General features: G+C 34.8%; 10 protein-coding genes across 16 annotated transcripts; 8 read left to right on the top strand and 2 right to left on the bottom strand.

The window, feature by feature from the left end:
• Positions 1 to 3,168: 3,168 nt before the first annotated feature.
• Positions 3,169 to 7,766, top strand: LOC140973124 (receptor-like serine/threonine-protein kinase NCRK). The gene is made up of 10 exons (XM_073435719.1): positions 3,169 to 3,582; positions 3,676 to 3,767; positions 4,226 to 4,342; positions 4,420 to 4,530; positions 5,083 to 5,328; positions 5,467 to 5,708; positions 5,997 to 6,293; positions 6,392 to 6,628; positions 6,796 to 7,023; positions 7,115 to 7,766. The coding sequence occupies exons 1-10, from the start codon at positions 3,578 to 3,580 to the stop codon at positions 7,427 to 7,429; spliced, it is 1,890 nt and encodes a 629-aa protein (XP_073291820.1). The 5' UTR covers positions 3,169 to 3,577; the 3' UTR covers positions 7,430 to 7,766.
• Positions 7,767 to 10,402: 2,636 nt separating this feature from the next.
• Positions 10,403 to 16,438, top strand: LOC140973123 (uncharacterized). The gene is made up of 14 exons (XM_073435718.1): positions 10,403 to 10,551; positions 10,662 to 10,773; positions 10,845 to 10,967; positions 11,423 to 11,527; positions 12,043 to 12,126; positions 12,207 to 12,322; positions 13,308 to 13,409; positions 13,513 to 13,626; positions 13,721 to 13,777; positions 14,527 to 14,593; positions 14,759 to 14,812; positions 15,035 to 15,109; positions 15,483 to 15,518; positions 16,094 to 16,438. Exons 1-14 carry the CDS (start codon positions 10,532 to 10,534, stop codon positions 16,184 to 16,186), a joined length of 1,158 nt encoding a protein of 385 aa, XP_073291819.1. The 5' UTR covers positions 10,403 to 10,531; the 3' UTR covers positions 16,187 to 16,438.
• Positions 16,439 to 24,512: 8,074 nt separating this feature from the next.
• LOC140973122 (aberrant root formation protein 4-like) lies at positions 24,513 to 38,991 on the top strand. Of its 2 annotated transcripts, XM_073435717.1 has the most exons (15): positions 24,513 to 24,716; positions 24,813 to 24,989; positions 25,087 to 25,236; positions 26,010 to 26,082; positions 32,093 to 32,256; positions 32,334 to 32,393; positions 32,501 to 32,651; positions 32,786 to 32,845; positions 32,933 to 33,010; positions 33,122 to 33,312; positions 33,391 to 33,462; positions 36,832 to 36,909; positions 37,004 to 37,165; positions 38,103 to 38,154; positions 38,653 to 38,991. In XM_073435717.1, the coding sequence occupies exons 1-15, from the start codon at positions 24,654 to 24,656 to the stop codon at positions 38,871 to 38,873; spliced, it is 1,752 nt and encodes a 583-aa protein (XP_073291818.1). In that variant the 5' UTR covers positions 24,513 to 24,653; the 3' UTR covers positions 38,874 to 38,991. The 2 variants fall into 2 exon arrangements, with proteins under 2 accessions (XP_073291818.1, XP_073291817.1); XM_073435716.1 differs by having other exon boundaries at positions 32,933 to 33,312.
• A 6,679-nt stretch (positions 38,992 to 45,670) lies between these two features.
• On the top strand, positions 45,671 to 46,042 carry LOC140971975 (uncharacterized). The gene has a single exon (XM_073434448.1). It carries the CDS (start codon positions 45,671 to 45,673, stop codon positions 46,040 to 46,042), a length of 372 nt encoding a protein of 123 aa, XP_073290549.1.
• Positions 46,043 to 52,580: 6,538 nt separating this feature from the next.
• Positions 52,581 to 61,644, top strand: LOC140973120 (protein ENHANCED DISEASE RESISTANCE 2-like). Of its 2 annotated transcripts, XM_073435715.1 has the most exons (21): positions 52,582 to 52,928; positions 54,350 to 54,424; positions 54,565 to 54,618; positions 54,693 to 54,758; positions 54,832 to 54,887; positions 55,432 to 55,556; positions 55,624 to 55,670; positions 55,742 to 55,839; positions 56,382 to 56,477; positions 56,559 to 56,623; positions 56,700 to 56,771; positions 57,175 to 57,321; positions 57,717 to 58,021; positions 58,466 to 58,529; positions 58,641 to 58,816; positions 59,256 to 59,357; positions 59,487 to 59,537; positions 59,616 to 59,759; positions 60,367 to 60,462; positions 60,990 to 61,091; positions 61,222 to 61,644. In XM_073435715.1, the coding sequence occupies exons 1-21, from the start codon at positions 52,773 to 52,775 to the stop codon at positions 61,312 to 61,314; spliced, it is 2,190 nt and encodes a 729-aa protein (XP_073291816.1). In that variant the 5' UTR covers positions 52,582 to 52,772; the 3' UTR covers positions 61,315 to 61,644. The 2 variants fall into 2 exon arrangements, 1 of the variants encoding a protein (XP_073291816.1); XR_012174571.1 differs by lacking the exon at positions 61,222 to 61,644 and having other exon boundaries at positions 52,581 to 52,928; positions 59,623 to 59,759.
• Positions 61,645 to 67,147: 5,503 nt separating this feature from the next.
• LOC140973119 (protein-tyrosine sulfotransferase) lies at positions 67,148 to 73,172 on the top strand. 3 transcript variants are annotated; one of them, XM_073435714.1, is made up of 13 exons: positions 67,156 to 67,443; positions 67,667 to 67,742; positions 68,147 to 68,324; positions 68,477 to 68,548; positions 70,007 to 70,109; positions 70,687 to 70,827; positions 70,939 to 71,043; positions 71,165 to 71,312; positions 71,550 to 71,596; positions 71,672 to 71,740; positions 71,841 to 71,960; positions 72,062 to 72,196; positions 72,723 to 73,172. In XM_073435714.1, the coding sequence occupies exons 2-13, from the start codon at positions 67,697 to 67,699 to the stop codon at positions 72,879 to 72,881; spliced, it is 1,323 nt and encodes a 440-aa protein (XP_073291815.1). In that variant the 5' UTR covers positions 67,156 to 67,443; positions 67,667 to 67,696; the 3' UTR covers positions 72,882 to 73,172. The 3 variants fall into 3 exon arrangements, with proteins under 3 accessions (XP_073291814.1, XP_073291815.1, XP_073291813.1); XM_073435712.1 differs by having other exon boundaries at positions 67,157 to 67,443; positions 69,821 to 70,109; XM_073435713.1 differs by lacking the exon at positions 67,667 to 67,742 and having other exon boundaries at positions 67,148 to 67,443; positions 69,821 to 70,109.
• A 927-nt stretch (positions 73,173 to 74,099) lies between these two features.
• Positions 74,100 to 76,847, top strand: LOC140973118 (CASP-like protein 5A2). 3 transcript variants are annotated; one of them, XM_073435711.1, is made up of 4 exons: positions 74,100 to 74,187; positions 74,263 to 74,662; positions 75,780 to 75,912; positions 76,236 to 76,691. In XM_073435711.1, exons 2-4 carry the CDS (start codon positions 74,442 to 74,444, stop codon positions 76,425 to 76,427), a joined length of 546 nt encoding a protein of 181 aa, XP_073291812.1. In that variant the 5' UTR covers positions 74,100 to 74,187; positions 74,263 to 74,441; the 3' UTR covers positions 76,428 to 76,691. The 3 variants fall into 3 exon arrangements, 2 of the variants coding, with proteins under 2 accessions (XP_073291812.1, XP_073291811.1); XR_012174570.1 differs by adding an exon at positions 76,707 to 76,847 and having other exon boundaries at positions 74,136 to 74,662; positions 76,236 to 76,589; XM_073435710.1 differs by having other exon boundaries at positions 74,136 to 74,662.
• A 395-nt stretch (positions 76,848 to 77,242) lies between these two features.
• LOC140973117 (vacuolar fusion protein MON1 homolog) lies at positions 77,243 to 85,998 on the bottom strand. Its single transcript, XM_073435709.1, has 14 exons — positions 85,236 to 85,998; positions 84,848 to 84,927; positions 84,627 to 84,698; positions 84,486 to 84,525; positions 82,639 to 82,740; positions 82,371 to 82,492; positions 81,029 to 81,161; positions 80,817 to 80,908; positions 79,504 to 79,585; positions 79,320 to 79,384; positions 78,908 to 79,210; positions 78,735 to 78,826; positions 77,699 to 77,763; positions 77,243 to 77,351 (listed from the first exon to the last, which is right to left on the bottom strand). The coding sequence occupies exons 1-14, from the start codon at positions 85,806 to 85,808 to the stop codon at positions 77,256 to 77,258; spliced, it is 1,917 nt and encodes a 638-aa protein (XP_073291810.1). The 5' UTR covers positions 85,809 to 85,998; the 3' UTR covers positions 77,243 to 77,255.
• Positions 85,999 to 94,562: 8,564 nt separating this feature from the next.
• On the bottom strand, positions 94,563 to 95,054 carry LOC140971974 (protein S40-4-like). Its single transcript, XM_073434447.1, has one exon. It carries the CDS (start codon positions 95,052 to 95,054, stop codon positions 94,563 to 94,565), a length of 492 nt encoding a protein of 163 aa, XP_073290548.1.
• Positions 95,055 to 109,233: 14,179 nt separating this feature from the next.
• Positions 109,234 to 110,047, top strand: LOC140973116 (large ribosomal subunit protein uL11-like). Its single transcript, XM_073435708.1, has one exon. The coding sequence runs from the start codon at positions 109,323 to 109,325 to the stop codon at positions 109,821 to 109,823; it is 501 nt and encodes a 166-aa protein (XP_073291809.1). The 5' UTR covers positions 109,234 to 109,322; the 3' UTR covers positions 109,824 to 110,047.
• Positions 110,048 to 115,790: the final 5,743 nt, after the last annotated feature.

Below are 115,790 nucleotides of genomic sequence, written 5' to 3'. Positions count from 1 at the left end.
ATTATTTTTTTCATCTGTCCCAAATATACAGTCCATTTTCTATATTTTATGTTATTTTATCCATTCTTTTATCAATTATGGTGAAATGAGAAGTTTAGTTATGAAATTTACTTCTTCAATAATTTTTTATTTATTAATTATATATATATTTATTTTCGTTAGGATTCAGAAGCTAATGCTAGGCCAATACAGCAGCTAAACGAGCGTGCATTGTTACTATACAGACCAAGAGATCCTGAGATGTAATGAAATTTTTTTCATGGAGATTCTTTTATTTAAAATCGTATTGTTCCTATCATATATGCTCTCTTTAATTTAATTAGTAAGTTTAATTATATTTAAATTGCTGCTTATATTCACTAAATGTATATATGTAGCTTCTTAATTATATTCTTGTTTTCCATTGATTATAAATGATCCGGTATTAATCGACGATACAGTGGGCATGAAATCCAATTTTTTTATGAATAATTTTGGCTACTTTATTATATTTCTTGGCTCAGGATCTCTTGAAAATTGAAATTGATTCCAATTGTCTGAGTGGTTTTAATAATTCATCGGATAAATTGTGTTGAAGTGTAATAATTATCTTTGTCGAGAGAACAATCAAATCGTCACCTTTTAAGTACTGTTACATGAATTAAAACCTAATTTAGTAAATTAAATGAGATATTGTGTGTGTATTTATTTATTTAAAGTTAATTTTGAGAATATTTATTTAAGATGCATCAAAAGTCGCGAGAATCTTTATTCACATTGAACTAATTGAGGCATCTTTTGACTTGATTTCACTCTTTAATTTGTACCCCTCAAAATTTACTTATTGTTAAGCCAAACTCGAATTCTAATGGCGATTAATGAGATCAAGTTGATGCTCACTCAGATTTAGTTAGACTTCTTTTGAAAGAAGCTTCTGCACCCGAATTTAAAATTACTATTTTTATTTTAAAGACATAAAAAAACTTATAATTATTTAATTGATATTTCTACTACTTTTACCCATTTGACCTTTTTAAAAATTTTATTTTGCTAATGTGAATTTTCGGATTATTATCTCAATTCATCCATTTTTTTTAAATGTCGGTCCTTAGTTTCTCTCATAACAACCTCTAACTTGATGGTTAGAGACACATTTTGTTGTTGTATGGTATCATAATTTTAAGTTAACAGTGGAATATTTATCTTCTTACGAATATTAATTTTCAAAAGTCAAAATTCGAACAGATAAACTTAAAAATTTTAAATTCTTGAATCATATTTTTTAAGTGGCAAAATATCATATTTTTTAATTGGCAAAATAAATTGAAAGATCGAATTTTTAAAATATTTTACATACTAATGAATCCCCCTCCAAAACCCTTTGAATTTTGTAGAAAAAGAAAAAAATATAAAAGAGAAAGAAAAGCTCCAAGAATAATATAATAAAATTACTAAAAAAAGGAAAAAAAAAGTAAACATACAATGGGCCTCAGTTTGAAACTTAATGGGGACCAGGGTCCGTCCACAAAGTGTAACCAATTGGAAAACGACGCGTGTCAGATAGTTCTGGTCTATTAACTGCACCGCCGTAGCTGATCAAGAAAAAGAGCGACCCATTAACTCGAAATCCCACGTGGCAGCAGCTATTTATCCCTTAAACAAAATTTCCTATCTGCATTGGCATCTGCGCTCGCTGCTCCCAATTCGAAAGAATTTACTAGGAGCGTTACATTTTCATTTTCATCCAATAAATTCCATATGACTCCCATTAATCCGCCATTGAAGTTGTATGTTTTGGCTTTAGCTTCTTCAACTTCATAAAAGAGGGAAATTTATTCTCATATCTGCTTTTAATAAGCTGTGCTTTCGCTTTGAAATTCTTGCATTTCAGTGTCTTTAATAAGGTTAAAGCTCAAATCTGGTTCGCGTAGTCAATCATGAATGCAATTCCGAGAAATTAGATTTTGGAAATGGGATTTTGTTCTCCACTTACGCGAAGTTCTCACTGATGCACAAAAGATTTAATTTTCTTGGCCATTTTCGTTTCAATGGTACGTTAATTTCCTTTTCATTTCGAGGTGGGATTAGCCCATTTATTAATCAAACTGAAACGAAGTAGCATTTTCTGTTTCATCGAGCATTATATTATGGATATTGGAAATTTAATGCTGAGTGAGCTGATTTGTTCTATTCACCTATATCCGGGATTACTGCATTTTCTCCATTCATAAAATGTTTTGCCATTTTGTTCGGCTTTAATTATTCTTTAATCTTGGAACAAAAATGATCACAGTAAGATTAAAGACTCGAGCTTTGAAGAATTAATTTTTTTCCATGGAAAACGAGAGGAAGACAAATTGCCTTGAATTCCTTAATCGGCCGACAACGGGTATCGAGAATAGGGGGTCAGACGTAATTAAAAACGAGGGATGTCTTTTCTCGAACATCAACATCTAGAAAGATAAGGAAAAGAAATAAAGTTTTTTTGTGTTTCAGCCTTCAGGGTTGGGCCAAGAACTTAGTTGCCCGTGACCGTGATCGTGACCGTGGCCTTCCCTAAAATGCCTTGTCAGCAAAGTCTTTCTAACCGTTGGTTTCGTATCTACAGTCATTGGACCATTCATAAGTTTGAATTATTTGCCTTGTTTTTATCACAGACGTGGGAAGAAGATTAATTTAATTAAACCCCACCAATTTATGTACCAAGAATTTGACTTTCACTAAATTCATTGTATTTTTATTGGCTTAATATCTTGCTTTACAGTTAAGGTGTCTCTTTCTGATTTGGAAACTGCACCTCTCAAAATTGTTGATGCGTCCATATTTTCTATTTTTTATTGGATATTCTTTATTGGCTTCTGGACTGAACTCCGACTAAATTAAATCCACAAGTTTTTTTTTTTTATTGATTTTGCTGTAGGATGATTTTATTTGGTCTCCATTTATTGTTTACTTGCGTGTCTCTCGTAATATTTATGACCAATCTGAGCTGTCATTTGATTTGGTTGTGCTATTGCTTTCACTCGTTTTTCATGCTTGAAGCTTGAGATATCAGTTAGCGAGAATAGTATTTATTTTGCTTCAAATAGCTTCCAAGATTTCTTTTTGGATCGTGACATTTGCTCTTGAAATTGATGTGATTAATGTTTCAGCATATTCCTTCTTTTGCCACCTTTTTCGCTTATAGCCCACTCTGTTACAGAATCTAGAATCCAAAATGGAGTTGCTATAAATGTTATCAATTGTGACTGTTGATATTTTTGACTCGTGCTTCTCTCTTATTCGATTTAGTACAAGAACTCTGTTTTGAAGCGAGATGCATAATATTCATAGACTGAAAATTTAAGCATTATCTTGATAAGTTGTGCTGATAACTTACGAAAATCTTCACAATGGCTTGCATAATTATCGTTATCCTGCTGGTTGTACCATTTCTCAGTGAACTTATTTGTGCGACATTTTCGTAACAGTCGCTCTACTTGTTGTCTTACCAGGTACTTGCTAGAAAAGCTCGTTTGTCTACTTTTGAGTACAGACAAGATTTTTCAATGGATTTCCAGCAATTATTCTTCCTAAGCTGCTGTTTAAAGTGTACCGAATGATGTTAGTTTCCCTTTCTGCCTTTTAAATTACAGTAAATCTTCATTGTTTTATTTTTGATTTAGCGCCTGCTCAAGAGTTTTCTCTTGTTTCAAGTTGGCAGACACTATCTGGGCAAAATCAAATGAGACTTCAAGCAGGAATTGCGCTTCTTTTCATCATCATCTGGATTCCACATATTATTTGTGGTTAGTAACATCATAGTCAATTTCTTAATCATATCCATAAATATTTGGTATTCAGAGTGAGGAAACTAAGCCCGAGTTCTCTCATATATTACTTAAACAAATTCTACATAGAATGTCTTAGTACTGATTTCAACTAATAGAATTCAATGTGCAATAGCAGTGGTGGAACCATAAATATGAATTAAGGAGGATGAAACTGAGAATTAAAATTGCTGTATGACACAGGTGTGGGGAGAAATCCATTTATACATAAGAATACAACAGGGAAATTACACAGTTCCATTGAAAAATTTCAGAGGGAGAGAGGCCATGGTTCCTGCTAGCTACTCTTTCCCCACCACCGCACATATGTGCTCAGTGTTTCATTTCACAATGAAAGGAATCCATGACGAAGCCACATCATGGCAAAGTATGGCTTCGACCTACATAATAACTGGGTTCTTTTTACCATTTTTCAGATGGAGAATCGACAAAGTCTGAAACAAACAATTGGACGTGCACATGTTCTCTTGCACGTCAAGGAAACTTGAACTTAATCCCAGCAAACTGCTCCTCATTCTGTGATTGTAGTCCAGGTACCATTTTTATTTTCTTATTTGAATATAAATTTTCAAGAAAATTAACATGATGTCGATTTGGTATACAAATGCAGGAGGGTCGAGCGAGAACAGGTGGACATGCCTTTGTGCTTCTTATGGATTGCCTAAACTGGCTGCTGTAGAAAACAACGGCAGCTGTTTTACATCGTGCAACTGCAACTCTGGTAACTCAAGGCTTCAAAAACTACTATGAACCAAGAATTAAACCATTATGATTAATCTAACTAACCTGTATTGCATGATTCATGCCATAGAATGAGTGTTACCTTGAATCTATCCCACAAATATATAATTTTACACTTTTCATCAACTGTTTTGCTTGACTATAGATTCATTAAGGACGTCCTGATTCCTTGGCTCATGCAATCAGCAATTCTTAAGTAATGTGTGATTGTTTATTGAGATTAATTACCTCAACTTCCTCGAAGATTGGACTTACTAACTAGAGCTTCCCTCTGAAAATCAAAATCACCCCACCTCCATTAAATTTTACAAAATTTATCATTTTTATCGAAATCGAGCAGTTGGTGTAAAATGATCAGTTTAAAAGGGTCAGCTACATCTCAGTTTAGACTAATTAGTAGGAAAAATATGTATTATCATATTTGTCATCTAAGGAGTTTGAAAGTTCATTTGCACCATGGGCTTGAGATGATTTGAACATCGACATATGCTTACGACATATGCTTATGTACTCCGTCATCAAATTCTTATAGGGACTTTAGCCGAGTTACAGCAGTTGAAGAAGCAGAAGCAAATTTCCAGAAGAATTGTGGCAATAATCCTCTTGCTATGTGTAATCATCACAGCACTCGCATTAGTTGGTTCGGTGCTATGGTATTTTTATATGAAGGATAAAAGTACTGTTCAGTGGCCTTTATCCTCATTAGATAGACCAAAAAGCTTCAGCAGTGTGTCCAACTTGATAAGCCAAGATTCTTCTTCAGTGTCGGTATCCAAAGGTTATTAGATTCTTCTCTTAAACCTTTAATACGACAAAATCTATGCACTTATTTCCTTGTCATCAAATGATATTACTTGTTTAACTTAAAAAAAGGTCTATTCTTGACATTTTTTTTTTGCTGTGTGCTGACTTCAAGGATGCATTCCGAAGACATCTATACTGTTTAGAAGCAAAATTGGAGTACTACGTGGATCAATAGTACAATTTTCTTATTCGGAACTTGAAAGTGCAACTAACCGGTTCTCTGATACTAATTTGATTGGACTTGGAGGAAGCAGTCATGTCTACCGTGGTAATCTAAGAGATGGTAGAACTGTTGCAGTTAAAAGAATGAAAATTCAAGGTGGCCCGGAGGCAGAACATATTTTCTTGACTGAGGTACTGCCTCAAACAACCTAATATTAGCTTCTTTTACTGCCATGGGGTGGATCCAGAAAATCAATCCCGGGAGGGGGGGTAAAGAGAGTGCAGGGGGATTTAATGCACTCTTGGGGGGAGGGGTAAAGAGAGCTAAGGAGGGATTTAATGCATTCTTGGGGAGGGGAGAGAAACATGGAGTTGTAAAAAAATCACTAATGAAAAATCAAATTTTCACATGGGGGCGGGGGGCGATTACCATCTTGCTAGATCCGCCTATGAAGTTATCTACCTTTTCTGTGGACACAGATTGAACTGATATCAAGACTTCATCACTGTCATGTGGTTCCTTTACTCGGTTATTGCTCAGAGCACCAAGGAAAACGGGCTGAGAGGCTTCTGGTGTTTGAATATATTCCTAATGGTAATCTGAGGGAGTGTTTGGATGGCAATTCGGGGCAGTTTCTTGATTGGAATACTCGAGTTGCAATAGCTCTTGGAGCTGCACGTGGCCTGGAATATCTCCATGAAGCAGCCGCACCTAGAATTTTGCACAGAGATGTTAAATCCACAAACATACTCTTGGACGAGAATTGGAGAGCCATGGTATAAAAAATTCTCCTGAACTGAAAAAATTTAGGGAATTTGTACATAAATAGTTGGGACCAAAGTATATGCATTCAAATTTATATCTTGAAATGCAGATTACTGATCTTGGCATGGCGAAACACCTACAAAAAGATGGCATCATCAGCTGCTCCAGTTCTCCGGCTAGAATGCAAGGCACCTTTGGTTACTTTGCACCCGAATATGCTATTGTCGGAAGGGCCTCATTAAAATCTGACGTTTTTAGTTTCGGAGTTGTTCTTCTTGAACTAATTACGGGTCAGAAGCCTATTCATGAGTCGTCCAACAAAGGAGAAGAAAGTTTAGTAATATGGGTATGCTAATCCATGCTTCTTATATTTTTCTCAAGGAATCTTTCATGAAACTATGAAAGCCAGTCTGTTGATTCTGTTATATTAGATTTTACCTCTTTATCTGGTTTCATTTATCCGCTCAAGAAACACTGATGTGCTAGCTTGATTTTCTCATTAAATTGCTACAGGCGACACCACATCTGCATGATCATAAGCGAGTGATTTCTAAGTTGTCTGATCCCAGTCTGAAAGGAACTTTTCAAGAAGAAGAGATGCAGGTAATGGCCTACTTAGCGAAAGAGTGTCTATTACTGGATCCAGAGTCTCGTCCCAGCATGAGTGAGGTTGTCCAAATTCTATCAACTATTGCACAAGAGAAATCTAAAAGAAAAAAATTTCCGATTCAAGTCTTCCAGGTAATTCTTTAAGCAGATTACTCTTTTAAAATACATTAGTAACCCAAAAGGACACTCTTCAGACATTTGGCATGTTCGTGTCTTTTTTCAGGCAAGGTCGTGTTCTGGAAATCCAGAGATAGATGGAGATGAGCTTTCCGACACCTTGGAAGCTGAGGAAATAAAGCAAATTACATCTGAAAAGCCAGCTCGAATCTCAATGCCCTCAAATCCTGGCATTGATTTTTACTGTTTAAAGAACGAGAACGAAACAGAGCATTTATCCAATGATATTGAAAAACTGATACTTTTGACTTCAAAATCAAGAAGTTGGCGGTTACAAGACGACGAAGTGGTGGATTTAACCGAACCCCGGTTGGAATCCTTCTGTTTACCAACCGCCGATTCTCATATAATAAATGTTTAACGAGTTTGAACTGACCCACGGACAAATAGATTGCATAAAAGAGAATCCAAGACAAGTCATCTTAGCATTTGATCCAGTATGATCTGTGGAGTTTACTGAAAGACAATACGTCACTCAAGTAATGAGACAGACTTGCTGGTACTGCTCGTTCTTTCGGTTTTTCGACTACGGTTTCAATGGGGAGAGTTCGAAATTTGGTGGCTAGCTTCAGTTTATTTATTCAAAATTCAGAAAACAGACACTTGGTTCTCGTTCATGTATTCAGTTGTATAGATGAATGAAACAAACAGAGATATCATACAAAGGTTCTACAGAGCCTATATTTGTTCCTTTTACAGTTTTTCTTTCTTTTTGTAGTGTTATATTCTTATTGATGTTCTATTAAGTGGAGCTCCGACTGCCTATAAATTTACCTGAAGACTGAAGCTGGACATTTTTTATTTCTAAAAAAATTTTTAAAAAATATTATTTTACATTTCAAATGAAGTAATCAAAGTACAGTAAAAACACATTTTGTCCCTTTCAATCAAATACTGTTATATAATACATTTAACATCATAAACCAATCGATAAGACAAATATGAAAAAAGTTTTAATATTCGAGCTCGAGTTCGATTGAAAGCTAGAAAATTTTAATATTTTTGGATTGAATTCAGTTTGAATAAAAGCTCGGGTTCGAATTCGGTTCGAAATATTTATACATGTTTGTGAGCCACTCAAAATATATTTATTTAATATATAATTTTATTATTTTAATAAAATATTAAAGTTCGTGACTATCGAACAAAATAATTTGGGCTCAATTCAAATACCAATAAAATATTTTTTGAGCCGACTTGATTTATTTACATCTCTAATGATACTATTGTATAGTTTTTTCAAAAAAAAATTTACTCTAGCAATTCTTCACATAAATACTGCAAATTAACAAAGAGATCCTTAAACTAACTCTTCTGGATCTGTTCGATGTTGTTTTCCTTGATTTTTCGTATTATGTTAGTAAATTTCTATATTAAATTTTAAGTTTGTGTTTTTTAGTTTTATTTATTTATTATCTAGAATTTATTCTCTTTACTAATGTTGTATATTAATAATGTTTTTAATGATACCATAAATATATTTTTTATATTTCAAGATGTTACCATGTCTTTTTCTTAGGGTAAATTTTGACTTTTTTTAAAACTTGTTAACGCTTATATCTTAGATTGCATGCCTCTTTTCGATTGTCTACCTTTAATAACATATGTATATATTTTAATTTTTCACAAAGACAAAAACTTGTGTGAGACGGTTGCGCTGATCGTATTTTGTGAGACGGATCTCTTATTTGGATTATCCATGAAAAATTATTACTTTTAATGCTAAAAATATTATTTTTTTATTGTAAATATCGGTAGGGTTGACCCGTCTCACAGATAAAGATTCGTGAGACCGTATCACAAGAGATCTACTCTTTCACAAACATGTCCTTATTAACTAAATAGACTGCATTTTCCTTTTCGATTGATCAAAATATTTAGTCCAATTTCTATAGCATTTTTCTTATTTTCGCTAATATATTCATGGTAAGAAAGACAAGTAATTATTTATTGAATGAATTAAATAAAAATAAAATAAAAAATTGTTTACAAAATTTGTTTCTCTAATTGTTTTTTTAATCTATATAAAAAAAATAAAGTAAAAACTTGTGTGAGAAGGGTCTCACGGGTCGTATTTTGTGAGACATATATTTTATTTGGGTTATCCATGAAAAATATTACTTTTTATGTTAATAGTATTACTTTTTATTGTGAATATCGGTAGGGTTAACTCGTTTCACAGATAAAAATTCGTGAGATCATCTCACAAGAGACCTACTCAAAAAATAAATATGTATCTTTGAGACACGTGAGGAAATTTTTTTTACAATACCAAATATTATCAATAAATATTATTAATTTATAGAGTATTAAAATAATGCTTATAAATATTTTAAAAAAATTAATAATCATTATTTTTTAAACATATGTCTAATTTGAATTAATCATTATTTTTTAAACATATGTCTAATTTGAATTATATTTTGAGAATTACCATAGGGTAAAAGTTAGAACTACGATTAGTTTACTCGAATATATTCATGGAATGCTTACACCTGTAAGCAACTCTATTATTTGCAAAATTAGACTGTCGGGAACGTTCATGCCGACCAACAAAAAGATCTCCACGCTTTCTCCCAGTGCGCCCCAAATTTGTAATTCTTTCAAACCCTAATTTAGTCCATTTTGAATTTTGTTAATTTCAAATATCAGCTTTATTCTCGAAAGATATGTATCGTCGAACAAAATTTTGTTTCTATTTAGTGCCCGTTCTTACATTTGAGATTTAAGAGGATCGATCTCTCTGAAATGAAACAGGATTCTGAAATTCTTTTTTCCTGAGGTGAATTTGATGTCGAAGTTGGCCAGTTTATCAAATGTTAGCATAGGCTCAATCCTCACGCGTCATTGTATGGTTTCTGTTTGCTTGTTGGGTTTAAGATACCGTATCTAAATCAACGCGTCCCTCTAATCTCAGATGAATCGACAATAAGCTTGTTTGATATGTTTTGGGTGGGAGACAACATCATGTAATTTGTTTGTGGTAATGCTTATGGGAACTGTGATCATTTACTTTAGGGGATGTCCAAGCAGATCAATATGTATAATTTGAAGAAAAAAAAAATGGTGTGATGATAGCTTAAGTTAACTTGACTTTCTGCTTTATTCTGATATCATTCAGTTCGTTTTTTCCCTCAAGGTGACATCGGCTAAATGAATCTAAAATGGTAAATGAGAATTATGGTTGCTGAATTTTACGCTGCTGTCTTAATTGCTTAGATTCTTTGATGAAGGCTCATGTAACAGAGTCATTGCTTGATGGATGAGATGGGATGCTTAAATGTTTGACAAATCTTTATCTTATTATTTAATGGCTTGTAAATGCATTTTATAGGATTAACATTTTGTGGGCTACAAATCGGATTTACGACGTGCAGATGCGATATATTCTTCTAGAGTTGCTTGCAAAATTGGTTGTGGCTTGGTGAGTGGCATTTGAGTTGCTCGACCTTTTTAAATCATAATGGGAACCTCACATCGCAGGTTTGTGAAGTGGCGTTAATCTGTTTACAACGTGAAATGAAATCATGGATCTGGGCCAATGGAGTGCTTACATTTTCTTTTTTGATTTCGTTGTAATTGTCTGTGAGCAGTGGGGTTTTTAAAAAGTCAAGTGGTAGTGCACGACTTGTGATAACGACCATTATGGGAATGATGTTTGGATATTTCGTAGGTGTTTCATTTCCATCAGTTTCTTTATCAAAGGTATGATCCTAATCATTTCGTAACTTATTCAAGGAGAAAATTCTCTATTTATGTAAAATTTTTTTTGATAGATTAATCTCTCATCAAGTGTAAGATCATCTATTGATATGGCCTTTAGTAACGATCACCAGAATTCTGCTAGCCGTAGTTTGCCAGAAAATCTAAGTTCAGGTGGTACCACTTCAACACCTAAGGTAAGTTTTTTTTTTCAAAATGTCGCATCTGTTGAAAATGCAGAGGTTTTGCTACTTTTTTTGTGCGCAGTTCCTTTTAAGTTCTCAATGCCTAAAATATAATCCCGTGGGTGTTATCATTGGTTGAGTTCATGTGTCACATTTTTAGGAAGATACTGGGTTAAGCACCCTTTCGTTTCAAAAGTTCATTCATTAACATGGACATATAGAATTTCACCTTTGCCAATCTATTGGATAGTGAACATCTTTCTCTTTTTCCTTATTAACAAATTTGCCTACCGTATACTTGTCCTGTTTTGGGAAGCTTAGTTTGCTTCTCTTTTCTTACTTGATCTTGTATTTCCTGTTTAGAATTTATGTAATTGTTGCATTATCTGCAGTTTTTCTATATGTACGAAAATAGCATTAGATATAAGTTGTGTACCTGTAATTTTAAATGTTGTTTGATCTTTCAGATTTTTGTCCCTACAAATCCTCGCGGTGCAGAATCTTTACCCCCAGGAATTGTTGTTTCAGAATCAGATTTGTATCCAAGAAGGTTGTGGGGCGAACCCAGCGAGGTAAGTTTTGAAAACTGTGGAAATGATGATAAGTCTGGGCCATCTATGTTTATATTTATATATTTTCTTTTTTGTTGCTGATGGATGTTCATAAACTAATATGTCACTTAAGGGATCAAATTCATCTATGTTCATTACCTTGTTTTCTTTTTGTTTAATCTTGTTAGCATTGTTATCATTATTTTATAAAGAAAAACGTTTGTTGTTTATTCGTAATAGTTTATGTTAATCACATCTAGGTTTTTCCAAGTTTGTGACTGAAATACATTATTTTTATTTTTTCATGATTGTAGTATGGGTTAATATCGGTAGGTTCTAAATTAAGTGTTTCATTTTTTTATCTTCTTTAGTTTGATGAATGTCTGCTTCCATGTTTCTGTTAGGTTTTATCATTTGTAAACAACAATAATAGTAATCATTTATAAGTTAGGTAGCACCAAATGCTTTACTTATATTTTCATTAGATTTTGTGGAATCGCAGTATGCTTATAACTGCAATCTGGAACTTTTTTCAGGATCTAAAAATGAAGCCAAAATATCTAGTGATATTTACAGTTGGTTTGGATCAAAAGAACAATGTTGATGCAGCCGTGAAGAAGGTGACAGTATAGAATTTTACAGCCGATAATACTTTTGCTAGGATCCATTGCACTAGATTGATTTGGGTCTATTTTTTTAGTTTTCGGAGGATTTTCAGATTGTGCTTTTTCACTATGATGGCAATACAAGTGAATGGGATCAATTTGAGTGGTCACAACGTGCCGTACATGTCAGTGTTAGAAAACAAACAAAATGGTAATATTCCTCAGATCTTTGTTCTTTATTGTTCTATGTGGATGTCTTACCTTGTTTACTGGAGCCAAGGAGGTTCAAGGGGAAAGGATTGCAAGCTTTTCGTGTTATTGAGTTGTTCACACTTGAAGAAGTAAAATTTTATTGATATGCTTTATATTATAATAAATCAATATGAACAAGTATTTATTGCTTTAATTACATCTATCTCTTCTGAGATTTGATCTATGCTTGACATGATTGTACCAGCTTCTGGATATTATACTTTCCCTTTCTATATTGGGCATTTCATTGCAAGAAGTTCTCAACGAGGAGCTCCTATGAGTGCATCTTCTGTTGCCAGAAAAATGAGGCATCTAAAATGACCATCCTTGTGGGGTCGCATGTGATTTCTGAAAACAGTGAACCGAACTACCCTTCTTGTTTTACCCATCACTCATGAACTCCCAAGTTTAACTGCACTTGGTATAACTGTGATGAACAATTACCATTTGGTGTTAAATTGGTGTGCACACACCTCTTATACTTCCATCTTTTTTCTCAAATGAGCTATATTAGTCTGAACTGGAGTCCTTTAGACAGACTGTGAAAACCATACCTTGACAATCACAAATGTCTCTCAACCTAATGGGATCTATGAACCCATCGATACTTTTTTTGGTCAAATCCTTCAATCCTGAATGATTGATTTTGGAAAAGAGAAAAAATCCCTAACCGACTGGCAAGGGTTAGAGTTTTTGTACTTACCAAATCTATCATCCAACCCCCCGAGGGGAAGATTTTGGGAAAAGCACCGTCATTGATGGCTGAAGTTCCCTTAGCATATATGTTTAGGGAAAAGCACCGTCAAGGCCAATAGTTCAAGTCGGGGAAAAAAATTAGCACTTGTATTTCCTGTCAAAAATATAGTCTCAACTTGGAAAATTGATGTTTCAGTGTAAATATCACTCTTCCATCGGTTGACTTCTTTTTATTGTCTGTTTCATAGGTGGTATGCAAAAAGATTTCTGCATCCGGATATTGTAGCTGCTTATGATTACATTTTCATTTGGGATGAAGATCTTGGAGTTGAACACTTTAACGCTGAGAAGTAAATATGGTCTTTTTTGTCTTGTTACTTTCCACTTTATGTTAAAACTGATGTATAATGTTTATTTCTCCCCAACTGTTTTCTGGCCTTCTCTTCACAATAGGTATATTCAATTGGTTAAAAAACATGGTTTAGAGATTTCTCAACCCGGTCTTGAACCCAACAATGGACTGACATGGCAAATGACCAAGAGAAGAGGTGACAGAGAAGTTCACAAGTAGGTTTATTGAGTGAATATATAAGTACACACTACTGTTTCTACCATATCTATATCATTTGTAACCAACAGGTATATGTATGCTCATAAACAGAGATACAGAGGAGAAACCAGGATGGTGTAGTGATCCACATTTACCTCCATGTGCAGCGTAAATACTCTCTTTTCTGCTATTGATGACATACATTTATATCCTGAACTTGATATTGTCAGCAAATAAAATACTTGGTGGCATATTGGCAGGTGGGGGTAATTGGCTGGTGAAGGTAGTGCAAAGAAATTACTCCTGCTATCAATAATTTTGGTACAGATGACAGATTGGAAAAAATGCGAAGGATCTAATGGAACTAAAATCTCTAATTGGAAACTTGAATATTACTGTCAAATGTTTTGCCTTTTCAGCCCATCATTTATGTTGATTCATGGATAGATTGTTTATCTCGCTTTACCAGCTCTTGGTTATGCAAATTAAAACAGCTTCATCCTTAGTATTAAGTTCACACGCGCGCGCGAATATTTGATAAGATGAATGTAGAATGACCAATGCACAAATAGAAGACCAGTAATTGGAGATGTGACCCTAAATTGATGATTAAATGTATGCAAGTTAATATATGGCTTAGTTTTGTGGAGTCATAGGTAATGGTTGGCTGGAAAGAATGAATGCTGATTATATCTAGTATGGCTTATGGTCTATATAAAATATGATCTTATGTTAGAGTTATATGAAGAAAAAATATTTGCATTTTAGATCTGCAGGATTTTTCTAGAGTCTTGCTCACTTATTGTTGAGACACGCTCAAATGGATCTGATCCATAATCCATTAATCTAAAATCTAATGTGTGTCTCCCAGAAAGTGTACAATAATAACTTACATCACTATTTCTGCTTTTGTTCAGTTTTGTGGAAATCATGGCTCCAGTTTTTTCTCGCGAAGCTTGGAGATGTGTTTGGCATATGATTCAGGTACTTGTCTCATTTTTGGGATATGAGATTAAGCTTCGCCTTTTTGTGTTTTTTGTATCCATTTATTATGTTCGTTCGTAGAGCTTGCCAGCACTCTGGCGCTGTTCCAGGGCTATGTTCCGACCATGTTGTTCATCAATGCCTCTTTAATTCACATGCTTGCAGAATGACTTGGTGCACGGTTGGGGATTGGATTTTGCTCTAAGGAGATGTGTTGATGTTAGTCTCTCTCTCCCTCTCTCCCTCGTGTGTGTACGTGTGCAAGTAGGTGTTCTCCCCTTCCCCTGAAGGAAAAAAGGAAGAAAGCCAATAAGCCATTAAGAGAAGACTTCTTATTTCAATTTTCAAATTATATTGTGTAATAACCTCTAATTCTTGGAGAACCTTGCTATCCTTTGCAAAAAAAATCGTCTAATTGCTTCTTTTTTTTGGCCCCTGTAGCCCGCACATGAAAAAATTGGTGTTGTTGATTCACAGTGGATTGTGCATCAAGTTATTCCATCACTTGGAAGTCAGGTCGGTTATTAGTAACTCTCTATTAATAACATTAGACATGCTACAGATTCCTATGTCTTGGAGCCGGTTATATTAACTACAGATACGTTCGCCGAGGACATCCTTAGAGTATAGAAAATGTGACTATTTGGAGTCAATACGACGACAGATTAGACTTGCTTCGTTTGGGTTTGAATAAACAGATAAGAAGATTTTCAAGGCCTTCGAGCTGTGGAACTTTGTTTCTTTCCTTTTCTTAAAGTCAGCTAGCGTTACATTCGCAAAATAATTGCCTGGTCTCTTTCCATGTTTGTTTTCATACTCTTTTTGGTTTTTTTATGTGATCGGCTTTGCACACAACTTCAATAATTTTGAACTTTTTTTAAATTCCCAGGGAGAATCTGAGAACGGTAAAGCACCGTGGCAAGGGGTATGTATATCCAGAACTGAGATATATCTTGGTCTAAATAATGCTGTATTCCTGTTTTCCCTCGGCTTGCATTACTTGGTTGGATTATATTTACAACATATCCACCGATCTGTATACATTGATTAATCTGCACAGTTATTTCTATTCACATTGAGTGAAAAGAAGGAACCATTTATTTCAAGATTTGTGAGTTAAAAACTTCTTTCTAGGAAGAATTTGGCCCATGAACAACTATATTTTCGGGCATAACACATCCTGAATTTCGATCTGAGAGAGTGATTTAAGGGGGGAAATAAACAAAACAAAAAACTAGTCCAGCCATTGCTGTGGCGGACTGGAGAGTGAACTAGTAAAGGAATTACAATAGAAAAAAACAAATCAAAATCCTATGTAAATATTTTGAAATGCATGTTTCGCCTTCTGAACTTATTGAATCGCCTGTCTACTTTATCCTACCAAATCCTTGTTAACAATTCTGTATATGGCCCTAACTTCCTTGGGATCATAAAGATATGGTTTATCTGCTATTTGATAACAGAACTACTTAGCTCATGCTGTGTGCGTGTGTTTGATAGGTACGAGAGAGATGCAAAAAGGAATGGGCTATGTTCCAAGACCGACTTGCCAATGCAGACAAGGCATATTTTGCTCAGACTGGAAACAACTGAAATATGAACTCATAACAATCTTCTTTGTACATCTTTTTCTTCTTCTATTTCCTTATTTTAGTTTTGAGTGTCTTTCCAATGTAGTATAGTATGACATAACACGTAGAATAAGAACCCATATTTTCTTTTTACTTTTTACGCTTCTGTGCAAAAATGAGATGTAGGCTTGTTAATTTTTGTGTAAACTTATGAGTAGTACCAATTAGTTTTCTTGACCTTCGGGAATTTTGATACTTTGTCATTTTATTATAATATTTCTTTGTCACGCTCTCTGTTCACGACAACAAGATGAGGAAGTTACACTGTCTTTTATCAAAATCTTTGGACCCATCTCATTTATATTGTATTTTATTAAGATCCAAGAAAAATTTAAGTTGTTTTCCTCACATTCTTCCTTACTGCAACCTGGATTATATTTATCATCATACATATAGCATGTACATAGGATCTCTTGTTTTGGTATACTTTTAATTGGTTTATGCTTTATGTCTATCGAATTGTGCATCAAAACTTGAGCAAAACAAAATTATTTTTTCCTAATTGAAAGGATCAACTGCACATAGAAATTGAATGAATATGCTAAATTCGTTTTACGCAATAGTTAAACAACTCGTAAAAAATCATCTTAATGTGGAAATCACGATCAATCGATTTTATCAGATAAAATAGATGATGATTTTACCGATTGTCAATAAGCTTCATCAAATTTGTGGGATCCAGCTAGACCTGTCAAAACGGGTTAGGTTCGTTAAGTTGGCTCATTCCATCACACAAAACAAGTTGGTTGAGTTGATAATTTATTGACCTGTCAAAATGACGGACCGACTAATATAACAAAAAACTAGTTAGCTGGTCTGCCTCGTCACATAAAATAGACGAGTTAGATTTGTAATTTCTCAATCCATCCACGTAAGGACCGTGGACGCTTCGCTAATCCGTATGGACGACTCTACCTCCCGCTCCTTGTCAATTGTAAAATGTAGATTAGTTAATTGTGTTATTTATAAATTAAACTAATTTTAACTGAATTCTCTTATTTCATTTTACTTTATTTTCAGTAAGGTTAAATTATTTAAATTTGTTATTATAGATTTGTTAATTGAGTGATTTATAAATTAAACCAATTTTAAATATATGTAATTTTTTTTACTAAAATTATAATTAGTTATACAAATTTCATGAATAAAAAAATATAAATAGAAATACAATAATTTATATTTGAATTAAATTTATAGTTAATTACTAATAATCTAAATATAAATAAAATATTTCTTTTTTAAAAGTATGGTTTAAACAGTTGGTTTGGTTTTGAATAATATAAAACTATAACCAAACCATAATAATTTCGTTTTTAGATTATAAAACCAAAATAAGAACTTCGGATTACAGTTCGGTTTGGTTTTTTGTTTTTTTTTTATTTAGGTTTTCGGTTTTTCGATTTAGACCATATTATGCTCACCTTTAGAGGATGGTGTAACATTGCCTGCTGGTGACGATAGTTCGGTTTGGTTTTTTGTTTTTTTTGTTTTTATTTAGGTTTTCGGTTTTTCGATTTAGACCATATTATGCTCACCTTTAGAGGATGGTGTAACATTGCCTGCTGGTGACGATAAAGACTCGTTTTAGTTTTTGAGGGGGGAATGGTTGAATTCTAACAAAAAACGGTTTTAAGTAAAGATATTAAAGTTGTATTTTTCATGCTAAATTCTTCACAAAAGCCTTATCAATGGAGATGAGCAACAAAAACCTTCCTCCTTTGGGCCAGTTGGATATTTCTAGAAAATGAACTTTACGCGCCATCCAACACGAATGCTTCTTAACTCAAAACAAGTTCATACATTTTTGTTCTGTTACTAGAAGCTCCGAACATAAATTAAGGAAAGAACATATGGGCATGCTCCCATCAACTAGGAATTACACCAACAATAAAGTTCAATGCCGTTCAGAATTACGTTAGGTGCAAAACGGCATTCTCGAAATCTATCCACTTAAAATTCCTCTTAAATCAATCAAGTTCATGCGGGCTCAACAATACATTACTTTTCTATGGGTGTTCGACTCAATCAACTGAACTTCTCCTGTTCTGAATGCTATAAGCTAATATGCAATGCATCCGACGGTGCTGAGTACGAAAGATCAACACCTCCCTAACTTTTAACCAACCGACGAAAATTATTACTCTAATATCTTCACATATCATGTCTTTAAATATGTGTATCACAAGTTTCAGATTACTTGTTGGGGATTATGCCGAAGCGATGACGATCATGATGATAATATAATATCAAAAAATGCAAAATTAAATCAACAAGAACACAAATATTTACGTGATTCACTCAATATAGATTTCGTCCATGGATTACTGCAAATATTTTATAAAATAATAAATATTACAAGTGTTTACAACAAATCACTCAATATCTTACAATCCCTACCCCAGAGTATAATTAAGAAAATATTTTCTTTGACTCTCATAAAAAAAAAAACTTCACGACACTTTGCTCTCTCTGATTTAAGAAGCTTTGAAATTGCTTTGATATAGGATGATTAAAACCGAGGGGGATCTGTACGTGTGAATTAACACAGCTCTCACCTCATACCTAACAATTCTCCCAACCACCTTCTCGCCTAACATTTCTCCCACGACCATTTACAATCACAACTGTTCATCTTCTTGCCTTCTGCTTTCTTTGTAACTCTCGTACTCTTTGCAAGTTCTCTTCGATCTTTCTTACGTTCTCATTAATAGCAATGGCCAACACATATTCTTTGAATGCTTACGAAGACTAATTTGCCTCTATTATATATCATTCAAGATGAAAGTTTGGTAACTATGTTCAAATCCTTGGAGGCATCTGGACTAAGCTCTTTTCTGGAGGGACTTGCTATCATACACAAAGTTCCGCTGGTGAACTTCAATGTTGAAGCATCCATAACCAATGATGGCAAGATTACCTACTCTTCTTGTAACAAGACCTTGATTATTGATGAAGCATTGTTGGTTTCTACCTTCTCTTTTCCATTTCTGGGATTACTACTTGTCCTCAATCTCCAAAGAATATATGAATGACTGTTTGAAGAAGTTCTCTGCCTCTGGTGAAGAACTTTCTTCTTATTTCTTCAAGAAATTGCTGAAGATTGAATTTCAAATTCTGGCAGACATTGTAACAAATGCCATTATGATTAAGGCTGGAACTTTTGACAAGCTCACCAAGGAGAAGGTACAGGTAATGATTTTAACCCACATAGATGTAAAAGTTAACTGGACCTTCATATTATTCAAGACCATATTTGAGAAGGTCCAGAAGAGTACCATCGATTTTGGTGTGCAGATAACAAACTGTTAAAGGATGTTGGGTTCAATTTTCATTATTGCAAAAGATGGCACTTTATGCTGTCATGATTGATACTGACATTGTTTTCGCCCTGAGACCCAAGACTACAATGGCCCAATTTGTTGAAGTGAAAAAGGAACCGGAAATCAGAAAATAAGTCGCTCAAAAGCATAAGCAGACCAAGAGAAAGCTTCTAATCATGATAAATGATTCTGAACAGACCGTTTCTGTAGGGTCTGCTTCCCCGACCCAACCCAACCCAACCCAACCCAACCATTCCCAAAGCCCATTCCTGCAAAAAATAAACCAAGATCACCATCAAGATCAAAACCTCTAAGAAAACAACTTTGATAGTTATCTCCTCAACACCCAACTAAATTCCAACCCAAACAGACACTGATGATCTTTTTCTTCATCAATTGTTCAATCCACCACTGCCTCACCCCACCAGCAGTTCCAAAATACGCCAACCTCAAATCACTCAAGCCACTGCACCAGCACCCATACCTTCCATGGCTGTTGGTTTTAGCTATTCATCTCTCATAACTACAAGACCCTTCGGCGGCCTGGTCGTCTAGGAACCATTGCTAGAAACCACGCGCTTTGGAATCAAACGCCCAATCTCAATGAATAAGGGCAAAGGAAAAATGTCAATAGTACCTGAAGCTTCAGAGGAAATCGGCCTTAAATCCTAAATTCAAACCGCAATCGACCTGCAAATAGAAGTAGTTGAAAAATTTGCAGAACATGAAATAGCATATTTTAATGAATGGGTGCACATTCGCACCGAGCAACACTTTTCTGTCTTTTTTAAAAGCAAATTACCATGCGTTTTGAATGTTGAGAGAATGGACATCATCAGTGATTGAGGCTATGAATAGACAAAACTACATCCTTCTCACACACAAAGTGCAGAAGTTGCGGGAGATCCTTGAAGTGCTTGGATCCAATTATGATTATCAAAGTCCTATTTCCTTTCACGATCAAGCCATCATCAGTCAACTCTCTTCTGATTTGCGGACTTTGGAATAAGGGTTTTTATTCATAGAACAAGATTTTGGTGACAATACTACTACTTCTCTTCCAGAAGCTTTTCTAATCAAGACACCACTAATACTGTTGGGCAACTAATGGAATTCCACTAGCTGTACCAATCATCACAGTCACTGAGTTAGTAGCCACTGCTGTCTTTTCTTCACTTCAGGTTATTTATGAGATATTTCTATTGCTACAACATAAGAACCCTTAGAGGTTTTTGTTCAAGTTGGTGAGGTTTCTATTCCTGATCTTGAGATGTTCTCTATAGAAAATCAACAAGAAATGAGGGAAATCATCGATGTTGCTTATCCAGAACCAGTTTTTCTTAATAATTGAATAAACAAATTTTCTGTTTGCAAAACCTTCGTCTCTACAAACTTCTCTAGAACCACCTAATGTGGATGATCCATCTTCTGCTATTGTGATATTTTCTGGCAATCCCAAAAGCTCTGGAGCAGTTAAGTCTGAGCACGCTGCTCGCATTGCTGACATCAAGCAAAGGATGCAAGCAGACTCTAATACATCTCCGTCTGATATAGTTCCTACTCTTGAATATGAAATTGATGATATCAAAAAAGAGCTGAGTTAAGCTTGAAGAACTGGTTAAGGGGTTGTCCTTTGAACAAGCTGCTGCTAAATCTACTTTCTCCTTGTTTAAGGAACGTATGATGGATCAAGTTCATAAGCGTGACAATGAATTTACCGACATATCCATTAACCTCACTGTTCTAAGAATAAAGTAGATCATAACTTGGTTGGACGTTATTTTGGCTCAAACTTCTCTAGCTTCTTTAGCACAAGCTCACACTGATTCTTTACGCACTTTGACGACAAGATAAATGATTAGGCTACTTCTATACATGCATTGGATAACAAAGTTGGTGGTCTCTCGACATAACTCCTCGGACTATGCCAATTGGTAAAAGACTGTAATGCCAAAAGGAGGGAAAGACCTGAATCATCCACTGCTGCTGTAGCACACTAGAAACTTGCTAGAAAACATAAGGTATATCGCTAGAACTCAAGAGAGAGTAGCTGATGAAAGCGGTGTATGAAACAAATGAAATCAGTTTCTATTTATAGGCTGGATCCGGACTAGTTCAGAAAATCCGAATCAATCTAATCTGCAACGTGTTAGAATATCATTCGTCTAGTTGGATTTCTCGGGATAATGAAATTTGAAGTAGATTGGGTGGTTCATTTTAAATTCGATGGATTCCAACAGGTTGATCTCGAATTATCAATCATTTAATAACACTTAATCCACAACCTTAAATCACATCTTAATTAGTAATTCATTCAAAATAAAGAATCGGGCCAGAGATAATAATGAAGGGGGACAGAGGAGCCAATCTAAAACAATTGACATTCATCCTGCACCGCCTCCTCTGAGTATAGACTGATTCATTACTATTGGTTTATTATCGTTTTCTTATCTGGCTTTGATACACTAGCATTTGGTTGATGTTACCTATTATTGTTTTTTACTTCTGTTTTTAGTTATGCTTATTTAATCGTTTGCTACTTTTATATTGCATCTACTAGGTTTTGACATCACCAAAAAGAGAAATTTTTTTAGGTACTATAAGTTTTGGTGATGTGCTGTCAATTTGTCTAAGGAAAACCAGTAGACATCTAGCCTATGAAAAACAATAGACACGTAAAGGTTTATCATACTTTTAATATCAAGAAAACTAGCAGAACTGTAGTTAGAAAAAAATTAAAGCAGAAACAATAGTCGAGTCTTTTAAGTGTTGAAACCAACAGAATTTCAAAAGACGATACTTTCAGTATCCAAACTAAAATCAACAGCCAGTAGTTCGTTTTTTTCGGTGATAATATCAGTAGATAATTTGTATATGATCTCTTGTACTTTAAATAAAAAAAATGTTTCTTCTTTATGTTACTGTTGTCTACGATATTGCACCTCATTTAATGAATCATACTAAGTTATTTATTGTCTGTCGTATAAAAAAATGACTAGCTTTAGTTTGGTACATGTACATTTATTGAGAATTTAAAGAACTGTTTGAATTCAGACATTGAGACACATCTTTAAAAGGCTTATTTTTAGACTTAGGAATCTCTCTCGAATTCTTGAAAATCCGAATTGTTGAAAATCTATAACTGATCAAAAAGCATTACAAGTACCACAAAATATTCAAGCACACGTTGAAAGCTTATCAGATCAAGACGATCACCTGCGCTATTGTATTGCTCACAAATCTTTGAATATCTTGATTGTAAGTTTCAGTGTGAGTATTTGTAATTTGTGAAACTTTTGTAGATTTTAAAAATCTAGATGTATTCAATTAAGACTTTTACATACTTCATAGAAGTCTAGTTGTATTCAAAATAGACTTTCATAGAGTTTTAAATAGTCAAGTGGTATTCAACGTTGACTTTTAATAACTCTATAAAAGTCTATAGGTATTCAAATTTTAAATAGACTTTTAATAATTTCATGGAATTCATTAATATAGAAATATTAAAGCTTAAGGTATAATTATAAATTGTCAAAAATTGTATTTGGTTCAACCCAAAGATTTGGATGGATTTTTAAAACTTCTAACTCATACACAAGCTATTTATTTCTCTCTCTGTCGCTTCACATCACCTCTCTTCTTATCTCATCTCGTCTCATCTATCTCTATCATTCTCTCAAATTTTCGAAGTGTATCTCTATATATATTTTCATCTTTCCTTTTCAAATTTTTCATTTTTTGGCTGATTGTTCATTTAATAATTTTTTATTTTAATATCATAGAAAATTTTGAATTCTATAATTGATTTTGTGATTTTTAATTTATAATTTATACAAATTAATGTAATATTCAATATTCTTTTCAATTAATATATAAGCTATGATATTTTTATACAAAATTATATCCACACAATTCTAAATAATATTCTTTTCACATGTATATTATCAATTCAAAAACAAGACTACAGATTAATCAATTGATGTATTTTAAAAAAATTACAAACATGCATAAAAAACAACATATATAAACATGTAATGACTAAATGATTTAACTTTATATAAGTATATTTATTTATTAATATAAATATTGAAAAAATATTTCAAACTGAATATGTTATATATGTCAATTAATTATTGGTTCAAACAAATTAATAAAAAATAATATGTTATAATTAATTACAAAATGTATAAAATTCTATAAAAAAAAATTCACAAAAGTCTATTAAAATCCTGCAAAAAAGTCTACATAAATCTGTTTATAAATATGTGAGAACCCATAAAAGTCCATAAAAATCTATCAAATCCATAAAAATCTATCATTTGAAAAAGTCATTAAAAATCATCAAAACTCTGAATTGAATACACCCCACTAAGTTACTCTTGTATTGTTGAATGCTAGGAGTTTAAGCAGGCAATTGTAAGACCTACAGAAATAAATTACATATCGAAGTGGATTTTACAAGTGTTGTACTAAGTCAAAGTTTTCTAATGATATCTTTTAGAAACATAAGAAAGGAAAACGTAGAAGAAAGAGAAATATAGAAGAGTTTTGTCCTTCGAACTTCTAGAAACAAGACTTAGTTCTTTACTTCATTATTTCTATTGCTTTTATTTCGCTAAGTGTTGTAGACTATTTCTGCACTTTTACAATAGTCTACTGTTCTTATAAAGAACGAGATCAACTTATGACTGCTGAAAATAGGTAGGAGCACTTGCTACTTTCAAAAGAAAAAAAAATTTGTAATATATTTATTCTGTCTATCTAAACATATCTCCGATCCTATAAATTAATTGATTTTAACTTGTGGTAATATTTTTTTTCTAAATATTAATAATATAAGTTGGAAGTTATTTTAATAATTTATTAATTTTTTTTAATTATAAATTTTTAAACTTTTTTTATTGTATAATAAAAAAAATAAAAAATTATATATAACTTTTTGTGGATTCAACCTATCCAACCCAAATTGACAGACCGGACCCCTTAATCGGCTTGTCGCCATCCCTGGAAATGACCCAAACATTTGGATTGAATTAGGTTTTTCCGAGTATTCTCTTGGCCTGTTTCAACACTGACCTCAAACATTCCCGAAGTATTTCATACTTTATAATGTCTGCAGATAGGGACGCGATCATCAGCAATCTGCTTCAAACCCTAGACTCTTGCTCCCAAGTATTTAATCGGATATGCATACATATATTGCTCATATGTTGTGATTTAGTTAAATTATCGTAGGTTTTTTTCTGATTGCATTTGGCGTATTTGCAGTTGATTGAATCGCCTGATTACCGCAATTCGGAGAGAGCAGTTTCCGAGCTCGTTAATTCTCTAGATTCAATCGCCAATTCCATCGCAGCAGAATTCGACGCTGATGAATCAGAAAAGAGTGCGATTGATATTCTTGGGCAAATTGATCAATACTTATGTTTACGCTCGCTAAATCAGGTCCGATTCACGTAATTTTATTATTGTGGAGTGTTGAGAGTTCGTAATTGTTGTTTTTATGATGTTATTCATAGCGAGCGTGTGAAACTCTTTGTAGGATTTTGTTGATGCGTGGGCGTTTGAGTTGCCGAAGTTGGTGGCGAAGTTTGGTTGTGTTTCCAGACGTTGTTCCGAAGTTGCTGAAAAAGTCATCTGTCTGTTTGTTCATCGCTGTAATCCACGAGTCATGTTCATTATTTTTTATGTGGTACACTCTGGTTCTAAGTTTTTGCTATTGTCATTGTGTATTGAATGGTCGGGATAAATTTTCTTTTGAGGGACATAATCTGTGTATGTAAGTTAGTTTTCTGCTTCAATTCTGGTGTTGCCAAAATTTTCCGAATGTAGTTTAAGATGGATGAAACATGAATCTGCTTCTGCCTATTTAGAAAATGATTCAACTTCCTTCTTTTGCAATTAAATTAATGTATTGGTGACCCTTGTGTAAGTAATCTAAGCAGGCATATCTTCATTTCTGCTTTGAGTTTTCCTGTCGAATGTTGAGGTAATTTAAAAATTAATCCGTACCAAGGGTGAAGATCATTGTGGGAGCAAAACACATCCTTATTACTCATAAATTTATCATAGATCATTCGTCAATGAAATGGAGCAATAATGTTTTATGTTAACTTCCGGTGATAGTGTAGTGACTAGAAACTGAGGGATGCCTCAGATTATTCTCACACAATTCACAACATTGACACATGTTATTTACCCAAAAAAAAAAGAATAAAAAGAATAACATAATCAGATGTCTAGTATTAAGAAACCGATGCAAATCATTTGAGTTGATCAGGAAAAGACTGAAAGTGACCAGAGTTGTCGCAAGTTGGTGAAGGTTCAACTTGTAATGCATGTTTCATCACTTTCGGCTGAATCAAATAGTTTTTGTGTTGATTGGCCTTGTATTAGTTATAATAACTTGTCAATTCTGTACAGTTAGTCAAATGACTTTACTAATATTCAATTGAAATGGTCCAGGCTTTAGATTCTCCAACGGAGCTGTTCATGATTCCTGGTTATTTTATACCACTTCTTGGTGGGCTCACTAAAGGTAATATTTATTCACTTTTTCTTCAGTCTAAAGGGATGGTATGACCAGAACTATGCTATATTTAGTTTTCATTAAAAGTCTTGAAAATGGAGGAAAGTTGTGTAGAGGAGAGTGGAAGTACTGCTGATGAAAAATGGGGTAAAAGCAAGGCATTGAAGCTGTAAATCTGGAGGCTGAAAACTCATTTATCTTTATGTTTAACTCAAACATATTATCAGCAAAGAATTTTTTTATATTATGTTTTGATTTGTCAATTTTCGAATATAAATATGCTAATCAGGGTATTGAAGTTTAGTGTTTAATCATGTTGTTTCTTCCTCAACGTCAGGTAGTGGTGGTTGTTTATATTATATTGACTTGATTAGATACTTAGATAATTGCTTTCAATTAGAACTTCTTGCAGCAATATCAATACAGTTTATTCTAATCCAAGATTGAAAAGAATCACGGAGCTGAATCAATTTTCATTTGAATTTTTGATCTAATAAGTCTGGCTATTGCGATCGGCATATTATGGCCATTTTTTAATGGTCACAGGGAAATGAAAATCCATAGCCTTTGAGGATGGTAAAAAAAGTATATATTTTTTTTATAGGATACTAATTATATTTAATTGAATAATTTAATAACAAAAAGTGGACCAGAGGTCCATGTTAAGATTTGGACATGTGTTTTTTGACGAAAATTATAGGCAAAAAATTGTGTTCATGTTCACATGTGCCGTCCAACGCGAACGTCCGCACTATCGTCCAAATGGTGGCTAACAAAATTTGAATTTACATTTGGCTTTTACACTTGAGGAGTTTGCTATATACAGAGCTCACATCCAAACGTTCAAAGCATTTCAAAATAAGACAACAAGACATAAGAAAATGATTTTTTTCTCGAGTGTTGGGAGATTCTCGTGTGAGTTAGAGAAAATATTTTATCGGTTAAACTTTGGGTTGATATTGTGAAATATTGAGTGTTTTGTTGTAAACACTTGAAAAATTTCTCTCTGTTATTAAAGATTTGCAGTAGTTTCGTGGACGTAGCCTACATTGGGTAAACTTCACAAATTTTTATGTTCTTGTTGATTGTTTTAATTCCTCATTTTTGATACTATATTATCATCGTGATCGCCTTCGCTTCGATGTATTACCCAACAACTGGTATCAGAGCCTTGTTGTAAAATTTATTAGAAGTCTGAGTATGCTCTGTGGTTGCAGCTTAGTCTGATATTCCACATCAGAAAAGATTTTTTTAGATTTTTTTTAAGGCTGGAGAAGCGATGGCCGGAGATGTCCATTTAATTGGACATGTACGAGAAGCCATCAGCAAACAACAAGTATATATCATGATAAAGTTATTTAACTTGAAGATGGGAGAAGATGCTTCGGTGGCTGCACACATCAATGCGTTCAACACGATTGTTTCTCAGCTAACATTGGTTGAAATTAATTTTGATGATGAGATTCGTGCACTTGTTCTTTTGGCGTCTTTATCAAATGTTTGGGAGCCAATGCGGGCAGCGCGGTTAGCAACTTTGTTGGGAAAAAAAGCTACAATTCAATGATGTTAGAGATCAAATTATCGCTGAAGAAGTTCGAAGGATGGATTCTGGTTAAGGAACATCATCAAATTCTGCTCTAATCTCGAGAACAGAGGACGGGTTGGAGTGGCGGAAAGAGTTCTAACCGATGACATGGTAGGTCCAAGTCAAGAAATGGAAAACACAAAAATACCTTTCAAAATATTTTGAATTGTTACAGCTGTGGTGAGACTGAACACTTGAAAAAGAATTGCAAATCAACTAGGAACAATGCTAATATTGTTAATGAGGAGATACATGATGCTCTATTATTGTCCATGGAGAGCCCGGTTGATTCTTGGGTTATGGACCCAGGAGCTTTGTTTCATACCCCTGGTAATTGTGATGTATTCAATAATTACATTACTTGCAATTATGGAAAAGTTTGCCTGGCTGATGGAAACATTTTGGAAATAGTTGGTATGAATGATATCCGGACGAAGATGTTAAATGGATCTGTCTGGAAAATGAACAAAGTAAGGCATGTACCAAAATTGACACGCAATCTGATTTCAGTGGGACAGCTTGATGACGAAGGTCATAATGTGACTTTGGGTGATGGTCCAGACATTGTTATGAAAAGCGAGCGCCTGGGCGCAGCCAGACGCAACAGTTGACCAGGCGCACGACATTAAACAAGCGCGCGCCTGAGGTGTGCCTTGCCCAGGCGAGCCGCTGCAGAAAGGCGCAGCGCCTGTGCGCTTTTGTATTATGCAGTGCGATTGATTATATATAACTCAAGTCTCAAGCCCAATGACATTTAAAGCCCAATAACATTTAAAGTCCTTTTTATTGTTTTAAAAAAGCCCTACAAACAAAAGTCCTTACGGGTCTCTGAATTTCTTTCTGGAGTTGCACAGCGCCACAGCGGGCAGCAGCCTTTCTCTTACGTCTCAGACTCTCAAACACTCTGGTTCTCTTCGTCTCTTTCTGAATTTCTTTCTGGAGTTGCACAGTGGATTACAAATTTACAATATAGGATTTATTGTATATGGATAAAATTTCAATCATCAATGATCATCTGTCTGTGACTCTGTGCTAGGCGTACAATCGGCATGGCTTTGCTTGATGTCTAACTGTTGCTGTGATTAGAAAAAGAATTCTTGTGATTTGTCTTATACTGTTAACTGTTGTAGTGTTGCAATTTACTTTTATTATTAGGATCATTTACAAATTATAAGCTACACACATTGTCTCAAGTCTCAACTCTCAAGTCTGTTATTGTTGCATGATTTCAATATTGGTTTATTACTTGATTACTTTCATTGTTTCTCGGGTGATTGGATTAAATTGATTAATTAATATATTGTATTGCACCAATATATTTATATTTTATAATTTGTACTTTGTATTTATATTTTTAATTTTGTATTTCAAGCTCAGTAACTTACTGCAGAATTCTAGGATAAAACCTATTTTTACAGAAAAAATGTCGAATTCTGAAACACAAGCCCTGCGAAAAGATCCAGCATGGAATTATGCAACACTAGAAGACCCAAAAAATACCAATAAAGTGAAGTGCAATTTTTGTGGGAAAACAACTAATGGTGGGATTTATCGACATAAACAACATCTTGTCGGAGGCAATAGGAATACAAAAACTTGCTTAAAATGTCCAGAGCACGTGAAAGAAGAAATTAGTTCTTATATGTCGAAAAAAAATGAAATGAAAAATCAAATGGATGCGATTCCTCACTTTGATGAAGTTGCAGAACAACAAGAATATTTGTATTTGGAAGTTGAAGAAGATATATCGGCAAAAGGGAAACGACCTATATCAGTTTCATTTGGTCAGCGTTCTAATCTTGCACCTAATTTTCCTGGGAAGAAACTAAAACAAGCTGGTCCAATAGATTTATACTTCCGACAAGATGTTGATGAGACTGTAGCGCAAGGAAAGAAAAAGATGCAAAGACAGCGAAGTTGTATGATGAAAATAAGAAGAAACTGAGAGAGAATACTGTGCAAAAGTTCGCTAGATGGATGTATGATGCAGGTATTCCTTTTAACGCCGTGAATTATGATAGTTTTAAACCATTTATTGAAGCTGTTGGACAATTTGGTTGTGGAATGAAGCCCCCTACTTATCATGAAGTTAGAGTTGCATGCTTAAAAAAAGAGTTAGAACATACAAGATTGATACTGAAAGAATACACGGATGACCATGTTAAATATGGATGCACTTTGATGGCAGATGGATGGACTGATAGAAAAAATAGGACATTGATTAATTTTTTGGTAAATGGTCCTAGAGGGACTGTGTTTATAGAATCAGTGGATGGGTCGAGCTATTCTCACACGGGTGCAAAATTGTTTGATTTGTTCAACAAATATGTGCAACAAATTGGGGCAAAGAATGTGGTTCAAATTGTTACTGATAGTGCAAGCGCAAATGTTTTAGCTGGTATGGTTCTAACTTTTAACTTTTAAATTTTTATATTAGTTATATCACTTTATATAAATAATTATGTAATTTAAATTAAAGTTGTAACTTCTAATGTGTAATTTGTATATTGCATTTAAATTTTAATGAACAAGACGTCATTTGGAAGCACAATATCCTCACTTATATTGGTCTCTATGTGCTGCTCATTGTTTAGATTTTTGATGCTTGAAGATTTTTTTAAACTTCCTCACTTGAAGAAGGTATATGAAGAGCAATGATGGTTAATAGATATATATATATAACAGGCCCCAAGTTTTAAACATGATGAGAGAATTCACGAGGCAAAAAGATATGGTCAGAGCTGGAAAAACTCGTTTTGCAACCGCTTTTTTGACTTTAAAGCGGTTTCAAAATCACAAAGCGAGTTTGAGAAAAATGTTTACATCTGAGAAATGGACCAGATGAACACTTTATATGACTTCCAATTGTAGAGATACATTAGCTATTGTGGATGCTGGAGCTAATTCAAGTCTATGACATTATAGGCTCGGGGATATGAGTGAGAAGAGAATGAAGATGCTTGTATCAAACGAGAAGCTACCAGAATTGAAGACCTTTGATGATAAGCTGTGTGAAAGCTGTTTTTTTAAAAAGTAGAAAAGATGAACTTTTCAAAAAGGGTTAGAGAACCAAAAGCACCGGAGTTGGAGCTGGTTCATACTAATGTATGAGGACCATCTCTTGAAGACTCAAGAGATTGTGGCAATTTTATCGATGATTCAAACAAGAAATTTTTGGTTTATTTGGTGAAAAATAAATCAGATGATTATAAGACCTTTAAAGAGTAGGAGTTAGCCATAGAAGATGATATGAATTCTTTGTCATCCAATCAGACATGGGAGTTGTTAGAATTTCCAGGAGGTAAAAAAGCTTTATGAAACAAGTGAGAGTTCTGGTTAAAAGATGACGATACGAAGCGGTACAAAGCAAGACTTGTTGTGAATGGTTTTCAAGAAAAGAGAGGCATTGATTACACGAGATTTTCTCTCCGACAGTGAAGTTAACCACTATCAAGACTGTACTCTAATTGGTGGCAAGAGATGTTAGAAGGTGTTTCTTCATGGTGAGCTAGATGAAGAAATGAACCAGTCACATGAATTTGAAGTAATGGTGTGCGAACTTTAGGAGAGCTTGTACGGTCTCAAACAAGTTCCAAGACAATGATACATGAAGTTTGATGGATTCATGAGTAATTATGATTTCATAAGGTGTCAAGCTCATCACTGTTGTTACGAGAAGTTTGATGGTTCTTATATCATACTATTACTCTATGTTGATGATATGTTAATAGCAGGAGTTTGTCTGAAGAAGATTGATAAACTTAAGAAAGAAATTGGGATTTGAGTACTTTGAGATTGTGAGATATTGAGTGATTTGTTGTAAACACTTGTAAAATTTCTCCATGTTATTAAAGATTTGCAGTAGCTCTGTGGACGAAGTCTGTATTGGGTTAACCACGTAAATATTTGTGTTCTTATTGATTGTTTTAATTTCTCATTTTTGGTACTACATTTTGATTATGATCGTCATCGCTTCGGCGTGTTACCCAACAGTCCACGCCTAACTAATGCCCAAAAGCTGCTTAACAAACTATAAAGCTCCAACTCCTACACAAATATGAAAATGATTTAAACTCTGCATGTTTCAAACTCCAACACGCGAATCTAAACTTGAGCTTATCCCAACATTCTTCAAGTGCATTTGCTGATCTTCCAGATTTTTTAGCAGACAAAAATACATGTACATGACCCTTTGGCGCTATAATTCTTTTTTATTTGCTCATTTTCTTGGTTTATGAAAGCATAAAGTAAGTTGGTGCAAAACCAGTTGAACTACATCTTAAAGCCAAATAGACTGACTGAGATACTTCTATTTGTTAATTGATTGAATATTCATATGCTCGTATTTCTTGATGCATTTTTGTGAAACTAAAATGAGGCTAGAGGATCTCCTCTACATATTGATGAGTAACCATTCAGGTTTTTCTGTTCCAGTTCTTGTTTTGATCCAGATGCAGATCTACGAGCAAGTATATGCAGCAGTTTCTGTGGTGCTTAATGTGTTAAAATCTTTGGCTTCTAAGTCAGATTATGAAGATATTGTTTGTGCAGAATTATTTTACTCAGCAATTGGCCTTGCCAACTCCATTCGTGCGCTTGTAATAAAAGTGGACCCTTTTTTCCCGAATAATTTAGTACTTTGTTTTTTTAAGAATTATTTTACCTGATTTTGCAGGACGACAAGGACGGCCATAAACTCCGTGCTTTATTAGCCCTTTACATCTTACAGTTCATGGTGGAAATTTCTTGCAAGCTGAAATTATATTTTCTGCTATTTTAAGTTGCTTCGTCAGTGAGTCTGCACCATCAACTATGTTATAGTAAATTATCCTTGATGTGCAGGCTCTTGTTTCCGTTGGAATGAGAAGTGCAATATCAAGCCGTATTCCGTTGGTGATAAAGTTATCAGACGAACTTCAACAATGTAAATTGTCTTATATTGGTTTAATAACAGGGTCTGAGGTCGATGAAATCTCTAAACTTGTTATGGAAGGTAAGTTGTACTTTACATGTATGTCATGTCATTGTTTGGGTTTGCAATATGCTGCCGTGAAGTTAATATTTATCTTTTATAGTTATGCTTTATTCTAGCCTTGTTCGTCATACTTTATTTACTCTAAATTATAGATAACGGGAATGATAGTATCAGTTGCTTTTCTGGAGTCAAACTTGGAGCATCAGTTGCAGGTTGGTAATTGACTACCTGTACGTTTTAGTTGATGTTGGTTGCCACATATGTACTGGCCTCATTATTTTCTCTTGGAATTGATCCAGTGATTTGGGGATACATGAATTCTGAGGTTGCTATTGCAGCCAAAGCTGATTTGACTGCTGTAACATTGGAACTTCAAGGTAACAGGGCTAGTAGATGGCAAGCGTTGGCCATGTTAAAGAATGTATTCTCATGTGCAAATCTACCCAGCGCATTGGCTGATTTGACTGCTGTAACATTGGAACTTCAAGGTAACAGGGCTAGTAGATGGCAAGCGTTGGCCATGTTAAAGAATGTATTCTCATGTGCAAATCTACCCAGCGCATTGAAAAGGCATGCAATCGGATTTGTACTGTGTGTTATGGATGGCAGTGCATCACACTCATGTGATGATCATCTGGACTATACTGCATATATGCCAAGTCTCTATACCAGTTTGCAGGTGGAATCATTTGGCTTTGACTTCATGAATGCTACTTTTTATTTCATTTATTATTTACTTGATGATTATTTCACTCAGGCTATTAAATTGGTCATTATGTACGGACCAGATCCTATGACACAGATGAATGCATTGTCCACATTGAAAAAGGTAATAGTTGTGGTGCTACATGCTTTAAAATCATGGTTTCTATTTGTTTGTCTGCAGTTTTTTTGTTTTTTATTTTTTATTTTTGTTTCTAAGTTATATATTTTTTCCATCAAGATGAGGTAATGATGCATGATAGCAGATTCATTATGTGTCTGTAGTCTGGCTGTATTCTGGTTAAAATACATTGTACGAAATTGAAGTGTTTTATTGGTTAAATGGAATAATCAGTGTTGTGAAATTTCAATACATCAGACCGATGGTATGGTAGAATTGTGTCACATTTATTTCCAATGGTCTCGGTGTTGTGAAATTTCAATACATCAGACCCATGATATGGTAGAATCGTGTCACATTTATTTCCACTGGTCTATTGGTGTTTGTCTCAGAAAGACTTCTTTAGATGTACAGTTACTAACTACTCGCATGGAGAAAATTTTGAGCATTACACAGTAATTGGAGTATCATTTTAGGACTTAATGGAGTCCTCCCTTGTGTTTGCACACGGGGAATTAGGACATCTTAGTTCAATTTTAGGTTGGATAGTCACAAGTCACTAATTACATATGAATTGACACGTGAGATCTACATATGAATTGACACATGAGATCGAGGCACAAAGATATTTGACAAGAATCATAAAGGAAACATGAAAAATGTGTTTACAAGAGCAGTATGATGTAATAATATGATATTAGCGATAAATGGTCCCTTGATGGATTCACCTGAGCTCAAGAATGATAAAGTTGCAGAAAAGTAATGAAATTCTGAAATGGAATTATATTGATTTAATAACCTCTGTAAAACAGAAAATAAATCCAGAGTTGCTTCTGTACAAATATTCTCTCCACTCTCTAGCTGAGCTATTAACAAAAAATTATCATAACAGAAAAATCTTCTACCCTCTCTCTTCCCTCACCCTTTTTCTACTTTGCCCCTCCCCCTTGTGTGGTACCTAATTTTTTCCTAGAATAAACATATTGGATCTTGGGCCTATATTTATTCAAGCCCACATTCCCTATATCCATATCATTATCCTTCCCCATAAAACCACCTTGTCCTCAAGGTGGAGGTCTGGAAATAGAGTCGGCAACACATCTGCGTCCTCCCATGTAGCCTCTTCAACTTTTTGTCTCTTCCATTGAACCAGAAATTGTAAAATTTGTTCAACACTTCGCTTCTTGAATCGCCTCATCAAAATAAGTCCTGGCTGGTAATTGATAGCCAAATCTTCCTCCAATTCTTTTGGAAACCTTGCCTCACCTTCCAACTCGCTGCTCATCGCCTTCCTTAAACAGGAAGCATGAAAAACAGGATGCACCATTGACCTCAACGACAATTGCAACTTGTAAGTTGTAAGTAACTTCCCCTACACATCGAATGGTTTTGAAAGGGCCGTGATAACCACATAGTCCTTGTCTAACAACCGACCATTAACCAAAGACAAAGAGTAATATTCTTGACTCCCTATTCCAGAGCTCAAATCCTTAACCATTGATTGTAATTTTGGATCCTTGTCCACCTCCAACTTCAGTTCCTCCTTTCTAACCATACTAGAACCGGAAGAGTCGATAATTCAACATCCTCATCCATCCTTGACAATGCATGTGCCGCCACATTCATCAATCCTGTGTCGTGTCGATCCAGCAGGTCAGACCAAATCTTATGGTCCTATATTTATCACACTATAAGTAACCAACTATAGAGATGGAATGGAAATGAACGAACGATGAATATATTGATATTGAAAATGAAAATAAAGATATGAAGTTTCTCCCTCAACAAAACTCACTCTCCCTAGCTGCGGCTAGTAAAACCTCTTGAACAAGAAATATCATAACTCGCTACAATAATCGATTCTTCAATGTTTCCGGCTAGGTCCATGCCTCGTATTACAGTTTTGGGCTCATGAATCCCAAAGAGTCTTTGTATGTCACTGCACGACCATTCCGAAAATACCCCAGCGTTTTATTTCATCTCTCCGATCTGAGCAACAATCACCTCACCTCATATTGCGTGTTATATTCTTCAATCGGATGGATCTCGAATGGATTTTCTGCTTTTCTTCCACCACAAAGTTTTATCCTGTCTGCTGCAAATAATTTCCAATTCTATGGGTATCTTCTCCTTAATCCACTTGAAACTATGAACCGCCGCTCCTTCCATTAGCATGTAATCTATTTTTCGTTTGTTTCCCTCCGGAGTTTCATATAGTTCAAAATATTGATCTGTTTCGTCGACGGTGGATCATTAGTCCACTTATCGTAATTAAGATCTTTTAAGTAATTAATAAAATATCGTTTCTTATATAAAAAAATATTGATCTGCCTTAAGCAACCATACGAAGGGATCTCTTCCCTCACTCTTTGGTAGATCTATTCTTCTTTGAAAATACATGATATCCTCTTGTGATCACCCTTATAGAGCCCCGACCCTCTATATTTTGTTCTTGAAGAATTTTTTTTCGTGTAATGGCTGCTACAATGAGAATTGATCTTCTCCGAGGCCCGACTCTCCTTGTTTTGCTAATTTGGCCATGAACACCTTGATTTCTGCTATATCTCCCACAGCTCTATTAAGATTGGCTATATTTCATCGCAAGTCGCAACTCTTCTTTCAGCTTTGATATATCGTTCGTCTTTGTTGAACCATGCAGTCCTATGATCTTCTTCATCCCCAGAACCAGATTCTTTAATGCCTCGTACCTTACTTCCGATCTCGTCGATGCCATCGCACTTGCTCAGATATCCGTGAGGTCGGACCAAATAATGGATTCGTCTGAGCTCAAGCACAATAAACTTGCAGAAAAGTAAAATAATATTCTGAAACGGAATTATATCGATTTAATAAACTCTGAAAAACATAAAGAAATCTAGAGTTGTCTCTGTCCAATTATTCTCTCCACTTCCTAGAAATTGTCTATGTTTATTCAAGCCCGCATTCCCTATACTCGTATCATCCCCAATATAGCGATGGAGGGTAGTTTTGAAGAACACCAAACATGTGTTATTATTTGAAATTATTTTTCTCCTTTTCTCTCAAAGTGTGATTGTTTGCTCATGTAGTAGCTGTGAATTAAGTTTTGGTTAAGAAATGCTTGGTCTCATAGAATTACATCGTGTGGCTTCAAAAGAAGAGATTGTTTCAAATGCATTGAGAAAACTCGATACTTGTTGAGTTTTTGCTTCTATGTCGGTGATTGCTTTTTTTCATATTACCATCTGCCAGCTCTCTTTAGTTTCAATCATTAGCCCTTCTTAAAATTGTTAACGTCGAGCCTTTTCTTTTTGCTGCACATGTTATAAGTAAAGTCGACGAAGTCAACATTTTTTGTCATGTACTTATATATTATCTGTTACTTAATAAAATCAGGTTCTTTTGGACATTCCAGCTTCTCAAAGATTTGATATCTTGAGGAATTTGGTCAAGTCTTCCGACTCTTCTTCAATGGTAAGCCTTTGGTACTGACTGCAAATCATAGCAGTTTTGAAATCCCATTGTATATTAAAATTCAGTTTTGGGAATGGATACCCCGGTGTCACAGGTCGCATTACTTCTGGACTGTGTAAGAGAGGAAATGCACATGGAAAAAAATGATAGAAATAAATGTATGTATTTTTGGAGTCCATCTGTGATTGAATTGGTGGAGGTGGTTCTCCGGCCTCCAAAGGGTGGAGCTCCAGCCCTTCCTGAGGACAATGCTGCAGTAAATCTCTGACTTTTCCTCTCTTTTGTCTATTTGCTTTAAATTGTCACTAGTCTTGCTCTGGTATTTTTGCTTATATTGATGCAAGTTTTAGTTTGCGTATGGTATATTCTGTTTTCCCTTCCACGACCTCTTCAATATGTCAGAGCTGCTTCATTATTGGGTAGATAAGTTTGCTTGATAGATTATTTGTCGCATTGTGGTGACGTCGATTATAACTTGATTTGAAAGTACATTGTTACATATCCTGCTTGTAATGACCAATGATATCATGCATTATAAATTGCCCCCTTTATGATGTTTTCGATTAAGTAATTATGTGTGAATAGTTTCATGGTCGTTTTGGCCCATAGATAATAAGGCTGGCGAATAGAGTTTGAGAATTAGAATGTGTTTTGACATTCCTTGTAATCTAGTTTATGATCCACCTTTGCTCCTAGCCACAGATTTTTCCTTTTGATGACATGCTTACTAGTTGTTTCTGAAAAACGAGGAAATAATTGCACTTAAAGCATCCCTGGCTCTATTCTCGTGCCTGAGCAGAGTTTGTCTCAGTTATTAGGCTTTTAGCCACTTGATCTTTTCACAGAAGTTAACATGAACATGTTTACGAATTTTGAGAACTCTGAGATGGGGTTACACCTACAAAATTTGTGACTGGACTTTTGTTAATTAGGTTCCAAGAAGTTTCAGAATTTACAAAAGAAAATTTAGTATATTTTAATTTTAATTTTATTATTTTTGTAATTTTACTGAAGAGCAGCTCAGTTCCTTAACGTCTTTTCCTTGAATCAAAGTGTTGCATGCATTCCAGATTTGAATGTTAATCTTTAAGCTAGTTTATAGCATCCCGGGCCCTGGATGCAACATTTTTCTTGTTTAAAGTTGGATAAATTTTTTCACGTGAATAACCAATGATGTTTTTTTTTCGTTTCAGGTTTTATCGGCCCTTAACTTTTACAGATACCTATTGATTACAGAATCAACAGGTATTTGAGGCTTTTAAAAAGCAGCCTTTCATTGACTAGTTATGCTTCTATGTATATCTTGTATCCACAGCCTAATACATCTGCTTCTCAACTTACAAATGATCATGTTATAAAAATTAATGAAAATAAAAAAGGGGAGGTGCTAAGATAATAGGGCATATTCAGTATTTACTAGTGATATACATCTTTGAACGAAGGTGTAAATAGTTCTAGTACCTCTCAAGAAAAGATATAGACTTTAAAATTTCATGGCACCGATTGTTGTGTGACATTGATATCTGGCGATATTTGAGCTTGTAATTCCATGTAGAACAATGGAATAAACTTTTATGTATAGTTGATATCAACTTGTTTGAGGAAATACCTAATTGTGAAAATTATTATATCCGTCTTGCTTATCTAAATTGGTATTTTGGATTACTATGATTGTCTTGGGATGAATTCACGAGATCGATTAATCGTTCTTATAGCTACTGATTTATTTGTTGATTATGACAGGGAAATCTAATTACACTGGGATATTGTCAAAAGATCATTTGCACAAGGCCTTCAATGAATGGCTTCTCCCTCTGAGACCTTTAGTGTCTGCAGTGGCTGCAGAAAACCGAAATGGTTGTGATCGTCATCTATTGTATGATGCAATTTGTGCTCTCAACCTTGTAGAGTTGGTTTTATATCGCTGCATTGAACTTGTAGAAGAGGAGCTTAAACATGTGTAGTAGTTCAGCATTGCTTAAAACGATAGAGATGCAGCGATGTTATTCTATGTTATCTTTTGAGCCTTAAATAGATATTGTCCTTTCAAAATTAATAGAATAGGAAAATTAAAAATGTCAAGAGTATGTTTTTTTTTTTACTTCAATATTATCATTTGAATACGATATTATTTGAATGCAATTTATCTCTTTTTGCAATCAAATACTAAAATTTGGATACATGCAAATCGAATTGGAAACAATATATTTAAAAATTTGGTAGACTGATAGTTAAATTCAGATGAAATTTTTTTTTATTTTATACTTTATTGTTTCTAGAAAGCGAATTTAACACCGTCCAGCTTTCGATAAAATAATTCCTTCATAATGCAAACAAAATTTAAATTATTGTGTTTATATTAAAAATATTATTTACATAAATACTAAAAATATTAGCCTCCTTACAAAAAATATTGGCCTCCTTAAAAAATTATCACTATAATAATGATGAAAATAATATTAATGATAAATATATTGGGATGCAAAACTCGAACAAGTAGTAATTGATGACAATCAAAATTTAAACCTCTGGGGGTACAATAAAAATTCAACACCCACAAAAAGCCCACCAATGGTCTTTCTATAATGCCACACACACAATTTGTTAAAATATTGGCAATTTTCTGCTAATTGCCACGAGCCACTTGCACCTAGTTCAAAACATGTAAATAACCATTTCAAGTTCTACCCTACGCGATTACATCGTCAAGGAAACAAACCAACAGTATGATTAAACAATACAAGAGGTTCCGATAAATAGAAAGCGAACAATGAAAGACTGAGCAACATAAAATCATACAAGCCAGAAGGGTTCCTCGGCGATTGAAGGCAATACATTTCATAACCCCATGCTCCAGATACTCCTCTCATCACTTCCAGAAACTCACCCTCTAAAGGGTCTACCGAAAAAATGTGTGAGAGCATAAATAAGGAAACATAATAACTTGATAAAGTATCTGAGAAATGAATTTCGAGTATCTGAAGAAAATTAATGATGAGATCCGGGTGAATTGGGTGAGCTGGATCGGGGCAATCCACCGAATCGGATGAAAGTTGTGTTTAAGGAAAATGAGCAAGGGATAATGTTTTATGTTTGGCTTCAACTGTAACCTGCACACAAGGAAATAAACTCGTGAATGGGCGTCGGAGGAGTGTGCGGCGTGACCACTCCGATACTTAAGTCAGCAGGTTGAGGATGAAGGTAAAAGGCGATATTTATATGTGAGGATATACGTGGGTGCCAAGAGTTTTGAATCAAGAAATAGGCGGATCCTTTAAATGTAAAACATACCTGTTATTTATAGGAGAGAAATCTCATGATTATCTTGTTTTCAGAGCTCACTTACTACTTAGGGTAAGATGACTGCCCATACCCTACTTCTGACAACTTGTTCTGACACGCCAACCCCTATGATTCTAACAGTAATGATTGCAAAGTATACGGTATCACATACTGATGCACTTGAGTGAAATGCTATTTTCGAGGTAGCCTGGTTAGAAAGCCTCCCGGGAACTTACATGAAAGCCCGGTCTTCTGGCAACTCGGGAAGAAGATGTCACGGGCATCCACCTGCCTGGCTTCTGACGAACTCTTCCTGCAAATTTACTCTGATTTGGGATATCCATTTTAATATCCCGAGTCATCTATGATCTGGGCTCTTATGGGGGTATCACCAATTAATTATAACCAGCGTGTTCATTGAAGGTCGAATCAAGAAGAGTTTGTTTCCTTAGGTTCTTAATGGACTTTGGAATCACACACACGAAAAGGTTAATGTTTCGGGATACGATTATTCAAATAACAAAAATTACGAAAATTAACCAGTGAAATTATTTATACTAAGATCAAGCTGCTCCAAATTGACAAGGGAGCCTGACAGACACCAAATGCAATCCAAAAACAAATTATACAAAATTGAAGTAGTTCAACTGGAAACTAAGAAATAATAATGAAAAATCCCTAAAAAATTTGCCCCAAGAGAAATAATTCCCTTGCCATGTCCCAGCTCAAACTAAAACTTTCTTCACCCTGTAAGCTTGCTGTGAGATCTAGGGATCATTTTTCGAGTGTATTTTACAAAAGCACTTGAAATGGTTACAGGACCTCAAGATAGGCTCGGCCCACTCTCGACAGCTGGAAAGAATTCATGTGAAATTTCCAGTAGTCTCGGGAGGTCGTCTTAATGGCTAAGATTAATTAGGAGGTCACCACATTCACTCATATCCATCAGGTCATCTAGAGACCCACCGTGGACTCCATTTACCCAGATTCATTGGGAGGTCATCCAAACTGATCTCCCATACTTCCATAATCTGATCGATCAGCAAGGCGTTGCTGACCTCTCATCGAGGTCCTATTTGACCTCCCAGTACTTATCGTCGCAACAATTGAGAAAGTCTTGGCCAACCTCCCGAGCCGAGCTCTTGTTAAAAACTAGGACATGCTCACTATACAGCAAACAAGCTCCTGCCTCAAAGGAGCTCTCATTCTGATATATCAATATGTCATCCATAAAGATAAGGTTCAAGGAGATTTAATATAACCTTTTATAAGATTATGATCATCCAAAATCCAACAGGAGAAGGATTCCTACATATTTAGAATTCTACAAATATTAGAATTTTAGTCCTCAAAGAACTATACTCACATAATAATGTTTCTCCTATAAATACTAAGTTTCGGTAATTGTTTATTCATTCATTCTGAGCACACACAATACTCTTTATTTTTTCTTATTATCTGACTTGAGCATCGTAGGGGATACGTCGGAACAACCTTCTGGTCCCTTTCTAACGTTCGTGTTTGTGCTTTCAGATTTGAAGGTCCAACCCGAGCTTCCAAGACAGATCTGATCTCCTAGCAGGCCTCGATATTTTCATCAACATCAATTGACGTTGTCTGTGGGAATTCTTGCGCAAAAGATGAAGACATGTGGGGACAAAGAGAACGAAGAATGGGTCCTAATGACAATCAAGGAAGAGGTTGGCGAATATCAGTATGGATGAGCTGGCCCAGTTGATTAATAGGTTGTGGAAGAGACCCTCCATCAAAATCGAGCTCCACCACCGCCGTCGCCACTCCCTCCACCTCCACCTCCACCTCCACCTGAGCATCTGGAAGATATGTGAGAGGAAATCAGGAGGTTGGGCAGACAAGTTGGAGGTCAACCTCCGCCGTTGGATAGGGAGAGACCGCTCTCCCCAGAAATACTAAACGAAGACCTCCAACTCAATTTTTTCCAGCCAACCGTTAAGGATTAAGACGGGGATATAGATCAAGAAGAACATTTGGAAAGGTTCAACAATGCGCCTGCTACATAGATACTCAGATGGGGTGAAGTGCCAAGTCTTTCTGACAACCCTGGTGGGTCCAGCCTAGAGGTGGTTCGATCTGCTGCCACCCCACTCTATTAGAAATTTTTTTAAAAATCCAGCTCCGCCTTTAATAACCAATACGCCACGAGTAAGAAATATTTGAAGACTTCATCGGGTTTGTTCCATGTGAAGCAGAGTAGGGCAGAGTTGCTAAGGGATTTCAACTGGCGATTGAACAGCGCGACCCTGGAGGTGCTGCTGCCGCTACCGAGATGCTAGTAAATGCCTTCACATAAAGCCTCTGGAGAGGTCAGTTTTCTAATTATTTGGTAAAACAACCCCTCGCAGTTATGATGACCTCCTGAGCCGAGCTGAGAAATACGAGAACCTTGAATTTGTGCAAAAGCAAAGGAGGACGGATGTTAGGTCAAGAGATAAGGATAAGGGGAAATAAAAGGTAGAGCCAGGTAGGAAGAGGGCAACAGATAAGTCGAGGAGCGTGGACGAGATGCTGGACCGTTTCCTCATGCACCTTTAGCTATGAGTTTGGAAAGATACATGGTGATTTGTGAGAAAAAAAGGAAGTTGTAGAGCTCGAGGCAAGACGAGAGAGGTCCACGTTTATCCCTCTGGGATAAATTCTGCGGATTCCATCAAGACTATGTTCATACCACTAATGATTGCCAAAGACTGGAGAGGAAGTACAAATAATCACGCAGATAGATCAACATATAAAGAACCTCCTGACCCGAGCTGAGGGGCAGTATCAAGCCATCAAGAGAGGTCAGGACCTCCGTGGGTAAATCAGAGGGTACCATCCAGGGAAAACTGATCTAATCAGGGGGTTTGGGCTTATCCTCCATAACAACAAGATAATTAAGAACCTCGATTCGAACAAATAGCCCATGACCCGACCCGACCCGAACCGAGGTATAATACATATGATATCTTGATGGGAAACGACGGAGATTCAGGCAGAGCCAGTAAATCTCATGGGAAGAGAATGGAAAATTTTGCAGTAGATATTATTGCTAAGTCCAATCCAACTATCAACTTCGGACCAGAGGACCTGAAAGATTTTACGGCTTCCCAAAACGACACTTTGTCAGTAACCCTCATTATCGCCAAATTTATGATGTGGCGAGAATCTTTCTACACCGGAAGTTCGGTTAATATCCTCTTAAAGAATACCCTTGATCAAATGAAGGTGGAAGGCTTCGGGTTTGACCCCATCTCTACATCCTTATTCGGATTCATGGGACGTGCTGTACAACCCCTAGGACAGATAATGCTGCCTTTATCTTTGGTGACGGGTTTGTTCTGTATTTCCAAAATGACATGTTTTATTTTGGTGGATGCTTCTTCCTCATACAATGGACTATTGGGAAGATCTGCCCTAGCTGAGTTCCGGGCTGTGAGCTCCACCAATCATCAAAATTTGAAGTTTTTTTGTAGGAAAGGAGGTAGGAGTCGTCCACGGAGACCAGAAGTCATCTCGTCACTGTTATGTGGATAATATGAAAGTGGAAATGAAGTGGTCTCGTAGTAGGGATGGTTGGAGCGGGTCAGCGAAGGATGCTCCCCAAAGATGTCTTTCCTTGGTCTGCACAATAACTTTGAGAGATCATTCCGATCATCATGGAGCACCTCCTCAATGTGCTCCCTGAAGCTCGACAGTTCAAACAAAAAAAGAGGCACTTTGGCCCTGAAAAATACAAGATAATAAAGGAGCAGATGGATGAGCTACTTAGGGCAAGACACAATCGGGAGGTTATTTTCCCAACTTGGTTATCGAATGTTGTCCTAGTTCCCAAGAGCTCGGGAAGATGGAGGATGTGTGGTTATCGAATGTTGTCCTAGTTCCCAAGAGCTCGGGAAGATGGAGGATGTGTGTTGATTTCAGATATCTCAATAAGACATGTCCGAAAGATAGTTATCTTTTGCCAAGGATTGATCAGCCGATTGACTCCACCGCAGACCATCAATACTTATGTCTGATGGACGCCTATCAGGGATATCGCCAGATCCCACTAGCGGAAGAAGATCAAGATAAAGTAAGCTTTATCACATCTGAAGGGACGTTTTGTTATGTGGTAATGTTGTTCATATTGAAAAAAGCAGGAGCTACATATCAAAGACTCATGGACAAGGTTTTCTCAGCTCAAGTCAGTCGGAATGTAGAGGTCTACATGGATGATATTTTGGTGAAGTCCAAGAGCTTTGCTGACCTCATAACCGACCTCCGGGAGACCTTCTCCACTATGAGGTCCTATGATTTAAAGCTGAATCCCCAGTAATACGTTTTCATATCAAGAGGGGAAATTTTCTAGGCTATATGGTAACATAAAAAGGAATTGAGGTCAGCCCTAAGAAAGTAAAAGTCATTCAATCTATGTCACCTCCTGGGAATCTCTAGTAGGTTCAGAAGCTTGCCCGAATGATTGCCATTTTATTACGATTTATATCAAGGGCAGTGCATCGCAGTTTGCCCTTATTTCATTTCTCCGAAGAGCTAAGAAATTTGAATGGGATGAAGAATTCAGGAAAGTCTTTGAGGAGTTAAAGAAGCATTTGGCCGAGCTTCCAATATTGGCGAAGCCAGTTTCTATCTCTAAGCCGCTGAAGGGATGTGAGTTCGGTCCTAATCATACAAGAGGGCCTAGAATAGAACACCACCCACTCAAAAGTTTTGAACTCGGATAAACTGTGGTAGAAAAACTAGCCTTGGCCTTGTTAACAACGGCTCGGAGATTAAGGTCATACTTCTTATCTTATCCAATTATGGTCATCACCAACAGGCCTCTCGGGAGGATAATGACTCATGTGGATATCTCAGGACGGTTGGTTGAGTGGAAAACTGAACTGGGGGAGTACAATATACAATATGGGATTAGGAAAACCATTAAAGCACAAGGCTTAGCTGATTTCTTGGCTGACACTTAGCATGTCAAATATCTGTGGAAAGTATATGTGGATGTTTCATCCACCAATGAAGGCAGAAGAATAGGAGTGTGATTAATCTCTCCAAAAGGAGATGAGGTAAGTTGGCCGTAAGATTGGGCTTAGGGCATCTAACAATGAAGCGGAATACAAAGCAGTCTTAGCCCACCTAAGAGAAGCACGACAGGTTGGAGCTGCCCGGGTTTACTTTTTTTTATTCTCAGTTGATAGCTTAGCAAGTGAATGGATTTTATGACATCAAAAATGAGAAACTGATGGAATACGATAAGGTAGTTGATGCAGAAAATGAGCTCTTCATTGAGCTTGCATTTAAGAAAATCCTCATAGAAGAAAATGAGAAGACTGACACCCTTGCTAAAATGACTAGCTCACTCCATATTTGGAAATCAAGGGAGGTGGTGGTCCAGATAGAATCAAGTCCCCACTCGGACACTCCACCTGAAGAACTCAAAGATAATGACTGGTGAGTCGAGTTATTAGGGTACATGAAAGATGGTGATCTCTCCCAAGATCCAAGAAAGGCATACAAACTGAAGCAGCGGAGCCTTCGATTTATACTTATTGAAGGATTTTTGTACAAGAGGTCGCTCTCTCGACCTCTTCTAAAATTCTTGGTTCCCAAGCAATCTGATTTTGTACTAAGGGAAATTCATGAAGATTGTGTTGGAAATCACTTGGGAACTTATTTTATTGCACGAAAAGCACTTCTGGTAGGGTATTTCTGGCCAACAATGCAGAAAGATGCCCGAAATCTAGTAATTTCATGCAATAGCTGCCAACGTCATGTTAAGCTCCAACATCAACCAGCGGCAATGATGAAAGCTATAGTGGTGGCTTGCTTATTTGAAAAATGGTAAATCGACATAGTAAGACCTTTCCCCGTGACCCGGCTCAGAAAATATTCTTGCACGTAGCTATTGACTATTTCTTGAAGTGGATGGCCAAAATTACCAAGAATGAGGTCCTCAAATTTCTATGGAAAAACATTTTCTTCAGATTCGGGGTGCCCTGGAAGTTAACATCAGATAATGAAAGACAGTTTCAGGGAACTCGGATCCAAGCCTAGTGCAAAGAAAGACTCGTCTTGGTACAGTGGGGGACATAAACACGCTAGAAAGACTCGTCTTGGTACAGTGGGGACAGTCGTCGAATCTGGGGCGTTACAGTTCTTGATTTTAAGCTATCCAAATTGAAAATTGGAGAATTTTAGAGAATGAATGGTTGAGAACTAATCGCACACTCTGTACAGAAAAATAGAAAAAAAAACGATATAATCACAACAGTTAAGGTCTACTAATTAAACAATATGGATAGATACCAGGCTAGAAACGTCACTTTTAGAATACTTCTATATATTGAAAATTACTACATGATACTTTAATATGAAACCGGTTGAAAAAGTTCAAACACTATCAAGATATTAAAACCAAATTGAAGTATAACAAAACTTCATGGGGAAAAAAAAACTACATTCCAAGAGGACTATTTGAAACATCATTCTCAATCTCATCGTTTATCGTTACTATTGTGATCTCCATTTGACTAATGATCACAATCATCAACAGATGATGATATAGGTTTTAACTGCCTTTGCAAAGATTTTTTGCTTCCTTATCAACATAATTTTTTCCTTGTTTTTTTTTTTTTTTTTTTTGCTGAGGATGACAATCTATTGTCATCTTTACTTCTCTTTGTTCTCGATTGACCCTTATATACTTTATTAACCACCCAATCTCTTGACTACACAAAGAATAGAAAATATTAATATAGATTTAGCTATATATCTAAAGTAATAAAATGGACAGAGAGAGAGAGAAAAAAACTATTTACATGCTTTTGATTATTACTTTTGTGAGGTTTATTTCTCGGTCGACTGTATATTCATGCATCTTGTAATCGGTTCTTTGTCCATTTTCATAGAAATCGAGCACTCTTTTGTACCCGATTGTGACACCCTCATAACTGATAGGCTTATGCTTAGACGTCATTCTCCAGTAACCACCTTTAGCTGGCTGAACGATTTTCACGCGTAGTATTCTTTTTCGGAGTAAAAAAGTACCATTCTTTAGCTTCTACGATTGTGTACATGCCTAATTATATTAGCATGGATGAATGTTAATGTTTCTTAATTTTGGGGATATATTTAATCAATCTCGGTAGTTATTTTCCATATTAGTAGCTAACGGCTCTCTCACGTGATTTTCGTCCGATACATTTGACTAATGCTGATTATTTTTGAAATAAATATTCAAATAATTTCATCATTTCAAATATATTTTGTGATTGATTTTTAACCTATAACATTTATCATAGAATTTTGCAGTTTGCATGTAATTATTACCCAAAATACCCTTCAATTTCTTTATATAATCGGTTCAACTCCCAAATCCTTCTCATACACCTTCCTATCTCTCTCTCACTCAATCTGCATAGGAAGTGAATTGGAGTCGAATCAAGAGACTTCGAAGGATTCTAGAAACCAACGGTGGCCGCGGCCCTCTATGCCGCCTTGAAGAGCCGCGACACGGAGGCAATCCAAAAGATCCTCGCCCCGACCTCGAGTGGTGGTTCCATGGCCCGCAATCATACCAGTTATTGATGCCCCTCCACACCGGGGAACATGACTCGCAGTTCCGGTTCTCGCCGCACCGCTTCTCCGCCTTCGAACCCATCGTCCTAGCGTGAACCCATGCAATGGAGCGGGACTGGTCGAACCCTTCTACCAGAACGGTGGGTCCGAAGGCGGAGTGGCGGTGCGGCGAGAACCGGAACTTCGATTCATGTTCCCCGGTATGGAGACACATCAAGAACTGGTATGACGGCGGGCCATGGAACCACCACTCGAGGTCGGGGGCGAGGATCTTCTGGATTGGCTCCGTGTCACGGCTCTTCAAGGCGACATAGAGGGCCGCGACCACCGTTGGTTTCTAGAATCCTTTGGAGTCTTTTGATTCGACTCCAGTTCACTTCCTATGTAGAGTGAGAGAGAAAGAGAGAGAGAGAGAGGAAGGTGGATGAGAAGGATTTGGGAGTTGAACCGATTATATAGAGAAATTGAAGGGTATTTTGGGTAATAATTACATGCAAACTGCAAAATTCTATGATAATGTTATAGGTTAAAAATAAATCACAAAATATATTTGAAATGATGAAATTATTTGAATTTTTTTTCAAAAATAAGCAGCATTAGCCAAATATATCGGACGAAAATCACGTGAGAGAGCCGTTAGCAACTAATATGGAAATAACGATCGAGATTGATTAAATATATCCCCGAAATTAAGAAACATTAACATTCATCCATGCTAATATAATTAGACATGTACACAATCGTAGGAGCTAATGAATGGTAATTTTTTACTCCGAAAAAAAATACTACGCGTGAAAATTGTTCAGCCAGCTAAAGGTGGTTACTAAAGAATGACGTCTAAGCATAAGCCTATCAGTTATGAGGGTCTCACAATCAAGTACAAAAGAGTGTTCGATTTCTATGAAAATGGACAAAAAATCGATTACAAGATGCATGAATATACTGTCGACCGAGAAATAAACCCCACAAAGGTAATAATCAAAAGCATGTAAATAGTTTTTTTTTTCTCTCTCTCTCTCCATTTTAATACTTTAGATATATAGCTAAATCTATATTAATATTTTCTATTCCTTGTGTAGTCAAGAGATTGGGTGGTTTATAAAGTATATAAGGATCAACCGAAAACAAAGAGAAGTAAAGATGACAATGGATTGTCATCCTCAGCAAAAAAAAAAAAGCAAGGAAAAAATGATGTTGATAAGGAAGCAAAAGATCTTTGCAAAAACCAGTTAAAACCTATATCATCATCTGTTACTGATTGTGATCATTAGTCAAATGATGATCACAATAGTAACGGTGAACGATGAGATTGAGAATGATGTTTCAAATAGTCCTCTTGGAATGTAGTTCCTTTTTTTCCCCTGAAGTTTTGTTATACTTCCATTTGGTTTTAATATCTTGGTAGTGTTTGAACTTTTTCAACCGGTTTCATATTGAAGTATTATGTAGTAATTTTCAATATATAGAAGTATTCTAAAAGTGACGTTTCTAGCCTGGTATCCATCCATATTGTTTAATTAGTAAACTTTAACTGTTGTGATTATATCGTTTTTTTTCTATTTTTCTGTACAGAGTGCGCGATTAGTTCTCAACCATTCATTCTCTAAAATTTTCCATTTTTCAATTTGGATAGCTTAAAATCAAGAACGGCCTAATCAGTTTACTTTTCTTTTTCTAAAAGTTATCTTGTAATTCTGATGGAGGTTATAAACGTTCACTTCAAGGCCTGTGCTGCTCAACAATACATAAAACTTTGATTATATATATTCAGACTTTTTTTTGCTTAGTGAAACATGTAAGAAAGTATTTAAGCAAGAATTCAAAACAGAACATGATGAAGAAGTGATATTCAATCAACCAACAAACAGATATATACTGTAGTTAATTATCTAGAGTTTTAACAAAAATCAGGGCACACGATGAAAAAGCAACAAAGTGACAGAAATGATCAAATATAAAGAGCTCAAGTATCTTTGGACTCAGACATCACCTGGTGGAAGTTCGCTAGACCGTCATTCAACGGATTTAAATTATCCTCGAAAGGATCCGGTATCTCGTTCAACATGGGAGGTAATTCAGGGAATCGTTCATAACATCAATAGCTAGAACACCAGTATAAAGGCAAAAGAATTCGTCCCATGATATATATATATTTTTCTGATCTCAAGGGGCACAAAATCATTAACCTGCAGCCTGCTATGGACAGTTGGTTGCTACGATCTTCTTATTCCCCTTATCATCGTTTTCCTTGTCTCTTTGCAGAGAGAGCATGAATCATCTTCTGCAGTACCTCGACGTGACATGAGCGTGAAAGGGGTTCAAGAATCAGTTTTCTTTTTATAAGGGCTAAAATTACTTATTTTGGCTTTTTCACCCCATATTGTAGGGTGGATCTCGAAAGATATGAAAGATCTCCCTCCAAACCATACATACGACTTTCATCGAATACGGCTTTCCGCAGAATTCTATATATATCTATGAGATCGAAAGTCTATTTACTTACATAGAAAAAATTAATATGTAGCTAAGTTATTTGAAACATTTTGATTCTTTCAAGTACATATTCACGGGTTCCTTTCTCCATAATTCTTTTAGAAAACAAGTTTTCTTTTCTACACCAACGTGGAATCCTTCCCGTCGTTTTCAAATAATTACCTCAGCCGATCAAGCAGTGAGGATTGATCGATCCTATTGCTCTTCCTCGGGGTGACGAAAGTACCATTCTAATAATAAAATGTTATTGTACACTAACATATATTATCTTTTTAATGGACGACGCAACTATTCAGTACTAATTATTTTCAAGAAATAAAAATTTCATGAGATTGAACAAAATCATAACTACGATTAAAATTTTAAAAAAAACGTACCATACCACCTATGAGTTCTTCAACTTGATCATTAATCTGTTTTGCTGCATCGAGGGATCCTCGTTCCGCGGGTTCTTCTTCTTCTTCTTGTTCATGTTGATCGAACAAGAGTATGTGTTTCTTTCTGGTTTCTTGAATTTTGAAAAATTAATGGCGACATGTTGATGAGTGTGTGTGTATATATATTTATAATAATTTTGAAGGTGTTTATCGTTTACTGGAAACTCGAGATTCAAATCTTGATACGATAAGCATGAATTATGCGTATGCTGTTTATCTAGGAACAAAGAACGTTATTTATTATAATTTATTTTGGTTTTTCTTCACACATTCACAAAGTAAATTTAATCAATTAATTTATTTAATGTAGGATTTGATCCTCGTGATCGTTAATTTGATATATATATATTTTTGGAAATTTTGATAGCAATACTTTTCACTTATCAAAACAAATCAAAGCTAAGTACGATATTTGAAAAGGATTAATTAACTCCGAATTCAACTTATTTGGTAGTAGATAATAAAATCCGTTGATGTCTTTACTACTTAGAAATTTCAAGCGCTGATGTAGAATCCAATTCTAAGTATTTTGTTTTTATTTTCTAGAAAATCTAATTTTGGATTATCGTATCAACTACTTCAATACATCGATCTCACGAGAGTTTTTATGTTTTTTTATATATTATAATACTCGAGAAATTTTATACTATTTTATATTTGTATTCCGAGACGAATTAGGATTTGTAGTCGGGAGAGATCGATAAGAAGTAAGAAACTTTACTATTCGGTTTGAATGATGCGATTATTGAATGATTAGTACATTAGTTATTAAAAAAAATGATTATGAAGGATGTGTAATATGTGGTGATAAAACATGTAGAATAATGCTAAAAGTACAACCAATATATCATACAAAAATATTTATAACAATTATATCATGAGATTTGTCATTATATCATGATATTTTTATAATATATAGTGAATTTTGTCTTCAGTTTATAATGAGATTTGATAAATAAAATTTTTATATTAAATGTTTAAGGTATAATAATTGTTGTACATATAGCATTACTCAAATATGTTATGTTTGACTTGATTTTTACGAATGTGATTAAGAAAGAAGAGTTTGATATTATAAATTCTTACAATTAGTAAACATTAATTACAAAAATTAATTTATGTTTCAATTTAAAATTCTTCATATAGTTATTTTACGGTAAATTTTATGTTCTATAAATTTAATTTAAAAAAACAGTTTAAATTAACAAAAATACGACTCTCAAATTATGGCAGTTCTCCATTTTTATTTCATAAAACATTATGAAAATCTATTTTAATAAGCTTGTAAATAATTGTAATATAATAAACTTATTTTTTTTAGGTTACAATTATGATATTGTTCCAGTAAAGATATAATATAATTGTCCGCACAAATTGCTCGTACTACTAAAAACAACTAAATCTACCTAGATAAATTAGAAAAATTATTCGCGATCAATGGAATTCGAACTTAAATTAACAAGTCTAACTTGACCTTAACCATTTGGTCAAGATCTCGTCAACATTATATGCCTATGACCATCATCTTTTATCCACCCTTTAAGATTAGTAAAAAAAGATTATCATGATTTATACTTTTGAAATTTCTTAGTATCATATGATTCCTAACATAAAAAATTTATTATAAAAGCCATAAATTTAAATGTTACAAATAGAATAATCCTAATTTATCGCCAAAAAAATAGATTTTAACGAATAAAAGAAAAGGCAATTTTCGAATTTGGTATTCAAATTAATTGCAATAATAATCTTTATAAATGATTGTTTGAGGAACTATTATATGAAATTATAAATGTAAATGTTCGTTATGTTTGTGTTAAATATAAAAATGTTCATTTAATAAATTAAAAAAATTTAAAGTTCTCTTTTTAAAAATTGCCTCAACATTTGGTCTACAAGCTGGGATTTTTTCTTTTAAAAAAAAACAGCAGCAGCAGTGCCTCCGTGTTAATGTACGTGAGCTTGGTGTCATTTTCACCGGATTGAAACTAGAATTTGGCTTTTTTTACTCGTTTTTGGTGGAATTGGGAGTTGGGTTCTTGAGGATTGTTGGAAACAAGCAGTGAAATGGCTGTATCACAGAGCGATGGTTGCAGAATGGAGGGGTGGTTGCATTTGATTCGCTCCAATCGGATTGGGTTTCAGTATCCAAGAAAACGCTACTTCGTTCTTCAAGATCACCTGCTCAAGAGCTTCAGATCTGTTCCGATCTCTAATGATGAGGTTTACTTCGTTTTCTTGATTCGTCTTTTAAAGTGCTATATTATTGTAGAATTCAAGTTTTGAAGCTGGATTTCAAGAATTGTGATTTGAAATAGCACTGATTAGCCGAATGGGATAATTCAAGAAATTAAAAGATCAAAGAGACTTGGAGTTTGTGTGGTCAGTTAAAGTTTAAGTCCCAGGTGAAGTCAATTAGCTCACTAGAAAACTAGAGGTCATAAAAATTACCAAGTCAAACTTAAATCACTACACCTTGGGTGCTATCACGTCAGGTGCCCCTTTACCACTTGAGGAAAGTATGTTTTGTGATATTTATAGGTGTCTTTTGTTGTCCATTTTTAATTAATGGCATTATTTTTATGATTTTGTTAGATCCTACACCTAGTCCATTGACGGAATATATCACTATTCAACCAAGAACTTCTCGTAGTATCACTAAATTCAGCTTGTACAGGCTACAGCCATCTTGTTATGTGAGTTACAATTGCACGTGCAATACATGTGTAATTTGTATCTTGGAGTGGTAACGGTGAGATACCATAGTTACATGTTAACTCCAAGGGTGTGCTTGTAAAATTGTTTTTGGACATGAAATAACATCCAACTCTTGTCACTTAATTCTGGTTTTCAAGAAATTAGATCAAACAATTTTTTTTAGTTACTATCACCCAGTGCTCAGCCACCTGTGTCAGGTTGATTGGCTGTTGCATTCTGGATAGAATAGCATCTTTTCTTGAAAGATTGTAGAATCATTTTTAGAGTTTGTTTGTCAATTACCTGAAAGCTTTCTATAGGATGCCTGACAGTATGGGCGTTCTTATTTGATTTGTTCCATTCCTAAGTAGATTTTGAGAATCCAGTAATTTAAGTGATTTGGTTGAAAATGCATTTCCCAAGAAGATAAGGTGATTAGGTACATATTTTCATTTTATGCATGGGAATTAGGAAATCTGGAGGCAAGTTAGAAAAGCACGCTGAAAACAGGTCCCACTAACCTTGTATTTTCTAAAGTTTTCTCGAGAAATTTAACTGATAGTGGTTTGTGGATATAGTTTTTAACCGGTAAAACGGATGAGCTAAAGTTTTAATGTCTTGCGTTTGGTTTCAATGGAGACTGTGTATCATCTCAGTTGTCACTAAAATATGCACTTCAGACTGATTTGTGTTGTCTGCCAATTTCAATGGTTTTATGAATGTTTAGCTATTTTTATCGAGGTGGCTGGGCATACAATTGGTTTTAGCATTTACGAATCAGAAAATAAACCACTTAATTACATGGCATAAAGTTCTTCTCAGCTGTCAATGCTGAAGTAAATACAACTTCAAGGTTCGTAAAAATTTTAGGTGCGTATTATATCTTAATCATTTTTCGTTTATGCCGACTGTATTAACTGACTAATCATGTTCTAACTTTTCTGAAGGATCCTGTTAGAAGTGCTATTATTGATTCCTGCATAAGGGTGACTGACAACGGGAGAGAGAACATTCAAAGAAAGGTAGACTCACAGAGCCATGTTTGCTCATGGAAATTATCCATTTGTAGTTTGTTTTACCTTCTGCATTTACCATAAGTGAATGAGAGACATTTTTAAATTGTCTGAGTATCACTTTCTTGCTACAATTTTGTTATTTGCAGGTCGTTTTTGCTTTCACTCTTTATAACACAACTAATCCCAATGATCAACTGAAGGTGTGCAAATTTCTCTTCCCATTTGGTCCTGTTGATTTTAAGTCAATATAATTTGAAGACCTTGTAATTTGTAGTTAGGAGCAAAGAGTCCTGAAGAAGCAGCAAAATGGATTCAGTCCTTCCAGGAGTCAGCTTTGAAGGTTGAAACTGTTCTTTCGATTGAGCGACAAGTTTTTTTGTACGACAGAAATGATAATTTTCCAATTATTGCAGCCTGATCAGAGTCGAAGAAATTTTGAATTTTCTGGGAGTGAACCACAGTCATTGAGGTATAGAGCTAAGTTAAAAATGCTTAGTTGTTGATCCTGTGGAGTTGATTGCTCGTGCTTATGGTTATTTTTTAATGAATAAATAAATTTCATAGATAAAAAATCGAGAGTGAGTACACGGGCAATATCTGGGCAAAAAGACAATCTTAAGTTAATATATATCCAAATGAGCAGCATTCGGGTACAAGAAATGTAAGCACTTAGGAACATGAACCTCAATCTTCCTAAGAAAGCCTCCATAGAACGGGTGCTACCATCAAATATTTAACCATTGTGTGCAGACCACACACTATAAGTGCAGACCACACACTATAAGTTGTACGTGACATGCCTAAAACCAAAGCATGATCTGAAAAGTGCCATGATATGTTTTCTTGAATCACTTCAATGTGCTACTTAATGTGGTCATAAGGGATTGTGCTTAGTTCTTTATCAGAAAGTTAGGTTGCTGATGATTTTGAAGACAAATTTACAGGCTGTTTTAGATTTTTTAGATATAGCTGACATGAAAATTGTGTTTCAAACTATTTTCCATCTCGTGCAGGCTAAACTGTTCCAATAAGAATTCACGATCTATAAACTGGAGTATCTGTTTGTCCTCTGTCAGTGATGCTATGACATCTGATGTGGTTGCGCCATCACCCTGGAAGATTTTTGGTTGCCAGAACGGTATGGGTTAAGCTCATTACCGTCTTGCTATATGGCTAAATGCTTTGGCTAACACCAAAAATTGCAGGTCTAAGATTATTTAAAGAAGCGAAGGATAAAGAATTTCGTGAGCAGGTTGGTTCATTTTATGAATCCTCTAAAGTCTTCAGAACCGTCTTTATTTTCAACCATTTCATGTTTTATAGTGGGATGATCATCCTGCAATAATGGCTGTTGGTGTAGTGGACGCAACTTCTGAGGCTATTTTCCAAACCCTTATGTCTCTTGGTCCTTCAAGATCAGAGTAAGTTAAAGATAATGTATAGAGCATAGACAATATTTGATGGACCGCATCCTCGTGCATGCATGTGTGTATATGTTTGTGTTTATTATGTAGACACACAGAGACGTATATATATCGAGAGAGAGAGAGAGAGATCATTTTTATTAATTTATTTGGTATCGTTGTTTAAGCATAGGGAACCTGTGAGAGTTTTTGAGGAATTTCCTTCTCTAAAAAAAATTTATCCAAAACATTTGATCACCAAACACGTACCCAAGATAAGATACACAAGTTACATTCCCAAGTGAAGCATTTAAGAATAAATGTTTTGAACTAGCGACTCCCATGTTGCCCTTTATTGTTGTTTTGTTTTAGGGTAATGGCAAGCCTACCATATTGCTTTGGATGGTAGCCGAAGGTCTTGTTACAATAACCTTAGCCTCAGTTGAAAATGTCATCATCTTTTGTCGAGTTATATATATATATAACTTAATAAATTTCAAGAAGTTGAATCCAGTTGATGTATATACTCTGTTTTAACAGTTTATGTTTTCTTTGTGCAGGTGGGATTTCTGTTTTGATATGGGTTGTGTGATTGAACATGCTGACGGTCATACCGATATAGTTCACAAGCTTCTACATCGTCATTGGCTTCCATGGCATGATCCTTATCTCTGCCTGTACAAAAACGGTTCCTTTATTTTTTTTCAAGAGTTTATACGTGATTAACCTTGTTGCAGGGGCATGAAACGAAGAGATCTTTTGTTACGCCGTTATTGGCGAAGAGAGGATGATGGTACCTACGGTAATGCTAGTATTTACCAAAATGGAACAAGCATTATTTTGGATTTCAATTATTCTACAAGTTTTTTTTCCTGCAGTCATTCTGTACCATTCAGTCTTTCACCAGAAGTGTCCACCTCAAAGGAATTATGTACGCGCCTGTCTTAAAAGTAATGTATGCTTTTCATGTGGAATTGGTGGTTGTCTATATCATGATTTTTAACACTAAAAATTCCAATATATATTTGCTGGTATGTTTGGCTCAGATTGTACAGAAATGTTTCCTGTATATTTACTCTTCGTGTTCCTTGTCAGAAACACTCAAAACACATTATGCATACCACGGTACTGATTTGCATGAATGACTTATCATGATCCCTGAAATTTGATGGCTTACCTCTGCTGCCTCATGACTATCTTGACATGTTTCTTTATGATCGTTTTCTGATCCTGTTGTCACGCTGTCATCTGTGCTCTTTATATTTTGATTTCTAGTTTTAAGTTCGTGCTGAATCCAAAATGGATGTGGTTTGAACTTGGATGACTGGGAATGATATTATGTATTCCTGACAGGTGGAGGGTACGTTATATCTCCAGTGAATGAAGGAAAACGTTCAGTAGTGAAGCATATGCTTGCTATTGATTGGAAATACTGGAAATCATATGTAAAGACATCATCTGCCAGATCTATTACGATAAGCATGCTGGGGAGACTTTCTGGTATGCTCCTTATCTTTGTTCGCTTATTCAATTGGCACGTCACAGTATTTAGTCTAAAGTTTGAAATTGTTTTTCTTTAGTCTCCACAGTTCCAATTTCTAATTTCAGAAGTTTGATTATATCTGTTTTTCCATGTGCATGCTTGTCTTTACGGTATTTGGTTTTCTGTAGATGCTTGGATATATATGGGTATCATTGTTATTATAAAAATGAATAGGATGATCAAATCAAAACAAAAATAGAACTTTTGAAATGAAATTTGCTGAAAGTCTCTGGTTCTTAAGCGAGATTTCATCTGAAAATGTAGCCATTTTGTGGGTGACGCCCTTTCATTTATCTACTCGTGCATTTTGATTATTCTTTTCTCTGGATTGATAAAAATTTACCTTCTTTAGCCTTGCGGGAGCTCTTTAGAGCAAAGTTAGATTGTTCGCCACCTGATTTCTCATCAAACGAGTTGATGAGCAGCAAGAGCATACAGCAGAATAAAAACGGATTGAGGGTTGAAGTTCGAACTAGGCAGGACAATGGGTACAGTAAGGAGGATGTGGAGGAAGACATGATTAAGACACCTTCTGAACATTCAAGTTTAATGGGATTACATGACGCAGCAGATGAATTTTTTGATGTTTCAGAACCTCTTGAGTATGAGTCAGAAAATGGTTGGCCTTCCGACTTTGGTCAAGAAACTTACTCACAGGTACCACGGATATGCTACCATTATTGCGTATATTTTTGTTAAAGGATGTAGTTTTATTGGGGCATTTATTAATGATCAGAATATGTTAAATCCAGAGGCTACCAGTTGTGTGTCAAGTGCACATCTGTCAGCCCATTGAGAAAATGACATTACTGGAAGCTAGATATAGCACAATTTTTTAAAAATGAAATTTTAGGTACAATTTTATATCGTATGTGAAAGGAAACAACTCCTGAATTGGATTATTTCAGTCTGATGGATATGAGGGATATAATTCTCGGCGGAAAAAGTGCTAGGTTTTTTTCTTAATTGTTCAGCCCGAGGGCTACTTTATTGTTAATAAAAGAAAGGATTTTCCAATCTTTGTTATAATTACTACCTTACGCCTCTTGCCTGCTCTTATTTTTCTTAAAATATATGTTCCTTACTTGTTGAGTGTTTCAGGATGCGCGTCAACCCAGACTGTCAACTGCTGCTGTTTTTGTGAAAAAATTGCATGATCTTGCAGGTTTGTTTGAAACCCATGTGTATGAGTCATCATTTTTCCCACTTTTCCCACTCGTGATATAGTTTGCTCTAGGTTTCTGAACTTAACGAGATTGAGATGTTGTTGCTATAGTTCAAAAGAAGGGTTATACTGATTTGCATGAGATGTCAAGGGAAGGCAGTCTGTCATGCAACTATGGATCCACTCTTCCAAAGGATTCGGCCTGTAGTTTGCTTTGTAGTTGGACAGAAACAGATCCATCGACATTTCTGATTCGTGGGAAGACATATTTGGATGACAGAACGAAGGTGATTCCCCTTTTTGAATTTCAATATTGATCGACATATCACCATACATTTCTCGTCATGTTGAGCCTTCTGTGTTTGGTTCTAATTTCACCATTATTGCGCATCTCCAAGATCACTATGAACTGCAGTTATCCTTTTCCATTGAAATGAAATTTTTACGGTCCATTACGCACCTAAAATACAAAGTTATTCCATTTTGGTTGCTAGTTTTTTGAGAATGATGTACATAAATCCTAATTTACATATAATTTACCATATTTCAAACTTGTCACCAACTCCTCAATTTTCTTTTTTATTTGTGTCTGACATCCGCAAACAGAGCTTTCATCGGTCATATGTACTACTGGCTTTTATGTATGGAATGAACGGAGTATTTTTGTAGGAATAAAAATGTGTGGGCTTGGTTTTATGGTAATTTTTCTTATGGTTCTCACCCCAGATTAAGGCAAAAGGTACATTGATGGAAATGGTAGGCGCTGATTGGTTGAGATCTGACAAGCGAGAAGATGATCTCGGAGGCCGTCCTGGGGGTATTGTTCAGGTTCTGACATTATTAGAACATATATTTCTACAGTTTGTATTCTCTAGTGAACTTTTTGTAATCATTCACTTGTAAAATTTGCATATTAATCTCTGAAGCTGAAAAGAGGTTCTTATGTTTACCATGCAGAAATATGCTGCTAAGGGGGGTCCCGAATTTTTCTTAGTCATAAACATACAGGTGAATCAAGTTTCTATCATTTTAATCAAGTTCCCAATTGTCTTTCTGAAATACTTGTGAAATATTTGGTTGGACTAGGTCCCAGGTTCAACAACACATAACCTTGCGTTGTACTATATGATGAGAACTCCTTTAGAAAATGCTCCTTTGCTTGAGAGTTTTGTCAATGGAGATGATACTTACAGAAATCCAAGATTCAAGCTCATACCATACATCTCCAAGGTCAGTCGAGCTGTTTCTGCATGGTTCAGTGTTTCGTGTTTAACTTAATGGTCATTTCTTTTTCATTTTTCATGCATTCTGATCTGCCTGATTCACCTTTAAAGCAACTAACATGAGTTGACTCCAGATCCTTGTATTTCAGACCTGAGGATGCATTTTTCAAATACTGTTTTCTGAACTTCATTTTGGATTTTCTTTTGTATGTCCTATGTGCATTCTTCAAATACTGCTTCTTAATTCCATTTTTAACTGACTGGCGGCAACTCATCCCTTTGGTTGGTGGTTATGTTGGTTGTGTAATATCTCAAAGAACTTGTGTATTGTGGAGGTGATGATTTCATAGAGAAGCAATCTAAATTATTGAACATTGAAAATTGGTGATTTATTTGTCAATAGCATGCTTAAAAGTTAAAAAAAAAATTGATTATCAGTGGTTCTTTTCCTTAGACATTCTCTTTTCATGAATATTTTAGTGGGCTCTCATCTAATAATTTCTCCTCCAAGTTCTTTATTTTCATTCTTGATCTAGAAACCACGAGAATTGTAGTCTATTTACGAAAAACTAGGAATTATGCATATCTCACTGGTCATGATATATGTTTCTCAGGGTTCATGGATAGTCAAACAGAGCGTCGGAAAAAAGGCATGTCTGATTGGTCAAGCATTAGAAATTAATTATTTTCGCGGGAAGAACTACTTGGAGGTATATAGTTTGGGACTACAAGATTTGTTTTTTAATGCATTTTCATTGCATGGGGTTGTTTACCATTTTGACCCCTGATTCATTTCCTTGCATGACCATTCTTCAACATCGAAAGTAAGGGCTCCATGTACGTACTAATTTAGTTCTCTTAATCTTACCTTAATAATTTTTTAGCACCAGATAAATTGATCTTGGTTGGGTAAATGCCTCAATTCATAACATAATCTCCTTTTTCTCAATTTCAAAGTAGTTAATGAATGAGCTATAACTTTTGCCATCTGCAACATCTGTTACCCAGAATCCTGCTGGTGTAGCACAAAACGTGTGAGCCATCCTGGAAAAAGTATAGTCGAGACATTGCTTTTTAGGCCTCTGGTACGATGATTTCAAGAGATATGTTCCATCAAAACTAGGATATTTTAATGATAGTTCTGCTGCTGCTTTTTTCCCCAATCTATGTGTCCATATGTGACATGTTGATCTCGTCTACAATATAACACTATAATCATTATGTCCAATTATTTCAGCTTGGTATTGACATTGGCTCGTCTACTGTTGCACGAGGTGTGGTCAGCCTTGTTCTCGGTTACCTGAACAATCTGGTCATTGAGATGGCATTTCTAATACAGGTAAGCTAACTGTAACTCTCACAAAGTGTGCGCTATAACATGGCGTATCAAAATAAAATTTTCAATTAACTATTATTTAATCTGTGTGCTGTTGCTATGTTCACGAATCTGATGATATTTTCTGGCACAGGCTAATACACCGGAAGAGCTACCTGAATATCTTATTGGAACATGTCGTCTCAACCATTTGGACGTCTCTAAATCCATACTAGTGAAACCATAATCCCGAGCAAATGAAACTACATGTTCATTCATTAGCAAGTGCCGGTGCTCTCCAAATGCAGTGTGTTGATTTGCGAAGAAATTGTAAAGAGTGTTGACAAAGGAATTAATGCAGATGGCCGTGTTCTTGCTACTGATAATTCTTTCATTACACCAGAAATTATCATATTGATTGTCCATATATATGTGGAGAACAAATAACATATACTAGGTTCCATGTCTTGCCAGAGACTTCATATTATACTTGGAATTTTAAGATATGTGCTTGATACCAAATTACCAATAACAAAATTGAAATTGTCGTGAAAGTAACTACTTGGATTGAACTGCATTGGAAGTGCAAAAATGGAAATAATCCCTATTATTATCATTTTATTATAAATTTCACTAAATCACTAATACTACTAATATTGACTGATACTATTTTTTCCACTTCTTAAAAAATTACATTTTTTAAGATGTTTATTTTCTCTCTCATTTTTCAAATTTTTTTCAGCAAAAACTGTCGAAATATAATATCTAGCAAATCTTACTACATTATAGAGTTTAAACCTCGTAGAGAAACTGTTGTAAACAAAAGTCCAAAACCTCATAGAGATATTGTTTTAGACATTTAATTGGGTGGACTAAAACAAGGGGTTTTTTTAAATATTTTTTTCAAGGGGTTTTTTTAAAAAAAAATATTTAAAAATACAGTAAATTGAGGCGATGTGCAATTTTACCGAGCGGGCGTTACAAAAATTGCAGCGTCCGCCATCCAGTATAGCGGACACTGCAAAATGCAGCTTCTTGCAGCATCCACTGTCAGAAAGGTCACACTGCGCGACTTCCGAAAATCAGCTTTTCGCGCTTACCGGCTTTTTTATGCTTAACATTTCAAATTTTGTCCACTTGTTTATTACAAACATTCTGATTTATTCAAACATTTTATAACATTTTCATGAATTTTATATCGCTATTTCTCAGTATAAACTTCTTTTCTTTCTAGAAAATTAAACATGTTATTCTATATTTCCAATTTTTACAATCAGTTTCATGGATAAAATCGGTGTTATCTTATATTGGGGCGGTGATATTACTATTGGGAACGGATCGGTCTAATATAGTATCCCACGTGTGAGACAAATGTGAGTGTTATGATCTATTAGTTTGTTGGAGATGATTCAAGTTGTAAGCATAAAGTTTAACATCGATCCAATTAATTTTAATATCAAATTATCAACTAAATATTCATTCATGAAAAAAGAGTCTTGGAATGAAGTACATGTCAATTTTGTTGATGTAGATGTTTTAAAGCTTATAATGCAATGTCGAAATATGCGGCTATTACTGTTGTACGTGGAAATTGAGCCAACGAACCATGATTTCGGGGGGCATGAATCTAAATCATATATTTCACACATCATCAAATATAGTTTCAATAACTAACCTGGTAATTCTACATGCCGAGGTTTTACTGAGACGAACTCAAATATTGTACAGGTAACTGAAAGATTAAGTAACATACATTTCGAGCATGAAACTGGATCGATATATCACCGGCCCATCCAAAGTCAATCCCACGTTTTGGCTAAATACAGCACCAGGTTGGGTCGAAAATGTTGGATCCAATTGATGATGTGGTTGATGTGGAGGCCCGTTTTTCATATGATGGCAAAAATAATCATGATGCTTTTATGAGTGATATTGAACTCGAGATGTCATATTATGAGCCTTCAGAAGAATATGATAATGATGAATATCAGATAAATAATGATATAGAAGATAATATGTGTGCATGTCCTGATGTGGGGACGTCATCACGTGAATCACCTCGTGACACATTACAGAGAAGAATTACACCATTTATGTCAGACACGTATGAGATGCAATCATTTTTTGATAAATTATTTCGGGAGAAGCTTTCTGATTCTGTTGGTGCACCTTCTGATTTGCGATCCATCTATTATAATCCCAAAAAAGGATAGCCATCTGTAAACATGAATTTTAAGGATAAAAAATAATTTCATCGCATATGTTAAATATTACTCAGTTAAAATTGTCAGACGTGAGTAGAGTGTTGTTGAGAGCACACGTTCTTTGTGGAAATTATGGTACAAAAACGCATCATCTACTCTCAAGTGTCGATGAGGTCTTCAAGTTTCTTTCAAGTTGAAGACATGTCATTGTAAATTAACAAAATATGGTGGGCCGCATATATGTATCTCTACAAATGTCGGCATGATCATCGCAACTTGAGTAGTAAGATGGTGACATATACATTATTGGACATTGTACGATGTGATCCCTCGTTCGAGATCAAGTATATAATTGAGCAAGTGAAAGAAAAATTTGAAAACGCAATATCGTATACGAAGGCATCGCTAAGTTTGCAACATGCGATGGAGATTGTTTATGGCATATGGGAGAGCTTCATGCAACTTCTTCCAAAATATATGGATGCTATGTCTAAATATAATACGGGAACAGTTGTGGAGCGAAACCATCTCATATCGAACAACCGAGCGATAAAAACATTGAACTACGCTTTTTTGGGCTTCAAGCCGTTCATAGATGGGTTTCGACTGTGGCGCCCCAAACCTCGCCACATAATCATACAATATATAAAGTCATGTGCATAAAAAATTTCTTTTCAACGATGTAATAATATAGTGCATATACGACAAAATAGTGCAATCATCACATTATCTACAGCAGTGGAGCAGAAACAGTATAATAAATACACACACACAACTCAAATAAGACAATGAGCTATAATGTCTCTATCTACTCTAAACTACAAAACTGTTTGACCAGACACATCTAGTCCTTCACCTCTATCCCGTCTCACGGTATAGTCCTGTAACATGTCCAACAGAAATAGCCCCCAAAAGGTGAGCATATACAACAACCATCATCGTAATACATAACAGTTAATTAATAACAACATAAAATATAACTGAAATTGTTAAAGAAGTACCACATTTGTTGTTTCTGAACAATCAAACCATCAACAATATCAACGACATCACTCTCATACTACTGCAACAACAACATCAACGATACGTCGCACCCCAACTCCGACGACATCAATATCGTCAATCGAACAACATCAACGATACGTCGCACCACAACTACGGCGACAACAATATCGTCGATCGAATAACATCAACGATACGTCGGACCCCTACTCCGGCAACAACAATATCATCTATCGAACAAAATCAACGAGACGTCTCCCAATAACGACAGCCAACAACATCAACAATAATAAACAGCAATAGATAGAATATCAAATCACTCATTTCCGGTGATTTACAATCATTCAAGACAATAGTATTCATCAATACTAAACAGTAGCAGCGTATGCTTGTACGTCAACACGTACCTGATAATCGAGTATATATAAAATCTGGCTATTTCTTTGATTTCGAGGATTGTGACGTATCTAAATAATTCAACAACAATTATCATATCATTGTCACTGTATCAACACAATCATAACATTCTCTATAGATAACATCAAATAGCCCAACAACAATTATTTAAACAAGATATAAAACTCGATTATAAATTTTTATCGTTCAACAATTAATATTTCATTGTATTTAATTCACAATAATAACATCACATACACCCTAATAAATTAACTTCAATTAATAGGTTATATACAAACACCCGCTAAACTACAAAAATTTTATATCAACATATAGCCTATACTTCATAAACTCCGAATGTATTATCAGAATTAATAAAAACTGACAAATATTTCTCCAGTTTCAATTTAACGATTAAAATATCTAATTATAATAAATTATGAATACTTCAAAACAACATCATTATAATCTTCTCAACTTCGTTAAAATCATACACTATTCAACAATCTTCAATTTCTTTATGATTTAACAATTTATCGGATTTATTCCAGAAATCGACGAATTTCAAACATCACCAAAAATATTAAATTTATACCTCAAATCGAAGATCTCGTGTCAACGATCCTAAAACTGAAGTCAGTTCGTTGATTGGATAAACCGTTAAGTCGCAAGATCGAAAAGAAAATCAAAACCTCGTTCTCTCTTTTTCTTTCCACCTCTCTGTTGAAACTTTCTGTGAATGAATTGATTCATTCAGGTAAGTTTTCAAATATATCCTTTCTCTTTAAAAAAATATATTATAATATATAATATTTAGCATTTTAACATCGGTATATTCTTTTGCACGAGTCAAACGATCAAAATTTTCAAAAACCAAAACATGAAACTTCTATATCTTTGGATTTTCTACGTTATATCCAAATTTCAATCATTTGGACTTCATGTGACCAAAATATGTTATATTTCATTCTTTAAAAAATCGTTAATTATTTAGTAATCTCACATTACTAAATCAACAAATTGTGATATTTACTTCAATCATTACATCGGCACTATCGCAAAATCATTAGTATTGATGCTACACATATTTACACAAAATATAAGCAAAAGTGTTTATCGTTGTCGCTCCAGATGCAAACAATCTAGTTCTACCACTAGTTTTCGCGATAGTGGATGAAGAAACTTTTGACTCGTGGAATGGTTATTGGAGAATCTTAGCCGATATATTGTTTGTGGTGCAAACGATGTGTGTCTTATTTTTTATAAGCATAAGAGAATTGTGGGAACAGTTGATGATCTACCATATTTTCGATCGCCACATGATGTAAAACGTTTTTGTTTGAGATGTGTATGTCAAATTTTAATGCGAAGTTCAAATATTTGCATTTGAAATATTTATGATGGGAATTATGCAACACCAAATTTTTATGTTCGAAGCGATAATGAAGTAATCAAGAACAAAAACATTTTGGTGCACATGTATTTGGCTAGAATTTCTAAGGACAAATGTAGTCTAGCCGATGGCCGTGGTTGGTGTCGTGGGGTGATGAAACCAACATGTCAGAGTGCTTAAATAGCGTATTAAAGAGTGCTCGTAGAAAGTGGTTTAACCTCCAGTTCCACAATCAGGCAATATCACACAGATTATTTGCTTGTCTTGTGAAAACATTATCATCATCATCATTTTCATCGTTGATAACATGTATACCTGAATATCCTAAAAAAGGACATGTGATACATTTCTCCTGGCATTCGTATCAGGCGCATGTTGTTGGGGGGTCAAAATTCAGAAGTTCAGTAAACTCGGTGCAATTGTTACTCCGGCTGTATAAAGCCATCGGATAACCCTGCAGTGTCGAAACCACTAGATATACCAATACTACCAAACCCAATGGATGGACAAGTAGTATCCAACACACCAGATGACCTTGCAATGTCGAAATTTAATATTATTTTGAGATTGGGCATAAATTTTATTCTCAAATTTAATATTAAATAATGATATATTAAATTTAGATTATCTTTTTGTTATAACGACATGAAAACATTTATTTTGTGAAATTTCATTAGTCAAAATCAAATTAGATAATTAGTTCAATTAATTTGAATTTTTTATATGTGACAGTGATATTAGCAAAAAAAAATATTCAACGACAAATCGTTGTATTTAAAAAAGTATATGTTTTATAATCATATTAGTTTATTTGCATTTTAAATGTCTATTATTTTTTATAACAATTAATTTTAATAATATCATTCAGTGTATCGCATGAGTCAGATATCAATTCCAATAATATGTGAATTAGTGGAAAACAATCACTTCTTATATATATAGCAATTTAAATGCAATTTAATTCTTTTTATAATTAATTATCCTCAACTAGTGCTCTTTATTGAAAATATGAAATTTTGAAATAAATAGGCTTTAAGTCTCTTAAAAGTCAACCCATTTGACACAATATAAAGGGGAACATTTTTCATTTTCCATTTTACTGCTGCACGTTACAAGTTTTGCCCCATATTTAATAATTTCCCAGCCGTTGTCCCCTCGCTCGAAGAGAGAATCTTGGGTTTTAAAAAAAATTCTGGTGGAGTTGTACGGATTCGGAAAAGCTTCGAGAGTTTGGGTGGGAAGCTTTACGAATCGGAGGGGGTCCGACCGGGGGCAACGAAGAGTGGGAGCCCCCTCGGTCTGATCGTAAAGTTTGTCTGCCGGAAACCCTACAATGTGTTGGAATTTATGAGCACGAGATTTCGGCGGTCTATACTTGTTTGTAAGCACGAATTTTTACTTCTTTCGATGTGTATAATATTCGAAGTTTGTCATATAGGGATTTTTACGCGTATAACGCGGTAATAGTTGTCCTTTTGTCACGATTTCGTATTAAAGATTCGTTCTTTGTGTTTCTGTTGGAAAGGCTGATGCATTATTCAAAAAGCTTGGATTTTTTTTTGTTCGTTTTTTGAGTGATTTGGCTTTTTTCCCCTTTTAAGCAGTTTTTTTGTGAGGTGCGAACAAGGTGCGTGATGGTTTACTTTAAGCTGGGGATAATCCTGTTGCTTCTTTTATCTGGTATGTTTATTTTGGTTTGTTGAAGTACATCTTTTTTATGTTTATTCGATGTTTTATATACTATGCAAGCAAATGGTTGTAACGTATTAAAGTTTCTTCTTTTTGTGTCAGAAAATTTCGTTGTCTAAAACTATTTAAAGCCATTTGAAGGTGGTTGAGGAAGATTTTTGTTTTAGGGCATAGGCTTAACTTTAATTCTTTGCAGTACTTCTGTTAGTGAAAATAATATGATGGAGGTTACTTCCCCGTGAGAATCCTAGTTTAATTGTGGTGTGATCATTTACGACCATGATGGGATTTTGTGCCTGAGTGTGTGTTTAATGAGATGAAGATCTATTAAACACTTTAATTTAATTAAATGAGGTTCCGTAACAAACTTTTGAACTTGGAAATCCTTTCTGCAGTTTCTATCAAAGAAACAGTATCTGCCATAGCTGATAATTATGAGCAGTGCGAACATATTGTCAAGAAGTGGGCATCGTCTTCCCTTGATTCTGATGTTAAAGGTGACAAACATGAATTGCGTGACCTGCTATTTTTTCTTCATATACCTCGAACAGGAGGGCGAACTTATCTCCACTGGTAACTTTCTATTTATATTAATACTGGAGTATGGCACATTTGACACCACACTCACAATAAGAGAAACAGTGCATTATCTGGCTAAAAGTAATCAAACATTTTCCATATTGCAAATTACTGATTCTTTGCATTTCTTTAATATATGTTCACAGTTTCCTGAAGAAGCTTTACTCGAACTCCCTGGAATGCCCCCGGTCTTATGATAAGTTAAGGTTTAATCCAAGGTATGTTTCAGTTCCTTTAATTATCTGTCTATCCAAATCAGTTGTGTCAGATATTGATCGGATGATGTTATGCTGTGTTTGATCTTGATGAAGCAGCCAACTCATTTGTTCTTCTGTAATATACTCCTTTAGGAACAATTTGAGATATTTTTAGATGGTGCATTGGTAGGCAAGAGGCCCGAGACCACAAATACTTGTGAACTACAGTTAAACATTCAGTTTTTGCCAAGTGTTCTATGACCTTGCAAAGAGTGGTCATTGTACTGAATTTGAAATATCAAACTATGATTGTATCCCGCCTTGATAGTATGTTGTGGATTAACATTCAAGTTATTGATATACGTGTTTTTGAGGAAGAAGAGCAGGGCTTGAAAGTTTTTTTTGAAACAGGTATTACATGAGAGAATTGAAATTTGATTACTTAGACAGAATTAGTTCCTTGTAGGTTATTTAATGGAGTGGGACTACTGTGTTTTGATGATGATATTGCCAAAGATATACTTTCTGAAGCCCATAAAGGAAAAGGAAAAGGAAAAGAAAAATTGGATTTAATTTATCTGTTACCATCTATCACTATATTATAAAGGAAGAACACCACATTAAAACAACCTTGGTCTCTTGGTATGTTTTTATGTATTCTTCTAAAATACCCCTATACAGATAACTGCTCTTAATATTTTGATTTATTTCTCAAATTTTCAAAACACTCTATCTAATCGATAACATACCAAATTAGTTTTAATATTTAATTTAAAATAATAAAAGCTTGTCATGATATATTTATGTTATATTCTTATGAGAAAAGTATAATAAAATAAAAACTCAAACAAAAAATTTAGGTAAATAAAATTACACCAATATGATTACACAATATTACGAATTTAGTTTATATAAAATTATACTTTATATTGAATTTGATATAAATGCGTGCCAAAAATTGCTAGTATTGATGAAGAATAATGGGAAATGAAAAGGACTGATTGAATGGCTAGCCATGACTTCATTGCTTTAGTTGGTTCAAGATCTAGCGAGCTGATCCATCAATTAATGGAATGGTTTTATTTTTGCTTGTTGCCTCTTGTACTGGAAACTATTACTTGCTGGTTTGCTTTCCGTGACCATGGTTTGCTTTACATAAACAAAATGGAAAAATAATTTAATTTGTACCATTACATATTAACATTTTTTGATCTTATTATGTGAAATTCTCTCTCCTATTTGTGTAGTTTTTTTCTAGATGTTTAAGATGTACACTTTTCTTTTATCCTGCAGAAAAACTAATTGTCGATTGTTCAGTACCCATGATGACTATAGTATGATTTCCAAATTTCCCAAGGAGAAAATTTCAGTGGTGACAATACTTAGAAATCCAATTGACCGTATTTTTAGCACCTATGAATTTTCTGTGGAAGTGGCTGCTAGGTTTTTGATTCATCCTAACTTAACATCTGTGGCAAGAATGGTTAAACGTGTGCGTGGCAAGACATCTGGAGTAAGCACACTAGATATCTGGCCTTGGAAATATTTGGTTCCTTGGATGAGGGAAGATCTGTTTGCTCGGGTAAGTTCAGAAACTAGTGTTGTAATGTTATTTACCATTCAAATTTTGGCAATTTTCTGGGTGGGAGGTTTTTGTTCAAATTCCTGATCAATTGGAAAGAGCTTGTGGCTGAAAATAAATGATGCTATAGGATTCCCTTGATTTTGGAGCAACCTTATCTTTTCAATAGTTTCTGCCCCTCTTCCAGCGATGAAAAGAAACACAGCCTAAGAATTAAGACATATAGTATATTTGTAGTTCCTACATGAAGATTGTTTTTCCATTTCCTGCCCCTTAGCTAGCTTTTTGCAGCTTATACCACCCTTCCACCATAGTATGACATCTCAATTGTAATGCTTCTAAGTTAACTATTTCTCTTTAATGGAGGTGTATTATGCATATTTTTCCTTTGTAAATTTATTCAGTGGTGTCTGTTCCCACTCAATCTGCATACCCAATCAAACTATATTTGCACCAAAATATTTCAGATTGTTATCCTTCTTTTGCCCTTCCATTCTGGAAAAGTATTGGTACGACCCTTGTCTATGTTTGAGCATTGAACATCCTATTTAATGATGTGCTTTACATCTTATGGCAGAGGGATGCTAGAAAGCTTAAAGGGGGTGCTTATTTAGTAACCAATAACCCATACGACATGGAAGACATCTTGATGCCTCTACATGAGTACATTAACAACCCTATTTCCCAGGACATTATCCACAATGGGGCCACTTTCCAGGTGTTTTAGTGTGTTCCGAATTCGCCGTCTTGATGATATTTTTGATGCGGCAAAAGTGTGCTTTGGACCTTAAATGCACACAGTTGGATGATTTATTTTTTGAATTTCCAGATTGCAGGTCTCACAAACAACTCTTATTTTGTGGAGGCGCATGATATTCGTCATTGTGTATTCAAGCATAAGAGCCTGGGCGAATATGTGCTTAAAGTTGCAAAGGTATTGTTAAAAATTAGATGGTCTCCATAAGCATGCAAGATATCAGTTTGGCCATTTCCGTGGTGATATGATTTCTTTACTGGAGTGGTTTATTCATGGTAGATCATTACAAATCTTGCAGAAGAGGTTGGATGATATGCTATATGTTGGGCTCACTGAGAAACATAGAGAATCGGCCACTATGTTTGCAAATGTAGTTGGTGCACAAGTGATATCTCAACACTTAGCATCGGGCTCCAGTACAGATGTTGCAAGTAATGATGATTCAGGTAGTGGGCTACATAAGTTTTAAGTACAATTTTCATGTCATTTATGCATCCTCTGGTTTACTTGGTTGGAAATTTCGATGCTTGATTCTCATTAATACCTGTGTTTTGCTTCTATCCTCTAGTTCTGAATGTGGATGTGAGTTTTAATGTGTTATAATCATTTTGTATTAGGATAAAGGCACTTCCGCTCTTAATATAAGCATCACTTTTCTTTAACCATGTTCTATGTCAATGCAGAACAGAGCTCCTCACTTTCCGATGCACAACATGATGCTAATAATCAAGTGAGAATCTAATATTTTCATCTGAGCATGTCTGGAATATTAAATGTAACAACAATTTCAATTTACTGATAACAGGGCAATGATGCTCATCAAATGCTAAAGAATATTTCCTCAACCAGACAGGATGAAGTGGGGCACAAAAATGTGGGCTCTTAGAATTGGCTTGCTTATTAATGTTTGAGATTGGATCTGTTGGTCTGCGTCTTGTTTTATGCAGAGCTAATTTTCTGTGTCACTGTCTCAGCTTACCGTGGGGAAACTTATGGAAGCATATGAATCCTGTATTTCAACCTTAAGAAACACCCAAGCAGAGCGACGAGTAAATTCTCTGAAGCGAATTTCTCCTGCAAACCTATCTAAAGAGGTAAATTGGCCTAAAATTTTGATTTTGTGCGCACAACAAATTTACTATCTGCTTTTAAGGATCAATATAATTATGCTCAGATCCCAATAATTGACTTCCAGGCTCGTCTTATGGTTCCGGAAGCACTCATCCAGGAAATTACATTACTCAACAGCTTAGATGTAGAACTCTACAACTATGCTCATGACATTTTTGCTAAGCAGCAATCACATATGATGCAAAGCATGGCTTATGCTGTGAGTTCCCTTCTCTTTTTCTGAGTCTAAATTCAATGCACTTATGTTGGATAAATAGGGTTCTCATTTGTCCTTTGTGCTTTGTGTGCCTACCACATTGCAAAAGTGTTTAGGGTGCATTTTATCTTGTTTAATTATCATATGAATCAATATTGGAAACAGAACCGTAGAATTAACTACGATGATCTTAAAGGGTTGTGGTATTTGAACTAGTGACATGTAAGTCAAGCTTTTCGCCCCTTCTGGTCTCGGACCGTTGCTTCTATGAGAATCCATGTCAGATCCTGCAGTTCTATGCAATTTGAAAGATATTTGCCTCAACTCCTTGTGCATTTTATGTGAGGTTGCTCATTCCTATCAAAGTCGTCCGATGTTTTGTGTGATAAATTATTTAGTTTCTCCTAATTGTCCCATGTTTAGTTTGACAAATTATGTAGTTTCTGTCAGTGGTCACTTATTCCGAGTCTTTGAATGACTTGAGATGATTTCTTCATGAAAGGTCTCATTTTATGCCATCGATTTGCAGGAGAAGGTGGAAAGCACCTTCAATTCAAGTGCATATGCCGACTTTTATGGGCCCCCTTCTTGGAAATTCCCGTCTTTATTAGCCATTTCCGGGTTTTTGTTGTTTCTGTTCATATTTATTTTCCTAAGTTCCAGAAGAACATCAAAAGTCAAATTATGAACGTGTTTCTATTCATATTTATGATCTGAAGACCTCTGAGGAATACCATAGAAAATTCGGTTGCATCGCCTTGAAGATAACCGAAAGCTTTTTGAGCGTTAGAAGTTGAGCAATTTTGTTGATGCTTGGGATCTCTCATTATTCTTATCAGATGCATGCTCGTTGTGAATGAATTCTTGGTTTGTAATTTTAATGTTTTTTTTTACCAAAAATCCAGGATTTCTGGTTTAGATGAATTGGTATTTGGTGCAACAAATTATGATCATGGGTAACATTGAATTTTTTTTTATATATTATTAAAATCATTCGCTCTCTATCGATCATATATATGCGCGTGTGCGCGAGGTATTCAGAACACACAGAATGTAACTGCTAAAAAGAAGTCTGGTAGTGCACCATGAAATGTCAACTTATTTTTTTTTATACAGTTTGTCTTGCTAAAAGAATCAAGAAAAACAGTCTTAAATCGAAAATATATTGCATCACAGGTTGAATTTATGGATTGAGCTGCATCTGATAAATTGTCTGAACTTTGATGTTCTAAATTACCAGAGCAATGGACCAACTCTTGTCAGGTAGCGCTTTGGTTTCGGTAGAGTACAAGGGACGAGCGGGTGGTTGTATGTTACATCATGAGTAGCCGTAGGGATGTTACCGAGTCAAATTGGATCGTTCCGGATTGGATTAACCCGGTTTTAGATTTTGTTGTTATAGAAACAGACAAATTTTGCGGAATACTAAATTGTGTTGGATTTATCGGATTGTGGGATCGAATAAATCAGATTGGATTCGGATTGGAATCAATTTTTTTCAACCAATATTTACCTAAAGAAGTTATTTATCACATAAAATACCCAAAATTAAGTATGTCAGTTGTCTGATTTGGAAATACAAGTGACATTTGTAAAACAATAAAATAATTCAAGACTCTTGAGAAAAAAATTAAAAATAACGTTGGTCGGGAATTAACTATATTACTTACGATCACGGAATCGAATTCAATCGATCAAGATTTGTTTTTAAGCAACTTAATCTAATTCAACATTCACGTTGGTTCAATCAGTGATCGAACCGAATCGACCAAAATTTGTTTTTAAGCAACTCAATCTAACTCAACATTCACCTTGATTCAACATTCACCTTGTTAAATTGGACATTTTGTCATTGGAAAACAAAAACCCAATGATTTGGCTTAGGCTAACACCCTGTTTGTTTGACGCAGAAAAAAGCAAATAAGGAAATATCATTTTTACGACTTATGAATACTTTACCAAACAAGGTAGGAGGTGAAATTTCTGCTGTTCAGGTGGACCCGTTGAACTAGAAAATGCTGAATTCTGTAAGCACAAATCCACCATTCTGATTCCTCTCTCAATTTCAGGCGACCACTCATCGCCAATCGTATCAGATCGAAGTTACGCCGTGGAAGGCGATCGCCGTAACCCTACAATCGTCCGCCGCCGATTTATGTACTCAGACATAAGTGGCTGTTGTTGGTGGATGATCCAGTAATTCTTTGTATACATTGAGGTCGAGGTTGAGATTGAGATTCAAGGAGAGATGAATGTCAGCCAGGGGGCGGTGCATCCAGTGGAAGCGCCGCCGCCGCAGACGGAGGGTGCAGCTAATGTGCCGCTTCCGCGAGTGAGGATGAGGGATCTCCAAGGGATGCCGGGGACAGTGGGGGGTTGGGTGTTGCGAGTGTGCCAGTTTTTGTTCGCAGTTGTGGCGCTTACGGTCATGGCAACCACGAGTGACTTCCCTTCCGTCACCGCCTTCTGGTAATTCAACCTCTTTACTTTACTTTTTTACACAGTAACTGCTCCTCTTTATGTGCTGATGCGATTAAGGTTTTCTTTGTATTCAGCTGTGTACATCGGAATTGAGATTGATGTTCTGTTTAGTAACCCATTGAGTTTATTCTAACATCAGCAAGCAGAAATTTTCTATACTCTTTGCTCTGCAACGGTCTCAGCTTTTTCTTTGAAAATTTTGCTGTTGAATTAGGGGAAAGATGGTTCATTCTTTGTTCTTTGTGGTAATTGGGTTGGATGTTTTTCTGCATGGTGTCTGGATGCATCGTGATAATCTATGTGAAATGTTCTGTGCTTGTTGAGATCGTATCTGATTTTTTTCGCGCTGAATGCAATGAACAAATTTGAGATTTCAGCTTCAGATTATTTGGAAAAAGATTCAGGGAAGTGCATAGGGTGCTCTATTAGTTTCCGGCTCCATTGTCTATACTTTTTTATCTGGAGCGGTGGTTCCCAAGGAAATGCAGAACTCTACAATCCTGACCACGAAAGAATGCTCTTGCACCTAGAAACACACATGAACTACATTATTGACCAAATTTAGCTAGTTTCAATGAGAAGGTGTCAGCGTGTTACCCAAGTAAAGTTCAAAAGACCATACCCATTCATTATGAAACTAGGGAACAAAGCACATGCGAGGAGGTGTGTCCATAAAAATTTGTGTTTATGGAAGTAATATATGTGCATCGTAAAATTATTTTGTAATTTATTAATAAAGTTAGCTTGATTGTGAACAGCGAATTATGTGTGTTAAAATCATATATTTATGTCACAGGATTATTAATTATTTGTTATAAGATCATTTTAAAATATGTAGAAGTAAAATGACTCGCAATAACTATGTTGTGTAGGATTTTTTTGCAGTAAAATTATTGTTCACCAAAAGTAGTTGAAATAATACTTTGTGCTTAATGTATGATAATTGCGGATGATAATTGTATTGTTGGTATGTCATCCAGGAAAAATCTCTAACAGTGCTCTTCAATAATATATGACAGAGGGAGATATAGTGCACTGATTTGATTAGTCTTTTATATCTTGGCTGTAAATTGACTTCACTTTTATCTTGTTTTTCCCTTTTCAGCTACCTGGTTGCTGCTGCTGGCTTGCAGTGCATGTGGAGCCTTATACTATCAATTGTAGATGCTTATGCACTTCTTGTGGGACGTCGCTTGCAGAGTTCTAGAGTTGTTAGCCTATTTGCTGTTGGTGATGGGGTAAGTTAGATACCCATATATAAATGATGTTACATATTAAACATTCTTGTTGGGATGACAATAAAACACCATGTATTCATATCAGTGCAATGAAGTGGTTGATTTTGTTGACATGTAATGAGAATCAATATATAGTGTTCTTTTTCTCTTTTTTTAGCACAAGCTTATGTGCTAGATTTAGCAGTCAATGGAATTGATACTTCTAAATATAACTGTGGTGTGACAAAATAATAAACTGCTGACGTGTATTGCTTTACAGAACAGTAAGATAGGAAACATCATTCTTCTTTGTTAAGTTTGATTTTTCTTGTTGACTGTTGCAGGTGACATCGACCCTAACATTTGCTGCAGCCTGTGCATCTGCTGGCATCACCGTTCTAATCGGCAATGATCTTGGGGCATGTGGAAAGAATCATTGCGCACAGTTTGAAACTGCCACGGCTATGGCCTTCCTTAGCTGGTTTGCTGCCTTACCATCTTTTTTGTTGAATTTCTGGTCATTGGCATCACGATGAAGAACAGATTTTCAATTTTATGAAGTACAACCATATTGAGATTATTTGGAGTTTTAGTGATTCCATAAATCAGAGCAGCCATGTGTTGTACATCTACTAGATTCTGTGTGAAGTTTGTAACCTGGGAACTTCTAGTCGTAATGAATTTACTGTTTCTAAATGGTGCTCCTCCGTTGGGGCTAACTATTTTTGTCTGGTGGTGGATATGCGTTCCTCGTACGTTTGATGGTGCATGAGCATGCTGTGGAGGAGGTCTAAAACCTTTATCAGAAATATAAGGTGTAAGTTATAATATTTTAGCAACATGAACGGATGAGGATTATCCCTGAATTTCAGGACTCCGAGAAAAGGTTGGGTCTTCTCAGCTGTAAATTGGTATTTTTGTTGTTTTTATGTGAGAACTTGATCAAAAGTCACCACGATGGAAGTTAAATGTCAATCTGTCAGTTTTTTATTAACCCTTATGACGTGCATAAGTTGTAGGGAGTCCTGAATCTTAATATCTTCAAATTAAGACAATAACGAAATTGTGATTGGTATAAAAAATAGAGTAGTCAGCAATAATTTATTTTCCAGATTACAATACAGCATTCGCAAAGCGATACTATGACTGGAACGTCATAGTTTGTTCCATTGTTGGAATATGTGGGAGAAAATCCAGTCACCAGAGCTTACTATGAACGTCATATATAGTAGAAAATTACACATGGTATTTCTTGAGAGTAAGATGGTAGGGTACAAGAATATGCTACAAAAAGCCTAAAAAACCTACGAAAAGGTGAAATATTGCAAGAACAAAAAGTCTAGGATACATGGGAATGAGCATCGTCACCATGAAAAAGGACTTGCCCCCAACAAGAAAACTTCGTTTTCTACATCTTTCACCCACTGACAAACGCGATTGCAAGTTTTTATGGCGAGAGCCTGCAAAAAATCCAATGGGAATCCTCAGTAAAGATTACAAAAAAATTACGAATATTTCGAATTTTCAACATGGATTCGCATCTTCCATGGCAATTTCTCTCTGAGACCAAAGGCCACACAAACTAGCGGTGATTCTTGGCATGTAGGACTGGCGAGCTTTCAAAATATACTTTACATACGTAAGAAAATGCAGGCTGCTCGCTTTTCAGCACATGTAATATTGTTGCAACCAACAAGAACACAGATAGAAGTGCCAGAGTCAAGTGTATCTTACACAACTCGACAGCAGCACTATTTCGGAAAGGGGTACAATTCTTTTTTGAGCACACAGATTTGAATGGACAAACCTTGTCTGCGAGGGGGTCAAAAGCTCCATACAGTTCAAAATCTGATGTGACCCAGCAGAGTAGCACTGTGACATTTTAGCACCAAAAGGACAGTTAAAAAAGCAAATCAAACAGGAATTGAAGTTAACAAATGGCCAAATTCATTAAGGAAGTCAATGAGTAATTGCCAACTTAAAACCCATATGACATCATTAGGCATTGAAAATGATAATCGATTTTTTCCTAGATTGCAAGGAGCATTTATGTCGTCGTCAACTGACATAAGAAAGCTTGCAACGGAATCATGGAGAAATACACTGATAAAAATGCTACTGGACGTGGATTCCCAAAGATGTCCACAAATCAAAATTATTTTTGTTTCCAAACTGAGCCCCTCACATGGTATGATATTGAAGTTAAGCAAATAATTTCTTTCTTCCATAGCATTAATTTCAAAAATACCAGCATTGTAACAAAGCTCGAGGCAACTAATTGTTTATTTACTTTAAAACATTCAAACCAGTCAATTATATGGCACTTATATTGGAAAATTTCTGCAAAATTAACAAAACTTTCACCATCATTGTTACCTACATCTAGTCCACTGTTTTTAGATAGGAAGGTGTCGTTGACTTGTTCTATACTGAAACTGAGGGCAGAAAATGCCGATGCAGAACCTTACAAAGGTGGCAACCTTGAAATGACTCCTTACCCCACTTCTAACTAATTGTAATTCATTGAGCCATGCATTCATATTATTTCGAATTGACCTAGAAAAAAACAATGGAAAACTCCGTGTTCAGCAGCATATGTTTCCTCAGAGAATTTTGGATGTGGTGCAACTGTGCAAGAAACTATTTTAATGCAAATAATATATCTAGGTAAACAGGCTGGTTACGAACCCACTTATATCTTTAACATCAAGAAATGCTTGAATTAGTTATGAACGAAAAAACAAAGAATAACTGGTCATACTGGATATCATTCTATCAATACAAAGAAAAGTTAAAATAGCTCCTCCACTAGAACAAAAGGGTAAAAAATGAAGATTACTTACCATAATTTTCGTCTCTTCTAAACTGGGTTTTGTGAGGTCCTACTTCTTTATCATGCATGGAAGCATAAATTCTTTGATAAGCCCTGTATAATCTGTGAAATAAGAAGCTTCCATAAAGTTCTTATGATGGAGAATACTTGAGGGTCAAATTGCAATCAGATTGTTTTAGTCACCTTTTTTGCTGCCTCAAACTGTTGATTGGAGATGAAAATTCAGATGACACATATTGGTCAAGATAAATACTTCGATATATGAAATGCCATAATCCATCTGGACCACCAAGGCCAACAAACGACTCCGTTGTTCTACCCGGGGAATCTATTGCAGATCGTGGATGACCTAAATGAGGAGATGTGGCTCCAGCACGAGAAGTAGGTTCCATTGACAAATCCTCAACACGCATGCCACCATGTGCCAGGGATCTTTGAACTCCACTTAGTAAGTTTGACTTCAAAAGTACACTTTCAACTCGAATCCTACAAGATGTGCCAGATATATTCGTTTCAGCAAAGACTGAACCAAAACAGAGCAATTTGCCAAAAAATAAGATTCTCTATAAGACCACGAAAAATCTCCAACTTTGACCTGCAGTCTTTTAGATGATAGAAGGCATCTGAATTTGTGGTCAGCAATATCAGATAAGTATTGATCTGTCACCAAATTCAACAACTCACAAACATAAAATCTATGAACAATAACCAAATACAAAGATTCTACAACAATGTCCTGTGTAATATTTATTATTTTTCCAAACTTAAGCATAACTTACATCAAAATAATGAACATAAGCATAAAGGAATGCCATGGAATTGTATCTAGGCAGGCAAATTGGTGAAAAAGACTCTGAAGTCCTGCATGAAATTGAATCATGTAAGAGACAAGTGTCAGACAGACATGTAAAAATAAGCGCCCTTACCTAGAAAAGGTAACCTCTGGTCACTACACTAGCTGACATAGAACATATATTAACAAATTTTAAGGACCATAAACAAGTAGCTAAAGGCAATACAAATTCTTTATCTGTTTCACATGAGATGTATTGTGTTTGTAGAAGGAGGGAAAAGAGACACATTCAGTACTACCAATTAAGTTGTACTGTGACGCGGGCATAGCAGACTCACACACTTCACACTGCTGATCTATCAAATAGGCTGGGGGGAAAGTAAGGCAATTTAATACGAGGAATGTGTGTGCTGTGAACCATGAATGAACTCATACAAAGTTTAGAGCAGAAGTGTAGAACATAAGTAGATAAAAGAACCTAACTGATCTTGATTTTCTTCTGCATGTTATCATGATTGTAGAAATAGAAATTCATCCACCAGAACTCTTATGAGCCCTTCATTGATGATTCTTTTGGAAGAGGTATTTTCTTTTCATTTTTTATGCTATCCAACCCCATAATATTTGGCATCTACGTTTCATGTTTGAAGCTGGAGTTTGCACTCCACTACTTTCTAACCCTGCCTCCTCTTCATAAAAGTGGGGACAACAAATGGGCAATGTTCCCATGGTCCTCCGCGAATTTAAGTCACATATCATAATTATGTGCAAGTAACAAAGTATATATCTAGAAACTTCATCATATATGCCTAAAAGTTCATTTACAGGCCATTATGCATGAACAAACGCCTGGATCATAATGATAATCCGAAATAATAATCCAAGAATGGAGATCGCTAAAGGACAGTCAAAAAGTCTAAGGTAGTGTTTGCAGATGCTTAAAAAAAGTAATTAAGGACTCTTCCTTTACAAATTTGCAAAAGAAAAGTCTATAATCACTTTTTTTTAAGTATTTACAAACACTACGCAAATAGTCAGTTGATTCACATTAAATAACAGGAGATAGCATGTTTTTTCATAGAATTTCCCAGGATGAACAACTCTATCCCTGTTGTGAAAAATAAGGATAGTATTTTGGACCATTTAACAGCAACAAAAAAGTGGCGGGCAAACTTCACAACCAAAATAAGTTTGCATGTGTGCATGAACACTCCCAAAATTGCTTATTGAATGAATGATGCCTGCAGTTCGATCAATCAAGAAAGATAATAGTGACATGTGGAAGCTATATAGACTTACCTAAATGATTCAGAAGACATAATAAAATTTGAGAGTAACAGTATATCATCAGGATGAAGAGATGCTTTTTGTGCACCAACAAGACTGATAACCTGTACCATGTTTCACTCTAAGATGGTTTGACAAATAAATCATCAATAACTCCGGCATCATAGTAACTAAGAATATGTGATCAGGCAACTTTTAAATAAAGGCAAGAATGGCATAATTACCTTATGTCTACACATTAAGAGTGCAAACAGAACTCCTGAATCAGCTATGTCTTGCAAGATGGCACCTGCAGCTTGACGTGTCGCATAAGAAAGTGGAAGACAAGCGTAGGCATGAAGAAAAGTGGCAGGATTCCTACAATTACAACCGAGAATAATATAATTATAAACCACTAATTAAGTTTCAAAAAATTTATCGTCTAAAGACTCTAAACTGACTTGATTAGATGACTGACTAGATAACACTTTGAATTGGAACCATGAGAAATCATGTGGTTCACTACTTAATTTCGTTCAACTGATATTAAAAGTTTTTACCAGTTTTATGTCTTATTTTTTGCAGCAGTCAGACACTTCTGACAATCGTTTGGGCAAGGGTCATTTCTATTTTAGCAGCACATCTGTGTCCGAAGAGAATCTGACACCACATTGCACCAATATGTTGCGTGCACATACATCATAGAGCAGCAGTATAAGTGGCAGTGGACAGACTTTCCTTTTCTAATAAACAAATTGGCATAGCAATGGGTTGACAGGCGTATCACATGGACAACTTGCAAAAGCCTCCGCTTATACACGTTTTCTGTTCACTTTTAATGTGCCTGGGAATCCAGAGTTGGGTTTTACAATGTTTGGGGAGCAGAACTAGATTTCTTTAAATATTAGGTTTCCTACGGATTTCTGTTCATTTTTCACGTGCCTGGGAATCCAGAGTTGGGTTTTACAATGTTTGGGGAGCAGAACTGGATTTTCTTTAAATATTAGGCTTAATGCTTGTAACCAGAAATCCGTACCATAATGACTCATGACTCAATTGATAAACATTATACATTTTAGTTGAAAACAGTCAACCCTAGTAGATTGCAGATTGGTGGAACAATCACAAAGGTGATCGTGGGACTTGAAGCATCAAATCACAGTAAAAAATCAAACTAGAGGACAAAAATAACAGCATATTATCAAAGTAGAGATAGGAATTGTAGGGCAAGAGGAAAGTAAAAGGAAGAAGAGTGAGTATTTCATCAGTTTGCAAGAGTAGAAGGTAAAATATAGTTTGTGCTCTTTAATGCCCTTTTCATTCATAACTTTATGAAAAGAAAAGAAATCAAAGCAACTCGTAGCATTATCGGAAGAAATTATACTGTTGAACTGCGACCTGGACAACCATAAAATAGATTCGCAACCAGTCAAGCTTCTAAACATCTTTTGGTCACACATAAAGTACTACCACTTATACAACACATCTTGGAGAAGAGAAACAAGACATCGATAAAATAAAATAAAGAAATAGGGTAGCTGATGCTGTACCAAATTAATTCAACAAGCTAAGGAGCATCAGGCATACCAACTGAAAGAATGAATGAGAGAGGAGAAGACAGTGTCAGTTCCTCCAAGCAGAGATGTCAAATCAAACTTTGGATTCCTCTCAAAACTTCGATTTACAGATTTTGTGAGGATGAGTATAATCTGGATTTAGATAGGAATTAATGTGCGTAAGAGTAGACATCCATTTCGGGAAAAAAAAAATCCAGCAACCTAGAAGAGGCAAAAACTATAGGCTGGGTGTTGAGAGCCATAAAAATAAACCAATACCTAGAGGAATGAAAAGCTACCTGACCATAAAGCAGCTCTAGCTGTCCCCTCAATGATTCATAAGGCTCTTCTGTGCAACTTATGCACACCAAGTAAATAGGTCCTTTCACAAGAAAAATTACCTGAAATATGAACCTTCTATAAGATTTTGAAAAACGCAATAAATACAACACCAGATAGGATATGTAGTTAGTTTTTCAACAAAACCACCTTTTAGGGGGGGAAGTTAGAAAAGATCATTATTCACCTAAACTAAGACAGCACAGAGATATTAATGATTCAATAACTGCAAAGAAACATTCATTTCAGATTCATTTTAAAATACAGGAAATATAACAGGCAAGTGTTACAATCCATGATGGATCAAAATATTTTTACATTTTTAGTACCATTTTGAAATAGTTATCTCGCTGCACTTAGAATTACACCAAGGGACATACTTCCTGCTTCAAAGTAAATAGATCGTTCACAACATTTGGTCATGATGAGTTTTAGCTTTACCTTGGAATGGTGCTCTTTATAAATCACCCTTCAAGCACGTTACATTTTGATATTATTTCGATATCTACTGAACATCATATTTTTAAATCATAAAATCAGAAGAAAAAAAAATACATACACAAATTTGATGCATTATTTAAAAGGGTTAAAAAGACGATGTTCCAAGCAGTTAAAAAATTTATGGGACAGAGACTGAGAGCATTTGTAACAACAGCTCAGAATTATTTTGGCCTTCTTAAGACTTTTACAATTGGTGATACATGCTTCATGATGCTAGAGTAGAGTGTGTGAAGTTTGACAAATGACCTTTTTGAAACTTGTAGATGTAGTTTTTTTACCATTGAAACGATCAATGCTTTTGCTTTTTTCTCACGTATCTCTTCCACAAACAGCAAAAGAAACAATAGAAAACAGAGCTATCGTAAAAGGATCCCCAAGACCAAGCTAAGTGACCTTGTTCAATTGAACAAGGCTATTTTGGCATTGAGACTATCTCAACCATTGATTGCACTTCTTGATTTTCACCCATAATAAGCAAAATAAATAAAATCAAAGAATGATAAGGGGTATTTCCTTTGCTCCCTATTACAATACCAACTGAAGTTCAATCTTCCTTTCGACTTCATATTAATATTCTCTACAAGCCTCACTACAATCTGAATGAGTTCAACCATCACATAAAGTTGTCCATTGGCGTCGCATCAGACAAACATTGGCAGCAGGTATGAAGCGATATAGAAATGAATTTTGTTTCAAATATGTAAGGCAATCCTACAAGAAATAAAATCTTCCAGAATAGCTCGATTTTGCATACAATCCTGTCCAAATGAACCAGGAAGATGGATATGAAATTTGAATTTCTTAAAGTCACTAAATCTAGTAGGTTCTTTCTGAAAACAGCAACCAATGTGATGAAGCTTTATAATTTCCTCATAAAATGTTGAAAATTATTTTTTTTTTTTAAATTTCATTTTTACAATGGTTCATTTATGATTATGCTCTCTGAATTAATTTCCAAACTCTCCACATTAACCAAGGAGGCAAACCTCAAATTCATGTAAATTGAAACCTAGCCAGCATAACTTACATGCTTTAACAGCTGAATTTTAACATTGCAAATTTTTTTCGATAAATAAAAATGTGAGCTCAGAATTATTTGTCCGGCTCAGTCGTACAAAAACAGAAAACGTCACAAGCAAATAAAGGTGGCAACAGCAATAAATTTCTGTGCGCTGTTGGACCTACTTCATATGTCATAAGGTAGCTCCTAAAATTGTTCTATGAAGAAGCTGTGACAAACCAGAAGATTTTTAGCAAACTGTAAAACATGTTACTTGAAAGTAAAGATGATACTCTAACGTCTAACCTGGTGTTTTCCAGCTATCACCCATTTGACCCGGTCTCCCCTGAGAATATCAAATAAGTAATAAATGCCATCCAGTCAATGAATTTAAAAACAATTGAAACTATTAATATGTAACAATACTGTTGTTGCAACACTGCATACCCATTTTCAACAAAGGAAATTATGGCCTGCAACGTCGCAGAGAATCCAGCTAGCTTATGCTCATCCCCATATCTTTGAAGTCAACAGTAAAACCAGATAAGAGAAATATCATCCATTACTAACTTGAAGTTCATAGAACAGCATAACGACTTCACGTTGATACAGATAAAAGAATATGAGCCTCATAATCCAGAATCTACTAAAAGAGCAGGGGCACAAACCTTGAAAATATAGGTTTGCCGGAGTGACTCAAAATTAAAAAATGTTTCTTCCTCTTCCTCCATGAAATTGAAGCATCGTCCTGCAATTAAACGATCAAACATCCCATATAACATAGATCAAGAGAATTCTACCTTCATTTATGTTTCTTTCTTATAAGACCATAAGAAACAATATCTAGCTTTATAGCGTAATAATAAACAATTTAAGCATATGATATTCACCCAATAGATCGTTAACTGTACAGCATTCAGTTTTGCAAGTAGCAAATACACGATGTTGACTAACTTCGTCTTACCGCTACACTTGAAAACAATTTGTAAACTATTTCCATCAGGAAATACAAAGCCAAATTGATATTCAAATTTGAAAGATATGTACCCAACTGACCTCATCTGGGTGGCGCTTGCCGGAGATAAATGGCTCCTGGGACCCCACAACTCCATCGTTTCTAACCTCGCGAATCTCATTCTCATCCCCATCATCATCATCATTAATTTCATCACCGCCACTGGTGCTTCCCCTCTCACCGGCATATCCGCTGCTGCTCGGGCTCAAGGGAAGCTCAGTCTCTTCTCCCTCAGAAATATTCCTCCACGGTAACGAAGAGCTTTCTTTAATCACACCCGAAGTCTCCGCCATCGACATACCTCCGATCTGCTTCTCCTCGATCTCATCTTCCACCTCGTTACCTCTAATTTCTCCGTTCAACGGCCCATTCGAGATATTGATGCGCTCAACGGATTCCTCCACCTTTTCGTCTTCCTCCACTTCATCATCATCTAGAGTCATCGACGGAGGATTGGAAGAAATTGAGATAGAAGCTAACTGATTTTCCAAGGCGTCGAGTGATTGATCAATCGAATCCGGGTTCGGATCCTGGTCCGAACTGGAATCGGGGTTTTGATGATCATTGCTCTCGGCGGATGAGCTGGGGGATGAAGCAATTGAATCAGAAGCCATTTTTAATAATAATTTTACCTAAAGAAGTAAACTAAACAATTGGACTAGATTTCTGGATTCATGAAATTTAGGGTTTAGCAGAGAAAATTGGATTCGATCGAACAGCTAATTTAGAGTAAAGTCGGGAATTTTGAAGATTAGTCGTTGTATCTACCAGTCCTGGTGGGTGGAAAGAGACGGACGATAGGTAAAACGACGGCGTATGTCTGATCCATGATGTCGGGCTGGGAGTGCTGAGAATGAATAGCAAATATGGGCCAAAACTTTATTTGGGCTCTCACAGGCCTGCATTTTTTAAAAATGAAATTATATGTTTTCTTTGATCTACAGATGGGCTCAAGATGATGTCCAATACCGAGTAATTAATCAATTTTATTAAAACATGGCCACTGTTCGAGTTTGACCCCGACCCGAACCACACCTGGTCAATGGCCAACGAGTCGGTCGACCGGTCGATGGGTTTGACACAAAACTATGGCCGTAACCAATCCAATGTGGTCCGGATACAATTTTATCGTTAAAAACTCATAGACTCGTCGGGTTGGACCCGTTTTAATTTTTTAAAAAAATGTACGAGTACGATCGACCGATCACGTGGTAATTGGATATCAACATTCCGACGGCTTTGAACCGTCGGGTCGACCGTTTAATCACTTTTTAATTTTTATTTAAATATGAAATGGACGGCCATGATTTGGTGGTCGTTTAAGAAAAACGTTGACAATAACGTGGCCGTTGTGTAACGGTTGACCTAGACCTGAGTTGTCTTGTCAAACGTTGAACTTTTTTGGCCTACTTTTATTTTATAAATACTCACACCTCCTTCATTTTTTTCACACAATTGTCTCTCAATTCTCAATCTTTAATTCTCAATTCTTTATCAATTCTCAAAATATTCACATAAATTACAGTTCATTACTACTAGTAATATCACTTTAAAAATTACTAAGAAAAACTTTTATTAAGAGAATTGACGAAACGTCCACGAGAATTTTCAAGTTCCAATCAGAAACTTAGGAATTAATTTAGTGATGCACAGGGAAAACTTTTGATATATTACGATGATGGTCGCAAAAAACACAAATATATTCAATATTTCGACATAATGTGATTTTAGCTCATAAATATGATGCATTGTCACTTATAAATTATCTCGTCTCGGAAAAGTGGTTTATTTCGTCTTCTCCGAGACTCGAACTCATGACATCCAGAGTTAAGTACCTAGATTCTTAGAGTTTTGGTACCAACTGAGCTACTATTAATAATGATGCATGGGTATGAGCTACAACTAATGCTGGACCACGATATATGACCAGCAGTGGTACATGAGTATGAGTTGAGGCTCACGTTGGATCGATCTACAATCCATGATTGTTACAATTAATATCCATTACTCAAAAAATTTTTCATACGATATAGTAAACCTAAAAATTTTAAGACGTTACATAACCCTGACCGACATGACCAGATCTTTCTATAGCTCAACGAGCTCCACTGGGAATGAATAATACAATATATTAATTTTAAATATGAGTAAATAAAAGTAATATACTTCAGAAAGGAATATTTTGTAAATTAACAGATGCCACAACCTGAAACATTTTGTTCCATAATTATTAAAGTTGGTCAAAAAATGAACCATATTAGCAAGGGATCAAGAATTTATTCTTCATTGAAATTTCAACTAAACGTTCTCTTTCACAAGTCCCCACTGAAAGTGAAACAGAACATATCAACCCCAATCCCACACTTTCATCGAAGTGCTTTGCGATCTTTATATTCTTTGGTTTAAGGTTTATGCCGCCGAGTTTCTGTTTTCATGAAGATGACATATTTTGGACCAAGATTGTAGCCAAAAAAATGTTAAATCATTTAAAACAGAAAGAACGACTTTTGCACGTAACATTATAAGGTTGGAAAAAATTTGTGTGAAATAGTCACGGGTCATTTTTTGTGAGACGGATCTCTTATTTGGGTCATCTAAGAACAAGTATTACTTTTTATGCTAAGAGTATTACTTTTTATTGTGAATATCGGTATGGTTAACTCGTCTCACAGATAAAGATTTATGAGACCGTCTCACAAGAGATCTACTCTATAAAAAAAAGTCCTAATTTGGAAAAAAAAATAAGAAAAAAAAAGAAACTAAAATTTTAAATTATGTATGTGGATAATTGGTATCCCGTAGGTTCACGATGTTTTAAAATTTGAAGTTGTTAAAGACAACTTTGGGACGCAATATGCAGATAGAATTTACTTATAGGATTTGATAACGATGAATACATGATGTAAGATGGAATCGTATACATATATAATATAATGACTGTTGGGATGCAACCAAAGTCCCACATCGGAAGATCTAAAGAAAGATCATGGGTTAATAAAGATGGAATGATATCTCCATTGGTATGAGGCCTTTTGGGTGGTTCCAAAAGCAAAACCATGAGGGTTAAAACCCAAAATGGACAATATCATACCAGTGTGGAGATATTCGGATTCCATTGGTCCTAACAATGACAATGATTTATAATTGTATTGTTTTCTAAAATTTGAATCAAATAATGTCTCATCATTCGAATCAATTAGAAGTAAGAGTAAGAACATATAATTATACGAATCTATACGATCAAATTACTAAGTGTCTAAAAAATAAATGAAAAATCATATGAATCTGCTCCTGATTTGTGTTTGACTCGATAGAGTGAGTTCAATGATCAGAAATTCGATTTCTCTTACTAAAATTTTATTGAAAAATTACATCACACATAATTTGTTTATTGTGATTTATCTAATTAGCATGATTTTCATATTGTTAGACGAAGATGAACAGAAACTGCTTCTTAGTAAATGAGTGAGAGAGAAAATTATGCGAGAAGAAGAAGTAAATTTTATTCACATGGTGGGTCTATTTATACACGTACAAGAAGTAAGGAGAGCCAACTAACTAGTCAACAATGTAGTCTAACAACTAATGAATCAACAGTATGCTACTCAGATTACAGCGTGTAACATCCCCCCTCAAGCTTGGAGTATATTGAGCAAACCAAGCTTGGACATCAAAAAACGATGTTGATCAGAGCTCAATGCCTTAGTAAACACATCGGCAAGTTGACAATGTGTAGAAACGTGAGATGTAGAAATGACGTGATCTCGAATTTTGTCGCGAATGAAGTGACAATCAACCTCGATATGTTTTGTACGTTCATGATATAATGGATCAGCAGCTATGTGGAGAGCCGCCTGATTATCACAATGAAGCATAGTAGGGCTGCTAAAAGAAAAACCCATGTTAGTGAGGATGCCACGCAACCAGACAATTTCACATGCAGTGAAGGCCATCGATCTATATTCTGCTTCCGCTAAAGAACGAGAAATCGTACTTTGTTTCTTGGACTTCCATGAGATCGGGGATTTACCAAGGGTAATGAAATACCCAGAAATAGACTTACGACTCATGGGGCAAGATGCCCAATTCGAATCACAATAAGCATACAGGTTAAAATCACAAGAAGCTGATAAGAAAAGACCCATTCCAGGAGATCCTTTCAGATAGCCAATAATTCGTTCTGCTGCACGCATGTGAGATGATTTTGGTGCTTGCATGAATTGACTGAGATGTTGGACACCAAAACAGATGTCAGGACGGGTAATGGTGAGATAGATGAGACGCCCAATAAGCCGTTGAAAGATAGTAGGATCAGGAAGAAGAGGATCAGTGGCAGAGGGAGCCTGCATTGTGGCTAAACTTTCATTAAAAACAGAGGAAGTTAACTTGAGATGTTGTTCCATAGGAGTAGAGAACGGCTTACAACCAGCCATGCCTGTATCTGAGATCAATTCCAGGGCATATTTACGTTGATTCAAACAAATCTTGTGTTTAGACCGAGCAACCTCGAGTCCCAAAAAATACTTGAGAGGGCCAAGATCCTTGATAGCAAACTTGGAATGAAGATAAGATTTCAAAGCTACAATAGACTAATGATCATTGCCGGAAATGACAATGTCATCCACATAAACCAAAAGAATGGTTATATGGGAAGCACGTCGCTTGATGAATAGGGAGTGATCATGCACTTATTGTGTAAAACCATATTGAATCATCACAGAACAAAACTTCGAATTCCATTGGCGAGAAGCTTGCTTTAACCCATATAAAGATTTCAATAATTTGCAAGCAATATTCTTTTTTTGTCGGTCAAAACCTGGAGGAATCGACATATATATATCCTCGGTGAGATCACCTTGTAAAAAAGCATTAGTGACGTCCATCTGATATAAAGGCCATCGTTTAGCAGCAGCAATTGACAAGAGACATCGAACCGTGACAATTTTTGCAACAGGGGAAAACGTGTCGTGATAATCTATCCCATATTGCTGAGTATATCCTTTAGCCACAAGTCGTGCTTTGAATTTGTTAACACTACCATCCGCATTATACTTAATCTTGTAAACCCAACGACAACCAATATGTTTCTTGCCTGGAGGAAGGGGCACAATTGCCCAAGTTTTGTTGGCCTCAAGGGCTTCAATCTCAGCCGCCATAGCCTGCTGCCATCTTGGATCAAAAGAAGCCTCTTTAAATGAGGTGGGTTCAGAAAATTCAGAGATGGATGCAAGAAATGAGTGGTGAGGTAAAGAAATGTTAGTGTAACCAAGATAATTGGATAAATCATAAGGTTTGTTGGAAGAAGATGAGCTGGATACAGTAGAGCAAACAAAATCTTTAGTCCAATTTGGTGGTTTAGACTTTCTGAATGAGCGCCGAGGTTTTGGAAAAGTAGAAGAAATGGGTGATGAGCTAGATGATGGGATGGCCACTGGAGGAGATGAGACATCATCTTCAAAATTTATTGTTGCAGAAGGTGGAAATAAGGCAGTAGGTGTAGAGGTGTTCGCAAAAGGAAATATATTTTCATGAAACACCACGTCCCGTGAGACAAGGAATCTATTAGTGGTAGGATCAAGAAGCTTGAATCCTTTTTGGTGAGGTGGGTAACCAATGAAAATATATGACTTAGCACGAACATCAAATTTGTTAGTTGGTCGAAGGTTTTTTGCAAAACAAAGACAACCAAACACTTTAATGTGATCAAAGGAAGGGACTTTATTGAAAAGGACTTCAAACGGTGTTTTATTATCAAGGAGGGGAGTCGGGGCGCGATTGATCAAGTATGCTGCATGTAGGATGCATTCACCCCAATAAACATTAGGTATGGATCCTTGAAATTTGCGATCACGAGCCACATTAAGAATATGGCGGTGTTTGCGCTCAACTATCCCATTTTGTTGTGGTGTATAGGGACATGAACTTTGATGAATGACACCAATAGTATTGAAGAAATCATTACAGACAGTGTTAAAAAATTCAGAACCATTGTCCGAACGAATATTCTGGATTTGAGTATTGAAGTGAGTTGACACAAAGGCAAAAAATTGTTTCAAGATACGAAGAGTGTCTGTTTTAAATTGCATCAAGAATACTCATACACATCTCGAAAAATCATCAACTAAAGTAAGAAAATATTGAGCACCTTCATGAGTGGGGTTGGGATGAGGACCCCATATGTCCATGTGAACAAGATGAAAAATATGAGGAGATTTGTGCCTCTCAACAGACGAAAAAACTTTTCTGGTTTGTTTAGCCATTGGCCATATAGCACAGTGTTGTGTAAGGTGATTTTGTGTAATAAATGGTAGGCATCTCAATCGTGCAACAAACATGTGACCAAATCTTCTATGCCAAAGATCAATATTATTATTCAGAGATGAAGAAACATTACAAGCTGGTAAGTTTTTGGTTGAAGAAGAAACTGGAGTACAAAAAGGATCAATCAGTTGATTATTTTGCACAACTAGTGAGGAAGAATTGACAAGATAATACAAACCATCTTTCAGTCTACCAATCCCCATTATCTTCCCAGTCAAGAGTTTCTGAAACAAACAAAAGGTTGGGTAGAACACCACACAACACTGGTTATCTTTGGTGAATTGAGATATTGAAGATTGAATTTGAAATCAGGAACGTGAAGAACATTTGGCAATGTACAATAGGGTGACAGTGGAATTGAACCAGTGGAAAGTATGGGGGTAGAATTACCATTGTGGAGACAAACTGATCCAGTGGACGCAGGGCATGGTTGAGGATTTTGAAGTCCAGTAGAGGTACCTGAAATATGAGCATTTGCACCACTATCCAATATCCAATCATGGCCAGCAGAAATTGACATCAAGCTGGTAAGTGTACCTGCTAAATTTGCTGAATGTTCTTGCTTAATAGTAGAGTTCTCAAGCAATTGAAGTATCTGTGCATATTGAGCAGGTGTGAAGGTGATCGCCGAAGCATCAGTGGTTGTAGCAGATGTATCACTGATTGTGTTGTGTGCAGACACTCGCGGAGTCCTGGAAATTCCCTTAGTACCTTTGGTTTGAGGAAACCTTTTGTGCAGTTTATACCCCGGTGGGTAACCGATCAATCAAAAACAATTTTCTTTCATATGGCCTGGCATTGAGCAGTGTTCGCATTTGATGCTACCAGATTGCTTGAAGGATGAAGAATAAAAAGCTGCTGTTGGAGCATCTGTTATTGGTTGGAATGTCATCACTTGTCTATGGGATTCTTCTTGACTAACTAGAGAATATGCTTGACTAACAGAGGGAAGTGGACTCATGAGAAGAATCTGACTTCGAATTGGACCATAACTGTCGTTGAGGCCCATAAGAAATTGAATCAGCCGTTGTTGTTGCTCGTATTCAACATAAGATCTTGACGTAGGGCATTCACACGAAGGGGAAGTAACCAGTGAGGCTAACTCATCCCATAACTGTTTAAGCTTCGAGAAGTAAACTGAAATGGTGCTCGATCCTTGTGATAGTCGAACAATATCACGATGAATAGCATAGATGCATGAACCACAAATTTTGTCGAATCGTTCCTTTAAATCCGCTCAAACACTGTATGCATCTTTCGCATAAACCAGCCCGCAGAAGATCTCCTTGGATACGGAAGAAAAAATCCACGACAAAACAACTGCATTGCAACGCTCCCATTGATAAAGAGATGGAGAATTTGCAGCTGGTTTTCGATACGTACCGTCGATAAATCCGAGTTTATTCTTCGCGTGTAGGGCAATCTTCATTGCTCTGCTCCAAATACCATAATTCTCTGATCCAATTAGTGGATCAACAACAAGAGATACTCCTGGGGCATCGGATGGATGCAAATACAGAGGATCATTAAAGCTAAAATTGGAGATCTGAGCTGCCATATTTACACGAATACAGATCCAGTAGACTCACGCAGATACATTTCTGACTGCACGAATTCAATCAATTGAAAAAAAATGCTCTCATATCATGTTAAAGTGCGCATAAATCATGCGACTTGAGCTAATTGATCGATGATCGTGAGGGACGAAGATGAACAGAAACTGCTTCTTAGTATAGGAGTGAGAGAGAAAATTATGCGAGAAAAAGGAGTAAATTTTATTCACATGGTGGGTCTATTTATACACGTACAAGAAGTAAGGAGAACCAACTAACTAGTCAACAATGTAGTCTAACAACTAATGAATCAACAGTATGCTACTCAGATTACAGTGTGTAACACATATTACTAACAGTTTATCGAGTTTCATCATTAAAAAAATCATATGAATCTAATGCAATCAAATTCGTGATTCTTGTGGAGTAAAATTTTTGCTGTGTCGGAAAGATTATTCATACGATGTCTCAGGTCAATAATCAAATCTTAAATTCATCTTATTTATTTATATATAATTATACAAAATAAAATAAATTTCAAATTACATTAAATTATCCTTATATTGATAGATTTCAAATTTAATTAAATATATTTTTATTATTTACATAAATAAGACTATAACTTCAAATACACATCTCATATTTTATATAATATTTTATTGATGTATTTTCGAGTTCACTCAATAATAACGCCATTAAAAATTCAATATATTTTATAATATTATTAATATATAAATAAAATATTAACTTAAAATTTAATATATTATTTAATTATAAATAATAAAACTAATCAAATGTGCTCACTCTTGATAGAAAAATAAATTTAAATTCATGACATTAATTCTCTCAAATAACAAAAATATATTGAATATTTGAAATTTATTAATTCAAATCCGATTAGTTTTAAATTATGTTGTAAAACATTCTCTCTTTTGGGTGTGAATGAAATTGCTCCTTCAAAACATGCGTGTATGCGTACATTTGTTAACCGGAGAGAGTAGAGACTGGGAAGAAAACTTTGCTTCAAAAAACAAAATTCATCCAAGATCATAACAAACAAGAATTAACCCATATAGCCTAGAAAGCAACTGGATTCAGAAGTGGATTCATGCTTTTCTTTTCCCAATTACTTAAAAGAAAGCCTTTGTCCCAAAACCGATATACAATTAAAATGATCGATTTCAAATATTCCAAGTTAATTAATTTGGCCTAAATAAGAAAATATGGAAGGGCCTGTGTCCCCAATATACTACTGAAAGGATGGATTTCAAATATTTCGAAAATATTATTATGCCTCGGAACACTTTGAAGAATATATAAATATTCTCAACAAAAAAAAACTGCATTGACATATTCAACTAACTAATTTATCCATTTCCACAAAACTTATAGATTTCGGATTTTTAAATAATACAGATTTCTTCATCAAAATGTTAGAATTGCATTAATTATTTTTCCAACAAACTGATGGTAATTAGTAACCTCAATCAATAATCAATCCTGGAACCCTGTTTTCTGCCAAATCGCATTTCTAACCCTGCGGAGTTCTCTACCTTTCAGAGTCCTCCCAATCCCTTCGTGCACAGAGAACGACCCGATCCTTGTCATCGCCATTTGCCTTGCCAAAAACTCGTGCGGCGGAACCCAATCCTCCATCTCCCCGGCGTCGTTCCCCTCGTAATCATCGGCACTGTCTTTGCTTCGATTCTCCCTATACTCATCCTTGAGTATCTTAGACCAGTCCGGGACGTTCACCGGAAGCGAAGACGGCGATCCGGCTACTCTCCTCGTCCCCGCGACCGAGGGCTTCCTGCTGGAAACTCTGGCACTCTTCTTAAGGTACTCCGGAGAAGCGGAGAGAGTCGCCGTGTTCCAGACGTCGGACTCGTCGAGCTCGAAGATCATCGAATCGTTGGCGTGTGCGTGATCTGCGGGGAGGAATCTGTAATTACTGGCTCTTGGGAGGCAGGTTTTCGGAGCCGACATGTGAGCCTAAAGAAAAGAAATTGTACGGAGGTGGGAGATTTGTAGGGGAGAAGAAGGGCGTGCTGAGAAAGGAGGGCTTTGATCTGCTTTTATAAAGGGCTTTGAAATGGATAAGCTTCATTCTCTCTCTAAAACTGTATTTTGCATTTACCTCTGCAACTGCAAGACACTACGAAGTTACAAATTTGCCCCCATAAAACTTTCAAGATGGCCACGTCATTTATTAATTATTATTAATTTAGGATAGAGAATTTACGAGAGAAAATATTTTTATTTTGTTTTTGAAGAGGAAGGATTTCATCACTTCAAAAACGTGGGTGGCGATTAAGAATATTATTGGATTGATCGTAAATTGAGATTACAATAGAATTATAATTATTAAATCAATAAATTTAAAATATATTAATTAAATAATTTTGATCAGTAGTATAAATAGTCAGTGTTAGTGTTCGTAAAGACAAAAACTATTCATTTTCATGCTAAGAATATATTATGAAAAATTGTGGTTTTCCACTTATTCCTAAAATGGTATCCAAAATAGATGTTGGAGTCAACTCAATTCGAAACTGATTAAATTGGGTTCAGATTGAACCGAATCAAATCAGACCAGTTCCGAGTTGATGAACAATTTTTTTCCCAAAAAAAAAACATTATAAAGAAAATTTAAAAAAATTATTTGAAACCATCCTCAAGATACTAAAATTCTATTGCAAACAATTAAGAGGAAGTTGGTGAAAAATCTCCAATTAAAATATTTTTTTGCGTTCACTCCCTATCCACAAAATTGTGTTATTATATCAACAATTAAACAATATTTGAAATAGTATATTAAATGAGTTCAACTATAATTGTCCGGATAACAATAAATGTCCGCATTTACACTCCATTATAATATTTCTCCACCACTCCAATACACGTGTCCCCGTGTTAAATTCGAGTGCGTCCAAAATCAGAAACCCTGGGGGCATAGCGGTGAAATCACACCCATGTATCTTTAAAGAGAGACCTCGAAATTTGTCGCTTAGGGGAGATGCCCTTCACCTGGTTCCGCTCTCAAAGTTGAGGCTTTCAAGAAATTCCAACACGTGTCCCCCCGTCCTTGGAATAAGCCACGTGGCGCAGCGTTTGTAGGATGCGTGATCGCACGTGAAGTGGGACCCATGTCTGCGTATATTTCGTATGTACACCTTGGTATGATATAATTTAATGTACGTATGAATACAAAATTTATATTTTCCGAAAAATAAATTTTAAATATTCCTTATGTCCTAAATAAAATATTACTCCTTAATTGAGGTTGTTATTATATATACACATATAAAAAATATTTTGAGACGGTTTTATGAGTCAATTTCGTAAGACATATTTTTTATTTGAATTATTCATAAAAAATAATATTTTTTATTATAAATATAAATGAAATTTATTTATTTATAAATAAATAAATATGAAATCGTCTCAAAAAATTAACCCTAATTAACCCTGTATATATAAATGAAACATAAAAGTTGGTCCTGGAAAATATATATTATATTTGTTGAAAAATTATTTAAAAATGTGTTAAATATTTGTGTTGAAAATGTGAATGTTGAATGTTGAAAATTAGGTAAAATTAGGTGTTGAATATTGAAAATTAGTGTGTGATGATGTAGGTAATGATGTATTTTATTTTTGGATTATTTGTAAAAATTTTCTATAAATAGATCTCTCATTTGTGAAGAAAATCACAATTGAGTTGAGAGAAAAATATTATAAAGTGTGTAGTGTGATAATTTTGAGAGTTTGAGATTTTTACTTTTTTACCGTAAATTTTTACTTTTTCACAACACGTTATCAGCACGAAGCTCTAAAAGTCCTCCATATTTTTCCAAGCTCCGAACAGAAGAAAAAGGTAACAAAAGTAATAATATTTATTTTACTGTTATTTATTTATTGTTTATATATGTAATATATAATATAATGTTATTGTTAGAAATAATAAAAATAATTTTTTCAAAAACTTGTTATAAATCCTGGGAGGATGTTAAGACGACATCCCACACTCCCGGTAAGGGATACGACAAGTATAAAAGCCTATAAGGTTTTTTAAACAAAATAACTTATGACACCTAATTATAATAATGTGATATGATATACATAATTATTTAAATATGACTAATATTATATACACCATATTATTACCATAAAATTATACAAATACATACATTTATTTTCTTATACACCAACGGTAATAAACGGTAACAAAACGGCTAGTTTTTGCTCTATAAATACAATCTCACAAATACATTCAATCACTCCAACTTTCTCTTCTTCTCTAAAAATTATTCTTCATCAAATTTTCGAAGAAAAAAAGAAGATGGCTTTCACGAGGTTATTTTTAATTATTTTGGTTATCATACTCACCAGTCTTGTATTTATCGGAGAATATCCTCCTCGTGTGTTTTCTTTATTTTTACGAATACTTGTACTTGTTGTTTATCCATTACTTTGTATTGCAATATTCATTAACTAATAAAATGCATCGTAATTTTTAGTACCACCATGGCAAACTTGGCAAAGCTCGAATTCATCGCTCTTGATATTACTGGGAAAAACTATATGCCATGGACTCTTGATGTAGAAATGCATCTTGAGTCATTGGGTCTAAGCGAGACCATTAAAGAAAATGGTATATCTTCATCACAAGAAAAAGCAAAAGCTATAATATTTTTACGACGACACCTTGATGAAGGTTTAAAATGTGAATATCTCATCGAAAAAGATCCCATGGCTCTGTGGAAAGGATTAAAAGAGAGATTTGAACATATAAGGGAAGTTATACTTCCGACCGCCCGTGATGAATGGAATATGTTAAGATTCCAAGACTTTAAAAAAGTCAGTGATTACAATTCAGCGATGTATAGAATAATCTCGCAGTTAAAATTTTGTGGACATGAGGTTACAGAATCGGAAATGCTTGAAAAAACATTTTCCACGTTTCACGCATCAAATATAACACTACAGCAACAATATAGAGTGCGTGGATTTGCGAGATATTCTGAACTCATCGCCTGTCTTCTTGTGGCGGAAAAGAACAACGAGCTATTAATGAGAAATCATCAGTCCCGACCCACTGGATCAACAGCATTTCCAGAAGTAAATGCTGTAAGTAAAAATGAATTTAAACCTGGAAACCAAAATCAAATTCAAAGACAAGGTTTTGGTCGAGGTCGAGGTCGAGGTCGAGGTCGTGGACGTGGACGTGGACGAGGAAGTGGTCGTGGTCGTGGACGCGGCCGTGGTTTTGAAAATAATCGAGATAGTTATTTCTATAACTCATCTCAAAATAACGTCCCAAACCATCCACAGAAAAGGCATCAAGAAAACATGAGTGTTAATGAAAATCACTCGAAAAGATTTGAAAGTTCTTGTTTCAGATGCGGTACTCCAGGACATTGGTCTCGTATTTGTCGAGCCCCTGAGCATCTTTGCAAACTTTATAAAGAATCGATAAAGGGGAAAGAAAAGGAGACCAACTTCACTGAGCGAAGTGACCGTTTGAGTGATTCAACTCATTTTGATGCTGCTGATTTTATGAATGATTTCTCTGGAAATGATCAATATGTTGGTGGGATAGAAATGAACAATATTGATGCTGCAGATTTTCTCAATGATTTCTCTGAAAATGAACAATATAGTGGTAGAATATAAATGTACAATAATTTATTTTTCATGTATTTATATGATAATGTTTTATTGTACAATTATGATATGTGTTATATTTAAATATGTATTGTCATTAATTTTTTTTCATTGCATATTTTTTGAAGTTCAAATATGGAAAATGCTATGAGCAAAGCTGAAGTTTGCATACCCGATAGTGGTACAACGCACACTATCCTCCGAGATAAAAGATATTTCTTGGAACTAAAACCAACAAAAACAACGGTGAATACAATATCAGGTCCTGTAGACTTGATTAAAGGATGTGGTAAAGCACAATTTTTGTTACCTAATGGTACAAAATTTTTGATCAATGATGCTTTATATTCACCACAATCGAAAAGAAATTTGTTGAGTTTTAATGATATATATTCCCATGGGTATGATACTCAAACAATGAATGAAGGGAATGAGAAATATATGTGTCTTACCACATATAAATCAGGAAAGAAATATGTGATTGAAAAACTACCAATGCTCCCTACTGGATTGCATTATACACATATACGTCCCATTGAATCAAACATGGTAATTGATAATTCTTCAATATTAACCAATTGGCATGATCGATTAGGACATCCTGGTTCAACAATGATGCGAAGAATTATAGAAAATACACATGGTCATCCATTGAAAGACCAGAAGATCTTTCAGAATAATAAGTTTCAATGTAAAGCATGTTCTCTTGGAAAACTTATTATAAGACCATCACCAGCCAAAATCCAAACTGAATCACCAATGTTTCTTGAACGTATTCAGGGTGATATTTGTGGACCAATCCATCCACCATGTGGACCATTCAGATACTTTATGGTATTGATTGATGCCTCCAGCAGATGGTCACATGTATGTTTATTGTCAACTCGAAATGTTGCATTTGCAAGATTACTTGCTCAAATAATAAAATTGAGGAATCAATTTCCCGATTATACAATCAAGAAAATTAGACTTGATAATGCTGGTGAATTTACTTCCCAGACTTTCAATGATTATTGTATGTCTATGGGAATCATTGTTGAGCATCCTGTTGCTCATGTACATACTCAAAATGGATTGGCTGAATCATTGATTAAACGTCTGCAAATGATTGCTAGACCAATGATTATGAAAACAAAGCTCCCTATTTCTATATGGGGACATGCAATTTTACATGCTGCTTCATTAATTCGCATCAGACCAAGTGCATATCATAAATACTCCCCATTGCAGCTTGCATTTGGTAAAGAACCAGACATTTCTCATCTGAGAATTTTTGGATGTATGGTGTATGTGCCTATTGCACCACCTCAACGAAAGAAAATGGGACCTCAAAGAAAGATTGGAATTTATATTGGTTATGATAGTCCATCGATCATTCGATATCTTGAACCACAGACAGGCGACGTGTTCACAGCACGTTTTGCTGATTGTCATTTTAATGAGGAAATCTTCCCAATGTTAGGGGGAGAACAGAAACATACCGAAAAAGAAATTACATGGTATGTATCATCATTGTTACATCTGGATCCAAGAACAAAACAATGTGAAAAAGATGTACAGCAAATTGTGCACTTGCAAAGAATAGCAAATCAAATACCAGATGCATTTGCAGACACAAAAGGGGTAACTAAATCATATATACATGCTGCAAATGCCCCTGCTCGAATTGAAATTCCGAAGAAACAAATTGAAGATAGTCATGATGTCATTAAACGCCTGAAGCGTGGAAGGCCAGTTGGTTCCAAGGATAAAAATCCTCGAAAAAGAAAATTCATAGAGAAACACAATGATCACAAAATAGAGAATGATGTTCCTGAAGAAACACATAATGATCACAAAATAGAGAATGATGTTCCTGAAGAAACACATGATGATGAAAATGTTTTGTCAGAACCACAAACTGACGAGAATCATGAAATCTCTATCAATTATATTAATACTGGAAAAATATGGAACCGAAAAGATATAGAAGAAATTGATGATATATTTTCTTATAATGTGGCAATCGACATCATAAATGATAATGAAGATCATGAACCAAAATCTTTTGGTGAATGTAAAAATCGGCAGGATTGGATAAAATGGAAAGATGCCATCCAGGTTGAATTGGATTCGCTAAATAAACGTAATGTTTTTGGACCTATAGTCCTTACACCTGAAGGTGTAAAACCTGTTGGATACAAATGGGTTTTTATTCGAAAGCGAAATGAGAAAAATGAAATAGTAAGATATAAAGCTCGACTTGTTGCACAAGGTTTTTCTCAAAGGCCTGGAATTGATTATGAAGAAACGTATTCTCCTGTGATGGATGCAATTACGTTTCGGTATTTGATTAGCTTGGCAGTATCTGAAAATTTAGAAATGCGTCTTATGGATGTTGTTACAGCCTACTTATATGGATCACTTGATAGTAATATATATATGAAAATCCCTGAAGGATTTAAGATGCCTGAAGCACAAAGTTCAAAACCCAGAGAATGTTATTCTGTGAAATTACTAAGATCATTATATGGGTTGAAGCAATCCGGCAGAATGTGGTATAATAGGCTAAGTGATCACTTGATGAAAAAGGGATATGTAAATAATTCAATATGCCCTTGTGTTTTCATTAAGAAAACAACATCCGGATGCGTAATTATTGCTGTATATGTTGATGATTTAAACATCATTGGAACAAATAAGGAAATTCAAGAAGTTGTGTCATACTTGAAAGAAGAATTTGAAATGAAGGATCTTGGAAAAACCAAGTATTGTCTGGGTTTACAAATTGAACAAAAAGAATGTGGAATATTTGTTCACCAGACAAATTATACAGAAAAGATCCTTAAACGTTTTAATATGGACAAATCAAATCCTTTAAGTACTCCAATGGTTGTTAGATCATTAAACATAGAAAAGGATCCATTCCGTCCATGTGAAGATGATGAAGATATTCTTGGTCCAGAAGTACCATATCTAAGTGCTATCGGTGCCCTTATGTATCTTACAAATTGTACAAGGCCTGATATATCTTTTGCCGTAAATTTATTGGCAAGATTTAGCACATATCCAACAAAGAGACATTGGAACGGAATTAAACATATATTCCGTTATCTACGAGGAACGACAGACTTGGGACTTTTGTATTCAAAAGATGCTAATCCAAGTATAATTGGTTATGCCGATGCTGGATACTTATCTGATCCACACAAAGCACGTTCTCAAACTGGATATGTATTTACTCGTGGAGGCACTGCAATTTCTTGGCGTTCACAGAAACAAACACTTGTAACAACTTCATCAAATCATGCCGAGATTATTGCACTACATGAAGCAAGCCGTGAATGTGTGTGGTTAAAATCAATGACTCAACATATCCAAATCTCATGCGGATTATCATTCGACGAGAAGCCTGTGATACTATATGAAGATAATGCTGCATGTGTTGCTCAAATGAAAGAAGGATACATAAAAAGCGACAGAACTAAACATATTCCTCCTAAGTTCTTCGCATTCACCAAGGAGCTTGAGAAGAATAAATGTATTGATGTTCGTCACATTCAATCAAGTGAAAACTCATCAGATCTCTTCACAAAGGCACTTCCTACGACAATATTCAGAAAGCACATATATAATATTGGGATGCGCAATCTACGAAATTTGTGAAGAATTGTTCGTGTCAACATGAGGGGGAGTTTACGTGACTGCACTCTTTTTCCCTTACTATGGTTTTTATCCCAATGGGTTTTTCCTAGTAAGGTTTTTAACGAGGCAGTATAAAAACACGTAATGTATACAATCATTATGATCATCATCACAAGGGGGAGTGTTGAAAAATTATTTAAAAATGTGTTAAATATTTGTGTTGAAAATGTGAATGTTGAATGTTGAAAATTAGGTAAAATTAGGTGTTGAATATTGAAAATTAGTGTGTGATGATGTAGGTAATGATGTATTTTATTTTTGGATTATTTGTAAAAATTTTCTATAAATAGATCTCTCATTTGTGAAGAAAATCACAATTGAGTTGAGAGAAAAATATTATAAAGTGTGTAGTGTGATAATTTTGAGAGTTTGAGATTTTTACTTTTTTACCGTAAATTTTTACTTTTTCACAACAATATTGAAATGGTGATGAAAATAAGATTTGAAATGCGTGCGCAGCACGAGCCATCTGGTCTCTGTAACCCATCAATGGTGACAAATGGTCAGTCACGTGTCAGCTTATCATCTCATCTTCTCTTTTGTCCGTTTCTGCCCAATTATGTGTGCACCAAATACAAAGTTTGAGGAAATTCATAATTGTTTTGTATTACACATTTTTAATTAGAAGATGAATTTTAGAAATATTTTTATACAAAATATCGAAATGGATTGTTAATTTATCTCACAATATCTAACTATTTTTATAACGCATCTTATGCCTCGAGACACGTCACTCGTGCATAGGAGTGTGCAATCGATCTATTCGGTGATCGACCGAACCGAATAGACATATAACCGATTTTATTTCAGAATAACCGAACTGACCGAATTAATCATAGAAACCGAATTAACCGAACCGAAATAACCGATTTTTTTTTAAAAAAAATGTGAATTATAACCCAAAAAAAAAAAAAAAAAAAAAAAAAAAAAAAAAAAAAGAAAAAGAAAAAGAAAGCATGAGGGCATGACTATCTTAAACGATACAAACTCAAAGAAATTACAATCAAACTTGAAGATATTACGATCAAACATAAACGATACAAACTTGAAGATATTACAATCACCAAAACGTAAGCATGAGTGCATGACTATCTCGAAGGAAATCAAGTCTCTCATCATAATATTATTGTGCAATAGTTGGAGAACTTTTCTTCATCAAGTTTGATTTTAAGAACAGGAAACTGCTGCTCCTTCATGGTTTGAATGGGTGCTGGACCATGAAAAATTCCTCCAAAACCATATACTTTTGTGCTTGTCGTGGTGCGACATTACTTGGATTCTATTATTCTCAGCAATTCCCACATAATCTTCACGTCCTCGTATCCACAACTTTGAATGTCATTATGCAGTTTCAAAAGCCCGGCACCTCGATAAATCAAAATTCCAAAACACACGAAAAAGAACATAAGATAAGATGTGATAATCTTTGTTTATCGTAGAAAAATGAGTTAGCATCAACCATGGATGGACATAGAATAATGTTCGAGAAGTAAGAATTCAGAAGATGAAACAAAGAGCATAATAAAATACATGACAAAATGTTTCATTTATCATTCTCACTTACGTATTTCATTTATGATTTATGACATACAAGTAAAATAATTTAGAAGTTTATAGCAATAAAAAAATTATAAATATAACATTTTTATAAAAAAAAAACTTACGATCTTCTAGGTTTTCCATATCCTCCAAAGTCTTTTCAACATTAATTGGTATTGGGCATGAACGGAGCCAATCTTGTGTGCAGACAAGGCTTTCCGCTATCTTAGGAGTCAATGAACTCCTAAAACAATCAAGTACTCGGCCACCAGTACTAAAAGCAGATTCTGAAGCAACAGTTGATATTTGAATAGCCAACACATCACGAGCAACTTCAGAAAGTATGGAAAATCTATGACCATTTTGCTTCCACCATCCCAAAATATCAAAATATTCAGAATATTCCTCAACCATTTCATTTAGATATCTATCCAATTCTGAAATATTACCATCACCAAAACTCTGCGCCTTTTGCTTTTTGTACTTCTCAAGAATTGATTGTCTTTTTAAATATGTGCAGGTTGTGCTAAACATCTGTACATTGAACCTCATTATAATTTAAACGACCACCCAACTTCATACACCCACTAATCGAAAACAGAACCAGCGAACACAATCATAAATCCATCATGGATTTAGATTTATTGCACCGTAATAAAACTTAAGATTAATCCTAAAAAAACTATAAAAAAAAAAAAAACCAACCTAACACAAAAACTGAAAATTGAATTAACTAGCACACTATCTCATCATCCTCAGATCCATTTACAATCACTGCGAAAGAAGGGGCAGCACATGAAGAGCAAATCAACGGCAGAAATTTCAGAAGAAAACATACTTCTTCAAGAAATTCAAAGTCCAAAAAAGCATAGATGCAAGAGCACTTGTACTAATAAATAAAACCAACATTGTCACCTCTGGCCAGCTTGTTTTCGTTGTTGAAGAGCCCGCTCAGCACTTGCCTCCCGCACTCATCCGTCACCTTCGAAGCCCGTCTGCGTGAAATTTCCTTCGCTTAAGATGCCTTCTCAATTAGGTCAAATGAAACTTATAATGGGTTGACAAGTTTGGCATATATATTAAAAGTTGGGCTTCTTTACCATTAATTTTTAATTATCCATTTACAATTTAAATTAATATAAATTATATTTTTCGGTTTAACTGAATTTTTAAAATTAGAAGCGAAACCGAACCGAATTAACCGATTTTTTAAAATGTCAAAACCAAATGTCTGAATTAACCGAACCGATTTTTTTAATTAATTCGCTTCGGTCGGTTAATTCGGTTTAACCGAAGTTTTGCACACCTCTACTCGTGCATATTTATTTTGCGTTTTGATTTATTTACGTAAAATTTTCTGTGTTAAATTATTCAGCCGCACGTTGTCTTAGGTATTACAATACCACGTTTAATATTAAATCTGAAACACTCAACTATTCAATTATATAGTAGTTTTATGTTAAACATTTCTTCCAGTATTCTTTTACTTTCTCTGTATCAATCATGCATATAACTCTTTCAAACTAGGATAAAATATCTTGAGTAGGTTTCTTGTAAGACGGTCTCACGAATTTTTATCTGTGAGACGAGTCAAACCTACCGATATTCACAATAAAAAATAATACTCTTAGCATAAAAAGTAAAACTTTTTTATTTATGACCCAAATAAGAGATTTGTCTCACAAAATACGGCCCGTGAGATCGTCTCACACAAGTTTTTGTCAAATATTTTAGGGATAAATACCATATTAAAATCAAATCTTATAATATGTAGAGATAAGTCAACCAAAATATTGTCATCTAGAAATAAATCAAGTTAGATCTTTTAATCTAGAAAGACAAAATCTTATATTGATCATATCAATTTAGCAAAAATACTAAAGGAATAATAATATGTTAACTATAAATTCTTAAATATATTATATGAGTGTTAATCTAAATTATATAATTGTTTGTATCAATCATAGTCCTATTATTACCTTTTAAAATGCTCAATAGGGAAGGTGATTCCTCTTTTTGTATACGGATTGGAAGAAAAGGTAAAGTTAATGTGTCAAAAGCCAATCTTCTACTCGATCTCTCTCTGCATAATATAATATAATTACATTTATATAACCAAAAGAAATGCTTTATTCTGTACGTTATATTTTTTGTTTTGGAAATTGCTGAGAATATATAAATTCAATATATACACATTGATTCATCGTTTATATAACAAAAAAACATTGTATGAGAAACAAAAATTAAAATATGTTTTTTCATAAGATTTTTGTAAAAATTTTATGAATTTTTTTAAATAAAAAAATTGTTCTTCGTTTGTGTATTTTGTACGTGTTATTATCTTTGTTGAAAAAGAATCTAAATTTGTTTGAATCGTAAATATTTTTTGTTTTAATATAAAAAACCAAAGGAAAAGAAAATTGAGAACCCAAATGGGCAAACGTTATAATCTTTCCATTTCATAACCTATCATTTTCAAAGCCTCTTCTCGAGTTAAGCAACCAAATTTTGTTTCTTTCACAAGACCGATTTTCAATTATTTTTCATTTTTCTCCTTTCCGAAAATAAAAATATAATTTATCATAACTATATCTGTGACACAAATACTAATAAACGGTCATTATTTTTTACGTTAATTTTTCTGTAAATACACTTATGCAAAATTAATTTTGCTTAATTTTGCAGTAAATACTAAAGGCAGAGCTTTTTCACAATATTCTCAAACTTATTCTCAAACCCCACATTAACCAAATAGCAATTTCACATTTTAAAGACATGAAGAAATCTCAGTCGTACTTTGCTAATAATATCTGGGGAACAAGTCAATTTAAAGTATCTAAATTGTGATGTTTACTTTTTTCTCATCTAACTTAACATTAAATTGTGTTTTAGTCATGTTACTGTGTTTTTTATTGGTTTATAAACTTCTATCGTCTTAGTATTGACACGACGTCAGACACATAATCAATTTTTTTTATATTAAATCAACGATTTTCAATGTCACATCAATATTTTACACTTCGATATGACTAAAAACAACCAAACGCCAAATTACTATTCGAATATCAGCAAAAATACTGTCAAATGATCCTTACCTTATTTTTTTTAATTGAACTGTGGATTGGATGATGGTTCTCTCTACTTGCAGGCTTTCATTTTCCTGCCATAAGATGCCATTGGAAAAATTGGGTTCGGGACCATTGTTGGAATTTTTGATGTTGGTGGTATTGTCCAAATTCAGGTCTCATTCATCTTTTTCTGGAGAATGACTTCCAAACGAGCGACAATTTTGAATTATTGGCTTTAAAAGAAAAAAATTAGCGAAGTCATGGCTTACAAGTTGCGACTTTGCGATAGCTTCTTCAATGGCGTTATTACCTTTTTTAAAGAATTGACATTTTGTTTCCATCGTTTAGGCTCCATTTCAATGCCTTATAATTCCGTTTGTTGTGATAATATATATTTTTTATTTATTGAATAAATTTAAACCATTTGATTTAGCTTCCACATATTTTAATAAAAGCTGTTTATGAAATCTTTGCTTTTTTTTTTTTTGGCCCACACACTTCTTTTTTAAATAACCTACAAAATGAATCTTAGGTAGGTTATACTTGGATTATTGTATCTGAGATTATTGAATTTATTGATTTCAAATTCTTTGATTTGTGTAATCGACAAATTTGAAGTGAATTTTATATTTATCTTATATCAAGTTATGTAATTTTAATAAGGCAAAAATTCGTGTGAGACGGTCTCACGAGTCGTATTTTATGAGACATATCTCTTATTTGGGTCATCCATGAAAAAATATTACTTTTCATTGTGAATATCGGTAAGGTTGACCCATCTCATAGATAAAGATTCGTGATACTGTCTCACAAGAGACCTACTCAATAAGACAAAAACTTGTGTGAGACGGTCTCACGAGTTGTATTTTGTGAGACGGATATTTTATTTAGGTCATCCATGAAAAAATATTAATTTTTATTGTGAATATCGTTAAGATTGACCCGTCTCACAGATAAAAATTCGTGAGACTGTCTCACNAGATATTTTATTTGGGTCATCCATGAGAAAATATTAATTTTTATTGTGAATATCGGTAAGATTGACCCGTATCACAGATAAAAATTCGTGAGACTATCTCACAAGAGACCTACTATTTCAATAATAATTGTGACTTGATTTCAAAAACACCCATTAAATCCATCTCCAAATCAAATATCTACTTCAATCAAATCCATTAACTCAAATACCACTCTTAATTATTTTTAATATGTGCATTTGAAAACATCTTGTGTTTCATACCCAATTACCCATATAAGTACAAAATGCCACCCATATTTTAAGTTTTATATTTGAAGTATATCTATACTATTATATTAAGTGTGAAGACATGATAATAACTACCTAAAGAGGACATCAACTTTTTTTTCCAATTTTACCCTTATATAAGATAATATTACACTTTTGTTTTTTATTTTTTTTTAAATTTCAACACACACTTTTATTTTTATTTCAACAATTCAAATATCAATTTAGNTATATAAAATAATATTACACTTTTGTTTTTTATTTTTTTTTTAAATTTCAACACACACTTTTATTTTTATTTCAACAATTCAAATATCAATTTAGTTCCTCCATAATCTGTCAAATTTCACTTTAGTCTATCGATAATAATAAAAAAGATTGTACACACACGTATCATGTGTGTATAGTAACTAGTATTGAGAAAATATGTCCTTGTTTTTTTAAAAAAAGAAAGTATCCTGAAAATTTATGTCTTTTAAATAATAAAAAAATATGTTAGTTCGCGTGCTACTTGAATAAAACCAGTTGTTACATTACCATCAGTGGCATGACTTATTGGCCTAGTTGAAACCAGCTACATGAACTATGAAGGGACGAAATCACACCCCAAGAGGTAGTTTGATGATGAACTCCTGTCAAGACGTCAGATATTCAATATATCTTTGTTTATGTCATTCTAGCTTTGAGTCCGTCAGATATGGTTTGTCCAGTGTGGTTTGCTTGGTCAGTGTTGTTTGCAATCTATCACGTTGATTTTTTGGGTTTACTTAGTACACACCAAAGAAAACGACTGTGGGTTCCAAAATTAAAAATAAAAATGAAGGGATGGAATCATTACCGATTTCAGGTGATTTAATAATTCCAGCCAAGTTGAGATCCAGTGGATCATAGTTTCAAAACCCAAACCAATAAAATATTAATGGGCTAATTTAAATTAAACCCAATTTTACTTAAAAAGGAAACTCCACCTTAACCCTAGCATATAACCATGTTGGTAGCTCTGATGTCCACCCGCTTCCACTCAAAAACTACGCTCCATTTAGTCGAACAATGCCTCCAAAGTTTGATCCGTCGCAGGTTGTCGACGTATTTGTCCGCGTCACCGGTGGAGAAGTCGGCGCCGCTAGTTCCCTTGCTCCTAAAATCGGTCCCCTTGGGCTCTCTCCAAAGAAAATCGGTGAAGACATTGCGAAGGAGACGGCCAAGGATTGGAAAGGTCTCCGCGTCACCGTCAAGCTTACCGTACAAAACAGACAGGCTAAAGTCACTGTTGTACCCTCCGCTGCCGCCTTAGTCATCAAGGCATTAAAGGAGCCCGAGCGTGACAGGAAGAAGACGAAAAACATCAAGCACAACGGGAATATCTCGCTGGACGACGTTATCGAGATCGCGAAGGTGATGAGGTCCCGCTCCATGGCTAAGGATTTGGCTGGCACCGTCAAGGAGATTCTCGGCACTTGCGTTTCTGTTGGGTGTACCGTCGACGGAAAGGATCCTAAGGATTTGCAGCAGGAGATCACCGATGGAGATGTGGAAATTCCACAGGACTGAGATTGAGATGAGGTTAAGTACGAATATTAGTTCCCAGCATTGATTGTTTCTCGTTGTCATTGTGTTTTGATTACGATATGAAAAAAATATATATTTTGATTTGGAAACTTCGTGCGGATATGTACTATTGGAGTACCTTTAGATAAACAATGCAATTTGAAGAAGGGTGATGTTTTCTCGAAATGCGACTTAATTGATTGCGGGACTGGTTTTCTTTTTGTTAATTTGTATGCATCCTATTTTGCATGACACATGGTCGTTACGTAAACAATATATGGTTATCTTGAATTTGTTAAATGTACGTGGTACTGATTGGATAAACTACATTTGATTTTGATGTTTCGTTGAGTATGTTCAATTGATTAATCTTGAAGGCTATTTTGGATGCAATTTAGCGGAGTGAAGGGCCGGAGTAGTTCAAGTAACTCCTACACAGGTGCCCTTTGAAAATAAAATTTCAGCTCTAACTAGATTGATAAGAGTATCATGAGCTCTCAAACAATTTTAGTTTATCTGTTTTTTTTTTCATGCATCAATCAAAGGTTAATTAGATAATGAGAGAACAAAAAGTTCTTTTCAGCATATGATATTCGATGTCGAAGTATGTAATTGATAAGAAAATTATGGATAAAGTTGTGATTTAATAACAATAATTTTTCTATCATAGTTTGTCCTTTGAGTGGCTTGATGAGAACTTGGACATATGTTAAAGATACTTAAATCTAGCTCCTTTATAAGGTACTCATATTCTACGTTAGCTTAGTCAATCTTGAGCTCGAACTTAATTTGATCAAATCGTTTGGAATCTGCCCTAAATGCTTGGACGTGAAATCTTTTTATTCCTCACATAGGCGTTGATGTTGTTGGAAACTATTTTATTTTGTCTCTAGTTTAAAATTTTGTTCTTTCCCCCTGTTGTGGTCTTATTCATGATCTTGGGTTGATTGTGTCATTTGAGAAAATTCTTGTTTATTTTTTGTTATGAAAATCCCCGTGTTTTTGTACATGAGACATTGTGAAAATCAATGACAAAACAATGAACATCTGTTAAAAGTTGACATAAGAGCCTAAGGCTCAACAGCTCTTTGAGATGAGAGTCCATTGATTAGCTGTTTTTATCGTGGTGCATATGCTCTCTCAGATTAGCTGTTTTTATCGTGGTGCATATGCTCTGATATATATNAGCGAGTTATCAATCTTTCAGACACATTATTCAGGATCATCTTCCTCTTCATCAAGAATGGTGGGACAAGTTGGTAAATTACTTGAAGAATTACTTACAAAATTAAAGAGAGAAAGTACATTGAAAAAATAAAACTGTAATTTAAAACCGTAAAAAAAATGTAATTTAAAGACAGAAAGTATAGTAACAAAATTAAAATGAAAGTACAATGACAAAATAAAAATGTGATTTATTTACCTTCCACGTCACCTCACAACAATCTTCGCGAGCACATCAATTTATATCCACATATATGGGGTGGGTATTATAGGACCCATGACCCGCCCCATACCCAGACGGGTCTCAAAAATTGGACCCGAGACCCGCCCCATGACCCATTTAGTATGCCCAAACCAGATGGGGTGGGTCCATTGCGGGTCTGGGTAAAACCCGGACCCATTGACATCCCTAGTTTTATTCATGATCTTGGGTTGATTGTGTCATTTGAGAAAATTCTTGTTTATTTTTTGTTATGAAAATCCCCGTGTTTTTGTACATGAGACATTGTGAAAATCAATGACAAAACAATGAACATCTGTTAAAAGTTGACATAAGAGCCTAAGGCTCAACAGCTCTTTGAGATGAGAGTCCATTGATTAGCTGTTTTTATCGTGGTGCATATGCTCTCTCAGATTAGCTGTTTTTATCGTGGTGCATATGCTCTGATATATATNATTATTTTCACGACATAATAAATCACATAAAAAAAATGAGTTACTAGCTCTCCAATAAAAAGTCTTGACATCCTCAAAAATANTAAAGCGTGAATAATTTTTCTTATTGTTCATTTAAATAATTTTTTGAATATTCATAACTTCATTGAAACCATTTAAATTTGAAAAAATTCAATTGTATATGATAATTGGGTATTTGGGTAGGGTATGAGTATCCGATAATCCGATGGGTATGGGTATGGGTATGGGTATGAAATTCAATACCCGATAGGTATGGGGATGAATTTAATAAATGGATATGGGGATGGATGTATGAAATCCGACCCATACCCTACCCATTGTCATCCCTAAATGTGAGTCATCCGTATCGTCACATCATCTTTTATCAAGCCCCTGCAAGTGATTTATCAGTCGAACATGAAACTGATGCTGGAGCATGAATATGTCGATCTTAAGTGGTGTATCAGTTTTTTCTTGCCCCTTCTCATTGAAGGCTTGTGTTATTTTGCTGGAGGTCTCTCATTTGCTTGTATAACACCCGAGATATCCGGTGAACAATCATTTGGATCATTTTTATAGGATCCATGATGGTGCCATTTGGCAGTCCAACATGAATCATAATTTTACCACGTCGGTTGGTGGTTGTTACAGATATTGGCAAGGCCGAAAGGTAAATATAGAAAGTAACTAAAAAGAAAGCAAGGAAATTGAGGTTGTCGGCTAGATGTGTTGTACACGTAATTCTTAGATGGTCAAATCGAGTTTTTTTTTTTTTTTTTTTTAGGATGAAATGAGTTACCAGGGGTTGTGTTTTGAGTGACAAAATAATGTCTTTTTTTAATCAAGAAATGATTTCAAGCACCCCAAGTGTAGTTGAAATATATATTGAACTTGAAACATTAATTTGTGATTTTCAATGTTTTTGTAAGCAAACATGCAAGATGGAATTAAACGATGGATTTTAAACCCAAGAAATCAATCACAACTGAGAGGAATTGATAGATCATTCTAGAACCAAGTTGTACAGACGAAATTTGTGGTGTGCCTTTGTGCCAAAGGATTAAGAAAACATTTATCATAATTTGTCACGACATCAATTTCATGCGAAGTATTGTACTGCAGTTTACCTGTTTTCAGGGGCATCTCATTTCTTCGTACGCACGTGTAGCATCTTGATACCGTCAATTTCTTTAAAATGCATGATGATATGTTATGTTTTGCATGCAATTGCCCTATTTAAACAACCTTGCATTTGCAGTTCTCTTCAAATCAGAACTGTTCAATTTCTCAATCTTTCTTGCTTTATTTTCATCAAAGAAAAATGGTGAAGGAGGCGTCACAAACTAAGTATTGGATCGAAATCGCCCCGTCTCACCTTATAGTCCCACAAAAACCTTGCCATTATCCTAAACTAGAAACCATCAAAGAAGATAGAGCAGAAGGAGGGCGACAAGATTTAGTGGTTGTCGAGTGGTTCTACCGAATCCTGTCTGCTTTCTTCTCGGGTTGTCCCAGAAATTTTCTTGGTAGAAAATCCGGCCATCAATTTTTGTTTACGGAACCTATGTGACCTACTTGGATTCTCGTTTCTGAAGAATGAGATGTAGCTAGATCGCGACCTTGATGTTTGGAGGTGAAAGTTGGAGTCTAATAATACATCTCCCCTAGTGTGTAAAGTGTATTTTATTTTTAAAAAATATTCATATCGAATATGTTATATATAAACCGAGTGTTGGAATAATGTGAATTTGCAGTTGCCACAATGTTGTGTACGTGGTTTTTTGTTTTTCGAGTTGGGAAGGTGTTTGTTACAATTAGGTCTTGAATCTGACACTTACGTCTCAAAATTCAAACTTTGGCGTGAGATGGAAGTGAAAAGTTGGAGTTTAATAATATTCCAGTATCCGGTCTAGTATGTGAAGTGTACTTGTGTTTCTAAAAATTATTCATATCACATATACCATATATAATTAATTTTTTTTTTAACTGATGGTATAACTAAACTTGGTGTTGACGTAATGTGAATTTGTAGTTGTCAGGTGTTGTTTATGTTTTTTTTGTTTTTTTTTGAGTTGAAAGAAAAGTTTATTGTAATTGATTTCTGAACTTATATATTTTATTTCAAGCTTTAAAATTTGATGACATATGAGTTATAAAATGAATGTTTGTATAAGGTTGTATTTGAATTGATGGATTTCAAATTCATTAATTTCAAATATATTCAAATATTTTTTTATGGTTTTAGAAAAACAAGATAATAAACTTTAAATCTACAACTTCCATATTTATATAATGTTTCATGTTAATTAGGATGAATTTCAAGTTCATTAAATAATAAATTATTTGAAATTCATTCTACTTTGTGTAATTAATGTGTAAATAACTAAGATGTGAATTTAAGATATCATTTATTGTTTCATGGTAAACAATAAAAATATAATCGAAATTCATGGATTTCAAATTCATCCGAATGCAATCTCTGCGGTTTTGAAGTTGAGTAATATGATATATTTATCACTTTCGGCCTTTTGAAGTCGAGCCATCTTTAAAGCACACAAGCTGATCTTAGATATGTTAGGATATAGGATTTATTTTTTAAAAAATTATGTTTTCTAGAAACTGATATTGGGATGAAGAAATCCTATGAAAAAAATGCTTAGAGAGCACCTTTTAGAAGTGGAAAGAAAAGAAAAGATGTTTTTTTCTAAAAAAAATTATTGAATCCAAATTTTTTTTAATAAATATTTTAGAGAGGCTCGGTAAAATATTTTTATTTTAAAATTACTAAAGTTCTGTTTTAACAAATACTTTAAAAATATTTTTAGTGGTTTATAAGTGAGAAAAACTCAAAGCATTTGTTTAGACAAGATTTTTGTAAAATGTTTACGACTTTTTTAAAAAAAATCTCCAAATATAATTTTTAAAGAATAATCGACAGATATTTTTTGATATTTTAAAATTAAAAAACTGTGGGTCAAAAAGGTAATAAAAGAAAATAATTAAAATGTTTTTATAGAATAGATGTCCAAACACCTTAATTAATTTTTATTATAAATTTTTATTGAATAGTTATTCAAATACATATTTATTGTTAAAACAACTTTTAAAATTTTTTATAATTTTTTAAAAAATTTTTTATAAAAATGTTTTATAAGTATTTGTGTAAACGAAGACTAAATTTCCTACCAAACTCACGTGTAGATGAAAAATCTTATATGCCAATCCTTATATTGAACAACACGTGTTTGATTCTCTCCTTAATATCTTCGCAAGTTCAATTTTGGAATTTCCAATATATCATACAAGTATGTTGTTAACTAATATAGCGTTTTTAATTATACACGTAAAAACTCCTATGAAATCGTCTCACGACTTATATTTGTGATTCGGATCTTCGATCCGTCCCAATCTATATAAAAATATTATTTTTTATGTTAAAAATATAATTTTCAATGTAATTATAGACCGAATCAATTTGTCTCACTCAAAAAACCTACTCTTTATGTATATAGCCACCACGACTTAACCGAAATGGAATATCCCAGGGAGAAACATCTATTTTTATTTATTTTTTAAATATAGGAGAAACGTGTATTTGAAGTTTGAACGTACGTAAAAGGGAAAAAAATATCCCACACTACCTCAATATTGTAATAAAAAAAAATGTAATTTTTATAAACCTTCGACGAAATACACGTGCCTGACGCACTTAGCATAATTTCAATATTCACGTGAGAACCGAAGTATTTAAACCAACAAATATTTATTTCGTAATGGCAAATTGTTTGAGGACAACTGCTGCAAATATCACCACAAAGAAACTGCTGCAAACGAATAACGACAGGTGGAATTATCTATTTGAGTGGTCGGCTCGGTCGTGGTGGCGGTGGTGATGAATAATCAACTGGTGTATTTTTATGGAAATTTTCAAACTTTGTCTTTATATATAATTTTATGCGATTTTAGTTTTCATATTGTAAAATTTCATTTTTAATCTGTTATTTTTTATTTGTTCGTAATTTGTTTCTTTTTTATGTGATAATGACATGAATCTGATATATTCATAATCAT

Source organism: Primulina huaijiensis, chromosome 3 (genome assembly GCF_012295235.1).
Source record: "Primulina huaijiensis isolate GDHJ02 chromosome 3, ASM1229523v2, whole genome shotgun sequence".
Lineage (NCBI taxonomy): Eukaryota > Viridiplantae > Streptophyta > Magnoliopsida > Lamiales > Gesneriaceae > Primulina > Primulina huaijiensis.
This window is presented reverse-complemented; position numbering and strand designations above follow the sequence as displayed.

Coding starts and splice junctions, on each gene's coding strand:
- LOC140973116 (XM_073435708.1), top strand. CDS start 109,323: ATGCCTCCAAAGTTTGATCCGTCGCAGGTTGTCGACGTATTTGTCCGC.
- LOC140973119 (XM_073435712.1), top strand. CDS start 67,697: ATGGTTTACTTTAAGCTGGGGATAATCCTGTTGCTTCTTTTATCTG. Junction 70,110..70,686: donor GGGAAGATCTGTTTGCTCGG/GTAAGTTCAGAA, acceptor ATCTTATGGCAG/AGGGATGCTAGAAAGCTTAA. Junction 71,597..71,671: donor AACATGATGCTAATAATCAA/GTGAGAATCTAA, acceptor TACTGATAACAG/GGCAATGATGCTCATCAAAT.
- LOC140973118 (XM_073435711.1), top strand. CDS start 74,442: ATGAATGTCAGCCAGGGGGCGGTGCATCCAGTGGAAGCGCCGCCGCCG. Junction 74,663..75,779: donor CCTTCCGTCACCGCCTTCTG/GTAATTCAACCT, acceptor TTCCCTTTTCAG/CTACCTGGTTGCTGCTGCTG. Junction 75,913..76,235: donor TATTTGCTGTTGGTGATGGG/GTAAGTTAGATA, acceptor TGACTGTTGCAG/GTGACATCGACCCTAACATT.
- LOC140971974 (XM_073434447.1), bottom strand. CDS start 95,054: ATGTCGGCTCCGAAAACCTGCCTCCCAAGAGCCAGTAATTACAGATTC.
- LOC140973123 (XM_073435718.1), top strand. CDS start 10,532: ATGGGAACCTCACATCGCAG. Junction 12,127..12,206: donor TTGATGCAGCCGTGAAGAAG/GTGACAGTATAG, acceptor CTATTTTTTTAG/TTTTCGGAGGATTTTCAGAT. Junction 14,594..14,758: donor GTGTTTGGCATATGATTCAG/GTACTTGTCTCA, acceptor ACATGCTTGCAG/AATGACTTGGTGCACGGTTG.
- LOC140973122 (XM_073435716.1), top strand. CDS start 24,654: ATGTCTGCAGATAGGGACGCGATCATCAGCAATCTGCTTCAAACCCTA. Junction 32,394..32,500: donor TTTACATCTTACAGTTCATG/GTGGAAATTTCT, acceptor CTTGATGTGCAG/GCTCTTGTTTCCGTTGGAAT. Junction 37,166..38,102: donor TTCCTGAGGACAATGCTGCA/GTAAATCTCTGA, acceptor TTTTCGTTTCAG/GTTTTATCGGCCCTTAACTT.
- LOC140973120 (XM_073435715.1), top strand. CDS start 52,773: ATGGCTGTATCACAGAGCGATGGTTGCAGAATGGAGGGGTGGTTGCAT. Junction 54,759..54,831: donor TCCAGGAGTCAGCTTTGAAG/GTTGAAACTGTT, acceptor CAATTATTGCAG/CCTGATCAGAGTCGAAGAAA. Junction 57,322..57,716: donor CATGCTGGGGAGACTTTCTG/GTATGCTCCTTA, acceptor TACCTTCTTTAG/CCTTGCGGGAGCTCTTTAGA.
- LOC140973124 (XM_073435719.1), top strand. Junction 3,768..4,225: donor GATTCCACATATTATTTGTG/GTTAGTAACATC, acceptor ACCATTTTTCAG/ATGGAGAATCGACAAAGTCT. Junction 7,024..7,114: donor TTCCGATTCAAGTCTTCCAG/GTAATTCTTTAA, acceptor GTCTTTTTTCAG/GCAAGGTCGTGTTCTGGAAA.
- LOC140971975 (XM_073434448.1), top strand. CDS start 45,671: ATGAAAGATGGTGATCTCTCCCAAGATCCAAGAAAGGCATACAAACTG.
- LOC140973117 (XM_073435709.1), bottom strand. CDS start 85,808: ATGGCTTCTGATTCAATTGCTTCATCCCCCAGCTCATCCGCCGAGAGC. Junction 80,909..81,028: donor TCTTAATGTGTAGACATAAG/GTAATTATGCCA, acceptor AACATGGTACAG/GTTATCAGTCTTGTTGGTGC. Junction 79,211..79,319: donor TATCATCTAAAAGACTGCAG/GTCAAAGTTGGA, acceptor CACATCTTGTAG/GATTCGAGTTGAAAGTGTAC.